This window comes from Meriones unguiculatus, chromosome 2, assembly GCF_030254825.1.
Source record: "Meriones unguiculatus strain TT.TT164.6M chromosome 2, Bangor_MerUng_6.1, whole genome shotgun sequence".
Lineage (NCBI taxonomy): Eukaryota > Metazoa > Chordata > Mammalia > Rodentia > Muridae > Meriones > Meriones unguiculatus.
Window position 1 is genome coordinate 75,524,775 of NC_083350.1, and position 143,022 is coordinate 75,667,796.

The 143,022-nt window shown below is 48.4% G+C and overlaps 3 protein-coding genes across 3 annotated transcripts; 1 reads left to right on the top strand and 2 right to left on the bottom strand.

Moving 5' to 3' along the window:
• Window positions 1-10,941: 10,941 nt before the first annotated feature.
• Window positions 10,942-11,458, bottom strand: LOC132652509 (translocon-associated protein subunit gamma-like). The gene has a single exon (XM_060378611.1). It carries the CDS (start codon window positions 11,455-11,457, stop codon window positions 10,942-10,944), a length of 516 nt encoding a protein of 171 aa, XP_060234594.1. The 5' UTR covers window position 11,458.
• A 24,960-nt stretch (window positions 11,459-36,418) lies between these two features.
• Window positions 36,419-69,151, bottom strand: Gata6 (GATA binding protein 6). Its single transcript, XM_021642220.2, has 7 exons — window positions 68,826-69,151; window positions 66,702-67,838; window positions 62,825-62,991; window positions 58,979-59,104; window positions 57,722-57,809; window positions 57,530-57,633; window positions 36,419-36,732 (listed from the first exon to the last, which is right to left on the bottom strand). Exons 2-7 carry the CDS (start codon window positions 67,786-67,788, stop codon window positions 36,562-36,564), a joined length of 1,743 nt encoding a protein of 580 aa, XP_021497895.1. The 5' UTR covers window positions 67,789-67,838; window positions 68,826-69,151; the 3' UTR covers window positions 36,419-36,561.
• On the top strand, window positions 68,635-94,365 carry LOC132652510 (collagen alpha-1(I) chain-like). The gene is made up of 4 exons (XM_060378612.1): window positions 68,635-69,111; window positions 69,734-69,839; window positions 69,927-70,529; window positions 90,674-94,365. The coding sequence occupies exons 1-4, from the start codon at window positions 68,635-68,637 to the stop codon at window positions 90,814-90,816; spliced, it is 1,329 nt and encodes a 442-aa protein (XP_060234595.1). The 3' UTR covers window positions 90,817-94,365.
• The last annotated feature ends 48,657 nt before the right edge of the window (window positions 94,366-143,022 follow it).

The window sequence follows — 143,022 nt, forward strand, 5'->3', positions numbered from 1 at the left end:
GGACCCATCGACCCTAAACAGCCAGAAGTAAAGGGGCCTGAACCTTCTCTCTCTTACTAGGGTTAAAGGGTTGGTGGAAGGGAGGTGGAGGCTTAAATATCCCAAATATAATAGAGTTTAAAATAAGCACAACAGACACTTCACCTCCATGGAAATCAGAAGCCGCATGCCTGCTCTTGAGCCCCTCAGAAAGACTACAAAGGAACCAAAGAACCTGGCGTTTGGGGTGCTAGGCATGGCAGAATGCACTTTTTTAGCTGCCTTATAACACGTTACAACTCCTGTCGTGAGAATAGGGGGCAGCATCTCAGGATTTCAGGGACGATTTCCAAGCGTGTTGTGACTGACCTACAATTTCCACTCTGAGCCCCACGTCCTGTCTTGAGCTACACACTATTCTGGAAGTCTTGACACCTCCTCTGAAATATGCCCATGCTGGTGTTCCCAGGGGTCCATGGCGCCCATGAAGCAGGTCCTGATTCCTTGGGAAACACAGGGACCTGCAGGCTCCCTGTCTGAAAACAAACTGAAGGGCTCCCCAGCACGGAGCAGCCCACACATGGCATTTGCCACAGTGTAAATATTTTACTCCACAAAGGAATTTGTTAGAGGCTCCAACAGGTTTATCTCTGTATTTGTTGTGCCATTGATCAGACTTCGTGAGGTCATGGATCAAGTCATTTTAGTTGAACAACAGATGGCTCATGCCTGTAATTCCTGCACTCAGGAGGCAGAAGCAGGATTGTCAGGAGCTGAAGGTTATCCCGGGCTACAGGGTGAATTCCAGGACACACTCACACACACACAGCACCACACCACACACACAAAGTGGGGGACATTATTGTCACCTTACCCTAATTTTGGTGTGCTGCTCTAAGGACAGCCTAGGGCTGTGGGTCTGTTCACTGTACTTTGAGCATCTGCTTTCCCTTTCCCATTCCCTATTTCAAAACACATCCCAGCTCTGCCCTCCTACCTTAAATCTCTGCGTCTACTACATCTTCAAATAAACCACTTCGTACCTGTCATGTCTTCCTCTACCCAGCTGACACAGAACCAGGATGGGGTGGTAGTACCGTGTAGGTACCATGACAAGATTTGACCTTTGAACCGAGAATTCTGACACAAGAACACATTTTTGTTTTGTTGGTTTTGGTTTGGGTTTTTTGCCGGGGAGGGGGGTGTTGTTGTTTTTGTTGGTTTGTTTGTTTGTTTGATTGATTTTTACATTTATTCATTTAGCATGCCTACCACAGTGCAGGTGTGGAGGTCAGGGGCTGACTCGGGAGTCAGGCCTCTTCTTCGGTCACGTGTGATCAGGTCAGGTTGTCTGGTTGGCAATGAACACCTTTCCCTTCAGAGCTGTCTCACTGCCCAGGCTGTGGGGGGCACTTGAATGTCAAGGCGATCCTAGAAAAGAGCACAGAGCATCTCTCAGAAGGCAGAACCTTCTAGGGCATCAGAGGCAGGAGCAGCAACCCTGCACCTCCTTTTACTGTCTACAGAACCCCTTCACATGTGTTGCCTGATTTTGACCGTGACACTGGTGTGTACACGTTCAGGAAAACTACAGTAAACACAGGTCTGGGGAGACGGCTTGGCAGGGAAAGGTCATCAGGACTTGAGTTCAGATATGAGTTCAGATGCCCGGCACACACATTAAAAACTACCAGAGTGCACAGCCGTAACCCCATGCTGGGAGGGACGGAGCCAGAGGTTTCCAGGAACACACTGCCCATCCGGCATTCCCAGCTGATGAGCTGCAAGTCCAGGCTAAGAGATAACCTGAAAACCGACAGAGGAAGATAGCCGCCTTCAGACGCTGTCCACACTCACACACATGCCCACGCTCGGACACACACACACACACACACACACACACACACACACCACGTTCACAATGACTTTTAAGTCATTTGTATCTTTAAGGCAATTTCTAACAATGCCGGGAAACTAAGTGTCTGTTCTCAGGTCCTCTAGACAGGTGGAAGGGGACCTGAAGCCGGGGTCTCCCCACCAGCCCCACTCTGTTGCTTCACACCGTGAGGTCCCCACAGTCAGACTTTTCCGTAGGAGGGGAGGGGCAGTTGCTTCTTCCTGCCACCAGCAGCAGGACAAGATGGACAGCTTTTCAGGAAGCCAGGCTCCCTGCAGAGGAGACCTCTGTGACTCTTTGACCCTCAGGGAACTCATAAAAGGACATGTGCTTCCTCACCCCTCCCCCACAGCTTCATTGCTCCACGTGGGGTGGGAGGAAAGAGTTGACTTCAGGAAGGAGTTGGGACCAAGGGAGGGAAGAGTGACTGCTTTCACCGACCAAGAGATGAGGTTCCAGGCAGGACCTGGACAGCGTCACACGCACACACAAACACAAACACACACACACACACACACACACACACACACACGAGCACGCATGCATGCACACGCATGACACCTCAGGGGAGTGCCTGCCAACTCCCCAGGTGGCAGCCAGTTGCTGCCCTCCCCCAAACACAGCGGCTGGGTGCCAGTTGGGAGTGGGAGGCAGAGAGTGGAAAGGCAGGTCAGTCAGATACTTAGCCCTCGCCTGGAATGAAACACACCATCCCAGGTGTGAGGCCAGAAGCCAGGTGGCTCCACATGAAAGGAAGGTGACGGTCTTTGTTTGTCGAGAAAATGCAGGGGTGGGGGGACACTCTCAGAAGACCTGTCCCTTAGTCTTGCGTGTGTGTATACATACGCACGTGTGTATACACATGTCCCTGTGTGGATGCATGTGCATACATGGGGGTGGGGACAGAGATCAACTTTCTCCATCACTCTCTATTTTTTTTTTTTTTTTTTTTGACAAACCTCTCACGGACTCTGGAGCTCGCTGGGCCTTTCCCAGGAGTGCTAGGACTGAACTCAGGTCCCCTGTCTGTTCAGCAAACCCCTTACCCTAACCCTCCTCACTTTCACCTGAAGGATATAGCAGACTCCAGCTACCTATCAAAAGCTCAGCCTTCTCCTAACACCTCAAGAGCTATCAAGGCTAGGAGGGTGAGCTTTGATAAGCAGGGTTCTAACAGAAGATGAAAGAACATGGCGGTTCACATTCGAGCGCTTCTAACTCTTTTTTCTGTGATCAAATTATCTGAAGAGATGTAGCAGACAACTTCCCCTCCTAAAGGTCTCCAGTACCCACTGGGGATGTGGCTCAGTTAGCGGAGCTCTTGCCTGTTACATGCACAGCCCTACATCCAATCCCCACCACTGAACAGGGCCAGTGAGGGACACACGCCTGCATCCCCAGAGCTCAGGAGATGGAGGCAGGGAGAGCACAAGTTCAAAGTTATCTTTGGCTACATGAGACTCTGCCTTTAAAAAGACAAATTCCAAATGCCTCTAATCATGATCAATAGATGGATGGATCAATGGGAGGATGAGTAGATGCATGGATGGGTGGGTGGGTAGGAGAATGTATTGGTGGATGCATGGATGGATGGATGGATGGGTGGACGGGTGGATGGATAGGTGGATGGATGGGTGGGTAGGAGGATGCATGGGTGGATGCATGGATGGATGGATGGATGGATGGATGGATGGGTGGATGGATGGATGGATGGATGGATGGATGGATGGGAGGATGCATGGATGGATGGGTGGATGGATGCATGGATGGATAGTGGATGGGTGGAGTCTCTGACCTCTACTTGGCTGCATGTGGGTGTGTTCACCTGAAATCTCTAGGTTTGTTTTATGAGCTCTCTGTGAGGAAGTGAAGTGGCTTCCTTAAACAGTATATTAATACTCTTTGATATTTAATAGCCAGTCTAAGACCTTTGGGATATATTTAAAAGTTTGTGTCATTTGACACCTGCCAGCTAAACAAAAGAAGATCGTTAATTAAGTTTAGACCCCTGTGCTGGAGAGATAGCTCAGCAGTTAAAGGCTAGGCTCACAGCCAAAATTTAGGGGCTTCATATCTGACCATTTAAATATGCTTAAGATAGTTCATAGAGTACGAATAACTTTAATACGAAGGGAGGTATAAAGTGAATCTAATCTAAAAATAGTCCATTTTGCTATTGTAAACACATAGTTTTCACTTCGTTGTGCTAAGCTGTGGTGTAGATTTCTAGCATATGTCACATCCAAATGGCAATAGCTAACAGTTTGTTTATAACCCAGGATTGTGTTTTTCTTTTGGGGGAAGGGGGTTCCTTGATGGCCTGTACCAGCTATTCTCTTCTGAAGACCGCTGTCCTGCTCTCTCCTGAGCCTCATCTACATCCCATCCTAGGAGTGAGCTTCCTAGCTAGGAGGGAGCTTGGAACGTCTGTAATAACGTGAGTGCCCTCCCACCCGCGCAGCTGTGACGCTTGGCCAATGGGGGGCTGAGTGAGGATTCCTGGAAGAGGCTGTGTCTGTGAAGACTGACTGACTGACTAAACCACAGTGGTGTGGAGATTGGAATGTTGCAGGTCTGGAGGCTGATCGCCTTATCTTGGGCTAGCTTTAGCCGTTGGAGCAGCCACTTGCCCACTCTGAGTCGGAACCAACATCCTGTGACCAACACATGAGAACCTTTTGGTATCTACTAACATGGCAGATGTATGCCTCCAACAGCCAGGGCCTTTGGAAAGCCTTCCCCATTTCGCTGCACCGGTCCCTGGCAGTGCCTCTCTGATGTACCCACTGATATATTTTAAACTTGCCTTGGTTTAAGATTTTTCAGTGTTCTATAAAACCATAAAACTTCATGGAACTGCTTCCACATTGGAGCATGAAGTTTGGGGTAATCTAAATCTGTATTCCTGGGCCATGGTCAGGCTCCAGAATAAACTATCTCTAAGTAAAAAATTAATATAAGTAAATAATAAAATCAAACAACAACAACAACAACAAAAAGACCAGCTAGGTATGGTGACACACCTCTTTACCTCTAGCACTCAGCAGGCAGAGGCAGGTAGATCTCTGTGAGTTCAAGACCAGCTTAGTCCACAGAGTGAGTTCCAGGACAGCCAGGACTACCGAAAAACAAACAAACAAACAAAATCAGTATTAAAGGCTATAGAGGTAGCTCAGTGGTTAAGAGTACCGGCTGTTCATCCAGAGGGCCCAGGTTGGGTTCTCAGCACCCACACGGCAGCTTACAACCATCTGTGACTCCAGATTCCAGGGCTCTGACCCCCTCTTCTGGCCTCAGCAGGCAACAGGTATACACAAGAGGCCTTAATGACAGTGCTGCCGTCAGCAATTTACTGAATTCCTTGAACTGGATAAGGCCAAAGTATCAAAGGCCTTTTTCTGAACATCACAAGGAAGAGGACAAAACACTCATATACATAAATAAGAAAAATGTTAAATGTTAAACTCAGAATTAAGAAAAGGCATTTGTTCGAAAAGTTACATGCTAGAAACCTTCCTCAGAGTCCTGGGATGGCTCTGCAGATAAAGATGGCTCCGGTTCTGATAACCAGAGTTCCATTCTTGGAACCCATGTAAAAGTGGAGAGAGTTAACCAGCTAACTGCACAGAGGTGTCCATACACTCACAAGTTCAAGTGCAATGACATGAGTACATGCCCACGCACACGTAACAAACACACAATGATAATAAATAAATAAAATCAAGTTTTAAAAACTTCTTTGAAAGGATAACATCTTTCAGTGAGCGCTACAGTTCCGGGGATACACTAAGCAAACATTTGCTGAAGGTGTAACTCAATAAATAAATAAATATATTTGGAAACATTTCTCCAAGACTGACTCCGCAGACACCAGGGCCCTACCTTGAGTCAGTCACTTCCTCTTCTTTGGTTCGTCAGCTTCATGACAGTGGTGCCATGAACGACAAGTACCTGAGGACACTCTCAGAGAGCAAGGGGTGGACACGTCTCATTTTGATTAAGCTCCATTTGTTCCCTTTTCCTTATGACTTTCAGAAGACGCCCTTTGACACTTTGGCCTTCTCCGGCTCAGTGAATTAAGTAGACTTGCTGACTTCAGTGCCAATGTCATCTAGACCTCCTAGAAACGTGAGTCACGAGCTCCCGATCACTGTACCTAGAACTTCTGGGTGCTTCAGTCACAGGACTGATTACACGGCGAAAGAGTGACGTCAGCAAGATGGAGAAGGGCCCAGACCTTTCCTTCTCAGGGACAAAGAGCTCATGGAGATAAAAGAGGCCAACGGCATGACTGGAAAACCAGGCGAGAGTGAGTGATCTCTGTTGCAGAGGGAACAGCCAGAGACCAGGTTGGCCTCTGCATGGCTGCCCCTCATTCTAATCCTACCCCAAGCACCGTCCTCACACCTCCCACACCCACCCCTTCCTAAGCTGTCTGCTTCTGGGTTTTTTATATAACATGGTGTGTGTGTGTGTGTGTGTGTGTGTGTGTGTGTGTGTATGTGTGTGTTAGTCAGAGGAAGACTTGGAGTTGGTTTTCTCCTTCCACCTTGTGGTCCCTAGAACTGAACTCAGATCTCCTAGCTTGGTGGTGTGCACATTTACAGGCTGAGCTATCTCACTGGCCCATACTGTATTTCATACAGTAAAGTGAATGTGCCTGGTGGCACTAAATAGTACGTCTACAAGCAATAAACATGGCTAAATGTACGCACTTTTCTATAGAATCTGCCTATATAGACTACACCAGCCTCAACCTGGCTGATACATAGCCAGGAGAGCCTCAACTCAGCCCTCCTGCCTAGTTCTCTAAAGACTTGGGATTGCAGGCACATGCCGCCATGCCCAGCCCTAAAATAGGGCGGTCTACACAATGCATATTTTACCAAAGTAAGAAAATGAAAAAAGCAGCATTGTGATTGACAGGTCAAGAGGAAAAACAACATCCGTGAAACATTCCAAATCAAGCCAGCTTTATAACAGTCCATACATGCGTCCCTCAGTTCTCCCTTAAACACATTTAATATCTGTGGTGAGCTTGGTCTAGATACTAATGATAACCCCATTGACTTGATGAGACACAGGGAGATGAGTCCCCTTGTCACAGAGCTACACATTCCTAAGAGTAAGGCTACCAAGATACCTGAAACAGGGGGGAAACTATTTATATGAGCCATTTGAAAAAATGAAACACCTGCCAGGCATGGCGATGCATGTCTGTAATCTCAACCCTTGAGGGGTGAGCATAAGGGTACGAGGAGTTCAAAGTCATGCTCAGCTACAGAGTGAGTTTGAGGTCAGCCTGGGCTACCTGAGATCTCATCTCAAAAACCCTCCAAATAGATAACCTTGAATAAACACTGAACTGTCAGTCTCCAAAAGGCTGTGTCAATCCCTCCCCAGTCTGTGCACTCATTGGCAGGATTCGAACCCCTTTCCGGTGCTTTCTAGAACCATTACAGTGCTCTCAAAGCACCTGGAAGCCCCGTCTCCCCATCCCACTCACTAGAACCTCCCCACACACTCTGGGGTGGTTCCCAGCTTGTCTGATGAATGCTTTCCACTAGCTGGGCCCCCTTCCTTCTTTCTCCTCTCTTCAAGATGTGTTTCACGAGAATGCCTAAAGCGGCTGTCCCCTGGCCTCATTTATTGGCTATTTCAAAGTCCAGTCATTGCTGTGAGGTTTTAACAGGCCAAAAATGATACCTACAGGCCTGTCCTGGTTAAGGTGTGGCAGGACACCGTGGCTTGAGGAGGAGCGGGCTTTCAGCTTACACTTCCAGACAATGATCATCCCTGAAGAAGTTAAGACGGAAACCTAGAGACAGGAACCGACACAGACACCTTCCGGGAGTGCTTGCTCTCCCTGGCTTGCACATTCTGCTTTCTTATAGCACCCAGGGATCACCAGCCAGGGAGTGGAACCGCCCACAGAGGGCTGGGCCCGCCCACATCAATCATCAATCAAGAAAATGCCCCACAGGCTTGCTCAAGGGCCAATCCGATGAGAGCATTTTCTTAGTTGATATCCCCTCGTCTCACATGACGCTAGCTTGGTCAACTCCGGGTGGTGGAGGGATACCAGGACAGGTTCAGGCAGAAAAACAGAGCAACTGAAGTGAATACATTTTTAAACCCTAAAATAGGGTCATCTTCCACATCGGAGAGACGATAGTTATGGCCTTGGATAAGTATCCTCCACTGAGCTTACAGTCTAACTCAATGACACCTGGCAGATGGCCTCAACCCCTTTGCCTTTGTGTTCTCGTCTGTAATGTGGAATCAGACATACAGCCACATAGGAAGCTGTAAAGAAAAAAAATGGCTGTGAGGGTTTAAGGACTCCTTAAACTATAGAAGAGGAGGTGTGCAGGAACAGAGCCTTTCTGTGAAGCCTGTATAAACATAAGCAGAAGATCAGCAGGCCCCGCCGCATTTGAAACACACGGACTAACTCTAGATGCAAAAGGGAGAGCCTGTGTAAGCCAGGTGCAACGGGCAGGCCCAGCCCTCTGGAGGACGAAGGCTGCAGGCATGAGGCCAACTTCAACTATGCATAGTTGGCTGCGAAGCAGGTTCTAAGCCAGCCTGGACTACATGGCAGTGTGCTACCGCACAGAAATGAAAGAAAGGAAGAAAGGAGGGAGGGAGAAAGAAAGAAGGAGGGAGGGAGGAAGAGAAGGAGGGAGGGAGAATAATCGATTTATCAGAACCTCTTCCTCCTCTAGATTGTTTTAAAGTTGACGTCAAAAGGCCTTACCAGCCAGGATTTTAACTTCCATTCCACTCGTGATTTCTAGCTCCTAACAGAAGAGGAAGTCATTAAGGCAGGTTACACGTGTGTCACCAACACCTTAGGATGCCGGCACAAGGGGCAGATTCCACCCCCTTTCCTGACGCCATGGTCCACGGCTGGGCTTTACCTAACAGGACACTTTTGTGCTTGAAAAAACCATCTCTTACGTTTCTGTCACATCCCCAGGCTACAGCTCTCATTAAGGAGTGGATGTTAAGACGTTCCAGTGCCAACAACTGACATCACTGAAGGACAACCCCCCCCCCAGAAGCACGAGCACATCCCTGCCACGTCCATGGCCCAGGACTAAGGCTCCACGAAGCTTCAGTGCCAATGAGCATCAGTTCATGCCTGTGCCAGAGTGCTTTCCCAGAAGACAGTGACAACTCCCAGCCTCCCCGTCCTGGGCAACGTTCTCCTGCTGCTAGTGTTCCCCAGAAGGCCTCGGCTTCCTCCAACCCCCCGTGCTTCCCCAGAAAGCCTGGCCTGCTCACATCTTTCTGTAACGCACAGCTCACAACAACAACATTACACAGCTGCCAAGTGCCAACAGCAAGTGTGTTGTCCATGGCACATGTAAAGGCATAGCCCATGCCTTGAGGGCTTGTGATGTAAGTTTGACAAGAAATAATATTTAGACAAGTCACTGATCAAGAAGCCGATAACTCAGCTGTGTGCTGTTCGCTGTCACATGTGTGCGCGCACACACACACTCACTCACACACATACTCATACACCTTAAGGACTGATCTGAAAGGAGCCAAGAATGGAAAGAGGTCAGTCAGTGAGACCCATCCAGGCACAGGGAGAGCGAAGTTGAGCAGGAGCCCTAAGGCAAGCTTTCAGGTGAGGAAAGGGAGGGCAGGAGGGAAGGGCTGTCAAGAGGGCTCAGGGCATGAGTGCTCACTGCCAAGTCCAAAGAGCCTACAAGGTGGAGATACACAACCAAAGCTGTCCTGATCACCAGAGGCTATCCAACACACGCGCATACACATGGGGAGAAAGAAAGAAAGGAAGAAAGAAAGAAAGAAAGAAAGAAAGAAAGAAAGAAAGAAAGAAAGAATTTTAAAGGAGAGAGTGGAAGAAGTGAAAAAGAAGTACAAAGGAGGGTGCAAGTCAACAGGACAGAGAGGCACTTTCTTTTTTATAAAAAATAACATTTAGTGGTCATTTTAGTGATCTATAAATTATAAACAATGTTCTAGTAATCAGAAAAGGAGCTGGACACTAAAATAAGAAACGGAGGGGCTGGAGAGATGGCTCAGTGGCTAATACCACTTTCTACTCTTGCAGAGGACGAGGGTTCAGTTCCCATCATCACATGGCAGCTCACAAATTATACACATAAAAAATAAATAAATATTTTAAAAAAAGAAAGAAACGGGCTTCAGTGACCTCACACCATCACACCAGTGAGAGCACACAAGGGAGAGCACCAGCACACCATACTACCACACACCATCACACCACACCATCACACCACACCATCACACCACACCATCACACCACACCACACCATCACCCTGCCACACCACCACTACCATGGCTAACCACAGCAGAACGAGTCTTCCCCAGCTTCCGTTATGCTCACAGACTTAGGCTAGATCAGACATCACTCTCAGTGTCCTGCTCCATGTAGGAAAAACTATATCAACAATATTTCACTGTCTAGGCTATTGGCTGCTGCGTTATTGTTCCAGGTCAGCTACCGGTAAAACCTAAGCTTTCATCACCGGGAAGACATCACTGGCTAAGAGACAGCGATACCCCATACTTCCTCCGAAAAGTGCTCCATAGTGCTATGGTAAGACATGGCATTAGCTCACCATTCCAGACCACGTGGCCAGATCCCTAAATTCAACTGAAGAGTGAACAGAGCTGCACCTGTGGGCATAGGTCCCTGCTGTTCTACACTCAGCGTTTTCTTTGACAGTTGTGAGCTGCCATGTGGGTGCTGGGAATTGAACCCAGGTCCTTTGGAAGAACTGGGCTATCTCTCCAGCCCCGCCATGCCTTTTTTTTCCCCCTTTCAACTCCTTTAATTTCAACCATCTGACATAGAGAGCCCATGAGCAAGCCCTGAATCACATTCCACCTCACTTTTAAACCTTCAGCCTCCAAACTGAGCAAACCTCCTCTGTGGCTTCCAGCCTGGTCACCCCGGTGCTTCTCCGTGTGCCGCAGGCCTCCCCGGGACCCAGAGGCTGGGGCCAGGCCCCTTGGTCCACCGGGAGCCTAGACAGGAGTCGAGGAGTCCAGATGAAGCAACTCACCGACAAAATGCAGCCCGCTGTGGGGCTGAAGCTCGTCGGTGTGAAGAAGGAAGCAGCAGTGGCCAAAGCCAGGGACAGACTGTGTAGAAGATGGAGAATGCTGTGGCTCCGTGATCGGCAGCTTCTGCCCACGATTCTCTCAGCTTTCTATCATCAGCTTCAGAGAGTTTTCGAGCTGATTCTTCGGAAACAGCAGCCTCCCTCTTCTGTGCTACCTTGTGCTTGAGGACAACTTGTACGTTCTCGGAGGCGAAGGCCACCAAGTCAGTGCTCACTGATGCCATCACGCTGCAGAGAAGAGCGGCCTGAGGAAGATCCATATGCCATAGGCTCCAGTTCAGCCAGACAGGGGGTGGCAGACACGATGGACGGGGCCCGGAAGAGCAGCCCTGACAGAACTTGGCCGACAAGCTGGGAGGAGGGGTCTTTGGGGACTGCTGCTTGGAGCCGCCTTTGGGAGCCAGGGCGGAGAGGAAGACCGGCAGCCGGGAGCAGGGACACCGGGAAGGCATGGAAAGCTGAACATGGAAACATACAGAACTCCATTAGCTCCATGACATATGCTGCGATTTTTGGAGATGGTGTCACTGCGTAGACATAGCTCACTTGAAACCCAGAGTAGCTTCAGGTGGAGACCCTTCTGTCTCAGCTGTGGTGCGATCACAAGGGTATCCTACAACATCTGGCTCTAATAAGCTATATTTTAAACGTGTGTTTATTTCAGAGGCATGAGATGTTTTGGAAACACTGTGTGTCCCCTAGAGAAGGCGTAGGCAGGGCAAAGGCGTGATCTCCTTGAGTACCCTTTCCAGTGGTCACTACTGAAAGCTCCTTAAAAACACAGTTTCAAAGCTTCTACATGAAGGGGTGAGGCGATGGCTCAGTCAGTAAAGAGCAGGCTACACAGCATGAGGGCCCGAGTTCAGTCCCCAGCTCCCGTGTCAGCGTGGTAAGCAGAGTCCCAGCATAGAGGAGGCAGACATGCAGACACGCTTCGATTCCTGGGACTCACTGGCCGGCCTGGCCCGCCTCACTGAATGAGCTAGCTCCCGGCTAGTGAGAGAGCCTGTATCAGTAGATGAGAGATAGAGATATAGATAGATAGATAGACAGACAGACAGACAGATGATAGATAGATAGATAGTAGATAGATAGATGATAGATAGATAGATGATAGATAGATAGATAGATAGATAGATAGATAGATAGATAGATAGATAGATAAGATAGATAGGCAAGTGGAGGAGCTGCACTGAATCAGCTAGCTCCCGGCTAATGAGAGAGCCTGTATCAGTAGATGAGAGATAAAGATAGATAAATAGATATCTAGATAGATAGATAGATAGATAGATAGATAGATAGATAGACAAGATAGATAGACAGACAGACAGACAGACAGACAGACAGATAGATAGATAGATGATAGATAGATAGATAGATAGATAGATAGATAGATAGATAGATAGATAGATAGACAGATAGACAGATAAGATAGATGGATAGACAGACAGATAAGATAGACAGATAGACAGACAGATAGATAAGATAGATAGGCAAGTGATAAAGGTGGAGGCGTGAGAGGTAGCTCGGTGGTTTAGAGCTTGGACAGCTTTTTCGCAAAGGGCCGGGCTCGGTACCAACAATAATGTCAGACAGCTCACAGCCACCTGTAATTCCAGCACCAGGAGATCTAGCTCTCATCACTCACACTCACAATTAAAAAAATAACTCTTTAAAAATACTAGAAGGTCGACAGCCCTGAGAAATGACATCCGAAGGTGTTCTCTGACTTCCCACACGTGCACACACACCTACACACACGTTCTGTGTATACAGTACCAGCACCACGTGTGGACCACGTGTGGACCTGCTGCCCCAGGAGGCCAGAAGAGGGCACTGGATCCCCTGGAGCTGGAGTTACAAACAGCTGTGAGCTGCCGTGTGGGTGCTGGGAATCAAACCTGGGTCCTCGGAACAAGCAGCCAGTGCTCATAACCACTGAAACATTTCTCCAGCCCTTAGTTTATGTTAACTCTCTCTCTCTCCCCTCCCCTCCAAGTGTGTGTGTGAGTGTGTGTGTGTGTGTGTGCGCGCACGCGCGTGCGCACGCGCGCACGCACACAAAAGCTTTGGTGTCCACGGGAGCCACAGAGGCACCAGACCCCTGGAGTGTGAGCTATCCAGCGTGAGTCTGGAAACTGAACTCAGACCCTCAGCAAGTGCTCTAACCACTGAGCCACATCTCTTAAATTCCTGCTTTTAATTTTTAAAATTAAAAATTTTAAATTTTATTTATTTATTTTTTCTGGAGAGATGGCTCAGTAGTTATGAGCACTGGCTGCTCTTCCAGTTACCCAGGTTCAGTTCCCAGCACCCACATGGCATCTCACAACTGTAACTTCAGTTCTAGGATCTAGAAAGCCCACTTCTGACTCCCTCAGGCCTGGACACAGCTAATGCACATACACACATTCAGGCAAAACACTCACACACATAAGATCAAATAAATAAATCTAAAATAAAACAGAAAAACAGAGATTAGTGAGTACATCCAATGTGTCAGTATGACACTGAAAATGGACCTTATGAAGACAATATACAAACAGAGAAATGTGAAGAACACAGTATCAGCTAAAAGGGGGTGTTGATACTAATTGGATACATTACAATGGGCTTGTCACATTATGGAATAAATGTGGCATACTTTGTATTTGCGAACAAAGACTGCAAGATACACATTTACTAAAAACGCTGCCATCAGCCAGGTGTGATGGCTTGAGCCTTTAATCCCAGCACTTGAGAGGCAGAGGCAGATAGAGCTCTGTGACTTGAAAGTCAGCCTGGTCTACAAAGTGACTTTCAGGACAGCGAGGGCTACACAGAGAAACCCTGCCTTGAAAAATAAATAACAAAACAAAAACTCTGGCAATCATAGTTTGGAATGCATTCATAATTACACATTTGTAATTCTGGTACTTGGGAGGTAGAGGACAGGAGTCAACCTAGACTGCAAAGTAAGTTCCAAGCCAAGTGACCTACAGACTACCTCATCTCAGGAAAAAATATCAAAAAATTCTAATTGTAGTAGAATGATTTCTCCTTTTTTTTTTTTCAAGATTTTTAGCATCGTTTTTACATCCATCTTTTCCACTGACAAAGTCTTTTGTGTTCTGATGGATTCATTAATAGAGACATCTTTCTCAAATCAATCCACGCATCTCCGAAGAGAAGCTGTTTTCTTTCTGAGTAATTAACCCAGATGCTCTGACACAGTATTCAGATGCTGCTTAGTCACTTCACACCTCCGGGAAACTGATGGAGACTTGTCATCTGGGGCCTTCGGTGAATTACTGGCTTGTGACAGAAGCTGTGAAACCCACGGACACTGAACAGTTCCTGAGACCATTTGCCTCAGAAATCAAAATGCCCAGCTTGTCAGAAAGGCCACAAGTATCAAGGTTATGAACACTGTAGTTTCCTTGGTCCCCTCCTTCAGATGACATCTGAGCTGGTCACTGCTGGGTGAAGAAGGTTAAACATTCTCTTTGTTATTTTCCCCATAAGCTTGTTTCTTAGAGCTTAGCAACCAGGGGTGAAAGTAAGAAAGGCTCAGCGGTGTGGTGGCACAGACCTGAAGTTGTTTGACAGCACTTTGAGAGGCTGAGGCTAGAGAACCTCGAGTTCAAGACTAGCCTGGGATATAAAATGAGAGCCTGTCTCAATAAGGCCAGAAAGAGGAGCAAGAAGCCAAGTGCGGGAGCACACGCCTGCAATCTCAGCACATGAGAGGCAGAGGTCGGAGGACACCTGCACGCTCAAGCCCAGCTTAGTCTGCACTCCAAGTTTCCAGCTAGTGAGGGCTACCTAGGAAGACCCCATTTTGAATCAAATAAAAATGATTCCTTTAAGTAGTTAGCAACAATGGCACAACCCAGTAAGAAAAAAAAAAAAAAAAAAAACATTGTGAACATTTGCTTTGCCATATTGGTTTCTGACATGACCCTAAAATCCCTGTGAAAAGGAAAGTGTTGATCCTCTTATGATTGCAAGTAGAGGCAAGGTTAAGGCTCCTCCTAGTTGGCAAACAAGCAAAGCACTACCTACTTTACAGACCTATTTAGTATCCAGAGGCTGGAAACCCTGGGAACCAGTGAAAAGCGGCCTTGCACACAGCCCTGGTGACCTCAAAGCTGAATGGCTCCCTCACTTCAACTGTTCCTCTTTTATCTCAATGGCGATGGAAACCAACTTTGCCTTTCTAATGCTCTTGCTTACCTGTTTAACAGGCACTGTTTTGAGAACCAAATGAGATGTCAGAAGTTAAATCTAATAAAAGGGAGCACCGGGGGTGGACAGGAGGATTGGGAGTGTGAAGCCAAACTGGCCTTCAGGACTCTGTGCCTGCCTGATAGAAAGATTATAACATACAGTACATGCTATCACATGCTATGACATATGGTAGCTGATGTCGAATAAAGGAAGAAGCAGCCAGAGGGGCTCAAGGGGAGCCAGCTTCCTGAAAACAGAGAGCAAAAACGCAGAACCTCTATAAACCAAGGTCCAGGTCTACCTGCTGCTATCAGACACCTCCACAGGTTATAAACAGGGACAAGGGGACAGCACTTAAGAGGCTGAAGCAGGAGGATCACAAGATGGAAGCTAAATAGGGCTAAACAGAGAATGAGACCATGTATCCAAAAAAGGGGGGCATACACAGAGAGAGAGAGAGAGAGAGAGAGAGAGAGAGAGAGAGAGAGAGAGAGAGAGAAAGGAAGGGAGGAAGAGGAAGGGAGGGAGGGAAGGAGAGAAAGAAACAGAACATCGGGCAGTGGCGGTACCCCAAGACAGGCATGGGAGGCCTCACAGCTTCCAGCTCTGATCCCCAGTCAGGCACAGGCACCAGGAAGGGTGCAGTACTCCTCCAGCCTGCCCACCCATCCCTGCGCAGGCAGTGTCTGTCACTGGATGGCACCTGAGTCACCCACGGATCAACACGATGGGCTTCCCTGGATGCCTCTCCCACAGCTGCTGCCAGATGGTGAGCTCATGCCTCTCCACAAAACACTCTTTCAAAGTCACCTCTGATCCAGATGATTAGAAAGGGGATGCCCGGGGAATTATCCTACTGGTCGTCCAGGACTGTCTGTCTTCGGCAAGGCTGGAGCACCCATGTTCAGGGCGGAACAGACCTGAGTGGTTTAAGAGCTTTTGGAGTTTCTTAGCAAGCCTGAGCTAAAAGTGCAGTGTCCCCCCCACCCCACGGCCCTCACCAGCACAACCCCTGTATGAACACCATCCTCTCAGCCCTCACTAGAGTGTTTATCTCAGTCAGGAGTCTTTGTGGATACACCTTCATTCGAATCCACCTTTGCGGTGATGGTTCTTAAACAAGAAGGCAGCACACGGGACATTCTCTTTTAGGGTCATCCGGACCAGGTCTTTCAACAGCAAGTCACACTACATCCAGACTTGGCATTGAAGGGTCTATCATCTATCATGGCATCCAAGATGCCCCAGCTGACTACCATGCCACAGCCAGGAGGCAGCACTTTGAGAAACTAGGTGCTTCCAAGGGCTAGCCACAAGACAGGGCTCCTGCCAGGTAGGTGGGGTTGGGTACTCAGCCAGTGGCCACATTCATACAAATGAGATGAAAATTTATGCAAATGAGATTCACAGAATAATAAAAGCAAAGTTCAAGTCAGTTGGTACCTTACCATGGTGCACACTTGCAATTTCAGCACTTGGGAGGCCAAGGCAGGAAGAGTTTGAGATCAGCCTGGGCTATATGGCAGACAAAGAAAGAAAGAGAGAAAGAAAGAAAGAAAGAAAGAAAGAAAGAAAGAAAGAAAGAAAGAAAGAAAGAAAGAAAGAAAGAAAGAAAGAAAGAAAGAAAGAGAAAGAAAGAAAGAAACAGAGGAGGGGGACACAGGATGAAGGGGAAAAGAGAAAAAGAGAAATGAGAGTATATTCCCTACTTTTAAACAGAAGCCATACATTTTGAAAGCCAATCACACAACACAAAAGACAGATGGGTTATGAGTTAAAAGAATCACAGAGCTCAGAGTTGTGAACATTACTGAAGTTTCTCTTCCACTCTGGCTTGGAAACAGTTGCAAAAGCTCTGCTCCTCCTCTACCCTTGACCTACTTCGTGGTCTGTCTGTGCCCACGTCTGTTCAGCCTTTCTGCCTCAGCCTCACAGCCTTCACTCTAGTTGCCCTGCGTTAGATTTCCGCAAAACCTTGACAGGTCCCATCCCAAAGTCTTCATTTTAATAAGGAAAATAATTCCAGCGAGTTTATGGGATTTGCTCATAGGGACAGTTATCATTTTCTTAGAGCAGACGTTGAGTTTCCACAACTTCTTTGAAAGGGTTTTGCACATGATAAATTCAGGTGCAAGAGGGAGTCGGGGAAGGAATGCGACAGGAAGCGCTCCATGCCAGGTATAGATGCACAGGCCACCTTCCTGATGTACGCTCTCCAGAGTTTGGGATTTCATAGCCCGGGGTCGGGGAGGGACGTTGTTGGTAGTGTTAGCCAGCTGCTGGCATTGACAAGATGTCTTAACTAGTGATCACTAGCATCATTAGCCCATAAGAAAAAAAAAAAAGATTATTTTAATGTCCCAAAATTAAAACTTTTGAATACATCACCAGAATAAACAGCATAACAGCATGGATATGATTCAGGTCTATTTATAAATCTCAATCAGACCTTTTTTTTTGTTTGTTTGTTCGTTTGTTTGTCCTGTACAAAGCAGCCACCAGTACGTTCAATGGTTCTTGTCTCACCAAGGTTTGAAAGGCCTTTCGCATATCTGAAAGCAGTGGGCGTTTCCCTCAGAAAAGTGCACACACCTGGTTATGAGTGCAGTCCGCCTGTAAGTCCAGGGGCTTGCGGGGCAAGCCTGTTGTTAGCCAGTGATTTCACCTCCATGCTTTTTAGCCGGGGACTGTGCCAGCTGTAGGAGACCCAGAAGCAGGCCCCACCTCCAGCTCCTAAGATGCTCAGGACCCAGCATCTCTGCAGTAACACCCATGCCCACTGAGAGAACTCGCTCTCCCTGGACCCTGACTGTTGATGATGTTGCCAAACACAGTAAGAATTTCCCGCCCAAGGGCCTCAGGGCTGTGAGATGAGCTGGATGCAGGTGGAAAATGTCAGCTCCATGGTGTGACAGTGGGGGAATCCTGAAGACGAAGGCGGGCTCTTTGGCAGTGGATAGAGCAAGAGGCCATCTTGATCTCACGGCCACACTCCAGGCCCCGCTAAAGACCTGTTCTAGTCAGTCAGCTTGGGCTGCCGGCGTGACGCGGTCCATAGTCGTTGGAGGGAATAGCGGCTGGGGAATTGCCCAGATCAGGTTGACCTGTCGCCGTGTCTGTGAGGAACTGTCTTAGCTGATGATTGATGTGGGAGGGCCCTGCCCACTGTGGGTGGTGCCACCCCTGGGCAGGTGGTCTGGGGTTGTGTAAGGAAGCAGGCCGAGTAAGCCAGGGGAGGGGAGCAAGAGAGAAGAGTTCCTCTGTGGTCTTTGCTTCAGTTCCTGCCCTGACTTCCTGCCCTGACTTCCCTCAGTGATGCACTGTGACCAGTGTAAGGTGCAGTAAGCCCCTTTTTGCCCAAACTTGGTTTTGGTCAAGGCTTTGGTCTCACGACAACGAAAAGCGAACTAGAACTAGACACTAGTAGAGCAGCCAACTCAAGGCTCAAGCAGCAAGTACATGGTGATCCCGGCAAGACTGGCAACACCCAAGGAACGAGGGTTGGCAAAGAGCGGCGTCCCATGACGCGGTAGGTTGTTAAAATTGCTGTGATCTGTGTGTGAAACGCGCCTTACAGCTTCCTGTGTTGGAAGGCTTGGTGGGCCTAGCTCAGCCACCCTCCCTGAGTGCAGAGGCAACGTGGTCAGCCAGCCTCCTGCTCCAGGGCAACGCCATGCCTCTGCCTGCCATGGTGGAATGGCCTCCATTGAACTGTAAGTAGAAATTAGCCCTTGCTCCCCTGAACTGCCTCTCTCTGGACATTTTATCACAGCAGCACAAGGAGCTGAGACACCGTCACAGCCCATTTTTGGGTGGCGTTCGAGGGCAAGATGATGTGCCTTACCTTCACTGCTGGCAATGGGCAGGCAGTGTGGGCAGGCACTGTGGGCAGGCAGTGTGGGCAGGCAGTGTGGGCTGGCAGTGTGGGCAGGCAGTGTGGGCTGGCAGTGTGGGCAGGCAGTGGGCAGGCAGTGTGGGCAGGCAGTGTGGGCAGGCAGTGTGGGCTGGCAGTGTGGGCAGGCAGTGTGGGCAGGCAGTGTGGGCTGGCAGTGGGCAGGCAGTGTGGGCTGGCAGTGGGCAGGCAGTGTGGGCAGGCAGTGTGGGCAGGCAGTGTGGGCAGGCAGTGTGGGCAGGCAGTGGGCAGGCAGTGTGGGCAGGCAGTGTGGGCAGGCAGTGGGCAGGCAGTGTGGGCAGGCAGTGTTTGGCTTAACACAGACCGCCCTCTTCTACCTGCGACAGCTTGTGGCACTCAAGGCCGACCCCACAGAACATAAGGACTTACTTCTGGAAAAAGCCAGGTAAGAAACAAGAAAAGTCCTGCTGCAAACTTCAATGTCTGTCTGTCTGTGTTTTGGGGGAAAATCATACATGCAACTGACCTACCCTTTTGCCACCATCCTTCCTTGGTGGCAAGCCTCTGGATCCTAAGGCAACAGGATGCTTTATCCCTGGTCTTCTGTCAGACCTGACCCCACCCGGCTCTGTGGAGCCTTGGTGTTTATTTTATTTCTGTTTTCTCCACAAGGCTCTGTCCCCAGTGGTGAAGCCCTGGATCATAAAAAGAGAAGATGCTTCTCTCCCTGGGCCTTCTAAAGGACCCAACCCATCCTGACAGCATCGAGGCCACCCTTTAAAATCTACGTGGCAAAGGGAGGCCTTTGCTGTTCCCTTAGCTGCTAATGCTTCTGGCTCTAACATCAGCAGAATTTAGAAAAGAATGGGGCAGCTAAACAGACATCAGCAACAGGAAAGGCCTCCCTGCGGAGACTGCCAAGTCTTTTTCCCAGATAAAAGTTGGGGAAAGTCCTTACTGGTGGGTGGTTAGAAGAGAGGCTTTGGGGGAAGCTGAGAATTCTTCAAATGAAAACGTTTCTTATCTAGAAAGGACCAAAGAAGGTGATAATTTGACAGATTTAAATGGAAATGTGCTGTGAATTCAGACATTTGGCAGTGGGTTAAACAGGAAAGCCGCCCCTCAAGCGGCTGTACTGCACCCTCCTTTACGCCCTGTTCTCATTAGTACTATTATTAAAGTGTATGCGCGGCAGAGATCTGCCCTGTTTGGTTTGTATATGTCATTAAAATTAATTCTATTTTCATTTGTAAGTTCTTCATAATAAAGCTTTAATTAGAACGACAAACAAGCAAGGCTCCTTGGCTTCCCAGGCCGTCTCTGCTCGAATACAGAAGGGCAGCCCGCTGGGTGTGAGGGAGGCTGGAAAGCCTGCCCTGCCTCTTCTCTTCCTCCTCGGTCTTCCTTTCCTTTGTTTGGCTTCCTGTTTCCTGAGCCTGCTGGAATGTGAGTGTTAAGTCTCCAAGTACAGAATTTGTGAACCAGCTCTGCCCCACCGCTTAACCTCTGTATGTTGGGAAACCGTGCCAGCCAGGGGACCTCCTCCCCCAAACTACCCGAGGAAGGTACAGAGCTTATGATCAAAATAGCTCAATCACAAGCAGGAGCCTTTTAGAAAACTAAGAGGCAAGCACAGTTTCACGCGGCGTAAGGAGTCCAGAGAGGCGCAAGCTCTGATCCCTTCAAGCCCCAGCACCTGCTGAGGGTGTTGTAGGGGGCAGAAATAGTTGCGTCAGCTTGTTCGTTAGGTTTTCTCTCCTGTTCATCTGTCTGTCTGACCCTCCTTTCTTCGCCATTTTAATGGCAGCTGTCAGTCCTAGAAGAGCTGCTTAAGACTCCAGGTTAGGGAAGCATTCAATGCAGCTGGCTTTCCTGCCTGCCATGATTGGAGAGAATCAGAGAGCCCAGCCCTTTGGACCCAGGGGTAAACCCACTTTGTTGGAGCCACCATGCTCATTCTATGTGAGAATGGAGGTAGGTGGAGGGCCACATTAGCACTTATTGTTTGCAGTAACCAACCAAGAAAACTGTAGACACTGTGGAAAGAGCGGGCAGAGCGGCAAGGGAGCTCAGAGGGTAGAGACCCCTGCCACCCAGCCTGAGGGCCTGAGGTTGATCCCTGGGACCTACTTAGTGGAAGGGAAGACCTGACTCCCACAGGGTTGTCCTCTGTCCTCCACGCTCCTGTGCCGTGGCATACACAGATTAATAAATAAAAATGTAACTTACAGGGGAGAAAAAGCTGCAGCCTATCTTTTGAAGGAAATGTGTTAGTGGTCATCAGCAGCCACCTGGGAAAACTAGTTAGTAGTAGTTAACAGCTATCTGGGATTTGAAAGGAACCTGGCAGGAAGACAGGGCGAGTGCAGTCTGGGGAGACCCTGAGAACTCCACAGAGAGGCTCCGCAGCTCCTGGCGCTCCGTCCTGCCGGGTTAGGCAGCCCCCAGCCCCCAGGAGGGCTCCTGCTCTGCCTTCATTTTTATCATTGTTGTTAAAATAATCAACTGGAAAAGACAGAATCTATGCAAGGTGTGTGCATGAGAGTGCGATCCCTAGAGACGCTGGGATTGGCACAATCAAGTTAGCCGGCATGTCCATCGCTGCCAACCTCCTCCACGCCGTCCTTGGAGAACAGAAGGGCCCGTCTCCAGCACCCCGCCATGTCTGTAGCTCTTAAGGGAGACGTGGTGACGAGGATGGCTTGGTGTGTACAGGCGCCAGCCTGAAGGCCTGGGCTGGACCGCAGAACTCACAGGGACCACGAGAACAACTCTCGAAAGCTGTCCTCTGGCCTCCACACGTGCACAGCATGCTGTGCCCTCACACGTATGCGCTTACACACACACACACCGCACCTGCACACATGCAAACTCATATACACAGTAATCCTATTTTTCAATTATTTATCATTATGTCTATTATTAACGTCCTCTTTTCACTGTTGTGTTGCTTGCGGGTTTTGTTCTTCGAGACAGGATCTTGCTATGCATTAACAGGTCAAGCTAAGCTCAAGCTTGAGCTCTTCCTGCCTGTCTGGTGAGTGCTGTGGCTACAGGTGTGTGTGCCGCTGTACCTGGCTATAGACTGAAGATTTTAATGTAAAGTAGCTGACCGTGAGCGTGTATGTGTGTGTCTGTTACCAGGAATCAAACCCAGAGCCGCCTACATGCTATGGAACAAGATGGCTGCTCTTGTCAAACTTGGCAACCGGAGTCTGATCCCTGGACTCACATAATGGAAGCAGAGAACCAACTCCCCCAAGCTGTCCCCTGACCTCCACATGTGTGCTCTGGCATGCATCTCTCCCAAATAAATAAACAAATGCAATTAAAAGCAAAGTAAACGAACATTTTAATTACTTCAGTGCACCACATTGTCCTTGGAGGCAGGGGAGGAATTAGGCCCAGAACTGACAGTCTCAAAGATGGTGTTGTCCACCCTGGTAAGTCTGTCTCCATTCTGCCAAAGGTTGTTCTTCTACAGTTGTTATTTTATTATTGGTGTGTGTGTGTTTTCTCACTCATGCATATGCAAGCATGCTATGATCTATGTGCCTTGACCCCCAACTGGTTATCAAAGGACTTTTGTGGAGTAGGCCCTCTTCTCCCACCTCTATAGTGGTTCTGGGGATTAAATTTTTGGAGGGCAAGTGCCAGCCTCTGTCATTTCACACACACACTCACACACACACACACATGCTGCAGGTTATATTTGTAATGATCCCTGTAGATGAGGCACCGGGGCAGAGGAGATTTTCCCCACAGAGAGAAGAGCTGCTGATATCTAGAGCACATTCCGTTTTGAAGGGTAAGAGAGGCGCTCCGTGCTCTGGCCCTTTCTTCAGGTGTGACACACTCCAAGGTTGGTGCTTTACTTGTTTGGTTTAGTTTGGTCTGGCCTGGTTTTTGGTGTTGGTTTTGGTTTAAAAGGTGGGGTGGGGGAGAGGGGCAGGGGAGGAGATGAGGAAGGAATGAGGGAGGGGGCTACAGCAGGGATACAAAGTGAATAAACTATAATTAATATAAAAAATAAAAATTTAATTTAAAAAAGGGTGGGGTAGGAAAGGAAGTTCCTTCACATCTGGAAAAATGAACCTCTTGCCTCAGGCCTAGTGCTCCAAATTTCTACAGAAATCCAGAAAAGTCTGGGCAGCTGAGGTATGGGCGCATTTTCCCTTTAGGTCCCTCTCTAGGGCCTTTGGCACGGCAGCTCACAGACTGCGGTCTTTTCTTTCTGTAGCGCTCTTTAAGACAACCCAGGTCCCATTCTGCAAATGAGAAAACTAAGGCTCAAAGCATTAAAAACTGGGAGCAAGTTCACAGAGATAGTGGAAAAGCCGAGATTTAAGTACAGATCTAGTTTACTGCAAAGTTCTGGTTTTTCTGAATGCTATAGTTTTAGCCTTCAGTATCCCCTCCCCCCAAAAAAAAACCTCATGTGCCGAAGGCCCAACCCCACCTTCAGTGCTGTGAGGACACAATAAATACAACACCTGGGGTCCATTCTGGTGAGGTAATGTGTCAGGGAGGAAGTTAAGGTCAGGGGGCTATGCTCTTGAAGGGGATTTCAAGAACCGTAACTGCTCCTGTTTCTCTCCCTGTTTCCTCGTGTTCCCCTAATGATGGACTGTGCTGCCCCAGGTCATGGGAGTAGAGACTGGGTCCCCTGAAAACACAAGTCAAAATGGACTTTTTCCTTCACTTATTTTGCTGCAGTGACCCAGTGCAGACTAACACATAGGTATAATTCCTTGAGCACAGAGACTAAATCTACCCACCATTATCCAGGACCCTCCCTCTGCGCTCTCTCTCTGTCTCTGTTTCTGTGTGTGTGTGTGTGTGTGTGTGTGTGTGTGTGTGTGTATCCCTCTCTCGCTCTCTCCCTGTGTCTCTCTCTCTTCCTCAACAGGGTCTCATGTGGCCTAGGCTGGCCTTAAGATCGCTCTGTTGCAAAGATGACTCTGTGATCGCAGGCCTGCTTTGTAAGTGGGATTAGAAGCAGGTACCACAACCCCTGCTTCCTGCGGTGCTGGGCTCAGACCCAGGGCACAGGGCCAGCACCAGCCAAGCTGCTGCCCCAGCTTCTGCCCGGATCTTCTAAAGGACACGTAAATTTCTACAGTAATCTTTTCATTCCCAAACAACCACACGATTGATGGAGATTACAAAGGTGTTAATCTTTAACAATGCTGGACAGCACAGGGCCCCCTCAAAAAGTGAATGCTGTGGTCTGAATTCCTAACAAGCCTCTTCAAATCTCATACTAAGGAAGAACCAAATGCATGAAAAAGGAGCAAACAGAAGATGCAGGAAGCGTAGGTGCCCTGTTGTAGACCTTTGGCTGAGGCCCAGCAGAACCCAGAGACAACAGGACCAAACCCAGACCTGAGCTGATAGGGACGCGCTCCCAGACTTCAGGAAGCACCCCTCACATCCCTTCACACCCCTCCACCCCTCATACCCCTTCACACCCCTCACACCCCTTCTCATCCCTTCTCCCAAGAAGGAACTCTGTGAGAGACTCCCAGAATAAATAACGCAGAACTCTGATCTTGAGTGTGTTTGTCAACACAATAACATCTCCAGTGAAGTCATTTTCTTTGGACGGACACCCAGAGGCCACACCCAGCTTGTAGAGCGTGGCAGATAACTTTACGTCTGTGTGCAGTTGTTTGGCTTAAGGCCTGTCCAAATGTCACCATAAAGCTATTTTCTAAATGTATGAATGTTAAAATCGGTATGCTTTCTGGGGACTTTGTGGGTGCCTGCACCTTTGTGTGAGAGAGAGAGAGAGAGAGAGAGAGAGAGAGAGAGAGAGAGAGAGAGTTTGTGTGCATGTAAGTGTACATGTGTGAATGCTAAGTCTGAGGAAGAAGTCAGCTGTACTGCCCTTCTGCCTTCTCTGCCGTGTGTGTGTGTGTGTGTGTGTGTGTGTGTGTGTGTGAGTGTGCATGTGTCTCACTGAGCCTGGAGGTAAGTGGTAACAGCAAGTTCCCCTGATCCTCCTGTTTTGCCCCACAGCGCTGAGGTGACAGTTGCATGTGTGGCCTGGCTTGCTAGCTTTGACTAATTTTGGTTTTGTTTTTAATTTTTGACACAAGATCTCATGTAACACAGGCTGACCTCAAAATCTCTGTGTTGCCCAAGTAGACTTGGAACGTCCTCAAGGCTGCAACATGGAAATTCTTCCTGAGCCACCAGACTGCTGCTCTGCAGAACTGGACACAAGACTCCAACACTGACTGTTAGTTAACCTGTGTCACCAGCATTCTCGCCTGCCTTAGGGATTTCAGACATGCAGGCCCCGCAACCTCACAGGTCAAGTCATTGAATAATTCTATCCATATGTATATATGCATGTGTGTGTGTGTGTGTGTGTGTTCTCTTCTAAAGAATCCTAATACACGACGTCATTACAGGTTACACTTGGGAAGCAGATAGCAGTTATATTAGTGAGCATTTCCTTGCACGGAGAGCACACTGTGCATTATGCCCAGAGGTTCAAACATTGTCCAGTGCTCACCAAGCCAATGTGAAGTGGAGCTTCTAGGTGAAAGACAGGGATTCAAGGTGAATGGTACTGCCTCCCTTTGGGAGATGCTGACGCTGCAGCCAGGGATGGGAACGGGAGTGGAGTACTTTCGTGAGTCTCAGAGCTGGTATGAGGAGCCAAGCTACAAACACCCATTTCCATCATGTCTCCTAAGCCACCAGTGTCTCCATTTCCTTCCACCCACGAGCTATCTGTGATGTCCTGAAAGTTCAAGCGAGAGAGGGCTTCAGAAAGGTGGAGTGCTCCTCAGCATCAAACGCTTCGACAACAGCAAAGAAGGAAGGCGGATCCAGTTTGAGAGACAAACACCAACAAAGGCTCCCCAAGTCATGGTCAGAACAAAAGTATCTCTACCCCACTAATGCTAGGACTTCTGGAAGGACCAAGGCAGAAATTCTACCGCTGAATTGAGAGGCATTGAAGAGTCAGGAAATCATGATAGAATCTCAAGTAATCAGCAAAATGTCAATGGAAGAACAGAGAAAACCCGGGTCACAGACGGGAAGATCTTGGCAACGTACAAAGATAAAACAGTAAAGGGATAACAGAAGAAAAGAGGCTTGAGCATTATCGCTTGGTGGTAGAGTCTCTGCCTCGTAAGCATGACACCCGGGTTCACTCCCCGGTCCTACTAGAAGAAAAGGAAAACAGAAGTACGAGAAAGAGTAAATGGAATAGCAAACTATATGACTGTTCCATACAGAACAGTACTACACAGAACCATAGTACTCTAGGATCTATGCCAGTGTGCTCTACAGCTTGTATTTGGCATGGCCTTACAAACAGCAGGTAACGCTCAGGTGCTTCCAACATGGTGTCTGTGAATATGTGCTCTCGACACGCAGGGTCTTCTGGGTTAAGGATGGTGGGTTTACAAAGGTCATTCAAATGGCATCACTCACTGCTGATTGCACTGGCTACCAGTCACCATCCAGCTGATTGGGGCAGAGGTCCTCACTGCCAAATCCAAGAAGAGGACAGTGGGAAGAGTTAAGGCTTTTAATTATAAGCTGTGAAGCCTGAAAGGAAGAAAAAAAAAAGAAACCTTCACCTAATGTGTCTGTCCATTTGGTGTAAACTGACCTCCAGGGACTCGGGCGGGAAGCTGTTCAGTTTGGTAAGTGTAGCTGTGTGTCCCGGGTTCCTGTTCCTCTGGGCTTTCACTTACTCCTGCAAATATAGTCTGATGAGCCACCGGGGACCAGGGATCATTTGTAGTGCTCCCTGGAGAACACTCAGAGGCTGGGAGACGCACACGATCTTTGACAATCCTTCCTGGAAATGTGTAGTTGGTAGAGGGCTGGCCCCACGTGACAAAGCCCTGGCTTCAAACCCCAGGACTGTGTGAACCAGTGTGGAGGTGCAGGCCTCCAACTCCAGTTCTTCAGAGGTAAAGAGAAGCACCAGGCATTGAAGAGTATTTTTGGCTATGTAGGGGATTTGAGACCAGCCTGGGCTACACAAAACCTGCCTCAAAAGAGGGAAGGGGAACCGTGATATGGCTCAGGCAATAAAGGTGCATGCTAACAAGCCTGACTGAATTTAACCCCAGGAAACTCATGGTAGAAGAAGGCAACCAATTCCAGAAAGTTATTCTCTGACCTACACACCTGCATCCCCCCACCCCCACACACACATGAGCCCGTGCCCACTAAAGGTTATTTTTCCCCATGAGTCTTAACGTCATATTAACTGGTAAAGTGGTTAATGAAATGCTGTTTAGCATGGTGAGATGCCAGTGGCATCAGCCGAAATCCAAACCCAAGCTTTTTCTCACAGCCTCTCAGTCAAGCCCATAGCCACAGACATTAAGAATCAAGTCCAGAAACCCAGGATCTACTCAGACCAGCCAGTACTCCCATCTGTGGGACACGGTTTCCTGAGCAGTACCTCTCAGAAGGTCCCTTCCTTCCCTAAAGTGCTAGGAATCCGTGACCTGAAGGATGTAGTACATTAAGAGGCACACATCTTTAGTACATTCAGAGATGTGTATGCTTCCTTTTTAGATAACACCAATGCCACTGCTCCCGTTAACACAAACCGCCAGCCCTATAAATAAAAAAAATCAGCCCCACCGCATATGCCCTTAGAAAATACAAAAAGATCCCATCTTAAAACAAACAACACCCCCCGCAAGAAAAAAAAAGAACAAAGATAAACTAGAAAAAAGACACAATAATTCAGAATGTTTCTGGGAGAAAAAAATCCAATCTCATTAAGAATATCAATGAATTAGAGGTTATGGAGCAGGGTGCGGTGGGGCACGCCTATAATCCCAGCACTCTGGGAGGCAGAAGCAGGCAGATCTCTGTGAGTTCGAAGCCAGCCTGGTCTTCAAAGTGAGTCCAGGACAGCCAAGGCTTCACAGAGAAACCATGTCTTGGAGGAGGAGGAGGAGGAGGAGGAGGAGGAGGAGGAGGAGGAGGAGGAGGAGGAGGAGGAGGAGGAAAAGAGAAAAAGAAAAAGAAAAAGAAAAAGAAAAAGAAAAAGAAAAAGAAAAAAAGAAAAAAGAAAAAAGAAAAAGAAAAAGAAAAAGAAAAAGAAGAAGAAGAAGAAAAGAAAAGTTATGGCAGGATGGTAGCTGGGAACACTGCTACAAGCCTGAAATCCCAGGCTGAACCTGAGGATGTAAGATGAGCTCAAGTGCTGGGCTACAAAGCAAGACTCTGCTTCAAAAAGAGAGAGAGAGAGAGAGGGCTAGAGAGATAGCTCAGCAGTCAGAAACACTGTCTGCTCTTCCACAGGACCCAGGTTCAACTCCCAGCACCTCAAGGTGGCTCACAACCACCTATAACTCCAGTTTCAGGGGATACAGCGCCCTCTTCTGGCCTTTGCAGGCATGGACATGGGACACAGACAAAACATTCATACACGTAAAATAAACAGGTTTTTAAGAGGCAAAAACAAGGAAGAAATTAACGTGAAATTGAGTAGTCTTGTACAACCAGGAAGAAACCTAACTGGAGACATACACAAGACCTATATGAAAAATAAATGATGGATACCCTTAATTTCAGTATTAGTGGGAAGAAAAGAATGCTGGGACAAGGAGGCTGCCATTTGGGAACGCATACGGTTGAATTGATACATATTCTACACGGTATAACAAAAGTTCCACGTAGGAGAAAAACACGAATCACAAAAATGAAACCATAAGGAGCATTGGAGACTGGTCAGCTGGTAGAAGCAGCCGAAGAGAGAGTGCCTTCAGAACAAGGCAAGGGAGAAACAGCCAAAACATCGTCCTGGCCTGCAGAGGCACACGTACAAACTCTCTCCCTCTCCGTCTCTCTCTTTCTCCCTCTCTCTCTCTCTCTCTCTCATGCACACAGGTAACTAAATAATGTTTAAAAGTAAGTAAAGATAAAAATACCAAAACTAAAAACACAAGTTTTAAAACCAATCTTTAAAAATCTTCCTTACGTGTATTTATGCTTGTGTGTGCCGTGGTACACATGTGTTAGAGCTGTCAACAGGAAACTTTACCCAGCGAGCGACCTACAGCCCTTAAAAAATCACCGTAACATAAGGAAGTTCTTCATAAGCACTGTCCTCACCTCCAGAGCAGTGTTCCTCAGCCTTGCCAACGCTGTGGCCCTTTAACACAGTTCCTCGTGCTATGATGACCTCCAGTCATAACATTATTTTGTTGCTTCTTCATAACTGTGATTGTGCTACCGTTATGAATCATAATGTAAATATTTGTTATGCAGGATGTCTAGTATGTAACCCCAAGGGGGTCTCAACCCACTGAGAACCACTGCTCTAAAGCCATACACACCAATCAAATGAACTGTGTTTTAAAAAGAGCAAAGCAAATCTATTCATAGCACTATGACTTGTAACCACAGAACACAAAAAGGTGAGGCAGGAAGAGAGTGAATTTGTGTTACATCACAAGTGGTGGGCTAGCCTGGGCTGTATAAGGCAATAGCCCAGCATTACTTTCTTCCTGCTAATACTGAAATTAAGGGTATCCATAAATTTTTCTATACAAGTCTTCTGTATGCTTATGGTTAAGTTTCTTTCTGGTTGTACAATACTTCTCAATTTCATGTTAATTTCTTCCTTGTCTTTGACTCTTAAGGTAAAGCAAAGCAAGGTAAGATAAGGTGAACTCTTACTTCAAAGAGAGAGAGAAAGAGAGAAGACCTGGGCATGATTTTAGTCCCAGCACTTGGGAGGCAGAGGCAGTCAGATCTCTGTGAGTCTGATACCAGCCTGGTCTACAGGGTAAACTCCAGGCCATCCAAGGCTACACAGAGAAACCTTGTCTTGAAAAACAAGAAAGAAAGAAAGAAAGAAAGAAAGAAAGAAAGAAAGAAAGAAAGAAAGAAAGAAAGAAAGAAAGAAAGAAAGAAAGAAAGAAAGAAAGAAAGAAAGAAAGAAAGAAAGAAGAGAGCTGGAGCTAGGGAGTGAGAGGGGGAAGGAGGGAAGAAAGGGAAGGAGGGGAGGAAAAAGAGGAAAGAAGGAAAAGAAGGATGTGGACTCTGGGTGTGGTTCCACAGTAAGGAACCTGCCCAGCATCCCTGAGACTAGATTTTACCCCCAGCACTGTAGAAAAAAGGAAAGAGTATCTGGATACAGGCACACATCTGTAACCCCTGGGCGCACGTCTGTAACCATGCATTCAGAAGGTAGACAGAGAAAGGCCACTACATGTCTGAGGCCCGCCTGGTCTACAAAGGAAGCTCAAGTTCCAGGCCAGTCAGAGCCACAAATTGAGTCTCCGTCTAAAAAACAATAAAAGTGCTATGAAAGGCCCCTTAATCACTCTTAATCACAGGAAAAGGCACTCAGCCTCATCCACAACAAGATAAATACAAAACAAAACTCAGATATACTAGAGACAAAGATCACGATGTTTGATAACAGGCTCATTTGACTAAGAGAAAATAGACATTCCTGCACACTGCCAGCGGGAGTCTAAACCAGGCTAATCTCTGTAAGAGCAACTTGGCAGAACTGGGAAAAGGAAAGTCTGCCCGGGACATGGCTCTGCTGGCTCCGTGCCTGGCCGATGTGCAGGAGGCTCCGGTTCTGTCCCCAGCAGAGCAGTAAGAAGCTCAGCTCCGCACGCTGATTGTGCCAGCTCTTAGGAGGTGGAGGGGCATCCTCAGCGGTTAGAGGACAGGCCAGCGTGGGATGCACCAGACCCTGCTTCAATAAACAAAGAGTCAAAAGCCTTGCCTCGGCAACCCTACTCCCAGAAGCGCATTTTACCATCCTCTTGCAAATTGAGAAATGACAAAAATGGAATTACCCGCAAGCCAATGAATAGGGAACTGCTTGAATAACGACCACACTAAGTGAGAAAAGAAAAATGCAAAGCGATGTTCGGAGTCTGCTACCACATATGTAAAACTATGAGGTGGATATTTTGACACGCATCATCACTAGCCGATGCGCTTACTGCACGTGCCAAGTAGGATGAGCACGGTGGCTCACGCCTATAATCCTAGCACTTGGGAGGCGGAGGCCACAGGTTTGGCACAAGTCAGAAGCCAATGTAGGCTGCGTAGAGAAACCCTTCAACACATAGACACACGCAGGGGCAGGGGCTGAGGGGTCAGAGAAGAAAGGGGAAGAGCAAAGAGAAGGGAAGAAGGAAAGAAGAAAGGAAGGAGGAAACAAAAAAGTCAAGTGTTTCAGAAATTTTTTTTTTTCACACAACAAAGATCAGAAAGACTTTATACCAGTGAGGTGTTCTTTATGCTCTCTGGTGTTTAGGTTCAGGGGCTGGTTATCTTGGGTTGGCCAGGAGTTGTTTTTACTTAGTGGGGTTTGTGCTTTTTTGCTTTATTTATTTATTTTGTTTATTTTATTATGAAGGGGTCAGATCCCTTGGAACTGGAGTTACAAACAGTTGTGAATTGCCATGTGGGTTCTGGGAATTGAACCCAGGTCCTTTGGAAGGGCAGACAGTGCTCTTAACCACTGAGCCATCTCTCCCGCCCCGTGGATTTGTGCTTTTTGAGGCAGGATCTCACAAAGCCCATATTGTCCTCTAACTTGACATGGTTGGCTTTGAATTGCTTTGTTGTTTTGTTTGGTTTCCTTGTGTAACCGGTTTGGGACTTGCTCTGTAAAACAGACTGGCCTGGAGATCCACCTGCCTCTGCCTCACGAGGGCTGGGATTAAAGGTGTGATCCACCATGCCCGGCTGACTTCAAATTTTTGATCCTCCTGCCTCCACCTCCCAAGTGCCTACTAGTGGAGAGGAAAAGATGCAGGGTTCAGGTTAAATGGAGGCACCCTGGAGCCAGCCTGGAGACCTCTGGGTGCCCCGATTCGCTTACCTATTCCTCAGTAGGCACATTTGTAAAGCAGGACCCCCGTCCCTGGGTTGTTTAGTCTGAGACAGCTTGGCTTATGCACAGCACGCAGAAGGGGAGACAGTTGAGCTGGTGAGGTACCAGCTAGATGAAGACCTGATTGCAGGACCTCAGCATCTGCACAAAGCTCAGATGCTCCGTGTAACCCTAGCATGAGGCCGACAGACGGTTGCTAGAGGCATGCTGTCTGGTAAGTTTTAGGTTAGCTGAGAGATACCGCCTCAAAGCTACCGTGGTTTTATAGGCTTGTTCCCTCACAAGAAAGGAAGGTGCCTAAGGTTGCTCTCCAGCCTCCACAATGGAACAAAGCAGCCATTGTACCCTTCCCACATGCACTACCACAGAGAGAGAGAGAGAGAAAGAGAGATCATCACTACCAAGGTGCCGCATAAATTTACAGTGTTCTCAGGTTGGTCTTGTAATGTTAAAGGAAAAGAATTCACAAAAATGTAGCTAAATAGGCTGGGGTGTCTCTCAGGAGGTAGTGCTTGCCTATTCGCAAGCCAGGTTTGATGGCACAAACCTCTTAATCCCAGCGTAGAGGCACAAAGAAGCACCCAGAGTTCAAGGTAAGCCTCCACTACACAGGCAATTTCGGGCCATGAGACCATCTCGTAACTAATTATATAAAATGCACAAAAGGTGCAGTACTTTGTTTGAAAATGGAACAAAGTTAGCATTGTCTGAGTAAATGCTTCCATTTCTTCAGTTTATTGAAGGAACAATAGGAAGCCTGTAGACAGAGGTGAGGAGACAGAGGAAACTGTAATGGCTAAGGAGAAGACACAGAAGAGAAACAATGAAAAGCTGGCTGTTTCTAAGAGGTTAAAAAGATGCCGAAGTGATGAGCCAAGCCAAGCAAAGCTGTTTTTTCCTCGTCGTGCCGACCCACTGGCTGCCGACTGTTCCGTTTTCCGGTCTGGGTCTATATGGATGTGTCAATTTTCTGTGAAGAGCCCAAGACAAAACAGGTTCAAGGTGAGGGGCAGTGGCAAGTCTTGCCAATCCGTGTTCTTGATCGTGACAGGGAACATTCTCCCTGGACTTACTCTGAGGACCAGTGCCTGGCGTGGGGAGGCATCAAGAAGGGAATGAAATCGGACCAGTAATGGTCCAATTCCACCAGCCTCACTAGTTTGGGGGCCCCTCATACTTGGGGACCCGAAACTAGGCTATCTGTTCATTATTGCCTCAGATATAGTCTACCATTGGAACTGTAGAACCCAAACGCAGATGTAAGGAGCCACTGAGACTGCTGCCATTTTCACTCAGAGGAAGCAACTAGAGCTGAAAGATGCCCAAATAATTCTAAGAGAGGTAGCCATTCATAACTGAAATGGGTGCACTTCTAGTAATCAAATAGTTTGTCTTTAACTGCTATAGTTTAGCCAGTTTTACAACACTTTTAAAAAGTAAAACCCAAGCCAAATAAAAAATGTCTTTAACTAAACTAATGCCATCAGTCCTGTGACAGCCATGGAGAAACAGTACAGGCAGGCAGCTCTTTCCTGCAGATGTGGGGAGCCCTGTGGGAATTTGGGGAGCACCAGAAGAGCCAGCTTCACCTGTGACATTCCATCCTTGGGGAGGGAAACCCCCAACCAGGACGCATTTATCCTGAGGATAGATCCAGACAGAGGCTCGGCTTGTATAAGACCATCTACAGTCAGCCAAGGGTAACAGGACATCAATCCTACAACCTGTGGCGATGGACCTAGGGACCGTTTAAGCCAAGGAGCAACCTCTATTGAATGAATTCCCTATCGAGAACAAGCTGAGCTTGGTTGTCTGTAATCCCAGCCCTTGGAGGTAGACATACAAAGATGAAGAGTTCAGAGGCCAGCCTGAGCTATACAGCAGGTTCAAGGCCAGTCTGAAGATTGTAGACCCTGTCTTAAAACGAAACAAAACAAAGTCAGGCTTTAGGAGAGACTGAGTCTTTGAAGTGAGGGGCTTCTGCTCTGTCGGGTCACAGCGTCATTTTTTTAAAGGTCCAGATTAGCACTATTTAAGTTTACCAAAGCAGGCTCCAAGAAGCACTCACTGTCCCTTTCCTCTGGTCATTTGGTTCACGATACCTAGAATTTTTTCCACCTTCTGAAGGGGAGGGGCTAGCAATTCTACTGCATTTTAGGATTGGAAAAGGTCATGAGACCCCCCCCCCCCGAAGCTTATTAACTTGAACTGCCAATCATCCAGAGGGCACTCAGTATGTAATGAGACTTGTGCCAGGAGCGAGAATAGATCAGTGCTGAGGATAGTCGCTCAGTAGAGCAGCCCTCTCTAGAAAGCAGTTGGCCCAAGGTAGGCTGGACTTCACACTCTTCTCTACCACAACCCTGGGCTAGGGGCGAGGAGTGTGCGTGTACACACACACACACACACACACACACACACACACACACCTTCTCTTTCTTTTGTTTTGTTTTGGGTTTTTTATCGTTTGCTTGCTTAATTTTTGGGTTTTTCAAGACAGTTTGACTGTTCAGCCCTGGCTGTCCTGGAACTCTCTGTAGAGCAGTCTGGCCTTGCAGAGATATGCCCACTTTTGTGTCTCTGGAGTGCTAGGCTCGAAGGCACGTACACCTTGAAGCTCTTGACAGCCTTCTTCCAAGTCCGGTTGATACTCCATGCCATGCGCAGGCCCTGCAGCGGGTGCATGGCATGAGTGTTCTCACAGCAATCCCATGAATTCTACACTGCTCATCTCACAAACTAAGGGAAGTGGCAGCTGGATAATTTATCACAGAACTAGTCTCTGGCTGAGCAGAGACTTGGAGCCTAGTGATCTGTCTTATACCCGGTATAGACTAGTCTCTGGGGCCAGGCCGCTTCTGGGCATTTCCCAGATACAGGGACCAACCTGAGTCCTTAGCAGCACTCCCTAGATACTGTTTTCTGCTGTAAGTCCATCCAGCACCACCAAGGACTACTCTTTCTTAAAGGGTCAACTAACTGCTATAGAATATCTGCCGTAAGTTTAAGAAGTTCAAAATGCCAGAGATTGAAAGAGCCAAAGTTAAATGCCACCATTTCAAGTTGTCTGACAGCCTCCTAACTTCCTAAAGTTCACCCGGAAGATTGTCTGGTGGGTGTCACACACCTGCAGCCTCAAATGTGCTCTGAGACTTTGCGGCCCTCTGAGAAGGGAGGACTAGAGAGCATCCTGATCTTGAGCTCTAGAGTATATTCACGCACAAGGAGCTTCTGAACAGACGCGGATGTTTTCAAGCAGTGATTCCAAACAGAAGGAATGCTCATCAGCTCAGACAAGCCGTTAACCCAAACGGGAAGTGCCAACCCACACCACCTGCCAATTGCAAATAAACCAAGGTGCACCGTAGCTCCCAAAGGACAAGTCTTTCCAATAAAGGTCTCCACGCAGGTCGCAGACACCACGTGAACTTGTTTTGTGTAACAATGTATGGTCATGCACAGAGCAAAATAAGATAAAAAAGGAAAGGAGCTCATTGTACAGAACACAAAACAATACCCTTTTATTTTTTAAAACTCTGGTGAAATAGGTTTCCATACGACACCCCATTAAAAAAAATAATAATGTAAACCAACCTGTGGGTTAGTCACACGGTACAGACCTCAAGAGTGTTTACACATGCCCAGAATATTTACAAATGCTATTCTTTAGGTAGTAAAGGTTTGTTGCAATTTCCAGCACTTTTTCCTCAGTAAAAGAAAGGGGGCTGTGTTGGTGTTCTTGTATAAAAATTCATAAATGGACAAAAGGCAATTTTCCTGAGAGAAGATTTGTTCTTGAAATCTTTTTTTTTTTTTTAAACAATTGGAAATACAGAAATGGGCTTGTGGGTATAAGAAGCATATGTCTAAGTTAACATTTTTTTAAATTATTTTAAGTACCATTAAGTTAAAATGTTTACATTCATTATAAAAATGCTGTTAAATCTTATGCAAATGATTTAACACTGATTGCTGCAACGCAAATTGCACTTAAAAAAATTATTGTGTACATGGAAGAAAAATATCTTGTTTGCTACCCTGTTTACAAATTCCGAGTGACCTCAGATCAGCCACAATGAACGCTGAGAAAAGTCAGTGTCTGTCATAATGCGATCTTGCAGACTAATATATTTTTGTCGAGACCCCAGCAACGCACGCGACCTCCACGATGGTCCAAATGGCTTCCAATGAGCCTCTCCACGGATGCTTGTGAAATGTGCACAAAGATCCACCAGGTTTGAAGAAACTCTGGGATAACCAAGGTTGATCACAAGAAGCCCATGATTTGGGTCAAAATGCATAAAACATTTTTTTTAAATCTCTCAGTCTTCCTTGGCAGACAAGGCCCCAGTCACTGCCAGTTTCTCCCACTGGTGGGCAGATCCTCAAGCAGGCTGGTGGGAAAGGGCCCAGGCTGGCGGGAACAGGCCAACTGCCTGCAAAAAGCCCATCTCTTCTTACTTCAGTAAAGCTTCTTGGGATATATATCTCTTTCAGAACAAAGGCACAGAATCACGCATCGAAGGAATGTCATGTCTGCGTTTTTGCTGCCATCTGGACTGCTGGACAGAATCAGATACAAGTGTGGTCTGAGGCCCGCAGAGCCCCTGGCCTCTTGGCAGCACCAGCTCAGGCCAAGGCCAGGGCACACCAAGATGAATCCTGTCGCACAGAGGATGTGACTTCGGCGGGGGAGGACAGACTGACGCCTATGTAGAGGCCATCTTGACCTGAATACTTGAGGTCACTGTTCTCGGGGTTGGTGCTTTCGCCCACTGCAGACATCACTGAAGGTCCCCCCTGTTAGAAGGGAACAGAAAAGGAGGTGGTTAGCTGATCCGATCCTTCTGCCTCAACATCCGGGAACAAAAGATACGTAGTCGGCAAAGCTAGGGCCATCGTTGTCTGAGAACAAAATCAGGAGGAAGAAATAGAGCCAGCCTCGCTCTTCCTTGCCCAAAGCAAGGGGCATCCCCTGTGTCAGCAGAGCCATCCACCTGTTCCTGGCTGCGCTCTTAGAAGAATCTTCAGAACTCAGGGAGCACCCAGCAAGATGCAAACGCAGACGGAGGAAGGGGGTCCTGAACGACTCCACTGGGTCAAAGTTAAGAGCTGGCAGCAAAAACAAACCATGCTGGAGAGGTAAAGCCCCGTGGGACCAGATTAAATGCTTCCAGAGCGTCTACGCACACACCAAAAAGATCAAATAACCAGAGTCTGCTCAAACTATAGTAGGGGACCAATCACATTTGAAAGATTTCCTCAAAACCCCAGCCATGTACCCTATCGTCACACCTTTTTCTTCACAAATCTAAGTTCTCCCAAGCTCTCAGGGCTCTGTTCCATACCGGCTACTTGTTTGAAGCAGGTTATGATTCCTTAGAACTTCAAGTATTTTTGGGAACACCACCCTTAAGTTCTTCCAGCAGCCACACTGATGTCCTGACCATTTCCAAACAAACTCTGGGCACCGGCTGCAGCTATGTCAGACGGGGGTTGTTGGGATGCTGTGTGGCTAGAACACAGCGGCGGTCCAATGGAGTCCTTTCTCAAGCAGGACCTGCGCTGCTCTCCAGCCTTCCCACACCTGTGTGGAGTGGGAGGCAGTGCTCTCACTGGCCGGGTCATGTGACCAAACCCAACCGTCCACTGGTCCCCCTCTCTCTTTTCCAGCAAAAAATTCAACATGACAAAAGCCCAGGAGCAGCTGGCTGGGGGCACAGTCTGTGCTCTGAGTTACTCAGGAAGCTGAGCAGGGGACCGAGGAGTCAGCATTAGACGTGAATTCTTGCAACCCCAGAACTAAGCAGGAACTTGACTGTATGTCCAAGGCACGGCTGGGCAACAAAGCACTCTATAGGCCAGCCCGGACTACAAAATAAGACCCTGAAGAGAAAGGACAGAGGGAGACACAGAGATGCAGTTAGTGAAAGGCCAATCTTGGCAACTTAGCAACACCCAAATTCAAAACTAAGGATGAGAAAAGAAAAGAAGGAGGGAAATCCCTCTACTCAAAATTTCATTTAACTATGACAAGCATAACAACTAAAGCTGATAGTAATACATGACAGGAAAAAACAGGGGTGGCGAAGGGAGCAAGCTTCACAAAGTCAGTGAGATGCCAAATTGTTTGTTTTGTGGTGTTTGTTTTGCTTCTGTTTTTTTGTTGTTGTTTGAGACAGGATTTCTCTGTGTAGCCCTGGTTGTCCTGGAACTCACTTTGTAGACCAGGCTAGCCTTGAACTCAGAGATCCCCATGCCTCTGCCTCCCCAGTGCTGGGATTAAAGGCGTGCACCAACATGCCTGCTCCAGATGTTTAAAATTTTGCACAGATTCTTGCGAAATCTGTAATAATGGTGTCAAGCAGCTGGAGGCTACAGATAGCATGTCACTTGTAACTCTGAGTAACTTCAGATCTTAATTCCAGAAACTCCATTACAAGCACATTTAAGGCCGAGTGACACAAAAACAACAGCTTCTGTAGAGCAATTTCTGTCACATCTGACTTTTCATCAATCCCACGCTAGCTTCTGGCTGTGTCTTGTTTCTCTGAAGCAAGCGTTCCTTCTGAGAAATTCATAGTGTGCTTGGATTGTCTGGACAGCTAGCTGGGGCGGCAGTGAGCTCGCTGCACCAAGGCTCTCCGCAAGGAAAGTCATTAACAAAGCCCTTGCTAGGGCTGGGGTCTGTAGCTCCCAGGAGCCAGGACACAAGGCTAGCCAGCAAGCAACTCAGCTGCCTGGACAGTTTAAGTGGTAGGAGGAGGGGGCAAAAGAGGAGTCACAGAGGCCAAAGGCTTCCGGGATAGGACCTAGATCAGCCTGCCTGGTGGGGATGGGCTGAATTCCAAAGTTCTGGGTGAGTCCCCTAGGGTGCAGTGGCCTCTGCAGACTGGTCGCCCGGCTTAGACCAGGCTCAGGAGATCATCTCTGTAATCATGGCAGCACGATGCCTTGCTCTGTGAGCATTCTGAAGAGGAAGCTACTCTCTGCACACACAACACTTACTTATGGATGTGTGTGTGTGTGTACATGTGCACACGTATGCAAATGCATGTGGGGGTCAAAGGACAATTTACAGGAGGAGCTTCTCTGAGACCATCCTGGGCCTTTCCTCCTGTTATTAGCGAGGAAAGGATTTTCCAAGAAGAGGCACCAGGGCCAGGTCAGGAGAAGCCCCCTGAGCTGGGAAGATCTGAGAAAGGCGGGGAAGAGCCGTGGCTGGAGGGCAAACTGGGAAGGCTGGCATTGAACCCCTTCTGCCTGCTTTCTCATCTATGAAACAGATATGGTTTAGAGCACTGGCTACTCTTTCAGAGGACCAGGGCTCAAGTCCAGGAACCCACATGGCAGCTCACAACTGTGACCCCAGTTCCAGTGGCTCTAAAACCCTGTGCACACGATACATGCAGGCCACCACCGATGGCACATAAAATAAAAATAAATGAAAAGTATCTCTCTCTCTCAAAAATAAAATGGGGGAGGGTGTGGGCAGTAATGGCACATGCCTTTGGCCCCAGTGCTTGAGAGGCAGAGGCAGAGGCAGAGAGATTTCTGAGTTTGAGGCCAGCCTGCTCTACAGAAAGTTCAAGGACAGCCAGGGCTACAGAGAAAATAAAATAAAATTAATATCTACATGCACCAATGTCAGAACAATATTGTCATTAACTAATATAGCTGTATCAAATCCATAGTAAGTAGCCAAACCTAGAGAGGATTACACACATGGAAAGTGCTGTTATTAAGTCACAGTGTTACCGTGTCACCTGTGTATCCTCTCCTGCTCTATCCCTCAGCCCAGGACAGAAGCGTCCAGGAACAAAAGCAATGTGAGTGACCGCCAGGGGTCACGCATTTGTGTGTTGTGTTTGTCTGTCTGAGACGAGGTCTTACTACACAGCCCTAGTCGGCTTGGAATTTACTATTTAGATCAGGCTGGCCTCAGACTTAATAAACATCTGCCTACCTCTGCCTCCCAAAGGCTAATCATTTTAATTTTAGAGACAGCCCTTCACAGAGGGAAATGCAAGACATTCAACGGCCATTCAAAAGGCCCCTTGGCAGCTGACTTTTTTGAGAATGTTTTTTAAAAGAAAATTTTTTGAGCTGAGCATAACACTCAGGAGGCTGAAGCTGGAGGAGACACCAGCTTGGGCTGCCTAGTGAGGTCCAAGCCAGCCTGTGTTACATGAGGAGATCCTTTCTCAAAGAAGGAAGGAAGGAGAGAAATTAAGGCACACCAGAGTTCTGTCCCAAGAACCCAAGTGTGGTGGTTGGAATAGGAATGGCCCCCATAGACTCACGTGTTTGATGCTTGGCCCATAGGGAGCGGCACTATTGGGAGGCGTGGCCTTCCTGGAGTGAGCATGGCCTTGTTGGAGGAAGAGTGGCACTGTGGGGGTGGGTTTTGGGTGTGAGAGAATGTGTGTTTGAGAGAATGTCTGAAAGATTGTATGAGAAAGAGTGTATGTGAGAGAGAAAAGAGTATGTGTGAGTGAGAGATTGTGTGAGAGTGTGGTTGTGTATAACAGTGTGTTAGACACTGTGTGTATGAGAAAGGGGAGTGTGAGTGTGTGTGTGTGAGAAAGAGTGTGTGTGAGACAGAAAAGAAAATGTGTGAGTGTATATGTGAGAGTGTATGTCTATTGGAGATCGAGAATGTGTGAGAGTGTGTGTAGAGATTGTGTAGCTATCTGTGTGTGTGTGAGGAAGCCAGATATGGGGGTGTGAGACTGGGGGACTGCATGTGCCACAGCATGTGTGTGGGCAGACAGTAACTTCACGGAACCTCTCTCTCTCCCCAACTTTACATGCTTTCTAGGATTGAACTCAGGATGCCAGGCTTGCAGTTCAAGCACTATTACCCACTGAGGCATCTCACTGGTCCTAAGAACATGATATTTAAACACGAAGCACAACACAAGGAGTGTTAGGGCCTGCAGAGGTGCCCAAGGTAGCACTAAGACCCTGGGTCACCACAGAGAGAAAAACAAAATTCAAAGTCTTTACAACACTAAAGGCTAAACATGTCAGTCAGGCAAACATGCCAGTCCCTTTGTCGGTGGCCCAGGAGACTACATTTCGGTTTTGACAAAAGGCAATTAACATTAGTGTCCAAGGCCACTGAGAGGCTTATGCCCTGCTGAACTCTGTCATTTCACTTCTGGCAATGTATTATAAGGAAATAATCCAAAAGCAAGGAAAGGTGCCACAACGGAAGCCATCCATTACTGGGGTACTTTAAATAGTCACAACCATGGGAACAGTCTAGTATGGAGCCGTCTGGAAAAGCTGGGTCATCCGCTCCATGAACTATTATGCAATTATTAAAAATAATAAGATCATGTAGCAAGATGGAAAAAACCCCATCATACAATGGTCAGTGAAAAACAGCAGGACACAAATTCTATGCCCCGTGCGTAAGCAGCGTATCAGGGCAAGAGAGGGGACATCTGAGAGGACCCGGCCTATCTGCCAGCGACTCCTCTCTGAGTATTTTCCTTTGAAGGCTGAACAAAACAAAAAAGCTGCTAGCTTCAGAAGTCACAGGTGCGAGTTAAAAGCTCAGGCAACTGAACAGGACCATAAAGCGGATGAAATGAGGGAACAGTGGTCCCAAGCCATCCCTATAAGCATAAACCAAGCGTGTCACCCCAGCCTGGGAGAAACTGACTCTAGTTACAGAGCACTGTGTCCTGCTTGGAGTCTGACTCTCACAGGCCTGCCAGTGCTCACTGCAGAGTCACTAACTCTCCTGAGGAAACCTAGCTCACCGCTGGTTCTCATCTTAAATCCCTTCCCCTCGTGGGTGTTATTCACGGATCATCGAAGGAGAAAAACTAAATCAGAAAGCATTTATAATCTTGGAACCAGTATGCACACAGCATTCAGCAAGCATGGGACATGCCAGTTACCTCCACACACACTACTCCAGAAGCTGAAGCAGAAACCAGCCTGGGCTTTTTGCTGGGCACAGCATGAACACCTGGACTCCAGCACTCTGGAGGAAGGAGGATAGGGGTTCAAGGCCATTTTCCTCAACGGCATACTGGGTTAGAGTATGGACTGCAGTCTGGACTATGATGAGACACTGTCTCACAAAAAAAGCAACAACAATAATAAAAAATATCTGGTAAGCATTTCAGTGGTGGTACACGCCTCTAAGCTCAACTTTCAAGGGGTAGAGGTAGGTGGTTCTCTGAGTTAGAGACGCCGGCCTGGTCTAGTTCCTTAGTTACAGGCCAGTCAGAGCTACACAGAGAGACCCTAGTCAAGCAAATCAAAGAATTTCTATGAGTTAACGTTTTCTCACGTCTAATTAAGTCATTCAAAGGACTTTATCAAATGGCGGACCTCTCAGTATAGCCCAAGGCTTTTCCGAGGGAAGGCAGAAGAGCACTTGGGATACCCATTCCCTAACCATCCTTCCTCCCCGAGACAGACAGGCAGCTCAAACCAGGCAGAAATCCCCTCTCCTCACTACCAGATCAAAGTGCAGTGAGGGTGGAGTCGAAAATCTGTTCTGTGTTTCCATTCACAGCTTATCTGCCCTCCGCCCTCCCACAGACAGCTGAAAATGGAGGCACTTCCTGTTGAAAGAATGTGTTATCAGCACCAGACTCGGCCTGGGCTTAGCAAAGCATGCACTCCACCGGTAGGTGGGAGAGAGCAGCCCTGCCAGGCCGGACAATGCCCGTTTGCCTGCGAGGCAGGCACAGCTCTTCCCCTATCAGTCAGTAGTTTCCCTTGAGAATAAATGTCTCTGGACATGACTGGAAAAGTTATTAAAGGATTCGGACCTGATATACTCAAGCAGCCAATTGCTCAGAAGAGCAGCTAGCTAGCTCCCAGCTCCTCCTCCTCCTTGCCCTGGCCTTCACATCTTCCCGGGGTGGAAAACTAGGGAGAGCCTCCACAGAATGGAGGCAACACACCAGAGAAAGGAAACTCAAAGACAGTTCAGCAGGTAAAAACACAGCGAGCTAGCCCGACGCTTTCCAAACCCATGCGGAAAAAACAACTTTTGAAAGGGGTCCTCCACAGATTGTGTGGAGGTGTGCTTATAGACTCTCTCTCTCTCTCTCTCTCTCTCACACTCACACACACACACACACACACACACACACACACACGGGGGAGGGGATGCACAAACGCATGCACTCCCATTTAAAAATGGTCCAGAATACTGGATCTAGTGACACCTTCCCTTGAGGAGGCAGAGGCAGAGGCAGAGGCAGAGGAATCTGTGAGTTCCAAGCCAACCTGGGCTAATAGTGAGAACCTATCTGAAAAAGAAAAACAAACAAACAAAACAACAACAACAAAAAAAAAACAACGGATAAACAAAGTTTTCTAGCTTATGAAATTACATGTGCACATATGTACAAACACACACACATTTGAAATGGGGTTTCAAATGTGCTAGGAGCCCAGACTAGCCTTGATGTCATTCACCATCCTCCTGTCTCCCACTTCGCGAGGGCTGGTATCACAGATGCGTGCTACCGTACAAAGCATTTAGTTTTGTAGAGAACGCCAATGCAGATGTTGAAGAGATGGCCCGGTTTGGAAGAGTCCTGTCAGGCTGCAAGGAACCCTGATTCAGTCCCTAGCATCACACACCAGCATGGCGCTGCTGCCCGTCACCGAGCACCTGGAAGAGGCAAGGTCAGAAGGACCAGTGTCATCAGCTCAGCTACGTCCCAAGCAGCAGCCAGCATGAGCACGAATGGGCTACAGGGCGCCCTGAACCCAACAAACAGCACCAAGGAACTCCTGCTAGACTGCCTCTGGTCCATTTCTTCTGACAGTTCCTCACTGGAGAAAGGAACCTCTGTGCCCAGGCAATCTGTAAGGCACGTGGTCATACTCTGGGGTGTGGCTCTAATGGAGGGCACACTCCTACACTTCAAGACCCCATCTGCCTCCTCCAGGCATCTGGGTGAGTCAGAGGTCATGAGGGCAAAAGCTCTGCTTTTGTAACCTCTAGGCTAGACTCTAGCTCCCTTCTGCAAAGGAAGAGACATACATATGAATCCCAGCAGAGGGGAAACACTTGCATGGAAACCTTCACTGCCGCCTGAAAAGCAAGGCTCACTTTGATTCAGATGGAGGCAAAATAGAAAGTGACTCAGTTAAGTGTCCACGTAAAAGGTACAAGAACCCAGATTCCATGAGGACATGAACTGTGCCCCACAGCAGAGCTTCTGAATGCCCCCTAACACCGTGCCAGTCCCCTTAACTGACAGCCTAACCCGGTGCTTCAGACGCCTTCCTGGAATCCTGCTGCCTGCCCCTGGGGTCCTGGCTACATCCATGCTGTGGGCTGCTGCCCCTTCCTAAAGGGAATGATTGTGTAGCCGACATCCATCCTGGAGCAAGTTGCTTTGTCCCTGCCCTAAAGCAGGGCATGAAGCAGGGAAGGCAGCCAGTTCAAGATATGCTGATCGGCAAATACAGACTGCCAGGGTCTGTCTCGAAGTCAATCCGGAAACAGCCTAAAAGAACGCTTGTGAAATCAGGATGGATTGTTCTATTTTAGTAGTCAAACGAAGCCGTACGGGACCCTGAGGCAAATTTTTTAAACCCTGTGAGTCACCGTTTTCACGGGCTTCTCAAGACATGGGGTGAGGATCGTAAACGCTGGGCTGCAGTGTGAAAACACAGCTGAGGTCAGAAGAGCAGCTATCAGCCACCGCGGCGGGAACGAGGGAAAGGCGGACTGCAAAAGTGCTATCGGAGAAATAAAAGCCTGGAAAATACAGCCACCTCGTACAACTCGAGAGCCCCACATCGTTACATTTCTCTCTTAGAAGATAAAGATTTACTTCAGGTCCTTTTTCCTTTTGGAGGTGGGTGGGTCGGACTGCCATGAAAATAAAACATTCTGCTATCAACACGCGAGCGAGCTTCTATTTAAGTGGTGCTTTTCTCCTTGGGTTTCAAAGCAGCCTGTGGGCATCTCTCATTTACGCTACACATTATTCCTGAGGACCAGATGGGGGGAATCATTCTTGCCTCGTGGGAGGACAAGTCTTGCCAGCTCTCTAGAGTCACAGGAAGCTGCAGCTAGCTCTTGGCTGCCTGAATCTGTCCCTTCCCTCCCAGTTGCTAATCCATGAACCCCCGAAGAAACTGCAGATTATATTCAGGCTTCCCTACGAATCAGGCACTAAATTTAATGACAACATTAAACATAAGGTCTTGGTGCTTGATACAGTAAAATGCAGCTTGTAACTTTGGCAAAACTCTAGTGGCTCTGGTGCAAGCTGGCCAGGCCACCAAACCAGACAGGCAGCAGGCTGTGGAGTTGACCCGCCTTGAAACAGCAGATAGCGTCTTGGGTAGTGACGAGGGCAGAGTGGCAGATTCCTGTCACCACTCTTAGGAGGTGGAAACAGGAAAAACCAAGAGCTGCTGACCAGCCTCAGCTACGTAGCAAGTCTGAGGCCAGCCTGGGCTATATAAGATTCTGTCCCAAACAGACTCAGAAACTGAGTGCCGGGCCATCCTAAAGCTGGGTATGACTGCAGCCGAATTATAAGCTGTTAAGCCTGACAACACCTGTCTTTGAAAAGTATTGGCATGTCAGAGAAAACCCACAGGTGACCCTAAACAAGAGCAGGGCTATCGGACTGTATTTAATTTGGACCCATTAAGTCTTCATTTTGCTAGGAACCCTTTTGGCAGACACCCATGAAATACATAACAAATTACTTCAATTCCAGTAAGGGAATTAATTTTCTTCAAAGATTCATTTAGCAATAACATGTCAGATCATCCTAAGCCAGATTTCTTGTATTCAGTCTTGTTTTCCCATAACATTATTTCATGTTTTGTGACAATTTTGTGTATTTTTATAGAGGCAGGATTTAAAAAAACAAAACAAAACAAAACAAAAAAACAACCAAAAGACAGGTAAAGAATCTTTTATTTGGGCCACATGAAAAGCAAGTAACCTCTGTCTGCACTTGCTCTCTGCCTGACTCTAACTCTCGGAGCTGTGAGTAGCAATGAGTCACTTATTAAGTTAGCCTCGGGCCTGTGATAACGAAGGTGGGCACAGACATTGTACTGTTTTCTAATATATATTTCAAAGCCATGGGATACTAAGGAGATAGTGGGTTTTCTTACTACTGCCTGCCATTACACACACACACACACACACACACACACACACACACACACACACACGGGGGGGGGGGAGGCAGGGAGAGGGAGAGAGAGAAAGAGAGGTTTAGAAAATGAAAGTATTTGAATTCCTTGCTGAAACATTCTCTGTGAAGGCCAGTGTGTTCAGATAGGATTATAAGTTACTAGAAAGGCTGTGAACAAAGAGAGAGAGGTGCCTGGTACACAGGGAATGTGAAGATAAAACGCCAACAAAATATTTATGTTCACAGTTTGCGGCGTGTGGCAAGCGGGACATTAATAACTAAGTTGATTGGCCAGCTCCCTGGGAGGGGGAACAGCCCAGACTTAACAGCTAGGAGACGTTGGTTCCAGTCCCCGCTTCAACACCGGCTTCTTCTGTGACCTTAGGGAGTCATTCAGTGTCCTGGTTTATAAATGGAGTAATAATAATGCCCAACCCCAAAGCTCGCTACAACTGTAAGAGATTAACTGCTTCTTAACTCTTTTATTCTTTTCTTTTCTTTTTTCTTACCTTTTTTTTTTTTTTATTCTTTAGACAAGAGTGTTTGGGAGCAGAACTGCTGAAACTAAAAATGGGCATTAGTCCACTGAAGTGTCTGCTTAACGATTTCATAAGACTGAGGGATGGCGAGCTGCTCAGTGGGGAAAGGCACTTGCTACCAAGCCTGGTGACCTGAGTTTAACCCATGGAATCGGCACAGTGGTTGGAAGGCGAGAATGGACTCCCACAAGTTGTCCTTTGACTTCTCTATATAAGCCATGGTCGGATGCACAGGCTCATGCAAGCTTTGTCACAAAAATATGAAACAGTAACTATTATAAAGAGCAATTCACTGTTTGAATAACACTATTCATTTTACTTTTACAAATAACAAAATAATAATTTCTACCTAATGTCTCCCTGCCATACTATATACTCTTAGTACTATAATGCACTGTATTTTCTATGTTGATTTAAATTTAGGTTAAGAGGATTTGTTCATTGGTAAAGCCCTTGCTTGGCGTACACACAGCCTTGGGATCAACCCCTAGTACAAAACTAATAATAATAATAAATGCTATGAATGCATGTCTGCGACTCTAGCGTTTGAGAGGTAGAGTCAGGAAGATTAAGAGCACAAGGCCATGGGCTGGAGAGATGGCTCATTAAGAGTCTTGCTAGCAGGAACTGTCTCTGACATGAACTCATGGCTGGCTCTTTGATCACCTCCCCCTGAGTGGGGAGCAGCCTTACCAGGCCACAGAGGAAGACAAAGAAGGCAGTCCTGATGAGACCTGATAGACTATGGTCAGATGGAAGGGGAGGAGGATCACCCCTATCATTGAACTGCAGGAGGGACATAGGAGGAGATGAGGGCGGAAGGGTGGGATTGGGAGGGGATGGGGGAGATGCTACAGCTGGGGTACAAGGTGAACAAACTAACTAATAAAAAAAAAAGAAAGAAAGAAAGAAAAGAGAGTCTTGCTGGCTGTGGTGTTGCAATCAGGGTTACCATCCCAGAAAACACATTAGATAGCTCCCTAACACCTGTAACTCCACGTCCAGGATATCCACGGATGCCTGTGCTAGCACATACGTACCAGTACATACATACAAGCCGTCACACCTGTACATGTGATAAAACTTTCAACTAGAACCAGAGAGATGGCTCAGCGGGTAAAAGCACATACTGACTGCTCAGAAAGAAGAAGGAGCCAAGTTTGGGTCCCAGCACCTCGAGGGGGCTGCTCACCAATGTTTGACCCTGCTGCAGGGGAGATGGTGCTTTCTCCTGACTTCCAGGGACTCCTGAACTCATGTGCAGACATCCCCCCACACACACCCAGCACAAACATGCACGAACGCCTAAGGCCAAGGGCATACCCCAGGGGAGGGAGAGGCAGACAGAAGTCTGTGAGCTTAAAACCAGCTCACAGTCATCCATAGCTGTGTGCAGGGATTAATCATAGTGTGATTAAGACCAATCACACAAGAAAACATTGCCTTTTTTTTGTCTAAAGATTTTAAAGAAATCAGCATTGTTATCCTGTAGTAATTACACCAAGATTGCCCAAACCAGACCTGGTCTCAGATCAAGGCCACAACCGTTAAACATACCACATGATCTTGGACCTCTTCCTTATCTTTGTGTCCCACTTATATGGCTGATACATTAAAGATACTTGAGGTAAAGATGCTTGATGGAAACTACATTCCTGCCCCTGTACCCACTAACTTAGAAGTGAGAAAGTCAATGATAAAATACAAGGCAGGGGCTGGAAAGATGGAGATCAATTAAGAGCTCCTGGTGCTTTTTCCTGGTTTTATTCCCACACATATGGTGGTTCACAAGCAGTTCTGGGAGTCACATGCCTTCTGTGCTCTGTGGGTACCAGGCACATGTGTGGTAAGCAGACATGCATGTAGGCAAAACAGTCATATACATAAAAAGGAAAAAAAAACAACCAACAGATTACTTCCCAATAGAGATTTCAGGGGCCCAAGCTGAGGAAGGTGGTTCAAGCCTGTAATCCTAACAGTAGGAAGGCTAAAGCAAAATTTCTGTGGTTTTCAGCCTATCACACACACATACATCTATACATACATACATACATACATACAAGCAAAACTCTCATACACATAAAACAATTTTTAAAAAAAATTAACTTCAAGACTAATGTAAGGGTTTAGTTTTCAAGCACTCTCTGAGGCTCTTGTGGAGTGAGAGAGAAGGAAGAGGTAGGGTGCTGTTTTCCATCTAATGGTGTTGTCGGTGAGCTGAGGTACTCAGGAGTTCAAGGCCAGCTTGACCAACACAGGGAAAGCCTGTTCTATCTGGATAGATGTATGGATGGATGGACGGACGGACGGACGGACAGACAGACAGACAGACAGGAGGCGTGTTGGAGAAATGGCTCAGTGGTTATGAATACTTACTACTTTTCCACCATCTAATACGGTTGCCAGCACCCACATCAGTTGGCTCAGAACCACCTGTAACTCTGGAGAATCTGATACCCTATTCTGGCCTCCATTGGAGTGTGTGTGCACACACACACACATGCACACACACAAACAAACACACATGTATTGTGTGTAATAAACTTACAACCATACATACACATAAATAAAATTTAGCACCAGGCGCAGTGGTGCACGCCTGTAATCCCAGCACCGGGGAGGCTGCAAAGCAAGTTCAGGACAGTCAGGGCTACACAGAGAAGCTGCGTCTCGAAAAACCAAAACCCAAAAACCCTAAAACAAAAAGTCTAGCCGGTCCGGGTTGGAGCTCTAGCTGTAAGTGCTTGCCTACCACACTCCATGCTCTGACTGTGTCCCTGACGGCAGGGGAGAGGGTGGGAGAGGCGGGTAGAGGGGTAACCTTCTGCCCCAGGGTCAGCAGAAGCAGCTCAGTCTGCACAGGCTGCGCTCTTCACAGATGTGCCTTCCGGTTCATGGGCAAGGAAGGACAGCAGTCTGTGTCCTGCAAGACACCCCGGTAACCCCAAACTGGTTCTAACCCAGCAGAGGAAAATCTTCCAACAGAAAACTTCACGTCGCTAAGCCCAGCAGTCAGGAAACAGAGGCAGATGAATCTCTGTGAGGTCAAGGCCAGCCTGGTCTACAGAGTGAGTTCCAGGACAGCCAGGGCTACACAGAAAAACCCTATCTCAAAAGACAGAAACTAACAAACTTGGGTGAGCTAAGGATGGGTGGAAGCAATGCTTTCTCATTTCAGGTTGCAAATGTCCTACAGAATCCTAGCGCCAGGGAGCTAAAAATCAGACAGGAGGATCAGAAGTTCAAGGCCAGTGTCAGATATGTAGACGACTTTGAGGCCAACCTGTACTACATGAGACCATGTCACAAAAATGCAAGAAAATGCCAGGGACTAGAGAGATGGTTCAGTGGATAGGAGCACTCGTTGCCCTTGCAAAGGACCTGGGATTCAACTCCCAGTAGCCACATAATAGTTCACAACCATCTGTGACTGTAGTTCACGGCGATCCAATGCCCTCCTGACTTCTGAAGGCACCAGGTACACACACACACACACACACATACGGGCAAAATACTCACACACAAAAATAAAATAACCTTTTAAAAAATGTGTGAGAAGAGCCTCAACTATTAACCTGCCCAAGCATTTACACTCTCTTCTGAAGGCTTCACAAAGCTTATTTTAGTCTGTCTCACAAAGGGTCCTGTCCCTGCTGCTGATGGTGATGACAAACTTCTAAAAATATGCGTAAACTCTTTCAAATCGCCACACGGCGCAGGGGTGCCTGGAGCAGGGAAGGCGGGCCATGACAAACAGAGCACCCTAGAACTACCAGCGAGACAGGGACGGCACCTATTAATATTCTGAAACCGATCCAAGCAGGGTTGAGGCCATCAAGACCCAGACAGCATTGGGTACGGGATTCAGGCTCTTCTCCCTCTCCTCTTGTGTCATCAACAAGAAGCACGGTGAGGAAACCTGCTTCCCCCCACACGCACCACAACTCCTGTTCCTGTTGGGAGAACAGCAGAGCAGGCCCCAAGCCCTTCCCACCCTCCAAGCCTGAGGTTGACAAATTACAGTGTAAGGGTGTGAGTTCAGGGCACACGGTGTGATCCCAGGAGAGAAGGAAAACATGCCTGTGAAGCAGGCAAGCAGGAGCATGCCGGCATTGTTTATTTCAATTATCAAAATACTCCCAATCAAAAATATGATCGTTGTTGGATTCCAACAGGCAGACGGAAAACACACCTGTCATGGAAGCCAGGGTTAGCTAAAGTTCATTATCTACAAATGAACACAGTTTGGGCTCTCCTTACTGCTGACTTGACGGGGAGTTAGAACATTTTTTTAATCTCCTTTTAGCCTCCCTTTGTTTCTGAAGCCTCATCCCTGCCTCCGGTTCCTAAACATCCGACCCAGCATTCTAGCCACATCAGAGGCAAACAATCACCCTTTGCTACCACGGATTGCTACTCCTCCTTCCCGGAGGCTTCTACCGACATTTCTTTATTTGTTACTTTATTAATGGGGGAGGGGTGCTTGCATGTGAACGTGGAAGTCGGAGACAACTTCGGGGAGTTTTTCTCTTACTTGCACCACGTAAGCCCTGAGACTCAGTTCAAGTCCATCAGCGTAGGCTATGAGCACCTTTACCAAATAACCCATCTCACCGGCTCCCTATCCCTACTTTTCCCTTTCACAAATCCCAATTGAGGAAGGGGATATATGAACAAAACACGTTACGCAAAGCTCTCCAATGTCTAAATTTTCTTTTTTTAATGAAAAAAGAATCCCGCCCAACTAGCGAGGCATGGTGGCACATGCCTGTAACCCCAGCATTTAGGGATAGAGGCAGGCGATCGGGAGTTCAAGGTCCTCCTTGGCTACACACATTTAAGACATGAGACCCTGTCTTTAAAAAAAAAAAAACTAGCGGCTAAGGGGCTGGAGAGATGCTCAGTGGTTAAGAGCACTGGCTGTTCTTCCAGAGGATCCTGGTTTAATTCCCAGCCCCCACGTGGAAGCTCCTGTCTGGTCTGTAACTCGGGCTCCAGTGGGTCCCACTCCCTTGCACATACATATGTGTGCCAGGAAAGAAAGAAAGAAAAACAACCTAGGGGCTAAAGAGATGGCTGAGCACTTACTGGTACTGTCTGAGGGTCCAGAGGACTCTCATGGTCAATCACAATACACCCCACTTCCAAGGGACCCCACCCTCTTCTGGGCCCCCTCCCACCAGGCCTCCTTGGGCACCAGGCACACATACAGGCAAAACACCCACCCGTACCCATGAAATAAAATCACTTTAAAACTAACTAAAAACCATCAGTGACTTCAGGGTCACTATAAGGAATTTCCCAACTCTGTAACCAGAGCAGAATGCTCTCCCCTCGGCCCCCTCTACTGCCCTGCTAGGCATGCCACCCTCAAATCCGACTGCAGAGAGAAGCCGTGAGTGTGTGTGCCTGCCGCTCCAGCACCACCTCATCGTGAACTCCAGGGGTGAAACCCTGCTGTCCTCCTCCACAACAGGCACCTTCCATTCAGCGGTGCTTCTCAACAACACGCAGCCAAGCAGAATCGGACTAGATAGGTCTTTGTCAGTGCCACAGTGCCGTGGTGCAAGTTTAATGACGGCTGGTATCATTTCACTATGATCTCAGGTTTCTAAGGAATTGCTGCCATTTTCAGGCAGGCAAAATATGCTCATTGATTCTTTCTGTTTACACATTAATTCTCTCTACATAGCCCAGGCTGGCCTCGTCCTGAAGAGTGAAGATTACAGGTATGGCCTGCCACTCCAGACAGATGAGTGTCACAAGTGTACAAAAACACACACACACCATATACATACATACACACACACACACACAGTCTTTTCTAGCGTTAGCATTTCAAGTCACAGGGGAGACTATGGGATGTATATCTGAACATGAACATGTTAACATTTTACCCCCAAATAACAATGAACAACAAAAAGTCCATAATTTGGTCAACAACTGAAACTAAAAAAAAATAAAGATAAAAAATTGTGGATCTTCTGTTGTTTGTTTTGCTTGTTTGTTTGTTCGGTTAGTTGTTATGATTTTTTTTTTTTTTTTTGAGACAGGGTTTCTTTCTTTGTGTGGCCCTGGCTGTCCTGAAACTCATTCTAGATCAGGCTGGCCTCCAACTCACAGAGCTCCACCTGCCTCTGTCTCCCAAGCGTTGAGATTAAAGGCGTGCGCCACCATTCCCTGCCCACTCTCCCCCGTGCAGCCCCAGCAGACCCGGAACTCTCCATGTAGGGTGAGATCAGCCTGAACGCTGAGGTTAAAGTCCAGTACCACCATGTCCAGCAGATCTTAGTTTTTTTTATATTCCATGGAGAATAAATGCAAAAATCTGGTGTCAATTTAAGTCAATTAAATGGTTTTTTTCAATACTATTACAAATAAGAAAAAAATTAGCCATAAAGACACTATTGTCATGAAAATTAATCATCTTTCAAAAGTTAAATCTAGCATATTTGGTACTATATGTACCAAAGTAACAAAATGCATTTTTAAAATTAATACCAGGCTTCGTGGCAGGAAGTGGGAAAATACTGCCTCCCTTCCCCCTTCAGTCCATGAGCATCAACACCAGCACAGATTCCCACAAGGAGAAACTAAGTCATAGTGACCGAATTATTACTGGATAACTACCAGAGGCTTTCTTATTCTCTAAGACAAAGGGCTCGCTAAACCTCAAATCAGAGCGGGTACATAAGACTTAAAAAAAAAAAAGAATAAAGCTTTGGAGAAGGGCGGGAATGGCTTTCCAGGCACTATGCTTAGATGGAAGAACAATTTGATCTAACCAGGAATGGTGGCTTTCAGGAGGATGATCAGGGATACACAGAGAGTTCAAGGCCCGCCTCACAACTTAGTAAGATGTCAAAACTTAACTACATTTTAAAGACCAGTCATGGTGGCCCACACCCTTAATCCCAGCACTTGGGAGGTAGAAGCAGGTGGATCTTTGTAAGTTCAAAGCCAGCCTGGTCTACACAGGAAGTTCCAGAACAGCCAGTGCTACATAATAAGGCCCTGCCTCAATTTATAAACAAATAAACAATGAAGCTGCATTGCTAGGCACATTCTTAAAGGGCTGGGCTGGGAACATCACTCAGTGTATAACACTTGCCTAGCACCCACAAGGACCTAGACAGACCCTCTCTCTAGTACTTCAAAATAAAAGGAAAACTTAAAGGTGGGGCAGTGCGCTCCCCAGCAGGAAAACCGTTACACAGGCCTGGCTACCTGACATAGCAGGAGCCCACTCTGACCAGCACATGCGCACATACACACATATACAATGTAAAATGCACCATAACAATAAATTAATCCCAGAAAGAGACAGAGGACTCCTTCCCACACTCCATTGCTGCTGGGAAGGGCCCCGGAGCCTGGCTCAGGCTTACGGCGGTATAGACAAGACATTCTCACTGAAGGATCTCAGCTCCCAGGGTCCTTTTGGCCAAGAGAACCCAACAACCCAGTGCCCACGCAAATGGTCCACAGGCAAGAAGCCGGCTAGCGATGCCACCAGGCGGTCTGAGAGAACTCGGGGGCTGTCGTAGCCCTGGGGGACGGCGTTTTTGAGTGCCCTGTAATGCAGAACCACTGAGGAAAGCCAGCCCCGTTGCCCTGCCCACCTCTCAGTAGAGAGACAGACTGCTCCAGCCTTGTCTTCGATGCCTGACACGGCCTTTCATTTTGTGGCCCGGTGGTCTCACTACGCACCCCTGCCCCCACACTGTGAATTTCTTATACACCACTCATCACAGGTAGCGATGGCAAACAGTGGGGATGGTCCGTTCTTTTGAGATTTGTGTCCTGAGCCAGAGAAGACGCTGTATGGAACAGATCCAACCTCACATGGGAATCTCATGCTTTCTTCTACTACAGTAGTTCATAAAATCTATTGTGAGCCGGCGGCGTATCACACACTCTTTTTCTTCACGAGGTGGGGGGGCACACACTTTTGGCACCATGGTCACCTTTCAAAAGTGCTTCTGCCGGGCATGGTGGTGCACACCTGTGATCCCAGCACTCGGGAGGCAGGGGCAGGCGGATCTCTGTGAGTTCGAGGCCAGCCTGGTCTACAAAGGGAGTCCAGGACAGCCAAGGCTACAAAAAGAAACACTTGTCTCAAACACAAAAACAAAAAACAAGCAGCTGCTCCCAGGTGACCCCTCCGGAATGCTCTCCACAGCCACCCTGACCGCAGTACAGAAGCACAGACATTCAGAGCAGCCAGAGAAGGCACTGGAAAGTGATAAGGGAGCAAGAGGCACGCAAGGGCCCTCCTTGGCACCCCAGCCTCCTACAATGACCCTCCAAGTGGTTCCTCACAGCCTCATCACAGCTAATGGGGATATCTATGGTCTTCCCAGGCTCGCCTCAGTGGCAGACTGGTAATGTCTGTGGGGGGGCGTGGCCAGGAGTAAAGTGAAGGATCGACCCCACCCAGGGCAGATGGGAGATGCTGGCACCCAGGTCACACCAGTTGCTGCCACAGGCTCTCCAGGTGCCTGTGGGGCTTCAGAGCAGGAGCTTGTAGGTCTGCAGCCTTGGGAAGGGCCTCTCCGGAGCCCCCACTTCAAGCCCTTATCGTTCTGCCTCCTGTTCTTTTGCAGTTTGCTGGTCTCTCTCTGAAGGGCCCAAGCCACTAACGAGCAAGCCTGGAACCAGCATGCAGTTCCTGGGACCCTCATCCAGTCAGATTAGGGTCCTTTTCCAGTTTTCTCATTCCCTATCCAACACACTGGGTTTATTGAGAGCAGTTCTGAAGTTTTACATCACAAGACCACAAGAGCAAACCCAACTACAGTCACAATGCTACCACTGCCCAGCAAACACATGAAGCCTCTGGCACTAACGTTCCAGCTAAGCATTGGCCACACACACTGGACACTGCCTGAACCACAGTATCTTGGGGCTGACCAGGGACAAGGAGACACAGCAGTCCCACGCCTGGCTGTTCCTTTACACACCAAACAAGCAAACAAAAACAACAACAACAAAAAACAAAACCCGAACCATTGCTTCATTTACCTACATAATCTGAGGACTGGGAGGAGGAGAAATTAAATAATTCTTAATCTTTCTGTCCCTTCAGGCGGCTGGAGTTGCACGCAATGCTCTAATTTAACTAGTGCAGTCGGCAGGAGGACCAGCAGGGAAAGGGGCCTGCTCAGAGCATGGCTGTCTGAGTTCTACCAAAATCCACCTGAAGGTAGAAACAAATAGGCTCCACAAAGCTGTCTTCTGATCTCCACGTGCACACGATGGCACACATAACCCCACGTGTGTGTGCCATACAAACATCCCACATATATATCACACACGTCCACACATTTCACACATGCACACCAACCAGTCACGTTTCTTAAATGCTCTTTAACCTAACATTTGCAACAACCAGAACCAGAAAGGCTAGGGCACCGTGGTACACGCCTTTAATCCAACGTTGGCCGAGGCAGGTGAATGTCTTTGAGGAAGCCTGGTCTAGAGAGCTCTATGCCAGTTGGGCATAGAAAAGACCCTGTCTCAAAAAAAATAATGAAAAAGCCTTTTGCATCTTAGCATTGTTCTTTCACTGTGTCCATTCAACAAGTATTTACAGAAATGTATTATATACCAGCTACAATGTTTTTAATTCTTTGACAATTTAATACATGTATAGAATAATGCTTAACTGTTTCAACCTTTTTCCATCTAAGCAATTTGGTTCACCAAGAAACATTAAATCCTTTCAAATACAGAGTACTGCCTTCAGTATGCTCATTTGGGTATGTGACTGTGGTAAGACCAAGACAGAAAGCCCATATACAGTTCCCAAACAGCTCCAGTTTCACAGGTGGCTACTGGATGGAAACACAAATTCCTAGGCTCCACACCCAGAAATGTTGACTCAAAAAAATCAAGGGTGGAGCTTAGAAACCTACAGTATTTTGAAGTTTCCTAAACAATCATCCAGGGCCAAACTGAATATGTAGCTTCTCGCTACAGAAGGGTTTTATTCCGAGGCTAGTCGTAGCTGAAAGGGAAGAATTTGGCTGTACACACTAGTAGAGTCCTGCTTGAGGGCTGGGCATATCTCAGGTAAATTCAATCCCAATGGCCTAGTGTCCTGCCTGAAAGAATTTCTGTGGAGAAGGCTGAAGGCTGAAGGCGGCCGGGTGAACTGGAGAGACATTAAAGTGAGAAAATACTCTGGGTAAAACGGAGTTCCCATCACAGCGTGAGGGAAACTGGCAGGTGACACTTTTCAAGTTGCTGAAATGACCCTATGGAATGAATGACCACGGGAAGGCAGCAAGGTCTCCCAACAAGAGGGCACCAGTTCCAGGAAGAGGAGTGGGAAAAACAGCCCAAGACCTTTCCTCAGATCTGAGGAAATAAAACTGGAGTTAATAGACACCTTCAGGTACCTAGTAAATTTTCTAATCGACATTAGAAATGCATAGTGAGCCTGGCTTTTAAGAGAGAATGTAGCCAGGAGGTGGTGGTGCAGGCCTCTTTAATCCAGCACTCCGGAGGCAGAGGAAAGTATATCTGAGTTCAAGGCCAGCCTAGTCTACAGGGCTCAGGACAGAGAACTGGAAAAACCCTGTCTTGAAAATCAAAATGAAAAAAAAAGAATGAAAGAAAAGTAAATCCGATCAGTCTGAAGCTTTTCAACACTTCTTTCTTTTCTTTGGGCTAATGAAAACCACTAAAAAAGCTGGATCTTAATTAAGAGGTTTGTAAAAGTACTTAGGTTTTGTCATTTTTGTTGACATCCAAGTATAATTTCCTCTAAAAACTATTCTTGGGTACCAATTCACTAAGCTGTTGGTTCAGATTATTATACCGCTGATAAGATAAAAATTTAAGATAATTTAATGCAGAACAACCCACTCAGGAGTCCCGGGTTGTTTTCACACTCACCCCTGCGGCAGTCGGCTGTGTGGAAGGAGACGTATTTTTGGCGCAGTCATCTGAATTAGAAGAAGAGGAAGTTGGAGTCATAGAAACAGAGCTACTGCTGTTGCCTGCAAGAGATGAGCTGCGAGTGAGTCTGCCTACCTCTACTGTCAAAGCTGGCACTTTACAGATAAAATGGCATTTCGTCATACTTACCGGAGCAAGACTTTGACTTATTTATGTTTTTAGGTTTTCGTTTCCTGGTTTGAATTCCTTCTTTTTTCATAGCAAGTGGTCGAGGCACCTAAAAAAATGTCCACATTGGTCTTAGGTATATTAAATTGAACTCATAGGAAAGAGAGGTTCTTATTACTGAAAGCCCTCATTTGAAACTACCCGGGCAGAATGTGTCCTTGGTTTACAGGACTTCGGGTTCAATTTCCAGTACCACAAGAAATAGGTACTCATTTTTCTCAGTACTAAGGACTCAGGTGTGCTAAGGAAGCACTACTGAGCTACATCTCCAACTTTAAACGAAGTAATTAAAGACTTTGGCAAATTTTTCATCCATATGTATGTTGATATTTATTAAAACACGTAAATAGTATATATGTTATGAAGGGATTCTAAATGCATAGGTTTCCCCTTTTTCCAACAAGTATTCTTTCAGGAACAAAATGTCGTTTATCATGTACAAGTTAATATTTTCAACTCAATGTTTATAATATGAAATAATAATTATAGATAATATTAATTATAATTAGAATAAATATTTCTTGCATGAAGCTTTACTTTTAATATCCTTATTTAAAAGGGATCAGGTACCTTCTCCCTAACGCACAAGTTATTTACTTTGAAAGACCGAGGCATTATCAGCCAGGCTGGTGGCTCATGCCCAAAATCCCAGCACTCAGAAGACTAAGGCAGCACCCTGGGCTAGTGAGGTCAGCCTAGGCTATAGAATAAGACCTTGTCTCAAAAACCAGAGAAAGATTGAGATTTATAATAACTTAGACAATCCTTTAATGAAGTATAAACTTTAACAGAAGCTACCAAATGCCAATTTTTTTAAAACCTAAGATTTACAGTAATCATTATTTTGTCATCAATTCTGAAGTGTACATTTTACATTTTTATATTTTTCTCTTTTCTTTCTTTAAACTATATATACAGGGTTTCTCTGTGTAGCCCTGGCTGCCTTGAACTGCCACACCTGGCTCATTTTCACATTTCTAAAATTGAGATGTGTTACAAATGTCAGTGTCAGTTTGGTTGGTCACGGGTTTTACTTGTCTCCTCCTTCACGGCTGAAATGGCGAGCTCACACTACCGTGAAAAGCAGCGTGGATTCTATACGGTGGATGCACAATATACACTCAGTTTTTCACTTGTATACCTTTTGTACGTTTGCTGACTGTCTTACAGCTAGAATTCTACACTTCGGATACCAGATAAGCAGAAGAAACGGCATACCCCATGGAGCTTCATGTAGAGTCCGCAAGCATTGCACACGGGTTCACCCTCGGCGTTCCTACGCCATAAGGTAGTGGTTGTGGTGTGGCAGTTGGCACAGGACAATCCAAGCCGCCGTGAGGATGGCTAGGAAACAGCACACAAGACAGTAAGGAGAGAAACGTGACCTTATATGTTTTTATGACGCCTAGATGTACATCAAGTTCTTGTCTCAAAAAAAAAAAAAGTTTCCGGTTAATTTTACATGAAATGTTCTGCCAGGAAAAAAAATCTGTCGAGTGTAATCCGGCAGAGCTTCGCAGAGCAGAGACCTTGAGGTCTGCGGGGTGTTTAATCCCTAAGTAAGGCTCTCTCCCGCAGCCTGTCACAGTGTGCTCTGTGGTAACCGGAAGCCACCCTACACTGGCCAAGCAGAGCTCGCCCAGCACCACGCCTGCATCCACCAGCTGCGCCTCCAGGAAGTCAGGGTCCCACATATCGCTGTTGGGGAATTAGATTTTCTCAAAGTTTCCCCAAACACATTTGAAGTCTACAACATCACGAAAATACAGCCAAGCACTCCACCAGGCAGCCTGCTCAGTTGTCACAATCAGAGCTACCAATGTGCTAAATGGCTCTGGGTCATCTGAGAGTGAGAGAGAGCCACATGGAGATAGTCTATTTTAAGGCAACCAGAAACCACAGAAAAATGAATGAGCCGGGGGCCAGTGGTGCCACACGCCTTTAACCCATGCACTGGGAAAGCAGATCCCAGTTCTAGGCTGGCGTAGGCTACACAGAGAAACCCTGTCTAGAAAAAAATGAGAGAGAGAGAAGGGGAGGAGGAGGAGAGGTGAATGAGAAAGGAAAGTCGGGATCTGAGCAAAGAAATGTGCCTATAATTGCCGCCCTGGTGCCTAAATTCTGTTTTATCTGTTTTACAAAAAATTCAAGATCTGATGACATTCTTTTCATGTTGCCATCTGACGACATTCTTTTCATGTTGCCACTGCCTTGCATACGACGGTGTCCACGTACTTTTATTTGTCCCAATTTTTCGTCACATGGTTAACTGGTATCACTAAGTCGAATGCTGCCCTTTATAACCCTAACATTCTTAAAGGAATATATTTCTTCCAAATCCCTACAGGAGAGGTGGGGCGGGGGGGATTTAAGACACTATAATCCTTTCCAAGGAAGACAAAATATGATTTATTTTTAGATTAATAAATATAAATCGTTTAAAATTACCAAAAACAAGTTGTGTCATGAACAGATCATATGTGTACCGTGTGTGTGCGTGTGTGTGATGTACTAAAAACTTGGGAATCAAAGCAAAATTTAAGTAACAAAATTGCAAAAGCTAACACTTTCAATTCATTTTAGAAAGGTAACTATTTTAGAAAGAATTATAAAGGGTGGAGGAAGATATGTTGGGTATATATTGGATAATCAAGGCTCAAAGAATAAGGTTTCCAAGTTCTTTGCAGACAAATATAAATTGATTAAAAAGGATTTTGCATTTACAATTCACACCTGTTCTATTGAGTTAGCATCCTTCTTTACAATCAAGTTGTGAAAACAGAGACACTTCCATGAGCCCTTTAACCCTGCAACATTTCTAAGAACTCAGGCTAATAATTCTCAGAATTTGGTGAAAATGCACATACTTGGCTGATAGAACCACTTGAGAAATTGCTTTGCTAAAACAACAACAAAATATTAGCAAAACCTTACACACCACCGGCTTCTCTCTTCCCCCTCTTTGGGGCTGAGAGAAAATAAATAAGTTTCCAGGTGAGCACTTCTTTCTCTCCATAAATGTGAAATTAGTAAAGGAGGGACAAAATAATCCGTTTTTATAAATGAGCCATTTATGACAGTTTAAAGTGGAATCTGGAGCCAATGTGGGGCAAAATTGTTATCAGAGTTCGCCGTTATAACAAAGAGCTTTATGGCTGTCAAGTGCAGATTGTAAGTGAAGGCAGTCTCCATAAACATGTGAAATAAAGTTCCTCGTAACAGGCACCTCAGTTATATTCCTCACTGACAAGGAATTCGAGTTACACCATAAATCTCTTATTTTGCAACGTATTACAAGTTCAAATCCACGGTAATTGGTTCTGTTCTGCTTGCTAAACAAGCTGGGGTTCAATATTCGGTTTCTGAGAACTAAGCCAGATCCACCAAAACCATAAGCCCACAAAGAGAACTAATTGATAGTGACGCACAATTGCTCTCATTTATAACTCTTTCACAAAGCATATTGGCTGACCTTGGTACACATCATATGTGTACCGTGTGTGTGCGTGTGTGTGATGTACTAAAAACTTGGGAATCAAAGCAAAATTTAAGTAACAAAATTGCAAAAGCTAACACTTTCAATTCATTTTAGAAAGGTAACTATTTTAGAAAGAATTATAAAGGGTGGAGGACGGGACACCTGCCACACAGAAAGAAAGCTAACTGATTTACAAATGTTTAAGTTGGTTTTCTTATGGGCAACAGCTATTTTTTACTGGTCAGTGCATGAAATAAATGGTGCTCTCTATATACGTCTTTAGTCAAGCAAATTTGTAATTCAACAAGAATCTAAAAACTATCACATATACATCAAGCTTTTGCTCGGTTTTGGGAAAAAAAAGTTACCTTTCAGAGCTCAGCTAGGACTCTGCATGAACATACCTTTCCCTCTAGAAAGTAAGGTTTCCTTGTTTATGCTTTGTCTGGTAAACGAAAGCAAGAGCTTCCTTGGAATATTTTCTGGCTACTTTCTTTTTATTTTTAATAAAGTGCCTGAGGACCGCGAAAGCCAGTTGGTCACATCCTGAATTTAAGAATCACCTTTAAAGAAAGCCCTAAACTGGGGAAGGTTGTAACAAGCTTAAAGCACATTCCACTCAAATTAACCTCAGCTACTTTATTTTAAATGCGTTAAAAACAAAACAATCATAAAACTAATTGCCTCTCCTTAAGGTGTCAGACTTAGGCTGTGATGCAATTTCACTCTAATCTATTTAACACAAACAGCATGTATAGCATTTGTTCTGCTAATTGGAGCATAACAATTAAATAAATTATCCGGGTGCTTAAGATGTCTGGCATCTAATTGCAAAGCATCCACTTAAAATGACATTTAAAATACTCTCGGTTGGGGCTAGACAAATGTCAGTCTTAAGGTGCAGTTCATGGCCGCTTTCTTTCTTCTAATTTCAGCTTTGAATTACCATATTAGCTCAATCACGGGAAAAATTAAGAATTTACCATAAGTATGGAAAAGATGGCAAGTGTCTGACTTTGTGAAGAAGGTAACAGTTAGAGAGGACTCCATGTTCTCGTGTTCTGCCCCATTTTCTGCCAACAGCCAGATTTCAAAATAACTACTGTTTCTGCAAATAAATTTTCACCGTGCTCAGGGCAGGTCGAAAGGAAGGGGACTAAATGGGGGAGCTAACCCCGGCTCCCCAGGGAAGGGCAAACGTCCCAGAGGGGTGGGGTAAAGGACAGGAGCCGAGCGGGGCAGGCCGCGCTGACCTGAAGGGTGCTGGCGGGGAGGGGAGTCTGTCCACTCCTCGGGATGGGCAGGTAGAGAGGAGGGACCTGCTCTCTCTAAACGGGCAAAGCTCGGCTCCCTTTTGTCTCTTTTTGCTCTGCGGAGGTCACCTGCAGCCCCCGTTTCTTGGGCATTCATTCTGTACCCCGGCCAAGAACATCCCAAGAAAAAAAAAAAAAAAAGTAACTGCGTGCGTGTGCTTTACAGGCCGCGGCGGCGGCGCGGGGGCCGAGGGCGCGGTCAGGGGCCGAGCGGGGCGCGCGGCGCGGGGACTCGGGCTGGGACGGGTCTGCGGGACCCGGCGGGGCACTCACCACGCGCTTCTGCGGCTTGATGAGGGGCCTGCTGAGGCCGTTCATCTTGCTGTAGAGGCCGCAGGCGTTGCAGAGGTAATGGCCGGTGCCGTCCCGCCTCCACAGCGGCGTCTGGATGGAGCCGCAGTTGACACACTCGCGGCTCTCCGAGAGGTCCTCCAGCAGCTCTGCGGGGACAGCAAGGCCGGGCCGGTGAGCTCGCCGCCCCGCGCACCCCGGTCCCGGGCCGCTGTCCCCCATGGCGGGGTCTCCCGGGACCTGCGGAAACCTCAGGACGCCCGGGGGACGCGATCTGGGGGAGATCAGCTCGGTCCTCTCTCTGCTCCTCCCGCACCGCTAAAGGTTTTGACGACCGAGGTCCATCCTAACCATAAAACGCAGCTTTTACGAACGGAAGGGAGCCGCGTGCTATTCGTAATATCCGCTGACTGCTGCCCTCCCCCGCGACCCGCAAACACCCAGGACCCACTGCCCGGCCACTGTCATCTCAGTAAGAGAAAGTATTTTCTGTCCTCGTCACATTTCCTTCTTGCCCGCCTGTTTTTCAACTAAAAAAGACAAACCATACCAAAAACACTGCTCTTAACACTATCAGTTAGCTATAAATAAGAAAATGAAGGCTTTTTGGGGGGAACGGAAAGGCACATTATGAAGCATGGAGACGACATTCTGTTTTCGTGCCCTGAGGATCTAACACTGAAATATTCTGATTTCTATCTAAAATCTATTTTAAATATCTTAAATATGTGTTCCCATCTTTCAGATTAGGTGGCTAGCTTTTGCAATTTGAAATTAACCTAAAGCTAATTTTAAAAAATATCTAAGATAATCTTAATTAACAAAAATGATAACATTTGCCATTTTTCTGCAAGAAGGTTAAATATAAAAGAACATAGATTCTCTCAACTGAGAGTAAATGCTAGCACACATAGACTTGGTAAAAAGAGGATGCCTTTCTGTTACAGTCTGAATGTTCTAATTGAACATTCTTCAAGAAATATTTGAGTTGCTTATAAGTGAATAAACACTCCCGTTAGCATTTCATTTGAAGATGGCCCTGCCCGCAGACCTCTGCACCCCTAGCCCCTGATGTCCACAGTTTGCGTCTGTCAGTAATCTGGTAAAGATGTTTTAAAATTGGTTTAAAAAAAAAAAAACAAAAACAAAAAAACAAGTGTCCTTCGTTTCTAGAGTTATGTCTTAGATTTAAAGGAAACTAACACCCCACACAAGTGAGTTCAAAGTTATCCTGGGGACACTGGAACTTACAACACATCACAAAGATTTATTCTTCTCTGCCCTAAAAGCCACTATTGACCACAGTAATCAGTGAAATGCTCAGGACTTCAAGGACACTGAAGTTAAACAAGGCTTTTGCCTTTGTTGTTGACTTTAAAATGTTACCTATCAGAGAGTCCCTCCACCAGAGTGGGGCATTCCCTGGAAACCCTGGCCCTGGGTCTGGCCTCCTTCACTCAGCTAGGAACAATAAAAGGCTCCCTGGAGAAGGCTGAGAATGCTCCCAGGGAGAACAGAGCCTTCGAGCCCCAGAGCCAGGAGACAAAATGAGAAGTTCTAGAAAGTGTTTTTGTTTTTTGTTTTTTTTTGTTTTAACTAAATAGAAATTCTCCTGCCTCCCTGCAAGGGCCAAACAGCACTAATTCTAAAACGACAAAAGGAAACAGACTGTAATTATAAACTCTGGTTGTGAAGGATGTGGCGTGGTGGTTTGCACCTCCGTCCTAAATGGATCCTTGGGGTGCTCCTAGGAAGTGATAGACCCCAGTCAGGTGTGAGTCCTGTCCCCACACCCCTCCCCCAACCAAGACACAGGGCTCAGGGGAAGCAAAGGGATCAGGGTCTAAGAGGACTCAGGCTCCTCTCCCTGCGGCGTGAACTTCAAATCTCTCCGGCAGTCAGGGACAGGGCAGGGAGCTGGCTTCTCGCTGTGCAGGGCGACCAAGTCGAGCACTCCAGTGTTGGCCTTTACAGTCCACCCCCAAATGTGGTTTTAAATCATAGTATTAACTTGAGGGGCAGGAAGATGGCTGCAAACTCAAGGCCAGCAAGAGCTACACAGGGAGACCAAGACCAGACCTTGGCAGAGGTGAGGGAGGGGGAGATCAAGGTAAAGATGCGGGAATGCCTGTGTGACCGAGTTGGGTCCATGCTCCTAACCCAAACTGCCTTAGTCACTCCTTTTCTTAACAGACTGCAAAACCTGGATGTTCCAAAATCCCTTCTCTAGAAACCTTAACAAACAAACAAACAGAAAACCTGCTTGATGCCACAGAAGATTTGTCCGACTTTGCAATGCCAGTGCCGGGGATGGGGGGGGGAGGGGGAAATCAAGGAAAGTATAGGCTAAGTTCAAAACCAAAAGAATCTTCTACGGTGCCTGTAACTGCATTTCTCACGGGAACCCATTACTGTCAACACCTAAAGATGGAATTCTGCCCCTGCACAAGCTGTCTCCCAGTCAGATGGTCCAAGCCTAGAGAAAAGAAACTTAATCGGGATGCTAAGGTGTGTCAAGAAACAGGCAAAGCCATGGGGCAGGCCATGGGGCAGGCTCTGGGGTATAAGCTCAGCACCCCGGCCACCACCCCTCCTCACCCTCTGAAGATGTGTATTCTCTCAGTCTCGACCCTTGGGAGCCAAGCACAGTCTTTAAGTGACAGGAAGGGTCACAGCCTCCTCCTCCAGTCCCAAGCTACCAAGACACATCTCAATGGGGTCCTTCCCGTGTTTGACAGTCAAGCTGCCCCGTGTGTGTGTGTGTGTGTGTGTGTGTGTGTGTGTGTGTGTGAGAGAGAGAGAGAGAGAGAGAGAGCCTCCGTGAAAACAGACTTCCTTACCAAGTCTCCTGACATCTCTCCCAATGTTACTAGCTTTCAAATCAGGTTCTTCACTGGGTTTTCCCAACATGAACTGAGCAACATTCCCACTTAGTGTAACTTAACGAGCCTTGGCCGCGAAAGGACTGTCCCTAAACCGAAGGGAGGAGGAGGGGCTCCCAGAACGAGGCCCAAGGATTCATGGGAAGGGCAGTTTGGACTAGTGCGCCTAGCTGCCCTCAAACAAACAAGTTACATTTTTTCCTTATAGGAACAGTTGTCAAACGGGAAGAGAGACCGACGGGTGAGCCCAGGGATGAACACAGAGGGCCGAGGAGGGACAACAAGACGGGCTCAGACCTTCCCCTAACAGCAGAGCAACCAGATTTTCTTTCCCACTGCCCGCTTAACTAGCCCCTGGCACTGGAGAGGAGGACCATAACTCCTCGGTGGACTGAACTCCCGAGGTTTCGCCCAGCAGATACCTGGCCTCAAGGCCTGTCCACTAGCCCTCCCTAGGGATGGAGCCACAGCCCCGCAAGCGAGGTCTCTCCTCCTCTTTCCTTTGTCTTCATTAATTAGCTCTCTTGTCCAAAGAAAGGGATGAAGCTCCTCACCTTGGCTGACTGACTTAGGAGGCTGAGTGTGCCCACGTGTCTATCTGATCGAGCCCCCACGTTCTCTACGCACGCAATTCTGGAGCTGCACTCACCACCCATCCAAAACAGGGGACACGCGGAGCTCCAGGGCCCACGCGTCCCTCCCCTAGAACAGACCTTTGCTCAACTGCCCCTTCCTTTCAACTACTCCCGAGGGCCTCCCGCCCACCGTCCTCATCCTCCTCCCCAAAACCCTGAGGTGACAGAGTGAGTCCTTCCCCGCTCTCTCCGGGACAAGAGTGTCCCCACAGCCACTCTGCTAAACCCCTGATTCTCCTGCCACTGACTTACAACGCTAGCAAACAGCCTATCCACCCGGGCCTGCGCCCCGGCGCCCCCCATCCCCCCGCACAGCCCATCCCGCACCCCCGCGCCCCTCACCTGCGCTGGGTCCCCGCGGCACGGGGAGCGGTCCCCCGGCGCGGCTCTGCAGGCCGTGGAGCACCGGCGTCTCGAAGGGCCCGGCGGGCCAGGCGGGCGTGAGCGGAGCGCCCACGTAGGGCGAGTAGCTGGGGTGGTGGTGGTGGTGGTGGTGGTGGTGGTACGTCCCGTTGAGCGGCCGCGCCGCCGCCAGCGAGCCGTACTGGTGGTGCTCGCGGGCGCCCACGGCGGCCAGACCCGCGCCGCCGCCGCCGCCGCCGCCCACGCCGCCCGCGCCGCCCGCGGTCGCGTAGCCCCCGGGGTCCCGCGCGCCGCCGCCGCCCACCGGCGGGCTGGCCGAGTAGGGGAAGCGCGCGGGGCCGTGCGCCGCCGCCGCCGAGCCCGCCGCCCCGGCCGCCGAGCCGCCCCCGCCGCCCCCGCCGCCGCCGCCGTACGGGGGGCTGTCGGCGGGGGCCTGGGGCCAGCCGGGGTGGTGGGCGGCCGCGCCCCCCGCGTGCCCGCCGGGGCCGCCGGCCGCCCCCTGCAGGTAAGGCAGGCCGGGCAGCACGGAGCCCACGCGCGTCGTGGGCACGTAGACGGGCGGCGAGGGCACGAAGCCACCGGGCGCGCCGTCGTAGGCGGCCGGGGGGCCCGGGCTGGCCAGCGCCGCCAGCGTCGGGTACATGTCCTCGGGCTGCTCGGGCGCGAACGGGCCGAGCTTGGCGCCGCGGCCGGACCACAGCAGCTTGCCCGCCGTGGCGGCCGCCTGGTCCAGGTCGGCGAACAGCAGCAGGTCGTCCCAGGCCGGCAGGGCGGCCCCCGGCCCGGCCACCCCGGGCGCCGGCGGGAACGGGTGCGGGGAGGCGTAGGCGCCCAGCAGGAGCGGGCGGCCCGGGGGCCCCGCCACCGCCTCGGGGGCGGCGTCCGCGGCGCGCTCCCCTCCGCCCCGGGAGCAGGAGGACGACGGCGACGGCGGCGAGCTGGGGGAGGGCGGCGAGGATGGCTCCCGCGCCGCCGACGCGGGGAAGGCCCCGGGGTCTCCGGCGTCCGCGGCGGAGGAGGCCCCGAAACGCTTGGCCGGGCACCAGCCGCCTTCAGTCAGGGCCATCCACCGTCCGGCGCGGCTGCGGCCTGGCTCGCTCGGGTCCGGGTTCGAGGCTGCGGGGCGAGACAGGGAGACACGTCAGGATCAGGCCGGCCAGCCGCGGCGCGCCCCGCTCACCCCCCCCCCCTCCCCGCCCCGGCTGGCACCCCTCGGGGACCCCGCCTCGGCCAGGGCCCCCTGGAAGGACCCCGCCCCCCCTGCCCCTCGGGACGCGTGACCCCGGGCCCTCCCGCCCCACCCCTCCCGAGCATCCTTCCTCCGGGGAGCGGGAGAGGGCGCGGGGCCGGCCGGGGCCCTCCCGTCCCTGCTTGGCCAGGCTGCGCGCCCCGGACACCGGAGGACTTAGGAACGCGTGTCGGGGCCGCCGCCTCCCGCCCCTCGGTGGGGACGACCCCGCGAGGGCGACTCCCGCCCGTGGATAAAACAGAACAAAAACAGAAGCCAGCAACCTGTCCCCGAAAACGAAAGCGCCGCCTCTGCCGGCCCTCCCGGCCCTCTGGGCCAGACCCGCCGCGCGCCGCGGAGGGAAGGCCACCGGGACGGGGCTGGCGGGCGCCGGGACAGCCACCGGGGCCTGGGCCACGCGCCCCGCCGCGGCCGGCCGAGCGCACCTTACACGCCGAGCGGCCAGCCCCGGCCCACCCACGGTCCCCCACCGTCCCCGCCACCGTCCCCCCCCCCCACTATCCTCCCCACAGTCCCCCCAGCGCGTGCGGACAGGCCGGAGCGTCCCGGACCCCGCGGGGTGGAGAGGCGCGCAGAGCCGGGCAGGGGCAGGACGCCCTCGGGGCCAGCGGGGGCTGACAGGGCCCCCCGGCCGGCGCCGGCGCCGGCTTTACGCGGAGAGGGATGCCCACGCGCGGCGGGCGCAGAGGTGTGTGCCCGCGGCCTCCGGCCCTGGGCGCCCAGATCGCCCAAGATAAGGCCGCGGCAGAGACGCCCTGGGGAGGGGGCGGGGGCCGGCCCGGGGTCCCGGAGCGCGGGGTCCCCGGAGGGGGCGGCCGGCGGGAGAGGGAGGCGAACAAAGGCGGAGGGCGAACCTCGGCGGCGGCGATCCGGGCGGAGGAGCGCGGCGCGGGCGGGGATCCGGGCGGAGAGCGAACCTCGGCGGCTCCAGCTGGGCGCGCGGCTCGGGCTGGGAGCGCGGCGCGGGCGGAGGAGCCGGGCGCGGGGAGTCCGGGCGGCGCGGCGCGGCCGGGAATAAGAGCGGAGGAGGCGCCTGGCGGCCGGAAAGCCGCGGCCCGCGCTGCTGATTGGACTCGGGCGCGGCGCACGGCGCCCGCCGGAGTGCCAGGCTGTGGGTCGGGACTGCCGCCGCCGCGGCCGGTGCCGAGGTGAAGGGAAGGGGGAGGGGCCGAGGAGGAGGGGAGAGGCCGGAGGGGCGGGGGGAGGGAGGGGCGGGGGAGGGGAGCGCCCGGGAGGCCCGCGGGCGTGGGCAGCCTGCCCGGTCCCCAGCGCCGGCGAGAGTCGGCCCAGGGGGCGCCCCGCTCCGGGACCCCGGGGTGCGGCCTCGCCAGACCACCGGCACGTAGGTGGGGCACATCCCCCCTCGGGTGCCTGGATACACACACAGGCGCACACCCCACATATACACACACTTCACACACATACACACACACCACACCACACCACACACAAACATATACACACAACACACACACAACACACCAGATCACACACAACACATCACACACATACACACAACACACACATCACACATACACACACCACACACATCACACATACACACACCACACAAATTACACATACACACACCACACACACATATCACATATACACACACCACATCACAGATACCACACATACACCACGCCATACACACATCACACACAACACATACACACACAAGCACACACAGACGCACACTCGGCAGAAGGGGGAGGGAAGCAGGCCGGGAGGAGCTGGCTGCGCCGCTGTGACCCTCCAGGTCAGGGCGCCCCGAAGCCGGCAGGGGACGCGCAGCTCCTCCTCCTCCCGGGGTGCTGGCGACCTGAGCCTTCCCGACCCCGTCGGGGGCGCCGCGGCCCGGGAAGGTGCGGCCCCGGGGCTCACACCGCAGGCCGGGTCCGGGGGGCTTGGCGGAGCTCGGGACGGCGCCCGGCTGCAGGCGACGCTCTGAGCTCCCCCGGCCCAGAAGGAAGCGTCCGTCCCCAGCCCCGGCCTCGCACCCCCGGCCTCACCCCCAGCCCCGGCCCCGCACCCCCGCTCACACCTTCCCCCCGGCCGCTGCCTCCCAGCGGTGACGGCGCCGAGCGCGGCCGGCAGCTCGCGGGGCCGGTTTCGGCGCCCACGCCCCCGAGGTGACCGGGCGAGCCCTCCCCGCGGACCCCCGCGAGGCGCCGCGCTCCCGCGCTTTTACTTTCGTTCGAGGAGAGGGTGCGGTGGGGTGGACGCCGAGCGCACCGGGCGCCGCGGGCCGCGGGTTCGCGCGCGAGATGCCGCTTCTCGGGCGTCCCCTCCCGGGCCCGACCTGCGCGGCCGGCGGGGGAAGGGGCCGCGAGGTTGGCCAGCGCCCGAGGTCACCCCGAGCCGCTCGGGTGCCGCTGCGCCCCTCCCCGGGGTCCCCCTCTGGCTCCCCCCCTCCCCGGGGTCCTCCCCGCCTCCCCCGGTCCCGCTGGCGGCCGCCGCAGCCGGGTCCGAGCCAAAGTTCCTAGCCACCGCGAGAGCCCGCCCGGCCCGGCTCCCACCGCGGCGCCCAGCCCTCGCCTCGGCTCGCCCGTTCGGTAAGTTCCAACGAAATTTCTACTTTTAAGCGGACTGGGACCTCCGAGGGTCATCTGGAAGCCACCCCTTAAGGCCTGGACATCGCCTTTCCTTCCAGCCCGATTGTCCCGAAATAATGGCTCCACTTTGCTCTCAAAAGCAATTTTTTATTTTTATTTTTTGCAGTTCATGTTGGCTAAAACTAATAACCGTCTCGGCTAACTAAATCCCGGCTGTGAACGGCCTTCAGGGCCGAGGGGGACAGAGCCCGCACGCCAGACCTGCTCCTGCCCTGGTTGTTTTGGTTGTTGTTGGCTTTTTTTTTTTAATTGGGGGGTCCGTTATCTTGCCTGAATTCCCCGGGACAGCAGCAGCCCCCACCGCCCTACCTCCCCGCGGCCGCGCAGCCGAGCCTGGGGAGCACGGTGGCCCCGGGGTGACAGGTCCGGCGCCGGGCCGCAGCGGCCCGGGAGGGGACCCGCCGCGTCCCCAGCCATTCAGGAGTCCCCAGCCGGAGGGGGAGGACGGAGCGCCGGCTCCCCTCTCAGGCCGCAGCATCCACCTTTGGGGGGCCGGCTCCCCGAGCGGAGTCGGCCCGAGAACGGTTCCTCCTGTCAGTTAGCGGGAAGCCGAACCGTCCGACCTGTCCCCGGACCCAGGCGGGAGCCCCGGCCGCCCGCAGCCCCGCTCTGTTCCCCGGGGACCCAGGCGAGAGCCCCGCTCTGCTCCCCGGGGACCCAGGCGAGAGCCCCGCTCTGCTCCCCGGGGACCCAGGCGAGAGCCCGGCCGCCCGCAGCCCCGCTCTGCTCCCCCCGACCCGCCCGGCTGCGGCAACGGCGCCTTGCGGGGCCCTCCTTGAATCAGGGGTGCGGGGGACCCCCTAAACCAGGGGGAGCCCCGAGAGCTGGAGACGCCCCCCACCGTGCCCTAGACAGCGCCCGGGAGCCTTTCCCCCCGTGTTTTTCTTTTGTTTCGTTTTCCTTCTTTCCCCCCAGCTCTCGCTGTCTCCCCTCTGCCAACCCTGAACGAAACCGTCTCGCTCTCGACTGCTCAGACGGGAGCGCAGGCCCGAGAGAGGGCCGGCTCCGGAGCGCGGCCTGGCCCCCCGGGCTCCCCTCTTTGGGCCGGGCCACACCGCCGTCCGCCTCTCAAATCGAGCCGGAACACAGCAGCCAATTGGGCAGGGGGCGGGGGCTGCGGCTGAAACGGAAGGGGTGTTCGGGGGCCCGGTGGCGCGGGCTTCCGGGGTCGGCACAGACAGACCTGGGCCTGTCAGTCCCTCCACGCCCCTGGTCTTGCAAAACTCAAGCTCGCTACCTGTCAGTTTCACGCGATTCAGGGAGGGGGGAAGGGCTGACCCACGCGTGCAATTCCTGTCTCAAACGGGGTTTGGACTTTGAGTTCTAAAATATCAAGGCCGAGGCTGTGGCTCGCCGGTAAATTACTGAGTGCCCGAGGGCGAGGGTTCGATTCCCACGCACTCCAAAACGAGTGGGAGCTCCATGTTGATAATGAGATTGTATCTCGTTCCTCACCGACTTAGGAACTCTCTCACTCGTCCACCCACGGGTCACCTTGGCCCTTTTCGTTTTCCCCAGTGTCCCCAGAGTCCCCCGGCTAGTGTGGGCCAGGTGTCCCCCTGTCGCCACGCCAGCCATCCACCGGGGCGCTCTTGACTTGCGCTCGCGGTCCCCTGCCCTCCTCACCTCCCGACGCTTCCTTCTTCTTTTCCTTTCTTTTTGCCCCACCTCTCCCCGTCCCTTCCTCCGTTTTATTTTTATTGTCCCATAAACAAACAAACAAACAAAAGCTGCAGCAGACGCCGATCACGTGAAGACCGAAGGTCGCTCGGTCCCGGGGTCGGCCCTGCCCCGTCTTGGCCTGGATCTGATGGGCCGGGGCGGTGGGAGAGAGAGCCACCCGCGGGGCCCCGACCTCGCCCAGCGGCCCTGCGCGCGCGCAGCCCCGGGTGACCTCGCCGGCCGCTCGGCGCAGAGGTGGGCTCGCGGCCGCCCCCAGGGTCACCGAGGTGGCATCCCTCTCGGCGCGCTGTTTACGGGACTTAATGTACTCCTTACGCGGCGGAGATAAGGGGGCGGCCGGGGAGGGTGGCTGTAAAAGCCCCACGCCCGACGGCGGCGGCCCACTCTCGGCCATTAACCTTTCTACTTTCTTTTCTCTCTCTCTCTCTTAAAGCTTGTTATCTGGGCCACCCAATGGCCGACGAAAGATCTCCCCTCCCCGCGTCTCCCATCGCCGCTTTAAACCAAATAAATTTAGCTATTAAGGGCCAACACGTCTGACCGAGGATCGAAAGGTGGCTCTCTGGGATCGCTTCAAGAAGCGGAGGGGCCGGCGGCTCCCGAATCCCGATAAAGAAATTCCACGCCGGCGCCGGCCTCCCTCCGCAGCCTGCCTGAGATCGCGACCTCAAAAGGTCCATTTCGACCTGGAGCTGCTATTGAGGCATTGTCTTAGGCCCCCTGGCCTGGGGGTGCCAAGCACTGGGCCTAACCCTAACTCAGGAGCTGTGGCACCTAAAACATTCCAGCCAAGCCTGCAGAACCAAAGTCAACGAAGTCCAAAGTACCATTTAAACTCGCCCCTTTATCCCCCTTTAAAACAAAGCCGTCTATCATGGGTGGCAGGCTGGCCTCGAACTCAGGATGCCTCGGGCCTTTGGAGTATTGGAATTACAAGTGTTTGTAGTCTTGTCCTACCGGTGTTTTCTTTTCTTTTCCTTTTTCTTTTTTTCCTCCCTAATACTAATAAAGACAAAACCAAATCATGCCTATCTACGTTCCCCATGGTTCATTTTAGGAGCAGGGAAGCACCCCATATCTCCTGGGGGTCGTGAGCAAAACTTCTGAACCCCTGGCAGATAATAGACCTGTGTCCTGGGATTGAACCCAGGAAGGGTGTGGACTCTCAGAGGTTGGTTTGGTGAAATGCAGTATTTAGAATCATTAATTGCGGCTGGCATGGCTACTTGAAGCCCGGGCTGTACTAGCCAAAGCCAGCGCTTCCCTCTCAAGAGGTAAAGCCAGGCGCGCCCACTTCCCAGACTCTGAAAGTCCTGGTGTGGGGTCCGGGGAGCGCTTGGGGTGGTCAGATAATGATTTGATGTTTTCTGCTGCTTTGAAGCAGGAAGGGCTGAGAGGCTGGGGGACAGGCACAGCCCAGGAGGTCTCCATGGGTAGGACTTTCCTGCTTCCCCAGCCTACTCACTTCCGAAAGCTGGGCTCACTTCCGAAAGGCGGGCAGCTTCTTCTGAGCCCTGATGCTGAGGGGTGAACTTACAGGCACCCCCTTTTCCTATCCCTTCCAAATACTCCCCAAACACCCTCTGTATGTAGCCTGGCCCTATAACCCAGCCTCTGAAGGAGAAAGGGAAGGAGAAGGAAAGAAAGGGGAACTTCTACCCCCAAGAAAGTGAGACCCAAATTTCCAGCCCCGTGGGGTGAGCTAGACTTGAGGTCTCCCTGGATATGGCAGCTTTTGGAGACTGCCGGTGGTGTGAATTCTGGGATCTGGACCCCACTGCGCCAGACCTGTGTCTGCCTGGAGCAGGGATTGATAAAGTGGGGAGTAGGGTGGGGGGAGAAAAGAGAAAGTGGGGCTTCTGAGAGATTTTCTAAGTTCTAAGTGCCATCGTTGAGTCCGCGAGAGGGGAGTGACCAAGAAAAGTTCCTACTCAGAAATATGACCTCTCCATTCAGCTATGTTGCAAATATGCAGAGAATTAGGACCAAAGGGTTTGCCTGCCACTGCGCAGCCCTCCAGCTTCCCGCCACTCGCCAACAGTCCTGAGTAGGCACCGTGGGGAGAAGAAACAGGAGGCAGCTACAGTCTAGAAGGTTGAGCCTGTGGAGCCGCAGGCAGCTTCCTGAAGGGGCTGAGGGAAGCTTTGTCTTTCTCTGAAAGGGCACTTCAAGACTGCAGTTATCCTCCGGGCTGCAAAGTGGGTTAGAGGCTGAGATAGTTTGTAAGAGCTCCTCGGCTAGCCCAGGGCTTGGGGCTGCTGTACCACCTCCTAATCCCACATCTATTTTCCGCGTGAGGAGGGCAAGCCGCCCAGCCCAGCGTCTCTTCTCTATCCCACTTCCCTCTTTTGTAAAACAGAGCTAAAAAACCAAAGCAGGGTGTGCTGATTGTGCCTGGACTCACTGTGCACAGACTGGGGCAGGACTCTGATTCTCAGGCCACAGTGAGACCTTGTCTCCAAAACCAAACTTTCGGGGAAGATGGCTCAAAAGGTAAAGGCATTTCCTGACAGGACAAACCAATGACCTGAGTTTCATTGAGACACTCAACTCCCACAGCTTTTCCCTGACCTCCACTCAGACACTGTGGCAAGTGTGCATTGGGGGCACATACACACGTAAGCATAATAAAAGATTTAAAGAAAGAAAAAACTAGAAGGAAGGAAGGAAGGAAAAAGAAAAAGTAAGAGAGAGGGAAGAGGGAGGTAGAGAGGGTGGGAAGGACTCCCTCATGGGATCTTTGCAAAGACTAAAACCTTTGGTAGAATGCTGGCACACAGCAAGCCCTAAGAATTCTTACTGACAGCCTCACATAGGCTGCACCAGATCTCAACTTTGTACGGGACCTAACGGCCCAGCACTAAATGAGTTCCCAGGAAAGCACGGAGTTGGGGGCTGCTTTGAGCCCTCTGTGTACCAGCACCAGGACTTTATTTATTGCGTTATGGTAGGGGAGGAGGTGAGGGGTGAGACAAACATTGGTCCTTTGCTGGCTTTTGGTGCCTTTGAAGAGGAAAACATTCCTCGTTTTTCCCCCCTTGCAAATGCAAGTAGCAGACTCCATCTTCTGCAGGACCGAGATAGCATTCTTGAGGCTCCTCAAAAAAGAATCCCAGTCCTCCACTGCAGCCCCTCCCTGCCAGCTCCTCTCTGGAGATAGAGGAGGAAATTATCACACAGCCATGGAGAAGAGCAACCAGGGAGATGGGCGCTGGATATTAGAAGAACCACTTTAAACTGATCTGCACCTAACCTTAACACCTCTCAAGCTTTTTGCCTATCAACTCAGCATTGTAGACTTATCCCACTTTCGTTTTTATTATTGTTTTGTGGGTTTCTTCGCTCCCACCTCCCCCAGCTCGTTTTAGTTTTCTTTATTTAGTGCTGCAGTTGGAAGCCTCATGCATGCTAGGCAAGTGCTTTCTGACACGCCACAGGAGCGCGTTATGGGTCCTGGGCCACTCCAAATATCCTGTGTTCTTTCTGCTCCTTCTTTTCCTCCTCCTTCCACTGTGTATTCTAAAACAAGATCCAGACCTCAACAAAGAATACTGCTCTCTAGATAAAGACAGTGAAAGAGATATGTCTTCCACAAGGCAGAGTCCAGGGTGTGTGTGAAAGTCTTTCTCTCCCTCTCTGCAGGCTTTTGGCCCCATTTGGGCCCAGAGACTGTTTTCCTCTGGTCTTTGACAGTCCTGATCTTTTCTCTGTTTGATTTACTGAGTGCTGTCATTTTTCTGCTCTTTACTTTCACAATCACACATCCAAACCTGATAAAGTTCAAGACCCTGAGTGCTCGCAGCTTCCCGAGATTGACAGTCCTCCTGCCCTCCACCCCAGCCAGCCAGCTGAGGCTGATTGAATCCTCATGGATGGAAGCCTCCAGGGATCAGAAGAAGCAGCTAGGGCCAGGGACTGCTCTCGTTCCCAGACACCTCTGCTACCTCAGCAAACCTCGTCCCTTCTTTCCCGAGACAGATTGTCAAAGACCTTTGGGTACAGACGTGAAAGACCTGAGCTTGCCTCATGCAGAACTGGTTAAGATGGGACACAAAATCCCAGGGAGCTGTGGTGAGACCCGGAATCCTAAATCTACTGAAGAGCAATGGGATCAAGGTCGAGACACTTAACCTCTTGGTGCCTCAGTTGCTCTGTCCATAAAATGGTAAAAATATTGCTTCACACAAGCATTCATCACAGACTAATGGCCAGGGTGCTGCCTTTTAGGCTCCGTGGGGATGGCATGCATATGGTTGGCCTGGCTCTTTGGTTCCTATCAGGTCAATACAAATTCAGACGTTAATCTAAATACTACACTAGTGAGCTAAACAAAACGAATGATTCATCTCCAAAGGCCAAACCGTTAGCTTAGACTCGGGTTTTCAGATCGCTGAAATGTCTTCTGATGGAAGCTGCTTTCTAAATACTTCATTTTCGCACTGGAGAGATGGCTCAGCGGTTAGGAGGACCTGAGTTCAACTCCCAGCAGCTGCACGTGGTGGCTCACAATCCACTCAGAGAGGAATCCAATTCCCTCTTTTGTTATGCGCAAAGACAAAGCACTATACATAAAATAAATAAATCTTAAAGATGTCCTTTTCTGCCCATAAACGTGTGACTAAAAGTGGTCACCAAGGATGGTGGACACTGTGAGGGCAGTGTAGTTAGTGAGCATGTTTATCTATCTGTCTATCTGTCTCTCTGTCTATCTATCTATCTATCTATCTATCTATCTATCTATCTATCGGTTTTGTTTATCTTAAATTATCAGAATTTTCTAGGGTGGGGACCAGCCCAGTGGCAGGGCACATGCATAACCAGCTCCAGGCCCTTAGTTTAATACCTAGAATCCCAAAACAAACAAATAAATAAACCTGATTAAGGTAAAGTAATTAAGGTAGTGGTGACTCAAGTAGACTGGCTGCCAATCTGAGTGTTCTCACCTCGGTGACTGTAGGAGGGGAGCAATGGGGATTCCTGACCTGACAGACAGTGCCCCAGAGAGCTCACAGAACCTGAAAGCTGTCCCGGCTCTCTGAAGAGGATGCTGTCCACCAGCATGGCCGCCCTTAAACAGAGAAGAGGAGACGCCAGGAGCAAAGCCCCTGGGGCTCCGAGACTGTCGCTCCACAGTCCTGACATGCAAGCTCTGAAGGCGCACAGAGACGAGGATGAGGCTGCGGACAGGATAGACCTTGGTCAAGAGAATGAAGGAAGGCCAAGAAAGCTCAGGGAAGAGATGGCCAGCTGTCGGCGTCGGCTGTCCTCACTGGGAGGGTCTGCTTCTGAGTCTGAGCCCAGGCGAAAACCAGCCTTCAAGAGGAACAAATAAAATCAAATCTTGGGGGTAAAAATGTTGCCTAGGAATGGTGGCAGGTGCCAGTAATCCCAAGATTCAAAAAGCGGAGGCAAGAGGATCCCTGCAAGTGTGTGGCTAGCCTACTTTACAGAGGGAGGGCTAGGCCAGCTAGGCTTACTCAGTGAGACCCTTTCTCCATAGACAGACGGATGGATAGATAAATATAGATAGGTAGGTAGATAGATAGATAGATAGATAGATAGATAGATAGGTAGGTAGGTAGGTAGATGAGTAGTGTTCCAAGTTTATAAACTTTGGGAGGGGCTGCTTTTTTGTTTGTTTTTCATGACAGGGTTTCTCTGTGTGACTGACTGTCCTGGAACTCACTCTGTAGACCATGCTGGCCTCGAACTCACAGTAATAGATACACCTGCCCTGCCTCTGCCTCCAGAGTGCTGGGATTAAAGGCGTGCACCATGACCGCCCGGCAGGACTGTGCGCCTAAATAAGCATCATCTGTCCCTGTAAAGCATGTCCTAAGGAAGCTAAATCACACTAAGGCACAACTGTGTTATCCCTACTCAAAGTCAGCACTGCGGTCAGCTACGTTGTTCAAAAGACCCTTTTTATTCGGGAGTGATGATGGCAGTCTATAAACCTCAGCACTTAGGAGGTGAAAGCAGGTCCACACAGGCCAGCGATGACTGCTTGAGGCCCTGTCTTAAAACAAAGAAAAAGAAAACCAAGCCAGGCTTGGTGGCGCACGCCTTTGATCCCAGCACTCAAGAGGCAGAGGCAGGAGGACCTCTGTGAGTTCAAGGCCATCATGGTTGGTCTACAAAGCCAGTCCAGGACAGCCAAGGCTGCACAGAGCAACCCTGTCTCAAAAAGAGATGCGGGGGTTGTGGGGGGGTGAAGGTCAGCATACCAAGCAGCTATGGAAATGGCTGGGTGAACAGAAGTGAACCTATGTGAATCAGCATCTGCAGGTGATAAAACTCACAGCAACTAGCAAGAAAGCTGAAAGCCTAGAGTCATGAGTTCAAATCCCCGTTTCTCTCTGCTGTGAGCCCTTGAATACCACTGCTTCTCCATTTCTTCATCTGCATGAAGGAGATAACGAGAAGGGTATCTTTTATACCTGGTAGGCTGTTTGAACTGTTTGGCAGGACGATATTCTGTTTCAGGCTATTTATGGGGGGTTGAAGAGAGGAAAGGATGTCAAGGGCCTGGCGACTAGAGAAAGGCAGGCTGATCAAAGACATGAAGAGAAGACATGAGACAAGGCCTCGGAGAGGACCAGAGGTGAGCTTCGAGGGTCAGTGAAGGCCACAGGCAGCCTGAGTGTGTTGATGCTCACAATTCCAGTACTTGGGAGTCTGAGGCAGGAGAAGTGTTCGGGGGTCAACGAACAAACCCCCAACAAACCCCCAAATCCTTGACCGATGGGCGGTTACGACAGCTCAGCAAGTCAAGGCAGCTGCTACCAATCTGAATGCAATACTCACACTTACCTAAGGAAGCTGATTTGGTAGGATGAAGACAAACATGTAGACGCATATACATACATGTTATTATAATGTCATATTATATGATTTACCAGATGATTTACAGGATACGGTCGGAGCAGTCTAGCAATGGATGTGTCATACAGGAGCGGCCGAGAACCCGGATGTCCACGCTGCTGGGCGTCTCCACATTCCCAGACTGGCGCCACAAGGACGGAGAATTCCCGGAGAACTGCTGGTCCTTAGTGCACAGCGGAAGGCCGAGGAAGGTGGCTCTAACATCAGCGAAAGAAGACTGTTCTGGAATGCGCTATATAGACCGAGCTGGCCTTGAACTCAGGGATCTGCCTACCTCTGCCTCCCTGAGTGCTGGGATTAAAGGCCTGTGCCAGCACGCCTTGTTGATACAGTCTTTCTGCTTCAAATGATCAGATCAATACAGTCTTTCACAAGAGTGCCCAGAGGCTCGTATTTTAGTAAAGTCCAGATCCAGTCAGGTTGACAAATAAGAACTGAGTTCCAGCCCTGGGACCGCCACAGCCGAAGGATGAACAGACTTCTGCAGGCTGTCCTCTGACCTCCGCGTGAGGATCACGGCGCACTTCTGAGAGCGTACGCTTGAGTGCACGTAGCACACACACAGAAATGTGTTAAAAAGAATTTTAAAACCCCTGATCCAGTCCTGAGCAGGTGTGGTGATGGGCTCCGTGGGACTTCAGACCTTGGGAGGATTTGTGAATACATCGTTCTTGGCCACATACTGAGTTTGAGGCCAACCTAATCTACGTGAGGCTAATCAATCAACCAATCGATAAATCAGTCCATAAAAGAAATGCGGTTCTGAGACTCTGATGTATCCACAGATTGTTTCACGATGAAATGTATTACACTGTCCAGGCCTGGTGGCACATGCCTTTAATCCCAGCACTCTGGAATTCCAGGCTAGCCAGGGCAACATAATAAAATGTACTAATAAAGATGGATATAGAGAGGGCTGGGATGTAGTTCAGCTCACCGAGCGCCTTCCTGAAATACGTGAAGCCTTGAGTCAGATCCCTGACACCTTATAAAATGAGGCCTGGTGGCACCCACCTATGATCATACCACGGGGGAGGATTAGGAGTTCAAGACCAGCCTTGAACAAGAGGGAATTTGAGGCCAGTCTGGGCTATCTGAGAACGTGTCTCAAAAACAGACATAAAATTGTGCACTCTAGCTGTTAACTCGGGGATAGCCAAATACAATCATAGAGCCGCAGAGGGAAGGTGTGGAGGACAGCAGTGGTTCTCAGCCTGTGGGTCAGAGGCCTTGTGGGGTCACATATCAGATATTATGATTCGTGACGGTAGTAAACTTACAGTTATACTGTAGCAACAAAAATCGTTTTATGATTGGGGGTCACCGCATCATTAGGAAGATTGAGAACTACCGGACTAGAGATTTTAGATAAGTCTTCTAATAAAAGACAATTCTGGATTGAGGGGAGCTGAAATAGGACAATCATGTTAGAAGGGGCAAGAGGGTGGAGGGGAGAAATATGGGGAAGGACAGTGTGTGAGGGGTCAGATGGACACCTAAAGCTTCCTAAGATGGACACACAGATGAAGGTGATCCAGACGAGATTGGCAAAGAGTGGGAGAGACAGAGTCCTAACTTGCTCTCTCATCACCAAATGAAGCTTCCAGTCCTGGGATTGGGTTACATTGTTGCAGTTGTTGGCCAAAGGGGTTCGATGGGAATCCCTGGCAACCCAGGTTGTTGCCTAGACAATAGGTTGCTCTCTACAAACGGGCAAGGACTCATAGCTGATGACAGCACACGTGACTCCTTGAACACGAGCTGCTGACTAAATAGAGCCTTTACTCCTATGTCCCAGTGTAGTTGATATGGGAAGGTACCCTGTGAGATACCAAAAGAGAAAAGCAAATACCAAGGCAGTTCCAAACCCTTTGACTGACAGTGGCACCCTCCGAGCAAGAGGTGCTGGGGCAATGGGAGTAGCCAGCCAGCGTCTGGTCTGACTTAAGGCCTGCTCTGCAAGGTGAAATCCACACTTGACGCTACTGGGTGAAGAAGCAGAGAAGAGATAGCCCGGGGACTTAGAGTAAAATCAAATACCACTGTAAAAACAACCCCCCCCCCAAAAAAAACCATAGTGGTAAATATGACTCTAAGGGCCTTCTGCTCACTCCCTGCCTCCATCAGCCATCATGAGAAACGGGAACAAGCCGGGGCGTGGTGGTGCACACACGTGATCCCAGCACTCCCGGAGGCAGAGGCAGGAGGATAGCTGTGAGTCCGAGGGCCAGCCTGGTCTACGAAGTTAGTCCAGCATAGCTGCACAGAGAAACCTTGTCTAGAAAAAGGAAGCAAACAAAAAACAAAAAAGAAACGGAAACAAACATAGAGGCCCACAGCCGGACATTGCACAGAGTGTGAGAGCCCTTGAAACCCTCAGCCCTAAATGATGTCTCCATCAGCTCCCTCCTCTCAGAGATCAGGCAACCCCCACAGAGGTGGAAATAACAGGAGAGCCCTGGTGCCCTGCACCCCTCTGGACACTTCTTCCATGCTGGATTTTCTTCAGCCCCAGAGCCTCCACCCACCAAAGTCACTCTCACTCGTCCCCTGGACAGAACAGGACGCCATTTCCCATTGTTGACAATAGCCTTCTCAGTGTTGCCAAGGAGTCTGAAGTATCCACGCAGGGGGACTGTCACCTATCTGACATGCTGGAGCCAAGAAGTCCTTCAGATTTGAAAAAAAAAAAAAAATCACGTGTATAATTAGCTATCCTGGGGTTGAGACTCAACTCTAAACATAAAATTTATTATATGATTTAGATACACAGTGTGAAGATAGTTTTCCACAATTCGTAGTGCACCTCTCCATGCCTGGGGAAACATGACTGTAATCCTAGCTACTCAGGAGACTGAGAAAGGAGGATCAACAGTTCAAGGGTAGCCTGGACAATTAAGAAAGCCCTTGTCTCAAAATAAAACAGAATAAGCCGGGCATGGTGACACACGCCTTTGATCTCAGCACTCTAGAGGCAGAGGCAGGTGGCTCTGTGAGTTTGAGGCCAGCCTGGTCTACGGGCTGAGTTCCAGGACAGCCAGGGCTACACAGAGAAACCCGGGCTTAGAAAACCAAACCAAAATAAAATAAAGCACAGAGTAAGATCTGGGCTGTAGATCAATGATAGAGAATTTGCCTTATAGGCCTAAATTCAATTACTGGCACTGAAAACATCATTTTCAGTGAGCACATTTTCACTGTGACCTGCATGAAGTCAGGTGCAGACTTCTCCACTGCGGTATTGGATCAGCATTCAAAAAGCATCGGGGTCTTTTTATAACTAAGAATTAGTGTTTTTGTAAACAGTCTGTAGCCCAGGACGGCAGATCTCGATATGCAACTGACAATGACCTTGGGCTCCTGATCCTCCTGCCTCTACTTCCCAAGGGTTGAGATTAGACCTACACCATTCTGCCTGGTTTATGAGGTGCTAGAGATGGAACCCAGGGCTTCCCGTGTGCCAGGAAAGCACTCTGCCAACTGAGCTACATCCCCAGCCCCAAGTTTGGGGATTTGGATCCGTTTCAACCTGTCTATCTGTAGACAGATGGAATACACAGCTGTAATCAGCCAGCTACAGAATGAACATTTATAATCTGCCAGCATTAGTTAAATGGCTTTACCCATTTGCTAACCTGTAGGACACATTCGCTGTCTGGTGACTAGTGAGTGAGTGGACTCATGATTGGGGCCAAAGGAAATTCTCAGTTAGGCTGTATTGATGTAAATTGATAAGCACAAGCCTCGTACCAGCTATGGTCCCAAGAGGTTTCGTTTTGTGTTTGCACCACTCTGCAGGTAACATGCTTTTATGAGATCTGCCTCACAGGGGAGGCCCAGGGGAGCTGTGGGAATAGGGCAGGGTCGGGCAGCTAGCAGTGACAGAGATGAACCCAAGCACAAGCTTCTAGCCCTGGGCCTCCACCCTGTCACACTGCCTTTTCCTTGAATTTTTCAGTCTCGCCAAGCTGCCAGACTGGCCTTCAGCTGGCAAGCCTCCTGCCTCAGCCTCTTGAGCAGCTGGCTCAAGCTGACATGTCTCCAGATCATCCAGCAAGCATGCCTACGTTTATTTTCTGTTCAGCTTGAACTTAAGGCCTCGCACGGACAAAGCAAGTGCTGAGACGTGTTCCTCGTTGCGTGGTTTACACCTAAGACTTTGGTCTTGCTATTGTGTTAAGACCAGATCTCACTTGCCTGGCCTGGAGCTTGCTCTATAGACCAGGCTGGCCTCAACTCACAGAGAGCCACCAGCCTCTGTCTCCCAAGTGCTAGAAATAAAGGCGTGTGCAACCACACCCTAAAACTTTCAAAGGCCTGCTGTGGATTCTTTTCTCCCATTAGCAACTAACACCACTACAGAAACCTTAGTCCAACTGGTGGTTAAATCTGGGTTTTTCGGGACCTCGGTGGTACAAGCTTTAATCCCCACCCTCTCAGGCAAAGGCAGAATTCAAGGCCAGTCTGGAGCACGGTGAGCTACGGGCCAGCAAGGTTGACTTGGTGAGGGCTGCAGGGTGTAACGCTGCCTCAGAAGAGTAAAGCCTGAATAGTCTGGGCCCTTACTGCAGACTGGGGAGAGCCTTGGAGATACCCTCCACACCAGGCCTGGAACACCATCCTCACCAGGAATCTGCTCCACGACTCTTTCACTCTCATCAATCTTAAACAGTTGCTCTGTGACTTAAGGGCATCTCTTTCTAACTGGTAGTTTTTTCCCCAAGAGCTTATCACCTTCTCCTTGTAACTGAGAAAGTTGACTCATTTCTATGAGGCCCTACTCACTTTCTGATATATTTGTCAGTGGTTTTCTAATAAAATATATGCATATATTCCAGCACTTGGGAGACTGAGGGAGAAGGATGGCCTCCAGTAAGAGGCCAGCTTGGGCATAAGCAAGATCCTGAGTTGTGGATATAAACATGATTTTGTTTTGGTCCCAGGTGTGGGATGTGGGACTGATTCAGATGGTCCACAGCAGCAGACTATTTGCCTCCTGTGGGCTCTGAGAGGAGCTCTTTGCCAGCTGTGGATAGTTTAAATCTGAGGACTCTGGAGAGAGAATAAATGCCAGAGGCCAGAGAGTGAGAAGCACTGAGAAAGAACAAGGCTGTTGCTGATTCCCCACTTCAGCTCCTGTTGCTGTTGCTGCAGTGAGACAAGAAGTTGGAGATCTCCTGAAAGGAGGATTGGACTGTCTCCAAGGAACCCGATGACCCCAACCAGCAGGAAGCAGCTAAGAGAACTGTGCCTCTCTCCCACTAACCCTTTCTTTCTCCTACCTGGTGTTGGGGTGTTGGAAGGGATTGGGGTGGAGTAGGGAGAAAGAGATAAAAGAAAAGTAAATAAAAGAGCTTTTTTTTTTAATAAGTATGCCAACAACCCTATAAAAGAAAAATAAATAAATCAATAAAACAAAAACTCCAAGCTGGTGAGATGTTACAATAGGTAAAAGTGCCTGCCACCCAGGGTTAATGACCTGAATTCAGACCCCAGGCCCACCAGCTAGGAGAGAGTTGAATGTCAAAAGTTGTTCTATCCTGAGGAAAACCAATTACTACAAAAGGAATGTAGCAATAAAGTGACCCCTAATCAGTGCCATCAGAGAAGCTTCCTCCTGCAGCAGATAGGAAGTACTAAGACCCACAGCCAGACAATATACAGAGAGTGAGAGGCCTTGGAACACTCAGTCTTAAATGGGATGTGTCATCAAATCCCTCCTTTCAGGGCTCAGGGAACCCTAGCCAAGAAGAGGAAGAAAGAGTGTAAGAGCCACAGGGATGGAGGACATCAAGGAAACAGGCCTTCTAAGCACACAGGATGAGCGCACATAAGAACTCAGAGAGAATGGAATTTTATGTAAGAAGTGGGAAATAGCAAGAGCTGGAGAGGACAGGAACTCCACACGGAGAGCAACAGAACAAGAAAATTTGAACACAGGGAACTTCCCAGAGACTCATACTCCAACCAAGGACTATTCATAGAGATAACCTAGAACCCCTGCACAGATGTAGCCCATGGCAGTTCAGTGTCCAAGTGGGTTCCATAGTAATGGGAAGAGGGACTGCCTCTGACATAATCTGATTGGCCTGCTCTTTGATCACCTCCCCCTGGGGGGGAGCAGCCTTACCAGGCCACAGAAGATGACAGTGCAGCCACTTCTGATGAGAACTGATAGTCTAAGATCAGAAAGAAGGAGAGGAAGACCTCCCCTATCAGTGGACTTGTGAGGCAACTCACAACCACCTGGAACCCCAACTCCAGGGGATCTGACACTGTCTTCTAGCCTCTCTGGGCACATATCACCCCTGTAAACAAAAAAATAAAGTAAAAAGAAACTATTACAAATCAATAGCATCTTCAGGCATAGTGGCACATTTGTCACCCCAGCATTCATGAGGTGGAAACAGGAGGACCACCAAAAGTATAAGGCCACTGTGGTCTACAGAGGGTGTTCCAAGGCCAGCCAGGATAATAGCCCATGTACTTGAAGGACAGAAGTACCTCCCATTTCTCTGCCGGACATAGAACACAGCCCTCTTTTGTTTTTAGCTTCTTAATGTTAAGGAATCAGTTTCAATGGCATCTCCCAGCATCCTTAATCCATGTGAACTTCCATAGGATTAAAATCTGAAGTCAGGCTGAGCATGGTGGTGCACTCATATAATTCCAGCACTAAAGGAGGCAGAGGCAGGCAGATCTCTCTGAGTGTGAGGCCAGACTGATCTACAAAGCAAGTTCAGGACAACCAAGGCTACACAGAGAAACCCTGTCTCAAGAAACCAAAGGAAGAGAAAAAGAAAGAAAGAAAGAAAGAAAGAAAGAAAGAAAGAAAGAAAGAAAGAAAGAAAGAAAGAAAAAGAAAGAAGGGAAGAGAGAAAGAAGGGAGGGAGGAAGGAAGGAATATGAAGTCATATTAGGGTTGTTTTCCCTGCAACATTTGTTCACAGAAGAAAACAGCAAATGAATATGTGTTCTCCAAAATGATGACTGCACAGGGCTGGGGATAAGGAATGGCGGAGCTGTTAAGGGGGCATGTGCTCTTCCAGAGGAGCCCCAGCGCCCACACCAGGCAGCTCGTAAACGTTTCTAGCTCTAGCTTCAAGGGGTCTGATGTCTCTTGCCCCCAAGAGCACTCCTGTGCACATACACAATTAAAATAAATCTTAAAAAATGAGGCCAACTTACAAATCAAAGTCAAGATGCTACCTAGTGTGTGTGTGTGGGGGGAGCAATTTCCTTTTGCCATTAGATATGACATAAAGAGACAGAATTGGCCTTCCAAAAACAAACAAGGATGAGGTCACACCACAGAAAAAGAGAACACGAGTAGCAAAGGTCACCCTGAAGAGTTCATTCAAATACAATGTCAACGCGCTCTTTCGTTTTTGCTGAAGTCAGCTTACAGCCGCTATTGCTTATGGCCCCATTGTTTTGTCCAGGGTGTCCAGATTTCTACACCCCCCCCGCCTCCCCACCCCCAATCTGGGAGAAGTGTCCCCTGTGAGAATCAGTGACCTATTTAAGGAAAGCCATTCATCACGTGAAGCAAGGATCTTCCTTTCCTGGAAGTTCCCCAAATACATGGGAAATAGGGCAGGACCTGCAGAGGAAGCTGAGCGCGCACACACACTCTTAAACAGCCAAAAACAAGAGTGACTCACATGACACTTGGGGAACTAGGCTGGGTTCTGTGTGCTGTTTGTTTGTTGGCGGTTTTTTTGTTTTGTTTTGATTTGTTTCTCTTCAAGACAGGGTTTCTCTGTGTGTAGCCCTGACTGTCCTGGAACTCTCTTTGTAGAGCAGGCTAGCCACGAACTCACAGAGATCTGCCTGCCTTCGCCCCACCCCCAGCCTCAGGCCCCCAATGCTGGGATTAAAGTCCTGTGCCACCACTGTAGGCTTCTAATCCAGCACTTTGGAGGTAGGGGCAGGAGAAATCAGAATCAAGAGGTCATCTCTAACCACACAGTGCAATTTGAGGTCAGCCTAGAATTTATGACATTCTGTCTTAGAGAGAGAGAGACAGAGGCAGAAGAGAGAGAGAGGAAAAACAAAAAACAAGCCAGGCGTGGGGGTGGATGCCTGTGATCCCAGCACTCAGGGGAGCAGAGGCCAGTGGATCTGTGTGAGTTTGAGGTCAGCCTGGTCTACAAAGTAAGTCCAGGACAGCCAGGGCTCTGTTACACAGAGAAACCCTGTCTCGAAAAACAAAACAAAAAACAAAAAAGAAAGAGAAGTCCACATATGTGTGCTATATATTTTGATCTTATCTGTTCCCTTAAACCACCCTCCCACCCATCTCTGCAGCCTGCCTCCCTCCCAATTTAATGATGATGATGATGATGATGATGATGATAAGCCTTCAGAGTCTAGTTAGTGCAGACTATGCACAAATGGGTAGATCACTTGTTTTTTATCGTATAATTTAAAATTTGAACCATTATTATGAACCATTGTGTTTCATTGTTCAAAGCACCTAAAATCAGACATGCATCTCTGTTCTTATAAAAAGCCCCTGCTTCATGGCTACACAGAGAGTTGGAGACCGGGTCTAGACGAACTGAGACCCTGTCTCTGAAAAATAAAAAAATCCCTGCTTGGTCTCAGTCATGTTCGGAGGAGAAAGGCATTATTGTTTGTGTTTGCTTAGAAATTAGTGTTTACTTTTGCTATTTGATTCTTTCAGATTTCCATAAAAATGACAAACCAGGGAAAAATGAGGTTTTGTTAACAAGGTAAACCATCTGTAACTAGGTAGTGATATGATGTGATTTCAATACTGGAACCTTAGAAATGGTTAAGAGAGCCAGCCCTGCTGGTGCATGCCTGTAACCCAGCACTCAGGAGGCAGAAGCAGGTGGATCTCTGTGAGTTCAGTCACTGGAGTAACGCAGGAAGTGTAGGTGCCAGCAGTGAGCGAGGTAGAACTGAGGCTCTTCTTGTCTCAGCAGCACTCACAGCCAGGGGAGGAAAGCGGGATTCCAATCCTCACTCATCATGTTACCTCTTCGAAAATCTGTTCCAAGTTCCAGGTAAACGACTTAACTGTGTTTTGGGGGCTGGAGAGATGGCTCAGTAGTTAAGAGCACTGGCTGCTCTTCCAAAGAACCTGGGTTCAATTCCCAGCACCCTCGAAGCAGCTCATAACTGTCTGTAACTCCAGTTCCAAGGGATATGACACTCTTATCCAGAGCACATAAAATAAAACTAAATGAAAATTATTTAGCCTGGTAGGGTGGCACATACCTTTAATCCCAGCCTTTCTGAGTTCAAAGCCAGCCCGGTCTACAGAGTGATTTCCAGAGCTACACAGATAAAACCCTGTCTCAAAAAAACAAAACAAGCAAAAAAAAAAGGGGGAGTTTTGGAGACATTCTGGGCCTCAAATTTTCTATAGGCATATATTATTAGATGCGAGGCATTCTCTGGATTTCACATTTTAAGTTATTATTGTAAAAAGGTTCATATTGTTTTGTGTTTGTGTGTCTATGAGAATGTTTGCATATGTGAAAGGGTGTATGGGCCTGTGTGTGAGGCTAGAAGAGGGCATCCGATCTCAGATCTCTTAGAGATATTCACCTGAATATATATATTACATATATAATACATTATAATATAATATACTAATATTACAAATATAATATATAATATATATACATATTACATATGTGTAGCCCAGACTGGCCTTGAATTTTCTATTTCTGCCTCAGTTTCTGGAGTGCACATTTCTATAATACTTTTTGATATTGTTATTGGTAGTGGTGGTAGTTTTTTGGTTTCTCTGTGCATTTCTGGCCATCCTGGACTGGCTCTGTAGACCAGGCTGGCCTTGAACTCACAGAGATCCACCTGCATCTGTCTCCCAGGTGCTGGAATTAATGGCAAGCACCAGCACATCCAGCTTAAATACTTTTTCTTGAAACTGAAGTTTTTTGTTTATAAATAAGGGAAACACCCTCTTCTTTAGGTCTCTTGTGCTTTCTTTTTTCATCCCTCTCATAAGCGTTTGCTCCTTTTTATTTGTTTTGTTTTGTTTTATTTTTGAGACGGGGTTTTTCTGTGAAGCCTTGGACTCACTTTGTAGACCAGGCTGCCCTTGAACTCACAGAGATCTGCCTGCCTCTGCCTCCTGAAGAGCTGGGATTATAGGTGTGTGCCACCGCACCCAGTGTTTGCTCCTTTTTAAATATATGGTTTTATATTTTGCAAAGAGAAATTATTTGTTGTGGCGGTTTTGTGGGGGATTTATTTGCTGTCTGTGCCTAGGCTGCCCTCGAACCCCTGCTCCTCCTGTCTCAGCCTCTGATGCGCTTAGATTACAGAAGGGTGCCATCACATCTTGCATGTTGGATTGTTGTCATACTAGAGTGTGGGCCGAGGGCCTTTACCAATAAGCTGCTTCCCAGCCACATTCTTCCTCACTTGTTAAGCTTTCTTGGAGAAAAGGTTCCCTATCTTCCCAGGATAACCTTAAACTGCTTACTCTTCTGCCTCAGCCTCCTGAGTACTGGGATTTAGGCACAGCACACCTGGCTATCACAGCTTTAAATGCTTTTCAGTAGATTTATTCTCTCTTTTTTTAATCTTATGTGTATTTTGCCCACATGTATATTTGTTCTTCACACCCACATGCATATTTGTTCTTCACACTCATGCCTGGTGTCCTAAGAGGTCAGAAAAGGATTTTGGATCCATTTAAATTGGAGTTACAGAGGGTTGTGACTCATCATTTGGGTGCTGGGGATTGAACCCAGATCCTCAGCAAGAGCAAGTGTTTTTAACTGCTGAGCCATCTCTCCAGCTCTTTTCTTTTCTTTCTTTCTATGTATCTTTTTTCTCTTTCTTTATTCCCCCCCCCCTCTCTCTTTGGCTTTTCAAGACAGGGTTTCTCTGTTGTAGCCTGGCTCTCCTGAATTCACTTTGTAGAGCAGGCTGGCCTTGAACTCACAAAGATCCACCTGCCTCTGCCTCCCAGCATGCTGGGATTATAGGTGTGCACCACGGAGCCTCTCTCTCTCTAATTCTTTGAAAACAGGTTCTCACTGTGTAGCTCCGGCTGTGCTGGAACTCTCCGTGTAGACAAGGCTGGACACAGAGATCCGCTTGTTTTTGCCTCCCTAGTTCTGGGATTAGAGATGTGCACCCACACCACCTGACTAACTTTTTACGATTTCTGAAAGTGCTTTTCTTTATTCGTTGGTGTGCTCACACATGCATACACTCTTCACCATGCATGAGCTTGAAGACGCACGTTCCTGCCCTGTTTCATAGGCTGGAGTCACGGGTCACCATAGGGAAGTAGTTTCACTTCCCCTTGGGGGGCCTGAGGAACCACGATCAGGTGTTGAGTCTTGGGGACAGGCATATTGACCTGCTGAGCCATCTTGCCAATTTTTATAAACTTTGTAAAAAGAGGCAAATGCCTGCTTTCTAATATTCTTACCTAAATTTAGGTTGTTTTTTGTTTTTGTTTTTGTTTTTGTTTTTCCTTTCTTCATCTTCTCTTTTTTCAGAGTCCCGTGTAGCCCAGGGTGGCTTCAGATTTCCTGTGGAGCTAAGGATGACCTCTAATTCTCGATCCTGCAGCCTCCCTTCGTCAGTGCTGGGGTCCCAGCCTTCCACCTTCATCACACTCATCATTAAAGTATGTTTCTGAAGACCATCTAATGACTTTGGAGGCAGAAGTAGGTGGAGCTCTGTGAGTTTGAGGCCAGACTGGTCTGCACAGCAAGACCCTGTCTCTAGTAAAGACAATCAAATCAGTGGATCAGCAAGGATGCTTCCGAAGCAGGGGAAAGGTTCGTGTTCTGACAGGTTTATTTCTGTGGCTGGGGAAACGTGGAGAACCTCTGGGCAGTTCTGAGGATTGAGTCCAGGGCCTCCTGCACCCTGCACAGTAACACAAGCAAGTGCTTGACGATTTGTTTTGTTAGTTTTTAGCTCTGTGTCTGGGGAGGGAGGACAAGTCTGTGCACTTGAGTGCCGTTCCCACGGAGGCCAGAGGTGCTGGACGCCCTGCAGCTAGAATTACAGGTTGTTGTGAGCTGCCTGGCGTGGGTGCTGGGGACTGAACCCAGGTCTCCTGGAAGAGCAGCATATGCGCTTAAGCACTGAGACATTTTTCTAACCTGTTGTTCGTTTTTTGAGACAGAGCCCCACTATTTAGCCCACACGAACCTCCGTGTCCTGACCCTCCTGCCTCCGCCTCCCAAGCATGTGGCCCACCGTACCTGGCTCTGTTATCTCTAATTGTTTACGTGCTTGGGAGAGGTGATGGAGTCAGGTAATGGAGTGTTAAGGATTGAACTGAGAGCCTCACACCTGCTGGGCCAGCACCCGAGCCACACCTCAGGCCTAGACTCTGCTTTACAAGTTTCTGTTATGAGCACAGTTGACATCTGAGCTGAGAAAAACAATCCCAGGAATCCAGAAAAGCCCGAGCTAGGCCCCTGTCTTGGGTGGAAAATCAATCAGGTTGCCAAGGGGTCAGAGGCTTATTCAGCAAATATTTATCCAGTGCCTCTTCTGTACCAGGTGAGGGATGGAGGGGCAAACGCTGGCACAGGTGACTGTAAAACCTCCGGATGGACTGTTGCGCCGAGGCCGAGGTCCACCTGAGCCTGACTGTGTGCATGAGTGTAAAGCCTAAGCAAGAACGGGAAAGAGAAAGCAGGCAGGAGGATAGGGATCCAAGGCCAGCCTGAGTTACATAGTAAATTTGAAGCCAACCTGTGCTGCCAGAGACAATGGACAGCTCTACCCTTCCCCCGACAAAAAAAAAAGCCCCACCGCAAAAACAAGAGAAAGAAAAAAGACTCACCCTGCGATAGAAATGACTGTTGTAACTGATGTCTGCAGGAAGCTTCTTTTGTGACTGAAACTAGGGCTCGTGATTTTCAAAGTCTACCACTGAGAAAATAAAGAATAAAATATAAATAAGCATCTTTTCATACATCAAATGATCTGTATGCAAACAGAAAGAACGTTCTTTAGAGAGGTTCTGGACAAGAGCTAAAAATCTCTCAGCACTGGCGTTCGCCTAGCTCTTCACCTCTGACCCGGAGCCGTGTCTCCACACCCTGGGTTTGTTTTGCTTTGTTTTGAGACAGGATTGCAGGTAGCTCAGCTGGCTTTGAACTTGTCATTGGCTAAGGATGACACTGAACTCTTGAGTCCTTGCCTCTACCTCTTCCTGGATGGCAGTGTGCACCACCACTCTTGGGTTCTATGTGGTACCGGGGCTGGAACCCAGGGCCTCAGGCAAGCGAGGCAAGCATTGTACCAACCCAGCCGTCTCCAGCCCAGGGTCCACCTGTCTGTAGAGGGGAAGTAACAATACTTCCATATCCCTTCACAGGGATGTTTTAAGGACAAATCATGTATTAAAACAGTACCTAGGACTAGGCACAAGAGTGTAAGCCCAGCACTGGCAGGTCGAGGCAAAAGGGTCACTACTGGATGTCAGCCCGCGTTGCTTAGCGTAACATGTCTCAAAAAAAAAAAAAATTTTTCTGATGGGTTCGATTAATGGCTCAGGGGCTTAAGAGTACTTAGCTGTTCTGTTAGAGGACTGAGGTGTTGATCACGGCACCCATGTTGGGTGGCTCACACACACTCGTAACTCCAGCTCCAAGGGATCTATCTGATGCTCCCTTCTAGCTTTTTTTGAGTCCTCACATCGACATGCTCTCTCCCTCTTTGCTCTTTTACACTTACACACACACACACACACACACACACACACATAAATAAAATAAAATAATGCTTTTGTTTGCTTTTTGTTTTTCGAGTCAGGGTCTCTCTGTGCCACTCTGGCTGTCCAGGAACTTGCTCTGTAGACCAGGCTGGCCTCAAACTGAAAGACCTGCCTGCCTCTGCCTCCTGAGTGCTGGGTTTTCACCCCCTGAAAATAAAAAATTTTAAATTGCACCTGGATTCTTTGGCAGGAAAAAAAAAAATCTAGAATTGCCAAGGAAGGCTTGAACCGTCAGGAGTTAACATGGAGGTGTGGAGGCAGAGGCTTTACCACCCACGTCTGGGCGGCACGCCCTTAGAGGTGTTTTGGCAAAACGGACAACAGAATAAATGTAGCTTAATAGTCTTCTCTTGTACTTGCCCTATGGATCATTGAAGGCTACATAGGTTAGCAGAAACCACAAAGCCTGTCCAAGATAAACTACAACTGATAAACAGAACAATGAAACCGATGTCTGGAAAACAGCCCAGTAATAGCAATTCAGAGAAGACTGTAGTGCGCATCTCTAGTCCCAGCCACGTGGAAGGCAGAAGAAGAACACTTGAGGCCGGAAGCTGGAAACCAGTCTGGGCAACATAGTGATAATTCTATAGCTTAAGCAAAAAAATTCCGTCTCTGTTTCTCAAGTGCTGGAATTCATAGTGTGTGCCACCAGGCTTGGCTTGAAAGAGATCTATGGTCCAGAAATCTATAGATACCATTCGTCAGTGAATTAAAGCGGATAGTACCTGCAGAAAGGTGACTATTGTTTGCCTCTGGGCAGCAAGTGACCTGAGAAGGACCCCATGTCACTCTGACAGCGAGAAGAACCTAGGAGAAAATTGGAGACAACCCCAGCAGAAGCCCACTCCATAAAGCAATTGGCCAGGACTTCTCCAGCGTTAGTGATGGAAACCCCCGAGACTGTTCTAGGTGAAAGAACCAAAGATAGGATGATCTGGATTGTGGTTCCCTGCACTGAATTCTGGACCAGAAAATAGAACAGCTGGAAACAATCAAATTAAGCTTGAGATTTGATATGATTGTGTGTGTGCGTGTGTACATGATTTACTTACGTGTTAGAGATTGGGTTTTACTATGTAGCCCAGGCTCTACTCTACACTAATGGCCTCCTGCTTCACCTCCTGAGTGCTGGCTTTTGTTTACTATGTTCATTTTGGTTTGCTCCTTACTTTCAGACAGGGCATCTCAGTGCAGCCCAGGCTGATACGGGATTTGAGATCTTTGTCTCAGGTTCCTAAGTGCTGGAATTATAGACATATATACCATACTGCATTGCTTAACAGGAGTAATATATCAAGTTTAATTTCCCAGTTTTGGTCACTGCACTCAGATACTGTCCTACTAGCATTGAATAAATTGTACTTATCATATTTGTGTATGTGTGTCTGTCTGTCTGTCTAAGAACCTACCCAAGATAAGTAAATGAACAGAGCTTTTTTAAAATCATCTCTTTTGTGTGTGTGTGATTTTTGTTGTTGTTGCTGTTTTGTTTTTCGAGACAGTTTCTCTGGCTGTCCTGGAACTTGCTCTGTAGACCAGGCTTGCCTCTGTCTCCTGAGTGCTGGGATTAAGGACACGTGCCACCATGCCTGGCTTGATTAAAACAAAAACAAAAACAAAACACAGAGGAAATCACAATCATTTCCAAAGCCCCTGTTAAGAGGGATAAAGGGAGGGAAGATAGATAATCTGAGCTGTGTGTCCATTTTCCTTCACCAAACATGGAATTATAGAATCTATTTTAAAAGGTCCTTTAAAGACAGTTCTGATCAAAAAGAAGCCAACACAGCCTTGTTGGAGACAGGGCCTCACTGTGTAGACTAGAGTAGCCTTGAACTCACGGAGATCCTCCCAAGAGCTGCTATTAAAGATGTGAGTCACCATGCCCAGGTGTTTTCCTTCCTTCTTCCTCCCTCCCTCCCTCCCTCCTTTCTTTTGTGAAGATCAACCCCCTACAAGCCAAGTCACCCATGTGTAGGGGGTCTAAGGTGGCTCCCTGTTTCCTCATGTGGATGCTGAACTCTTGTTAGACTGTTCCTGCTGTCAGAGCTGTCTCTTTGCACTGACCCTCAGCACTGAGAGCATCCTTGCTGATGTCTGCACCTCTTATGTGTATATTTATAATACTGTAAGTTGTTTGGGAAAGGAAACCAGTCATATTGTTCCTGTATTTCCCCCACAGAGTCTAAATTTTTCATTGCAGACACAGGGACTGCGAGGCCTAAACTGGTGCTGAAGGGTCCGTGTTTTGTTGTAAAGTGTGCCCAAGAAGTGCTGAGCACTAAAAATGTTTCAAATTTAACGTATCTATTTATATCTTATTCATCCTTTCATGTATTGTTTGTTTTGGACTTTTGAGACTGATCTCACTGTGTAGCCCAGGTAGGCCTCAAATCTGTAACCCTTAAACCGGACAGTGGTGGCCCACACCTGTAATCCCAGCACTCGGGATGCAGAGGCAGGGGGATCTCGAAGTTCAAGGTCAGCCTGGTCTACAAAGAGAATCCAGGACAGTAAGGGTATTACATAGAGAAACACTGTCTCCTGAAAAAAGGGGGAAATTGTAATCCTCACTCCCCGACTCCCTGGGGCTAGGATTATTGAAGTCCTATGAGCTACCACACCCAAAAAAAATCAACCAAACAAAACCCAATGACTGAATTCTATAATCCACATTCCTGCTTGGAATCCTCTACTGCCGGCTGAAAGTCTTTCTCTGAGAGTCTGCAAGCAATGTCATATTTTCTTCAATTTGTACATAAAAGGGCAGGGTCCGCCTGTCAAGGAACTGCAGCGTCAGAGTCGGGGAAGAAAAAGCAGGGGGAGGAGATATCTGTCTTGACCTGTCAGTGTGTCTCAAAGGTGGACCAAACCTTCTGCCCCTCTGTAGCCAGCAGCTCCTGAAGTCAAGAGATGTTTCTAGAATCCCAGGATTCAAATGCTAAGCCCTTCCCTGTGCTGTAGGCATTCCAGCTAGCCAATAAACTCACTCTGTTCTGAAGCGCCCTAGAGGTCAGTAGGCTGCTGGGCTGGGCTGCCCCAGCTTCCTTTGCACATTTCTGAGGTGGGGCAGGGTGGGGGAGACGCAGGGGTGGGGTAGGAAGAGGCTACCTTACCAAGATCCGTCCAGAAAGAGTCCACCAACACCCTTGCCGGGTCTCTACAGTCCTCCACAGTGAGACTTGCTAGCCTTATCTGAAGGGCAACACTTCCTCAAATGGCTCTGAACTGGCAGAAGGCAGAGAGCGGCCATAGCTGTGATTTGGGAGAGTTGAGGTGCAATCATGGGACTGAGTCCTTCCTTTAACACATTTGCTTCAACTCCTTCATGTAACCAAGACAGACAAAAGGCCTTAGCCTTGTCCTCAGTCATCTAAATTCTATAACCTCTTCATCAGAAGGGCTGGTTCTGCTGCTTGCTTTCTTTAAAAATGCTGCAGGCTTTTTCTATTGGAAAGGAAAATGGATTCTGATTTCTGTTTCTTCCTTTTCCTACCTTCCTTCCTCCCTTTTTTCTTTGGACACAAGGCTTCTCTATGTAGCCCTGGCTGTCGCTGTCATGGAGCTTGCTTTGTAGACCAGGCTGACCTCAGAGATCCACCTGCCTCTGCCTCCAGAGTGCTGGGATTAAAGGTGTGCACCACTAAGCCTGGGTTTCTTTCTTTCTTTCTTTCTTTCTTTCTTTCTTTCTTTCTTTCTTTCTTTCTTTCTTTCTTTCTTTCTTTCTTTCCTTTGTTCTGTTAGTTTTTCCTTTTTTAAAGACTGAGTATAGCCCAGGCTGGCTTTGAACTCCTTGCCATGGCATTCCAAGTGTTGAGATTAGACTGTACCTTTAGGCCCACTTTAATCTACTTCTAAATCCCATGTTTAAAAGACCAAAGCAAGACACCTGCCATGCTGCACACCTGGTGTCCCAAGGTGCTGGAGGCTGAGGCAGGAGGATTACACATCCTGCCACAGAGTGAATCCAAGGCCACCTCAGGCTATTTCGTAAGTTCCCACCTCAAAATAAAAAGACAAAAGGGGACTAGGGATAGAACTTGGTTAAGGAATACTCAGTCTGTTTAAGACCCTGTGTTCAATTTCCAGTTCTTCACACACACAGACATACAGACACACCCACGAATGCTCCCACACACTCAGACGCACTGTTATACACGCATGGAGAGGGAGAGGAAGAGGCAGCAAGGCTTGGGGATGCAGTTCTGTGATAGCGTGCCTATGTCACTGGCTCAAGGAAGTGTGCTACTCCCAGCACCGCAGAAATAAACAAACCAAGCCTCGATTTTCACACTCCAAAGATATGAAGGTGTCTCTGAAATGTTTTTGTTTGTTTTCTCTTCTGAGGTGCAAGAGGCCTGTGCCAGACAACTGTCTGTCCGTAGGCTCATCCCTGGCAGTGTTTATCTCTTCACTGGGTCACTGCCTGACCTGTCACTCACTGCGTAGCCCAGGCTGGCCCAGACATAACCGAGCTGTGCCTGCCTCTGCCTCCTGTGTGAAGTACCTGCACAGCCTCCGGAGTGGCAGTGGCCCAGTCAGCTGTGCAGGCAACATCAGGTTCCAAGACAAGTTCGGCATCTCTGGTCCTTTTCAGCTACCAGGCCGTTTCGAATCCGTCACAGACACTGTTCAAATTCAACAACGAGCATTGCACAAAGTGTGGTGGTGCAGGCTTTCAAGTCTGATCACACATTAAGACAGAGGCAGGCTGAACTCCATGAGTTCAAGGCCAGCCTGAGTTACACAGTGAGCTCCTCACTCACACACACACACACACACACACACACACACACACACACACGTACATGCATGTATACATACTCCATTCCCTGCATCTGCCCTGGCTCTTGTCTCTGCTCTTACCTGTTCTCTCTTTCCCCAAGGATCTGACCTCAAGCACTTTCCCTCACTCCTTTCCTCCTCACCTGGACCTATTCACTATGCACAGCACAGGCTTCAGAGGTTCCAAAGTCACAAGGCCTTCAGGTCTCTGCCAGCCTCGAGATCCTACGGAAGCCCGCTCTCACATCTGGTTTGTTTTGTTTTTTCTTTAGAAACGAAATCAGCGTCTCAGCCATTGTTAGTGGTGTTTTCCTGTAATTTCAGCACTCAGGAGGCTGAGGCAGGGGAACTGCTAAGGATCTAAGGCCAGCCTGGTCTTGATAGCAAGTTCCAGGTCAGCCTAAGATATGTACCCCCCCCCAAAAAAAAAAAAGTGGGGTAAAGAGGAAGGGAAGGAGAAGGGAAAGAACATGAAAATTGAAATGAATGATATCTCTGCAACTGGTTGGAGATCATATCTTGTCAAAAATCCCACTGAGCGCTAGAGGACAAGGCCTATCCTAACCCCCTGGTGGTTTTAACTAAGACCTTCGTAACCGAGCCCGGTTGAAGTGACATGAACGCAGGCAGCAATTACAGCAGCAGCTGCCCTCTCTGGCATCCTCACAGCATTACCACCCGAACATCTGCCAAGCCACGTTTACTCACAGACCCGCAAGAGCGGGTTTCGGTGTGACTAAACCACAGCTGAGGCCACTGCAAAGAGAGCTTCCTATCTATTTATTCTCTCTGGGCTCTGCCCTCCCAGGCGGCCAATGCTCCATTCAAATGAAGGAGCTCAGAAAAGCAGAGTGGTAAGCGAGGGTTTACATTCCCCTGTCTCCTTTTATGGGCCAGTAGTAAAAGAAATGACCTGAAACAGCAAGAGCAACAGAAAGTAACTGCCTGGGACTCTGGCTTTCTCAAGACCTAATTGTCCCTCCCCTTCTCTTTTGTTATGTCTTACCCTGGAGGAAAACAAATGTTCAAGAACATTAAACTCTAAAATCATGCCAAGTGTGGTGGCACACTCCTGTAATCCCAGCACTTGGGAGGCTAAGGCAAGAGGGATCCCATGAGTTTAAGGCCTGGGCTACATAATAAGACTTTATCTCAAAACCAAATAAATTTAGGAAAGGAAGAAAAAAAAAAAAGAGGGGCTGGAGAGTTGGCTCAGTGGCCAAGAACGCTTGTTCTTGGAAAGGACCCAGGCTCGGATCCCAGCACCCACATGGAAGCTCCCCACCTCCTCAGGCAACAGGCAAGCATCTAGCTCACAGACATACATGCAGGCAGAACACTCAGACACACAAAATAATAAAACAAATAAATAAGTTAGCCAAGAAGGCACACATCTTTAATCCCAGCACTCAGGAGGTAAAGGCAGGCAGATCTCCTTGGGTTCTAGGCCAGCCTGGTCTACAGAGTGAGTTCCAGAACAGCCAGGGCTACACAGAGAAAGCCTGTCTCAAAAAAGCAAGCCAGCAAATCAGCCCTAGAGAAGAGCAGGGGCCGGAGGCAGCTCCAGAGAGACGGCTCAGCAGTTAACATTTGCTGCTCGTTCAGAGGATCTGGGATTCAGATCCCACACTCAGGGTGTCTCACGTCTAACTGTAACTTCAGCTCCAGGGGATCTGACACCCTTCCACGGAAGCACGCTCACGTGAATACATGCACATGCACCCACACAAGTATTTAAAAACAAAACAAAACAAAAAACAAAGTAAGTCCTCCAGCTCCCTGCTCACCCACCGTTCTCAGCCAGGGTGCTGGCTCTTCGCCACTGAAGAACGCACAGCCCTCTCCATTGCAGCAGTCAAGGCTTTGCTCTGTTGTTGCTGTCCGCTGCTAAGTGGCAGAGTGGCTCATAGGCTACCACACTTCAGCCATCACACTTCAGCCATCACACTTCCACCAATAAGGACAATTTTGCAAAGAGGCTACTGTTTCCCTGCTCCTCGACTGTTCATATTGAAGTGACTGAAAGCAAGCGTACAACTGAGGGAAAGGGTGGATTTAAAATGCTGTTTCTAGGCCTCCGTAGTTAAGAGTTCCACTGTTGGCCAGAAATGACGACACGGACCTCTAATTCCAGCATGGCTTAGCTACGGGGTCTTTGCTTTTTCAGTCTTTCCTTCCTTCTTCCCTTCTTCCTTTCTTCCTTCCATTCTTTCCTTCTTTTCTTCCTTCCTTCTTTCTTCTTTTCTTCCTTCCTTTCTTTCTCTTTTTTCTTTTTTATTTGTCTTCCTATTTTGTTGTTATTGTTTTGAGACAGGGTTTTTCTGTGTATCCCTGGCTGTTGTGGAACTCACTGTGTAGACCAGGCTGGCCTCAGACTGAGATCCACCTGCTTCTGCCTCCTGAGTGCTGGGATTAAAGCCATGTGCCACCACTGCCTGGCTAATATAATTTAAATTTTGAAACAGGGTCTGATTCTGCAGCCCAGGATGGTTTTGAAGTCTCAGCAATCCTCCTGCCTCAGCCACTTGAGATCTGGCATAACAAGCCTGCACACGGTTCCTAGCAGCATTTGATCTTTATCACACACCAGTGGGAACAACTGAAAGGACACTGAGGCCCAGGCGGCTCCTGAAACACCAGAAGCCACAGGGCCAGGCTTCCAGTTCCGCCAGATACAGGTGTGGCCTCCTCCACCCTCACCAGCTCTGTGCACAGCACATGGCACCCAGGAGCCAGCTGCCTTTCCGCTCACCTCTTTTGCCTGTCCGGGGGACTTCCCTGCACGGCCTCTTATATTTTTGTTTTTCCTCATGTTCTATGAGTAACTTCTGAGGAAAGGTATGTATGTGAGCATGTGTGCACAGACTCATGCATGCGAGAGAGAGAGAGAGAGAGAGAGAGAGAGAGAGAGAGAGAGAAATTAAGTTAACTGAGGAAGAAGAAGTACTCGATAGAGCTATAGCAGCGTGCACTTCTTGCCTCAGGCAGGAGATGATGCCACCCGACCAGGAGGGGCTGACACTTGCCACCTCTACCCCAAGCCTCAGTAGCAGGCCGCCTTCAAGCCTTCCTTCTGTCCTGGATAACTAGCATAAAGTGAGCAAGCATCTCCTCATGGTGCCACAAAGCCAAGGCCTGACACTACAGGACTCTATGAGAGCTGCTCGGCCCCCACAGCAGAAAGGGAGGTTCAGAGGCGGGGGCTCTGATCCCAGAAGTCCTATCCCAGGGGAGCTCCCGCCTGACAAGAGCATGATGGCTTTCCTCACCAGACTGTTGCAAAAGTTCATAAATACCCGAAAACTCAATAGCTGGCTGGGCCTGGGGGCTCACACCTGTCATCCCAACTGGAGCTGAGGCAGGAGGATTGCCACAAGCTTGAGAACTACACAACAAGACTGTCTTAAAACAAAACAAAACAAACAAACAAACAAACAAAAACAATCAAACTGAAGGCTTTTTTTTTTTTTTTGGAGGTGCAGGGAGGAGGTTTTGAAGGCTCATTTCATTCTTTTGTTTTGCTTTGTTTTCTATGACAGGGTTTCTCTGTTAGCCCTGGTTGTCCTGAAAATTATAGGTGTTTGCCACTTTGCCCAGCGGTATGTTACATTCTAAGCCTGGAAGTTCAGAAGGCCCTTTGCCCTTGATAGGAAGTGATTTGACTATGCTGCTGCATTTCTGCCACGTTTATCCAAAGAAGAAATGGGCACCGAAAGCAAAGAAGTTTAACTTTGAAAGTATCCGAGAACGGTGAGAACCTGTCCACATAGTCGTGAGAATCAAGTGTTAGAATCAAGTGTCAGCTGCCCGTGTGGAGCCATAATCACTGCGCTGGGATGTAGCAAGACAGGAGAATCAAGAGTCTCAAGGCTAGCCTCAGCTGCAGAGGAAGTTTGAGGCCAGCCTGAGCTACATAAGACCCTGTCTCAAAAATAACACAAAACAAAGAACAAGGCCAGGGCATACCACTCAGTGAGACAGTGCTTGCCTAGCACACACAAGGTTCTGGGTTCCATCCCTACCACCATTCTTCCCTCTGATGAAAATAGTAATCAAGGCAGGGTATGACACGGTCTTCCACTACGGCCTTAGGTGGCCCGGGGCTCACTGCGTAGACCAGGTTGATGCAAACTCGCAGATTCGCCTGCCTCTGTCTCTGTGGTGCTGGGATTAAAGGCGCGTGGCGCCTTGCCCCACCAATCATTTTCTAACTATGTGAGGTAGGGGAGGAAGGGAAACAGATGGAGAGAGAGAGAGCACAGCCTGGATTAGTCCAACCTTAAATACACTGTTTAGCTTAGGCTGGCCTCACACTTGTGATCCGTCTACCTCAGCGCCTTGAGTCCTTGGATTACAGGCTACAATGCCTGCTTTGTTAATATAATTATGGCTAACATGATAGCATGACCAGAGTCTTCATTGCTTTCTTTTACTTTAAGGCCATTAAAGCACTCGCCTCCAAACCCCACAGTCACTCTGCCCACTGTGGACCTGTCAGTGGCTCCCTGTGCCTACAGACAAAAGACGCCAGGCTCTTTGGCATTGCACACACCCCATCCAAAGGCGCTTTTTTGTTTTCTGTTTCACTCCAACTGTTTTCTCCCTAACCTTGAGCATGTTCTTCTCTAGAACTGCACTTTCTCTTCTTCATGCCCCTGAACTCTCATGCTGCTGGGTTCTGTTTGAGTCTTGACTCTTTCCTGATCATCTGGCCTGCCAGGAGTGAGAACCCCCGGGCTCCCCACTGCAGCCTGGTGGACTGGCCAGCAACCTTTGTGAGCCTCAGAGGCATTGAGGCGTTGAGTGATTCGCCGGCTTGTCTCTGGGCACCATATTGAGATCTTAAGCCCAGGAGCTTGGTGCGAATTGGTGGTCATCTCCCAAGGTGAGTCGGCAGGCCAGGAGCCCTGTCTGTCTCTCTCACTTTTCTGGAAAATAGAAGGCAGGGAGAATGAAATTTTAAAAAGTGGATACATATATATATATATATATATATATATATGTATCCACTGCCTAGAATGTGCACTGACCCATTAAGTATTGTCACACCATGAGTTTATCGTGTAACTGCTGGAGTCTCACACCCTCAGCCGTGTGGAGCACATGGGGTTAACTTGTGCGAAGCCGAGGAGGAAAGGAAGCAGTTTGGAGGCAGTGCTCTGGACTGGGGTGCCTGGGCCCCGTTCCTGGCTCACTCTGCAGTCTGTAGCTCACCTTCTGTAAGTCACCCGAATGCTAATCACTGGCCCGGCCCACAAGGCAGTCAGGCCGGGAGAGCCAGCTGATAACATTCTTGTTGCTCCATCAGGAACTCCGAGGACTCACAGGGAATCGGGAACAATGGTGAACGTGGAAACAGGTCAGGGGCTTTCCTGGCTTTGGAAGATCTCAGCTTGATGTGGGCTGCAGACACGTGTAGAAGATACAATGACGAGAGCTAAGGCATGATGGTTGTTACAGCAGAAAGACAAGCACATCTCTCCAGAGTGCGAGGGAGGGACCCCGGAGGGGCCAGGAGACGAGCGCTCAGGAGTGTTCTGTGCTTGTCCTGGGCCACACGTGTTATACAGATTATCCCTTGTCAGCCTTCTGATAGTGCAAAGTGAGGGCTTTAGCCCAGAGCTGAGGGGAGGCTCAGCTTGCCGCATAAGCATGATGGTCTGAGTCAGAATCCACCGCACTCACCTTATAGATAGATAGATAGATAGATGCCAGAGGTGGCAATGCACACCTGTAACCCAAGCACAAGGGAAGTGGGGACAGGATGATTCTTGGGACTTGCTCACCACCAAGTTTAAGTCATCGGTGAGTTCCAGGTTCCTGTGGGTTTCAACGAGAGATCCTGCCTCAAAAAACACAAGGTCAGCCAGGCACCATGGTGGGCACCTTTAATCTCAGCACTCAGGCAGGGCAAGTGGATCTCTGTGAGTTCGGGGTAGCTGGGGCTACACAGTAAGACCCATCTCAAGAAAAGAAAAAAAAATGTTTAAAGAAAGGGAGGCAAAACTATTGAGAATACCCAACATCAGCCTCTGCCACCCATTCCGACACACCAATGTATGAACACAGTTGTGCATACCCACAAACATGCACGCACACACACATAAACACACACACACTCAGCTGAGCAGTGTAAGGCTGGAAGGGACTAAGTAACTTGGCTGAATCCTACCAACAAACACTACCCTTCCAATGCTGCCCTTCCTGACTCAGTACACCAGCTCAGCCCCAGGGAGATGAGATGCCCTCAGCGAGATAGTAAGAGAAAGTAGAGAGGGTTGAGCACCCCAGAGGGGGGCAGGTAGACAGAAAGACACAGCGAGCAAGCCACAGAGGGGGGGCGGATCTATATGAGTTCCAGTCAGTCTGGTCTACAAAGAGAGTTCCAAGGACAGCCAAGGCTACACAGAGAAACCCTATGGGGGGGGAGGAACCAAGGATTGAGTAGGGCCAGCTCATAGTATAGTGACCACTACCCCCTTAGGACCTATGGGGAATTGGTTTGCTTTCAGGACCTTCAAGGATATCAGAATTCTCGAGTCTTTTATAGAAAATGACATTTTATGTGCTTACTACCTAGGCACAACCTCTAGAATACCGTAAACTACCCTTAGAATATTCACAATGCTTAACACAACAGAGTGACCAGAAAAGTGTGTGCATGTCTAATACATATTTGTTTGTTTATTCATGTGTGTGTGTGTGTGTGTGTGTGTGTGTGTCTGTCTGTCTGTCTGTCTGTCTGTCTGTGTCTATGTGTGTCTGTGTGCTGGGGTGTGCATTGCAGAGGTCAGAGGTTAACTTATGGGAGTCAGCTCTCTCCTACTACATGGGTTCCAGGATTGAACTCAGGTCATTAGATTTGGGTGTGAGTGCCTTCTCTTGCTGAATCATCGAACCAGCCCCAGATAAGTAATTTTTCCAAATAGTTTCAACCCACAGGCAGTTGAATCTTCAAAGGTAAAATCTTTAGACCTTGAGGACTGACTGCCCTTTGTGTTCAGCCCTAAAATAGCCTTGCTCTTTGGATCATAGTAATCACACTAATTTGTGATTACAGTAATGCGTTATTGAATAATTACTACTTCTGAAAGCCAGGCGGTGGTGCATGCCTTTAATCTCAGCACTCAGGAAGCAGAGGCAAGCAGATCTCTGTGAGTTTGTTCATGTTATTCAAGAGCAGCCAGAGCTACACAGAGAAACCCTGTCTCGAAAAACCAAAAATAAGTAAGTAAATAAGTAGATAATGATGTCTTGATATTTTTCAAAATCATCACTATAATCAAAACTAATGAACACGTTCAAACCTCACTTTCTGTTGCTTGAAGAGGGAAATCTATGTTCTGCTCCTCTAGTAAATTTCAGGTGTTGTACATCTGACCTTGAGAACTCATCCATCTTGCCTAATGAAACTTAGCGCCCTTTGACCAGCAGCTCCCCAACCCTTGTCAATCACCAGGCTAGTGTCCCATTGTGCAAGTTCAATGTTCTTTAAATTCCAGGTGTAAGTGAAGTCACGCTGAATTGGTCTTTCTGTGTCTGGCTTATTTCACTTAGCACAGTGTCCTTCAGGTTCAACTACGATGCCTAATAGTTCCTTCCTTTTCTCTTACTTCTTTTTTTAGTTTTTCGAGACAGGGTTTCCCCGTGTAGCCCTGGCTGTCCAGGCTTGGCCTCTAACTCACAGTGATCCGCCTGCCTCTGCTTCTGTGAGTGCTGGCATGACAGGCATGTGCTACCATACCCGGCTACTTTCTTTCTTTCTTTCTTTCTTTCTTTCTTTCTTTCTTTCTTTCTTTCTTTCTTTCTTTCTTTCTTCCTTTCTCTCAGACTTATTTATTTTTATGTATGTGGGTATTTTGCTTATATGTATATCTATGCATCACATCTGTGCCTGGTACCTTCAGAGGCCAGAAAGAGCATTGGATCCCCTGGAACTGGAGTTACAGATGTTTGTGAACCACCATGTGGGTGCTGAGAAGCAAACCTGAATCCTCTGTGGAAGAGCAACCAACAAGGGCTCTTAACTACAGAGCCATCTTCCCAGCCCGATAGTTCCTTTCTTAATCCAACTTAAAATATTTTATACCTATGCTGTCAAATTTCCATTGGCATTCCCCCTATTTTATAAATCAAAAATCTTGGCTAAGAGATTGTTTCAGTAACATGTGTAAAGTCATTGACAAGAGGCCGAGGAGCGCCTTCAACACGTGGTGCCTACAATCTCCGGAGCTCCAGACAAAATGGGAAGGATGTGAGGCCTGAGCCTTGGTTTCCTCATCTCTGTAAGATGGATATGTTATCTCCATAGTTTCAAAAGACTTTTGCAACTTTACTAGATAGCACACCGGTAGGATGTTTTGTGGGCAAGATAAGCAAATGTCTTCGGTAACCCAGGAAATCTGTTTAGGGCCCTTGGGAACACGTTCTACAATTCATCTACAATTCAAAGACCTGGGTTCTGGAGGAAACCATCATCTTTTGCACATCTGAACCACTAACAATGACTTGTTGCTGAATGGGCCACTTTGCTTCTAGGAGCAATGCCTTGTCAAACAGGAAATTGGTTTTTAGTGCTATGAGGTCTCTATGAGTTCAAACTTCTGCTTTCGAAGGTTCTTACAAGATGCACAGTTGGCACCGACTTACAGAAAATGTTTAATTGGAATCAGAAGGTGCTGACTCCCACGGCCTTGTTTCAGATTGCCTACAAATTCCCACAGTAAGTCTGCTGTGTGCTCAGCAGTCACTCATTTATTTATGTTTGTCAGCAATGAGTGAAACCAAAACATACTCCATGCTGCTTCTGGGACCCAAGTGCCGCTTTTGCAGGGTTAGAAGAAGAAAGGGAAAACAGTGGAGAAAGGATTCCTCTTAGGTAAGACGGGGCTGGCCCTGAGCGCAGTGACAGGCCAATGAGCCTAGTGCGGCTTTCCCGTGCTGATAAGCACTGGTCATTAAGGGAAGGAAAAGTCACCTTTGTATATATAAAATACACAAGATTCTCAGTCTAAAAAGACTGAGCAGGAAAATATTGGGTAAATAGAGGATATCCCTTCAATTATTATGTGAAAATTAAGTTGCCTCAAGAACGTAGGTGTTTCCTTCTCTTGAGTCAAATGCTGAGGAAATGAGAGGCTCCTTGAGTTGAAATCAAGATGAACTGACTTTTCAGCCTTTGGGGGTTCAATTCTAGGAAGACAGGACAAAGAAATTCTTCCTCTGAAAAGCCCTTTAGACCCCGTACAGTGGAGTCAACTGCTCTGTGAGGCTAAGTTCTTGTCGCCATTCTGCTTTAGGCCATTGGTTTCCCCAGAGCTTGACAGTCACGCTCACTGAGTGCTAAGAGATTTCGCCAATGTCCTCAAAGAACTTAACTGTAGCTGGGTGGCTGGTATGGCCCTGTGCCAGCACTTGGGAGGCAGAGGCAGGAGAGGGAAGTTAGCCCCTCTTGTAATAATGAATTCCAGGTCCTGGACTACAGAGTGAGGTTGTCTCAAAAACAAACAAACAAAAATAAAGAAAGAAAAAGAAAAAGAAGGATGGGTTGGTGGGGGTAAATCTTTTCAAAGCCAGTATCACAAATTGGTCATGATGGTACACACTTGTAATTGTAGTACTCAGAAGGCTGAGACAGAATTGTGAGCTCAGGGATACAAAATGAGACCTTACCTCATAAAAACCAACAAAGCAAAACAAAGAAAATGGGCTGGAGAGATGACTCAGCAGTTCAGAGTACTTGCTGCTCCTGCACAGGACCTGGATGGAACTCCCAGCATCACATGATGGATCACGCCATCCATGACAACTCTACTGCCATGAGATTCCACACCTTCCGACCTCCATGGGCGCCAGGCACACGAGTCACACTTAACATACATGCAGACAAAACAGTCATCCATTCACATAAAAGCATAAGTAAATCTAAAAGGAAAGACAGTCAGCTCTCAGTCTAGAGCACTTTGGTAGGAGGGTTGTGTATGCTCCCTGGAAAGTCTGTCAAGATTAAGTTTCTGTGTTCTTGAGCTATCTTGGTCCATGAGGATGATGGAAGTTCATCTCCTGCCTTGGCTTCTAGAGTTTTGAATGCTGTGTCCCGTGGCCCCTGGATTTGGTCTCCTGGTGTGGACCAAGGTGCTCCCTTTCCACCAGGCACCACCAAACCATCCCCCACCTCCTAGTCCCACTTCCTCTGGGAAGCAGAGAGAGCCCTGCTTGATAAGCCTATCTCCTCTGGGAGTAAGGCCTGCATATCTCAGGACCCACCCTTGGAATATTCAATTGACTAATCCACCAGCCTACCTGCCTCCACTCCAGCACAATGGTGAGTTTCTGGGCATTGAAATTTTATGGCAAATGTTCTTCCCTTAGGCTGCCTTAGAAAAGATTTTCAGCGGAAGAGAACAGACTGGAAAGGCTTATCTTTGTAGACTTTTCTTTGGCTCCGGATAAACTACGGACAATTGCATCCAGCAAGTTCCCCATCCTCGGGTTCCACAGTTTACAGATTAGAGACTTGCACAGACTTGTCTTCCTTGTCTGGATTTCCTAGACTGATGCGGACAGCCCCTGTTGACAGAGTTGACATGGTCCTTGCTATTGAGACACCTCAGATGATTTCAAGTGCACAGGGGAAGGCAGACATGGCTCTACTTTCCTGTAATCCCAACACTTGGGGGCAGGGGTTGGAAAACCGGGACCAATCAGAGGCTACCCTAGGCTATCTTGTAATTTCTAGTTCATTCAGGGCTATATAGATGAGGTCCTCCCTAAAAAGCAAAACAAAAGCCAAATAAACGACAGCAACAAAATCTTTCCATAAAATATATGGGAAATCGGGCTGCTTAGACGCCTCAGTGGGTAAAGGCATGCCCACTAACTCATGCCCGAGTTCAATCCCTACAAGCCACTCATTGGAAGGAGAGAAATTTATTCAAGTTGCCTTTTGACAGCCACATGCAAATCATATGAACATAAGCAAATGCCACACACACCCCCGACAAATAATTAAAAGTGTAAACTATACGGGAGAATATATGTTACATGTGCCTCCCTTGCTCAGTGCTCTGGCCACATTTACGACTCCTGTCAAGGACAATCCCACTCAGGGCCTTGACATACTTGCTCCATCGCCCTGGGTTTCTTCTCCCAGAAGCCTTCTTCAGTAACCTTTTGAAGGGCAAGAGAGTGGGGGGGGTCCTGTCTGTCTGTCTGTCTGTTGTTATTGGTGGTGCTTTGGTTTCTTAGGGCCATGCTATGTAGCCTAAGCTAGCCTCAAGCTAGTCTCTCCTCTGCACTGCAACACCAGGCCTTTTTCATCTTACTAGTGCGGTCTAACTTTCCTAGTTCACATTAAGACCCAGTTCTCACCTTTTCTGTTTTCAAGACAGGTTTCTCTGTGTAGCCTTGGCTATTCTGGACTCACCTTGTAGACCAGGCTGGCCTGGAGCTCACAGAGATCTGCCTGCCTCTCCATTCTCACATTTTCTGTGTTCATCTTCTGGTGTCTTATCTTCTGTATCATATGCCACCATACAGCTAATACATGAATGATCCTTTATTTTATGCCCTGTCTCATTGTGCTTGACTAGAATGAGGTTCTGTGAGGGCAAAGAGCATGTCTGTTCATCCTTTGGTCTCTCGTGCTCAGAACTATGCCCAGCTGCCCAGCACTCAGCAGGTGCTCAGATCGTAGCCAGGCTCCATAAGGGGACAGGTAAGACAGAGCACCTTTCATTCCATGTGAGGACTGATAGTCACTAGAGCGAGAACGAAAGCCATACCATGCTCCTTTTGAATCGTACCTTCCACTTTTTCCGAACTGTGTGACCCTGAGCAGGACACTGTCATCTCGGAGCCTCAAAGTGTTATCGTTGAAGTGACAATGCCATTGTGTGCTTGCCTGACTGGGTCATTGACACAAATGTCCTCTCCAGTGCTTCAGTGAGTGCTAGATCTGACCCTGGTAGCTTAGACCCATCACCCTAGGACCCTGGGAGGCTGAGGCAGTGAAGCTCAGGGCCCGCCGGGGATACAGAGCAGGTTCCAAAGCAAACCAGCCTGAGTTACTTAGTGCTCTCAGCCTCAAAAAAGAAAGTGAGAAGGGCTGTTGTTAGAGTGCTTGCCTAGCACAGGTGAAGCCCTGGGTTCCATTCCAACACTACCTAAAGCAAGCTCGGCGGCACACACCCGGAGTCCCAACACTCCGGAGACAGGAGCAGAAGGATCAGGCGTTCAGTGTCATACTTGGCTACACAGGGTGTTCTGGAACAGCCTGGGCTACATGCTACAGGAAATAGAGAAGGAGGAAGAGAGAGAGGAGGAGGAAGAGGAGGAGAAAAAGGAGGAAGAAGGAGAGGAGGAGGAGAGGAAGGAAGGAGGGAAGGAAGGAAGGAAATGTGTGAGATCTAAACCCAGAAAGTTGGTTGTATACTCATAAACCTGGAACTCTGAGGCCAACTGGGACAACAAAGAAAAACTCTTGTCTCAAAACCCACCAAAAACAAATGTTAGCTATGTTATTATTGCTGTTGCTTTTATTAATCTAAAGTCTCCTGACACCCAAGGTAGAAACTCTTTAGCCCCAGAGCAGGGAGAAAAAGCCTTTTCATCAACAGCTACCCACTGGAAGAGTGACTGTACCCTGGGCCACACTAGAAGCTGCTCCTTCTTTAGCCAGGCACAGCTGTCACGTTTGTAATCCCAGTGCTTGGGAAACTGAGACAGAAGGAGTTCTTTGAGTTTGAAGCCAGCCTAGGCTACATAGTGAATTCCAGGCCAGCTTGGGCTAATGAATGAGTTCCTGTCTCAAGCAATCTAGCAAACAAACAGAATTCATGGATGTGGCAGTGCATGCCTGTGATCACAATACTTGGAGGTAGAGACCGGAAGACCAGGAGTTATTAATCATCCTGAGTTACTTAGCAAATCTGAGGCCATCTTGGGCTATGTGAAACACTGTTAAAAACTAACGATACCAAAATAAAAAAAAGATGCTTGCCGTTGTCATGATGGTGAAACATGTCATCAGTAAGCTCCTTAGAGGAACAACAAGAAGCAGGACATGCAGACCCTTGTCTATAATTCCAGCACGCAGGAGGCTGAGGCAGGAGGATTACCAGAGACACCCTGTGTCAAAGATACACACACAGAGGGATACTCAAAGCTAAAACAGAAAACTGCTTTCTTTCTTTCTTTCTTTCTTTCTTTCTTTCTTTCTTTCTTTCTTTCTTTCTTCCTTCCTTCCTTTGTCTTTCTTTCTATCTATTTCCATCTTCTTATTTTGTTAATCACATTTGTAAAATAACATAGTGTGTGTGTGTACACACACAGACATTAATTCTCTCCTTTGACAGTGTATACCCTGGGCTTGAACTCAGGTTGTCACGCTTGGCAACAACCGCCTTCACCCACTGAGCCATTTCACCAGCTCCAGTGCTGTTACTGTTTCTTTATTTGTTTTAAATAGAGTATTCTACAACTCAGGCTTGCTTCAAACTCACCATACAGTCAAAGATGACCTTGAACTCCTGATCCTCCTTTAACCTCCCAAAAGCTAGGATTACAAGTATGCACCAACACACCCAAACGTGAAAACTGTTTTCTAACCATGGAACATTACAAAATCACCTCCCTGCTTAAATGAAGTGTTTTCTTCCTCCAGTGGGGTATCTCAAGAACACAATGCAAGAGTAAGTGCCACTGAATCCGTGAAAAGATGTTTGTTTTCATCATGTTTATTTGCTCACAGCCAACCTCCTCCCCAGGCACGGCAGCACCTGTGCAGTGCACAGGCACACATGCAGGCCAAGCACCCATAAAATAAAGTAAAAATTCAAATCTCAAACAAAAAATTGAAATAAAAAAGAAAAATGCATCAACATTTTTATAGTTAAGTATCCACCCACTGGAGCTGGGTGCGGTGGAGCACGCCTGTAATCCCAGCACTCCGGGAAGCAGAGTCAGGCGGATCTCTATGAGTTCGAGGCCACCCGGGTCTACAAAGTGAGTCCAGGACAGCCAAGGCTACACAGAGAAATCCTGTCTCGAAAAAAAATGTGGGTTTCTTTGTTGTTGTTGTTTTGTTTTGTTTGTTTTTTAAGTATCCACCTTGACCAGTCTTGAGGTCTGCTTCACTGGGGTCCAAATATAAAAGCTCACTCAGGACCCCCACCCACACACCCAGCAACCCCTCCACCACCCAGGGAAGCGCGTAAGATTCCAGAGCTACTGATCTCAGCTTGAAATCTCCAATAATGGCCCTGGTTTCTTAATTCTAGAATACTTGAGATGGGTCTTTCTTTTCTAACAGGTTCGTCACTTAATCATGTACTTCAAAACCAAATGAAAACCCTTACAGTGTTCTTCCCCCGAAACTAACACTGAGCACAAGTGTGGATCAGAGACTCCAGAACAAAAGACACCCCCTCCCCGAAAGGAAATACAGAAAGGATTATCCTTTTTCAAAGGTGCAATAATGAAATACTTTTCTTCCCCTGGACAGGCAATTTCATCAGGGTTCATGCAAGGGGAACAAGACGCCATTGTCTTGACTTAATTGGCATAATAGCTCCCCCTCCTCCAAATGATCGCTCAGAGGCTGTGACTGCCTTCTGCGCGCAGACGCAATCCCTTTCAAACACTGAACCTTTCACCTGGCAAACACCCGAGCCCTTCACAAGGCCCCACAAGGAAGAGTTGTTGCTTTGGCCTGGCACAACCTCTTCCGTGGAACTGTGAGTTCTGTCTCACAGGGCTTGGTAGCCATTTCTGGCCAACTGTCTATATCCTTCCTCTCCACTCAGTACACGTACCAAACTGGCTAACTCGGCGAGGTGGCCCTTACTGTCCGGGAGAAAGTGAAGACTGGAGAACACAGGGAGTGTGCGCCCCAGCTCCCCACAGCTACAGTGAGAGGACCTGCAGGCAGGGACCCACTGAAGGAGCGCTCTAACAAACCCCTGACCTTTTTGTCCCTTGGACCAGAAGAAAGGGAAGAGTTGAGCAATTGCTGGAGAAGTCCTGCTGGCCAAAGCATGCATGACCTGCTTGGTCTACCTCTGCGGTCCCTCTTCCTTATTGTTCTTGTCAGGCACTGGCCAGCTGTCCTCCCAGCCAGCATAGTCATCCTGGCTCCACCAGGACTCCACCAGGGTAGGGCTGGGCGGGTGACCAAAGCGCTTATCTCTACCACCTTCTGACTAAGAGAATGTAGAGGGCAGCTCCTGATGGCGGCTTTGGGAGGATGATTTTCAGAAAAGTTGAGAAGAGTGGGAGTTGAGAAAAATTGAGGGAGTGGGGTTGTGGGAGGAGATCCCGTAATAGCAGGGACAATGGGACACCCAGCTGTTTGAGGGACAGACAGCAGGAGACCCTTACACAGGGACACGTCTTGGTCCTCTCCCAAACCGTAGCTGGGGTACGATGATGAGTTTGTACCAAACCCCACCTACCCCCAAGCCCTTTTACGGAGGAAGACTTAGTGCTCATTTAGCCTGCCCGTCTCCTCACCGATTCACCCACTCCTTGCACAAGAGGCTGACATGCCCAGAACCTTCTTCTCCAGATCCACCACCCCCCCCAACCCAGCTTACCTACAGCTGCTTCCACAGGCTTGTGGGCCTTCCCTACGCCTCACTTGTGGGCTGCAAAGAAATGCAGAGGAAGACATGCCTCTGAGTCAGACTGCTGCATCTCCAAGCAAACTGCCCCAAGAATTCAGCAGGCTTAAATGACAAGAAAGGGGAGGCTCACGGTGTGCTCTTGCAGCGTTCGGTTGGAGTGAAATGGAAAACAGGTCTTCATTGCGAGACATGGGCTCAAGCAGAGTTTCACTTCATGGGAACTGTCCAGCCTTCCCTCTGGGTTTGGGGAAAGGATAGTGCCTCCCTCCTAACTCAACCCCACTGAGAAAAGCATTCAAACACACACTAGATGACACAGCAAGGGAAGGACAGAGAGGGAATTATCAAGTCCCCATGACGTGGGCCAGCATCCAGGAGCCACTACGCAAGCTTTGTTTCTTAGGCACTCATGGTCTGGCAGTGAGTTGCCTGACTGAGAGGTCTCATTTTCTCAGGAAGCACAATTGCTGAGTGAAAAGAGCAATGAAGACTTAAAGGCAGGTGTAAGACCGATCTTCACAGAAACATGACGGTGTTTACAGGCCTTTCCAATGTCATTTTTCATTTTGATTTTTGGTTTTGTTTTTTTGTTTTGTTTTGCTTCTGAGACAGGGTTCCTTGGCTGTCCTAGAATTCACTCTGTAGAGCAGGCTGCCCTCAAACTCTGCCTTCAGTCCCCTGGGATCAAAGGCAGGTACCACCAACTGTCCAGCTCCATTTGGATTTTTTTTTTTTTATTTTGCCTTTTGTTTTGTTTTTGTTTTAAACAAGGTGTGACTCTAGGTCCAAGCTGGCCTGCATCTCGCTATGAAGCCCAGGCTGGCCTCATATTGGCAAAGATCTTGCCTTATCCACCTAAATTCTGGAATTACAGGAGCGTGCTCCCACTGTTTCTGGCTCCCCCACCCCTTGAAAGTTCATTTCATAGCCCCGCCTTTAAAAGATGTGCGATGCCTTCCCAAAGCAACCTGAAAAAACAAAGCACAGCTATTGTATCCAAGTGCCAAGTCCAGCTGCAGAAGGAAGAGCAGCTCAGCACACCAAGGTTTCCAGACCAGGGTACTCCTGCCACCAAGCAAACACATTCAACCATTCTAGAAAACTGCTTACTTCCTGCCCGTCAGAGGTGGGGCCACCTAGGATTCAGGTCCCCAGTTCTGAATCACCTATATGTGTAGATTTTGCGTGTTTGCTTTGAGAGAGTATCTTGCTTGGTAGCTCCAGCTGGCCTGAAATTTAAGGCAAACATCTCACGTCAGCTCCCGGAGGGTTGGGAGTACAAGCTGGAGCCACTGCTTTTGGTTTGTATTCATCCTTCTATTGTTACTTTTTATCATCAAGCAAAGAAACAAAAGCTTGAGTTACCGCTAGCAACTGTCAGTTACTAGTGACAGCAACAGTGCATGCTGAATGTCCTACTGTGCTCCACATGGACAGGATCCCACAAGTGGATCATCCCACCCATGTGCCAAAGGGTGTAAAATGCTGATGAACTTACTTTCAGAGAAAGCACAGGTGTGTAGAAAGCACAGGTTTTGACTTTACACTGGGGTTCTTTCCCAAGTCTTTTTTTTTTTTTTTTTTTTTTTTAATCCAAACTCCAGGTCACTTCCGGCCCAGCGCACTCTCGTTAAGCGTTGCTCATCTCGTACCAGGGAGGCTCATTTCACAGGCAGGCATGGCAGCTCACTCCAGAGGTTGTGGCTTTCAGGAAGCTGAGACAGGGGGATCCCTGCAACGGTGAGGCTAGCCTAATTTACACGGTGAACTCAAAGCCAGCTTGTACAGTATTAAAGTGAGACTATTTCTAAAAACAGAAAGTAAGAACAAACAAAATGGAATAAAATTCAGGAAAAAGTGCAAAGGGCTAATTTCCTCCCTTTTTCTTTCCCCATCTCTGCTGGCTTATGTTGCTAGCTCTTCCTTTGCAAGCTCTGGTCTGTCCACTCCCCGAGGGGCATGGCCTCACTTGGTTCTCCTCTGGCTTTTCCTTAGAAGAGGGTGTTGCAATTCCCTTTTGTAAGGGCCTATAGGTACTGCTGTCTGCTTTTGTCATGAGGACAAAATTTTTATTTTGTCAATGACAGAACATTTTTACTCCCTCAGTTCTCTTCCAGGCTTTGATTTCTTTATTCTTGTTTTAAAATCTATTTATTTTAAATTTGGGTATTTTGCCTGCATGTATGTCTTTGCATCAGCTTACTGCAGGCCCTTGGAGGCCAGAGAGGGAGTAGGAGCCCCAGGAACTGGAGTTACAGATGTTAGTGGGTGCTGAAAATTGAACCTAGGTCCCCTGGAAGAGGTGCCAAGTCCTCTTAACTGCTGAGCCACCTCTCCAGCCTCTCCATGTTTTGATTTTTAAAGAATTCTCCCTAAGGGAGACACCAACCCACCCATAAAACCTTTAATCCAAAATTTGTCCTGCCTTCAAGAAGTGTAGGGGTAAGGACGGAGCAGAGATTGAGGGAATGGCAATCCAATGCCTGGCCCAAATTAAGACTACACCATGGGAGAGAGCCAAGCCCTGACACTATTAGTGATACTCTGCAATGCTTGCAGACGAAAGTCTAGCATGACTGTCCTCTGAGAGGCTTTATCCAGAAGCTGATGGAAACAGATGCAGAGACCCACAGCCAAACAATAGGCCGAGCTTGGGGAGTCCTGTAGGATTGGGGGAGGAAGGACTGAGGGAGCCAGAGGGGTCAAGGACAGCACAACAAGACTTACAGAGTCAACTCACCTGGGTCAATGGGGGTTCACAGAGACAGAAGCACCAACCAAGAGTGTGCGTGGACTGGACCTACACACGTGTAGCAGATATGCAGCTTGGTCATCGTATGGGTCCCCTAACGATAGGAGTGGGAGCTGTCTCTGACTCTGTTGCCTTCCTTTGGATCCCTTTCCTCTTGTCTGGCTTCAGTGGGAGAGGATGTGCCTAGTCCTGCTGCGAACTGATGTGATAAGGTGGGTTGCTACCTACTGGGGAGGTCTCCTCTTCTCTGAGGAGAAGGGGGAGGAGAGGATGGGGAAGAGGCATTATGAGGGTGGGGCTGGGGGGAGAGGAGAGAGGGAAGGGATCAGGCTGTAATGTGATTAAATAAATAAATTAATGGAAAAAACTGATCATGGTCAAGTTCTGTGTGGCACTGCAGTGAGACCTCAAGTTGAATAAAATTCCATAATATTCTTTAAAAAAAAGAATTCTCCTTAGATAAAGAAAACTGAGTCATTAATCATGGACAGCTTATTCCTTAGTGTTTATTCCATAGTATTTTCTAAAAAAAAAAAAAAAATAACTAAAATGTAATATAATTTGTTTTGTTTTGGTTTGGATTTTTCTGAGACAGAGTTTCTCTTGGCTTTCCTGGACTCACTTTGTGGACCAGGCTGGCCTCGAACTCACAGAGATCCACCTGTCTCTGCTTTCCCAGCGCTGGGATTAAGGGCGTGCACCACCACTGTCTGCCTTTTTTTTTAAATGTCGAGGGAACAGCAAGCCATGTGAGAGATGTAATGTCTAAGCCAGGACTGAGTGAGTATCTGTTATTGTAGGTGAGGTCTCCATCCCTGAGCTGTCCAGCTGAAGCTGCATTCCCAGTCGAAAAAAAAGAAAAAAGAAAAGAAGAAAAAGAAATGTGTCCAAGAAAGGTTTAGCAGCAAACTGCTGCTAAATGCTTTCATGCATTCTTAGTTGGCCATAATTAGCCAATTGAGTCAGGAGTTTACAGAACACATTTGTTACTTTGATTGTTCTTCAGAAAGAGGCAGTGAGTGGCCAAGCACGGTGGCACAAGTGCCTGCAATCCCAGCACTTGAGAGGTGGAAAAATGAGGGTCAGGCATTGAAGGCCATCCTTGGCTACATAGTGACTCTGAGACCGACCTGAACTACATGAGACCTTGTATCAAAGAAACAAAGACACAGGCTGGAGAGATGGCTCAGCAGTTAGAAGCACTTGCTACCGACTCTTCCAGAGGACCTGAGTTCTATTCTCAGCACCCACATGGAGTTAATAGACTCCTGGACCTCCAATTCCAGGGCATCTGGCATCCTCTGGCCTCCACTGGCACAGCACACACATCCAGACAAAACACCTACACACAGTAAATCAAAATAAATAAATCTTAAAAAAAAAAAAGACAGTAACAGTAACTCATTTTCTTAGGTTTCTGCTTTCTTTTCTTAATTAAAAAAAGAACATGTATTCATCTATATTTGCATAATTGTGTGTGTGTGTGTGTTGTGTGTGTGTCAGAGGACAACTTTCAGGAGTTGGGTCTCTCTACCATGTGGGTTCTAGGGATCAAATCAGATCCCCAGGTTTGCTGACAAGCATGTTACCTCCTGAGCCACCTCACCAGCCTCCTCAGATGGACTCTTCCTGCCTGTCCACAATTCAAGGCCGCAACAAAGCTGCTCGCAAGGAGAAAGTGGGGTTCCTCACCTAACCAGCATTTCACGTGGACCGAGAAGGCACGAAGCCTCTATTCTGACAGGGATCATGTGATGTGTGTGGCCTGGGGTCTTGGCCCATCTAGCTGTGCCATCAAATGGGCCTCAGTCAGGTCAGGCAAATACACAGGGGCATCGAGGGAGGAGAGCAGAGCCAATTTCTCAAGCGCCCCTAGCTGTGATGTCAGCACTCAACATTCTGAGACCTGCTCTCCCTGTGGTCATCCTTACCACTGGCCGGTAATTATCAAAGAAAGAAATCATTCTCTCTTTTGAATTGTGCACTATGGCCTGAATGGTGGCCGTTCCTATGTTCCTGACAGGCACCTTTGTGAACAAACCCAATTCACAGTAGTTGATGGGAAGCCGGCTGCCAGCTCTCTGTGTCATGCAGCCTTCCAGATGGTATGGAGGGTAGAGCTGAGTGCTGCAGGATTTGGTGGCGAGAGAACAGTGCAAAGACAACCCCAAACTGTGAAGAGACGTGGAAGAAAACAGTGTTTCCAGGGCCAGCGAGCTGGCTCAGCAGGCGTTGGTGGTACTGACATGGAAGCTCCAGTCAGCGCACAGTCTTGTTGCTGTGAAATCAGCGTCCTCTCCCTCCCTCCGGCCTCTATGCTTATACACCGTTGTTTGGAAGCAAGTTACTAATCATGACCCACATTCAAGATAGGGATGAGCGTAGTTTCAACCCTGGTGGGAAAAGCATCCACACGAATGACTTGGCATTGCCTACACCATAGCTTAGTGAGTAAAGACTCAATTCGATAAAAAATACCTCTAAGTCCCCTTTTTATTTACATTGATATCTGCAGGGATTCGTCAATCCTGTCTGTATATTTTGGGTTGCACTGTATTGCCACATTATCGATTTCGGAACCCCAACCCTTCTGTCTGTGACCACTGGCATCTCCTGTGGTTGGCCTCTGTGTCCAGGATACAGAGTCTCTCTGTAGCATTCTGTAGTTCATGCCTTTAATCGCAGCACTCTAGAAGCCAAGGCAGCAGGATGGCCATGAGTTCCCTGGTCTGTGGAGTGAGAGCCATCTCCAGACAACCTGTGCAATTGTCAGCGTCCACAGAATGAAGTCTGGTTTCTCTGGCCTTCCATCAAAGCTCTCTCACAATCTGTCCCCAGTCCACTGTGCTCACAGGGACGCTCCCAACACCCACACAGTCTTCCACACCCAGACGCCTCACACACAAAGGCGTAGCCCTTCCCCCCTTACCTTATCCTCACTGTTCTGCACCTGGCCTGGCTGTTTCTCTATATCCTATCTCTTACCATGGACCCTCAATGTTTACAAGCTTGAGATTATCTGCCCTCTGTCTCCTTTCCCTTAGGGTCTTCTCAAAATCACAGCCGTTTAAGCTCTACATGAAGAAGCTCGCACAATTTATAAATGGTTAGGCTCATTTATAAATCTTTAGGCTCATTTCATCTTCATTCACCTCATTCGGCAGATGACAATGTAAAGTCCAAGACTGTAACATGGCTTTTCTAAATTCACAAAGCCACGGGGCAGGGGTGGGGCGGGGTGCATCTGAGTCTTCCGGTGCTCTGAGCACCACCTCGGCCTCTCTCACACCGTGCCCTCCCCAGGGATGAAAACGCTGTCTCACGTGTAGTTCTGATCTTCAAGATCACACTTGCGTTGTTACTAGTAGGTTAATGAGCATTCTTGATTACATCCCTGTTTATTTGCCGTGTGCCTGTGTGTGCACATGCTTGAATATGCACGGGCACGCAGCAGTCGGAGGACAGCCTCTGAGAGCTGTTTCTCTTCCTCCGCTGTGTGGGTTCCAGGAAGTGAACTCAGGGGGCCAGGCTCGGCGGCAATCATCTTGACTTGCCGAGCCACCTCGCTGGCTTACCTCATCTTACTGCCACATATTTTTATATACTCTCCTTAGCTCATAAAATATGTCTGAGCCCCAGAAACTTAACACCTACCTTTAAGTAAACGAACCCACATGTTGAAAGTGAAGATTAACGATCAATGAATTTTTCCACTGGGGCTTATAGGTTACCTCTTCAGCATTACATTTCCTGGTTTTGTGGTATTTTTTTTTTTAACTTTTGCTGCCTTTAGAAATAAAAACAAACAAAGAGATGTCATGTTTGTTTATTTTCAATGCTGAATGTCAAACCCAAATGCTAGCTGAGCACATTTAATGGTTCTGAGACATGTATGGTGGTACATAATTGTAATCTTGCCACTCAGGAGAAGAAGACAAGGTGATCAAGAGTTCAAGACCAGCCTGGGATAGTAACAAGGCCCTGTCTCCTAAAACAGAAATTTTAATAAGAAAAATTTTAAATGAAATTAGGTAATTGTGCTTTCTTGTCTATTTTTACATTAGGATTTTTATATGAAAAGAATTTAAACCCATATACAAAAAATTGTAGATCCTTTGTCTTTTTTTCACAAATACTAATTTTTCCAGGGCTTAACATTACTGTTTTAAAATATTATTAAATTATTTAAATTTATAATTATTAAATTATTGTAATTATCTTACTACATAGCTCTGGCTAACCTGTAACTGGTTATGTAGATCAGGCTGGCCTCAAACTCATCGAGGTCTGCCTGTGTTTTCATTAAAGCAAAACACCATGACTGAAAAGCAAGTCGAAGAGAAAAGGGTTTTTTGGGCTTGCCCTTCCATATTGTAGTTCATCGCCGAAGGAAGTCAAGGCGGGGTCTCAGGCAGGGCAGGAACCTGGAGGCAGGAGCTGGTGCAGAGGCCACGGAGGGGTGCTGCTCACTGGCTGGTGCCACAGAGCTTCCTCAGCCAGCTTTCTTCCAGCCCAGGGGCACCCAGCCCAGGGTCTCCCTCATCCATCACTAATTTAAAAACTTCTCTACAGGTTGGCCACCAGCCCAATCTTTTTTCTCTTCATATCTTTCCTTTCCTTTTTTTTTTCTTTTTTCTTTGTCTTTCTTTTTTCTTCCTTCCTTTCTTTCTTTTTTTGAGACAGGATTTTTCTATATAACAGTCCTGGCTGTCCTGAAAAGTTGCTCTGTAGACCACGCTGGCCTCCGAACTCATAAAGATTTACCTGCCTCTGCCTCCCAAGTGCTGGGATTAAAATCATACGTTACCCCCACTACATAACAAATCTTTTAAAGGTAGAATACCCATATACCTTTTCATCTAGAGTGCATGAAAAAGTGTACACTATATAAAAAATTCTCCCAATTTTTTACAAACAAAGGTAAATTTACACAATTATTTAGGTAAGTCTTATGGCTCCTGTATACAACTCAGGACGCCAAGGCAGAGAGATACAGTTTAGGATACAGTATGAGAACCTGTCTCAAACAAGAAAATAAAAATGTTACAAAACCCTCAGCACTCATGGAAGCAGAGGCATGCAGTTCTCTGTGAGTTCAAGGCCAGCCTGGACTGCAAAGCGAGTTCAGGACTGTCAAGGCTACACAGAGAAACCCTGTCTGAAAAAAAAAAAATATGAAATCATTGGCAATAGCTATTCTGGAGTTAAAGAGGGTTCTCACCACATTCTCATCCTTTTCCTCTTCTTGGATTTTTGAGAGAGGGTATCACTCTGTGCCCTAAGCAAGCCTTAAAGTCAAGTTTAATGTCTAATGAAGTGTCATCGCAGATACCTGTTATCACAGTGCTTGAGAGGCAGAGGCAGGAGGGTCAGAAAATTGAGGTCTGCCTTGACCACACAGAAGGTTTGAAATCAGCCTGGGCTACATAGGACCCTGTCTAAAATAATAGTAATAAATAATAACAAAACCATTAATAACTAAGAACATTTTTTAAAGATTTTTCTCAGATAAGCATGTATTTATGAATAAGAAAAAATATTTTAGCTGGGTGGTGGTGGTGCAGGCCTTTAATCCCAGCAGTCAGGGAGGCAGAGGCAGGCAGATCTCTATGAGTTCAAGGCCAGCCTGGTCTACAGAGTGAATTCTAGGACAGCCAAAGTCACACAGAGAAACCCTGTGTTTAATATTTATATTGTATATTATATTATATTATATTATATTATATTACATATAATGTATTATTGTTAAACACCACAATTTCTATTTGCCAGAGACATTTGGTCCAGCGCCACAAAGTGTCTCTTCCCAAGGTGACCCAGAGATGCTCAGTCTATAGCCTGCGCTTCCAAGGACTTACTTGTGAATCTAGCCCAAGCTATCAAAAAACGTGTACTCTCACCCATCACTGGAGGAAAGAAAAAGAGGCAGGGTGTACAAACCCACACAAAAAGAACCAGGCAACAGCCATGGACTGACAGCAAAATACCATAAAGAGCTAAGTCCCCTCTCATCATCACTGTGATTCAGCATTGAGCCGTCTTGGGCCAAATAGTGTGTGCTTTGTAGTTATCAAAGCATGTTAAATGCCACACCTCTGAGAGACCAGCGGAGGAATTCAGAATCTGCTAATCCCAGCCCAGAACGTTCTTGGAAATACCATTTGCTGAAGCCAACAATTCCGAGAACAGAGCAGGGGGCCACAGTCGCTGGTGAGGGACTCTGAATGTTGGTAGGGATGAGTGTTTCCACGGGAACACCAGCGCCTGGGAGTGCTCCCTTCAGGGAGGATAGCTCCCTCTGTCCTGCCACAGGCTCACCGTTCAAGTCTTCTTATTGGATGCTGTCTTTTCCCGTCCTCTTCCTGCTCACTGGTTTTAAAAAAAATGGGGATGCCCTAAGAAAGCCTCTACACTGTAGGGGCCAGATACCTTTGCTCCTCTCTGCAGTGTCTCTGTCTCCAGGACAGGTAATAGAGCTAACTATCTTGTAGGCTGAGTCCTGGAACCCATGTCAGTGGCATCTGCGTGGTCCAGCAGTGGCCAGCAAAAGGTTCTGCAGGGACTGGAAAGCAGGACTCCTCCCTGTCCCTCCTTCGGGGAGAGGACATAGTTCCTGCAATGCTCTATCTTCAGGAACACGGACCCACAGTGGTCCTGCGTCTACTGGACTGCCCCAGCTCCCAGCGTCAAGTAACACTGCCTTCTCCTCTGGCCTGGAACGGCAGTGGCCTCCATTCTTCACCATCCCATTTAGCTTGGTAGCCATACCTGTATCTACGTTATGCATTCCCAGCCCTGAAGTCCCTCTGTTGGGACTAGGGAAAGGGGATTCCATTTTCTCTGTTAATATACTGACCCAGGCAGGAATAGGGGACATTGCCCCAGGGGTTTTCTGTCCTGGTTTCATTCTACAAGCCCCCCAAAATAGGCGGAAGTCAGTCAGACTGAAGGCAAAAACTTCATGGGCAAGTGGCCTTTCAGAGAAGCCCAGCTTCACCCATAGCCGTCTCGACCCTGGAGAGTGGCACGCTGGCACCAGATGCAGAGCAGAACGGACAGTGAACCACCTCATATATGCCAACTTCTGTAATCTACCTGCCCAAACTGGGCAAGACCAGCGCTGTGTATAAAGCTCAGGTGGTTGAATGCTTGCCTAGCGTCCAAAAAGCCCTGTGTTCAGCCCTGAGCACCACATAAACCAGGCATGGTGGGCGGTGTACACCTTACACATGCCAATTCTCAGAAGACAGAAGGATCAGAAGTTCAAGGTCACCCTCAGCTACAGAATAAGTGTGGGACCAGCCTGGGCTACATGAGACACTGTCTTAAAACAAACAAACAAACAAACAAACAAACAAACAGGAGTATAGCAAGATATAAAGGAAAATGAAGGCACTTGCTGTACAATCCGACCAACCTGAGTTTGATCCTCAGAACCCAGGTAAGTGTGGAAAGAGAAACAACTTCATAAAATTGTCTTCTGACAGTCACATGCATGTCACATGTTATGTGTTCCTCCCCAATCTCTTTCCCCCCCTTACACACACCCACACACACTCACACACAAATAATAAAAATTTTAAGAAGAATTCTAAAAAACTCCGGAAAAGTCAGTTATGCGGCCAGCTGCATGGAGATCTGGATCAGAGTTCCACGCTGTATCTTCACCCCTTCCTCAAAGAAAATGCCCTCCGAGGATGTCCCCTTTGGCTCCTTCCCAAAAAACCATCAGAGGTTGATCAGAAAAGGCTCAGCGTGGCCTCCCAGAGGAAGAAGGAAGGCAGAGGACATCAGGACTATTTGTGATGGGCTCTGGTGCTCGAAGTCCTGAGATCCAGACTGGAGGAGCAAGGCCAGCCCATCACCTGCTGGGCCACGGAGCCTCTTGGCCGCACCACGGAGAAGCAGAGGAGGCCTCTTCTGTAAGTGCCGATCCTCGGCCCTGGGAGCAGCAGCAAGTGCAAGATCAAATGAGTTTCAGGTCAAGTGAAGGGCTCTGCCGACTGAAGAGATTTGAAGACAAGGCCCCCAGGGCACATTTGTCAAGCTCTCAAAAACTAGAGACTAGGATCAAAGCAGAAGTACTTTCCAAATATAAACATTTGTCACCTACATTCGCGTTTGATGTGCCCCGTTTTGAATGCATTTCTTTTTTATAAAAAGGACAGATAATCTCTCCAGGCACACACTCAGGGCCTTCAAACAGAGCCTAAGGACAATTTGGGCGGCACAGGGGGAGGTGGGAAAGGAAGTTCCAGCCAGACAAAATAAAAGAGAGGAGGAGAAAAGAGCTTTCCAGAAGACTGAAACAGGAAGCCAGAAAGGAAGCCAGCACTTGCAAAGCTCCTTAGTTCTGTTAATTCACATTTTCCTGCAGACGAACTGGGAAGAGGCGTCGTTGTTCCTGATTTGAAAAGCGCTGGTCAGTTGCATACCCAAACCAGGGAGAGTTGATTAGACTCCTCTCTCGGTTCTGTCTGGGTCTGAACTAACTATCTGGATCTTCTGAGAAGGTAAGTTCAGCTCAGGAGAACGTGGGCTGGCTGTGTAGAGTGCGCTCACGCCCGCCCCTGTGGGAGGATGCTCCAAGTCCACGCTTGTGGAAAGCACCACGCACCTGCAGCCTGGCTGCGTCCAGATGATCCCTCCACCCTGCATCTACTTGGATTCTGCTGTCCAACCCCAGGAGCCCTGATGCTGCTTCCCACACCACTCAGCTCTGTCACAGGTTCCTACAAAATGGCACAAAGGCCCAGTTCCTGCCAAAGGACGTTTCGCTTAGCTGTCGTGTGGGTCACAACCTCAGCCCCTCTCAGAGGCCGAAGGACCAGCATCTCCATAAAGCCTCTGAAACACACAAGCCCCCACGCTCACCTTTCGCCTTCTGTAGACTTATGCGCTTGGCCATAAGCTACGCCGCAGTGCTCATGTTGTGCCCTGTAGTACGAGCAATTTCAAGACGGTTTAAAATATGCGGGCGGCTGCTTCAGCTGCAGCTCAGTGGCAGGGTGCTCGCTTAGCACAAGGGAACAGATTCCATCCTCAGTCCTGCAAAAATAATAAATCTTAAAAAGCATATCAGAGGCAAACTGTGGCTTCATTTCTGTGTCAGTTTTCGGATTTAGGTCCAGGGGCTCGTGAACACAAGGCAAACTTCTGCTCAGCTACACACCACCAGCCCCGCCCGCGCCACTTTATTCTACTTTAAAGAAACTTAGAACAGCTGGTGTCTATCAGTCGTTTCCTTTTTCCTGTCCCCTTCCTGACTGCTACCAATCCCTTCCTCTTCCAAACGGTTCTCCATCAATTTGTGTGTGTGTGTGTGTGTGTGTGTGTGTGCGCGCGCGCGCGCTCTCTCTCATGTGTTTCTCATTAGAGCTGATTAGGAACATAGGTGAGGGGTTATCTGGATGAGCATGGCCACTTAGCCGTGACGACATGACTGGAGAAAATCTCTCCTTCCGCTGGCCACTGTGAGCTGCCTACACACCCCCAGAGAGGACAGGTGCTGAGTACCTCCCACTCCACAACAGCTCGCCGAGCCGAGAGCAGGGATCTCCGATGCTGCTCGAACCATGCCTGAAAGACAGTGCTCCATGGCACTCTACCTGTCCTTTCTGCCTTCCGTGTTTCCTGTCCCTCTTCTGTGTGCTCTCTGAGCCTTGAAGGGGTAGTATCCACGTCATTTTATATAAGGGACTTGAGTGTGCATAGATTTTGGTATTGACAGGAGTCCTGGAACCCAGGCGCACTGAGGCAAAGGGTCTTTGTGGATTGGAGTCTGTCCTTTCCTGGGCTGTCAGTGGTCTGGCGTGCTCTCAGCAGGGGGAACACACTTCACCAGGGACATCGGCCTTCAGAGCTGGGCAGTGTGGTCAGAAGCCGAGCTGCTGCTGGAGGGCAGAGGATGTGGGTGAGCTCAAGGCACTCACGCTCACAGACTGGCTCTGTCTACCGACCCGGCAGGAGGAGAAGACAGCTGAGCTCTGCCCCCACCTCAGGATCCTGACAGCTTCACTGTAAAAGAAGAGACGAGGAGTCAGTCAGGAGTGCAGGAGGGAGCTTCTCTTGGCCCACTCTGGCTTGGCTTCTGCTTCCACAGACCTAAGAATCAGCATTCACACAAGGCCACCCAGAGAGACTCGCTGCCTCCCTGATTTCTCAGGATGAAAATTTAAGATGCCTCATTACACCAGGGCACAGGGTTAATTTAGGAATTCTGGTCATTGATGAACATGGGTAACCACCACCCAAAATCTCAGAGTCCTCTCAAGGTCCTCTCCCCTGTGTGAGTGTGTCATGGAGCCTGTGGGGAGCTCTTTGGCAGTTTCAAAGCCATCAGGTTGCAGCAGATGAGTCAGAGTTGCTTAAGGCTGCTGGGATAGGGGGACGGTGGCAGCCAGGTGGCACACTGGGTAATCTTTAACAGGGGAAACCTTCTCTTTGTCTCACCCTCCCCCTTCATATTTGAGAGCCTGTGCTCATAGACCTGTTATTTACAGCCATCACCAGCAGAGCTAACAGCCCCAAGCTCCCTCTCCCTCCCTGAGACACAGCAAAACTTGGGCAGATTGTGTCCTCACACAGTAATGGTCAACAAAAGCATTTAAAAAAAGTATTTATAAGTTTTGTTTAACTGAAATAAGGGAGTTCACCACCAGGCGTGGTGGCACACGCCTTTAATCCCAGCACTTGAAGGGGCAAAGACAGGGTTAATCCGGGACAACCAGGGCTACACAGAGAAACCCTGTTTTGAAAAAAAATTGATGGTAATAATAATAATAAATAAAAATAAATGAATCTAACTTTTCCTGTCTCATCCTCCCAAATCCACCCACAATTGCATAAATGATAAGGAAGAACTTGGGAGACAGGTAGGTGTCCTCATAGTCCAAAGAAGCCTTTGGATATCAGCAATGATGAGGCTCAGGCCCAGGAAGGGACAGCTACAGGCTAGACAGGCTGCAGAGCCTGACACTGTTGAAAAAAAAAAAAGAAAGAGAAACAGGAATTGATGTGAGGAAAGAAGGAAGGAAGGAAGGCTAGCGGGTTCCTATAATCTGAGTACTTGGGAAGCAGAGGCAGGAGAATCAGGAGTTCAAGGCTAGCCTTATCTACTACATAGTGAGGCCAGCTTGAGTTATGAGACCCAGTTTTACTTCAACAAAACAAAAGCCCACACCAAAAAAACAAAAATGAAGGAAAGAGAAGAGGGAAGAGAAAAGGAGGGTGGAGGGAAGGAAGGAGGGAGAAGAGAATTTGAAGATGTTCCTAGGACACAAACATGTTCGATGTGAAGTCTTTGTTTTCCTGTCCTGTCGTGGAAAGGGCTTTGAGGTGTACAGTATAAACATACTTATTTTTTTTACCTAATGACAACTTTAACTTACGCTGGGTTGTCTTTCATCATGAGGCCACGGTTAACAGTGATGTGGGTATAGCATTTCTTCCTTTTGTCCTCTTAATTAGCTGGAAGTCTTCTAGAACAGAGGCTGTTTCCACCATTTCTCTGGCTCCCACCCATAGGACAGGATTCTGTCCCTTCATTAGGAAGTGCAGAAATGAGAGACAAGCTTCATTTTGTGAATTTTTTTTTTATACAGCGCTTCATGCAGTGGACATTCTATGAATTGCCCACTTGGGGTTAACCATGAGGCTGCAGAAATTGAAGAGACACAGACACTTCCTTTAAAGGGCTCTCTTGGGAAAGGCATATTAGGAAGCAATTATGAAATAATGGCTTTGTCCTGTCCTGGCCAGGGATAGGAAAGTGGCAGGGCTGCCTCTCCCTAGAGGGAGAACATGGCAGAAGAATCTGCCAGTCCTGCCTCTGGGCCTTCGGTGCTCACCTCTGTCATAAGAGCAAAACTCCAGGAGTGCTAATCTCTGAGGCCCAAGATTTTGCAAGTAAATAGAGCCAGAAGCTTGTCAAAGGCCGGTTTCCAAGCTGGAGCTCTTTAGCCCAGGGCTATTAACACCAGTCAAGCCTGGAACTAAGGTACTGCTGTCAGGATCCACCCTGGTGACCTCTGATGACATTCACCCCCAAAGCTACTCACCACAAGCCTGAAACCTTGCAACGGAGTAAATGATTGTGCCTCCATCTCAGTCCGTACATTGAAATCTTAGTCCCTAAAGTAGCAACATTAAGAAGCAGGCTCTGTGCTTTTCGAACTAAATCCGGTCATGAGGGTGAAGTCTTTATTTTGTTTTAGATACAGTCTCACAATGGCTGACCCTGAACTCAAGGTAGATACTGTTCTTACACTCACAGACACCTGCCTGCTTCTGCAGGATTAAAGGCATGCTTACTAAGTCAGACCAGAATTAATGTTTTAATAAAAAAAAAAAAAATTCCAGGGGTCTGACACCTTATTTGACCACTGCACACGCGTGGTACTAGCAGGTAAAACAGTCACACAAATAATGATCATAAGAAGGGGCGGGGGTCTCAGAGAGAGCACAGCCGAAGCCCTGTGAGGTTGCAATAAGGAACCAGTGTCCACAGCCTCACCAGGACCAGCCATGCTGACACCGTGCTCCACCTCCAGACTCCTGCACTTTACACTTCTGCTGTTTCAAAGGCACCCGGTGTCTGGTGCTCCACTTCAGTAGCCCAAAGCTGAAGCCAGGTGGCCGGAGGAGCTGGGGGAGGGGGCACAGGGAGCAAAGTCTAAACACCCAGAAAATGCCAAGAGAAGAAGATCCAAACACACAAAACTCATTGAGCAGTAAACTAGGTGCCCAAGGCAACAGGGACTTTCCCTGGAAGACTCTCAGCTTCCGCACCAAAGTGAACAAAGGTCACCGTGGGAGTAAATTAAGGACTGCTTTTCCTTTCTACGTGGTCCAGACTGGCCTCAAATCTGAGGTTCTGAGGTTCTCCTGCCTCCTCCTCCCAAACGACTTTACAAGCTGGAGCCACCAGGCCGAGGAGTTCTCCTTGCCAAGCATGGTGACTCACACCTGTTATCCCGGCACTCAGGAGGCTGAGGCAGGAAGGCCGTTGTGAGTTTGAGAGCATCCTAGCCCTGTCTCAAAACAAAACCCAAAATGGCGAGAGAGCTGCGGTGTGTGTGGTTCAGTTGATAGAGTACTTGCCTACTTTGCAAAGTCCTGGGTTCAATTCCCAGCACTGCATAAAACCAGGCATTTGGTAGCCAACTGTGATCCTAGCATGTTTTATTTTAGCTAAATAGGGAGTTTGAAGCCAGCATGAATCTGTCTCAAAACAAACAAACAATACTCGCAAGGATTTCTTTCCACCGTAGGCTGTTTGTTTGTTTCATTAAGCTATTAACTTTGTAGAACATTTTGTTTATTCCTATGTATCTCATAGGTCATTGTCTGGGTCGGAAATTACACAAGACGAAGCTATGTGTCTCTCCAAACTGCAGCTCTGCCTGGCCCTTAGGTATGGATCCTTAGGTGTGAAATGGAGGACTGACCCCAAGGATTTCTGAGGTCTCCCATTTTATCACTGGCTTCTCTGCCCAAACGAAGGTTCTACCAGCAAAGCTTGGTCGATGTTTGTCCTCGTCGCCAAGGGACCTCTCTCAAAGAAAGGAAACGAATCAGAAAAGAAAAAATACAGGAAAAAAAAAAAAGACAAAGAAAGGCCAGTCACCTCTCCCAGATATTTATCTGTGCGGGTGCTTTGTGTAAATCGATTTTCCTGTTGTATTTAGATTACAATCACCCTGTTACAGAAATGCTATCAGTCTTTTCCTGCTCAGGGACCTTTGTCCCCTGTATTAGAAAAAGCTATAAATACTACACTAGAATGTTTACATTTTATAAATCTGTTTTCCTTGATCATGTGAAGACAGAAAAAAAAAAAAAAGCCCCAAACTAATACACTTATTCATCCAAATTTTGCAAAAACTGTTTGCTCACAGAAATTACATTTGCACAAAGTCACCTTCCGTTCAGTTTCGTTCAGAGAGTGTTCAAGGTGAACGTGAGCAACATAGTGAGAAAAATGTCGTAAGATAAAACATCCAGCTTAGTGGCAGAGTTCTGGAAGAACAATGGACCCCCAGGGCCCCATGCACTCAAGGAGGACCACCTGTGGCTTGTTTCTCTCCCTTGGGAGGAGAGACTGTAGAAAGAGACTGCGCTTGATTTTAGCAGAAGGAGAAGTGGTGTGGACTTCCAGGAGCACTGGCAAAACGGATGTCCGGAGCACCTCTTTCCTGCTCTGTCCAACTCCAGCCAGCACTGGGCAGAGTGTGTTCTTTTGAGGGACTGTCCTCTGCCTGCCCTCAAGGTCATGGAAAGCCAGACACCCAAACTCTCACGTGCAGAGGCCTGGGTCAAGGGCGGCACAGGGTCGTGCTGAGCCACACAGGCCAGGTGTGGTTTTCCTTCCAGGCAAGGCAGAGGAGAGAGTAGGGGCAGGGCAGGTAAGATTCACGTGAAGATGGGGGTAATGAGCAAGTGGTCCTGTAGCCAAGAAGGGCAGAGCCTGGGGTTCAAGGATGAGAAGAGGCTGAGGAATAGCTCACTGCTTGCCTAACACGTAGGAGGCCTTGAATTTAGTGGGAGAGAGAAAGAGGAGGAGCAAAAGAGAGAGTGAGAGAGAGGAAGGGATGAGAAGAAAGAAAAGGAAGCAGGGAGGGAATGGAAGGGAAGAGAGGAGATAGAGCGTACCACGAGAAACAGGCAAAGAACTGCCATTTACACTGAAAGTGGAAGTTGATTTGGCAGTGTGGGGGCAGGGGTGGCGACAGGACATGAGCTGTTGTGGAGAGGGAAAGTACACGTGGGAGGGCCCAGGAGGCAAGGGGAGCGCCAGGGGTTGTGGGGAGGGAGGCAGGCAGGTGTCAAATGGACAGCAGCCAGTTGCCCTGATGAGTATGGACTGTGGCTTCATCTAAGGGCTAAGGGCGGGTTGAATGGATGAAACCACTCCAGGTATCCTGGGGGTTACAGACTATGAAGGAAACAGGAGCAGCTGAGTAAGATCTGGGGTAGGCAGACACCACAGAATCACCTGAGGCTCCAAGGAGGAAGAGACAAGAGGGGAAGAGGCAGCCAAATGGACCTAGCAAGCAAGGGAAGGATGGACGGATGCTGAAACAGGTGACCTCGGGCTGCAGGGTCCACTAGGGGATTCTACCCAGAGCCAGAGCAGATCCAACGGAGTGCTGGGCCTAAACCAGATTCCAGAGGTTTGCGGTCTAAATGGGACTGAGGAAGCCGAACGCTGAATGTAAACAGTTTTTAGCCTGAAGCTGGCAATTAAAGCGAGCTGAGAGATAGCCGGCGGGCTTGATGTGAGGGTCAAATGAGATAATGGGTATGGAAGGGCTGGTAACCACGGTGTCGACTAAGACCTGCTTATTAGAGCGTGAAGCTGCGCGCAGGCACACACCTCCCCACCTGCCAAGCGGGGCTCGGTGCCCTGCATTCACCGCCTCCTCTGTTCTTCACCGCAGCTCTGCCAGACTGAGTCCTGTCCATTGGTCACAAGTGAAGGCTCAGAGGCTGCATGCCCCTGGCTGTTACCAAAGTCTGAGGCAGCAAGTGAAAGCAGGTGTGCAGGCCTCTGACGCCTGAATTTCCCTTAAGCTAGTCTGCCCAGCTGTGATATGGACACAGTGTATCTTAGAAAAGGTCTTCCCTAAGGTCTCAGGAAATGGAGGCGGCTACATTTGTTAGGCTCTATTCATTCCTGCTACAACCGGACACACCCTGATATTACTGAAAGACTGGCTGGGTACTGGAGGATACAATGTAGGTTTAATTGGACCTGGGTTCAAATCCTGAAGTAATGGATAAGAAATCCACGAGTTTTAATTTTTTATTTTTTTACTTTATTTAAGTTCATTTACTTGGAGTCTTCATTTCTTTTCAGTAGAAAAATAAAACTTCCAGACTACTGAAGGCTGCATAGCAAGATCTTGTCTCAACATCTTGAGACAAGGGGGACAAGGGAAAGAGAAGGGGAGGGGAGAGGATGAGAGGGAAGGGGAGGGAGAGAGAGGGAAATAAGAGGGAGAGGGAGGGGAGGGAATAGGTAAAAGGAAAGGGAAGAGAAAGAAAAGCCAACTATTTCGGTGTTACTCGCCTGTAATTTCAGCACTAGAGAGGATTGTGAGTTCAAGGTCAACATTACACAGTAAGATCACAGTAAGAAAGGAAGGAAGAAAGCGCGAGCAAGTAGGGCTGTAGCCCGGCCGGTAGTGTGTGTGTAGACTACATGATGCCCTGGGCTTGATTCCCAGACTCGTCCTAGCATTTGAGACATGAAGGTCAGACACATAAGGTCATTTCAATTACGTAAAGAATAGGGCTACACTGGACATTGAAGGCCAGTCGAGAGACTTTGTCTCGTGAATAAATAAGCAAGAAAAAGTAGAAAGAAACCACCAGATATGATGTTGTGTATCTATAATCCCAGCTCTTGAGAACTAGAGGCGCCAGGATCAGGAGTTCAAGGTTATTCTCACCCACATAGTGAGTCCAAGGCCTCTGTGAGCTAAATGAAATCTAAAGACAATGCAGCCAAAATTGAAGCTCGCGGCTCCGAGGAGGAGTGTTCATTAAGATTCCCCTCAGTGCAGATACTCTGACCACTCAGCACATGGCAGTTACAGACTCTCGCTGCTCTGTGCCTTCTCTCCTCCCCAACCTGAGCCCACGCTTTCTCTCCACAACCCCATAACTAAGCAGAACAAAGCACTGCTTTAGGGTCCATCACACCCCAACAACGGCCATCCGAAAATGGGCTCATCCAGCCAGCCCCCCAAACAGTGCCCAGGAAGCCCATGACCAAAAGGTCCCCATCATCCTGCTTTTGGAAAACTTTTTTTTCATCTCTCAGAATATTTAAAACTTCAGGGTTGGGTGTGGGAACTGGAGAGGTGGCTCGGCGCTTGTTTTTTCTAGAAGACTAGAGTTCAAGCCATAGCACTGAGGTCAGAGGGCTTGTAACCACCCATGTCTCCAGCTCCCAAGGATCTACTGCCCTCTTCTGGCCTCTTTGGGTACTGAATACACATGCATACACTACTGCAAACACCACACACACACACACACACACACCCACCACAAGCAGACATGCACAAACAATAAAAATTATAAGTAATAAAATACAGTAAAAATAACAAAACAAATACTTTTTAAATGCAAGAAGGACCCAGGGCACATGCCTTTAATCGCAACACTCAGGAGTGGGAGGCAGGCAGATCTCTCTACAGAATCCAGGACAGCCAAGGCTACACAGAGAAACTTTGTCTCAAAAAAACCAAAGGAGGGGAGGGCAGGGAAGTAGATCAGTTGGATATTCGCCAACATGCACAAAGCCATGCACTCTGTCCCCAGCACCCCACGTGCCCAGCACGGTGGCACACTTTCAATGCCAGCGCTTGAGAGAACTGTACCTAACCAGTTTGAGGCCAGCCTAGTGAAAACCCTCATCTTAAAAAATAAAATTAAAAACAAAAAGGAACAGCAGGAAGTGGTGACACACACCTGTAACCAGCACTCAGGAGGCAGAGGCAGGAGGATCTCTGTGAGTCTGAGACCAGCCTGGTCTACAAAGTGAGTCCAGGACAGCCAAGGTCATGTAGAGAAACCTTGTCAGAAAGAAAGAAAAGAAAGAAAGAAAGGAGAAGAGAAAAGAGAAAAGAACAGAAAGAACAGCAAGCAGGTGCCGGGACAGTTGTAAAAGACAAGAGAATTACAAATTCAAGGCTCGTCAAGGCCAGCCTGGGCTTATTAGCCAGATTTTGTCTAAAAAGGAGAAGGAGGAGGAAGAAGGAGGAGGAAGAAAGAGAGCGAGGAATAAAGGAGACAAGGCTGTCAAATGCAAATAACCTAAGGAAAGAAAAACAAACAGCTCACACACCTACACAAAATTTGCATAAAGGCACCTGGACGCTGCTGCTCCAATCTCCCCTGCTTCCCTTGAGAATATAGAGAGCATCAAGTATCTTCTCCGTCAGACCCACAAAGTCACTTGTTTGTTTTTTTTTTTTTTTTCAGGATTGTGTCTTTTCTGCAGTAGCAATAGCCCAGTTTTTCAAACTGACAACTACAATATTTTGACCTCAAACCCTGCATTTCGGTGAGATGGAATCTTAGAGAAGGAACCATTTGGTTCAGGTTGTTCTTAAAAGCTGGTAGTTAACACTAAATTGCCCTTGGGTTGGGTGTGGTAGACACGTGCCTACAATCCCAGCACCCATGAGGCTGAGACAACAGGATCTCTTGGGCAAGTCTGGGCAAGAAAGATCTAGTCTCAAAACAAGAACAAAACAAAACAAAGCAGTCCTTGAGCAAGGCTTCTCATCTCTCCCAGGTCTATAATCCCCGGTCTTCACGTTGATCACCAAATGGTTTAGGTTTTGTGGAGATGGATTCTGAAAAGCACTTAGTGCATAGTAGTGAGATCTTTACTTAAAATGACTCAGCGAATAATTACCAAGAGCCAGTGATCTGCCTCCTTTACAAGCTATTAGGGACAGAAAAGTAAACAAAACGCCATTCCTGTGTTGTTATCCACAGTCTGGAAGAAAGGGCAGATACTGGAGAGGGGGTCACACCGGGCCAGGGGAGACCCTGATCAGCTTGGAGAAATTGGTTGCTGGGAAGAGAGGGCTCTAGGAGTCCAAACCACATGACGGGATGGGATGAAGATATGAGTGTATCCATCTATCTACCCAGGTATTTTGTGTGCATTGGTGTTTTGACGGCATGCATGTCTGTGTGAGGGTGTCAGATTCCCTGAAAGTGGAGTTACAGGCAGTTGAGAGCTGCCAGGTGGGTGCTGGGAATTGAACCTGGGTCCTCTGGAGGAGCAGTCAGTGCTCTTGACTGCTGAGCCATGTCTCTAGGACCCAGGCTTGGATTTTTAGGAAACTCATAGAGTGTGAGGTGTGGCTCCGTGGTGGAACACTGCTTGCCAGGTAGAGTGGGTTGGAAATAGGTCATTAGCTAATTGGAAGGGAGAGAGGGTGTCTCAGTTCTGCAGGATGGGACCCAGAAAGCTTTTCAGGCAAAAGGACGGAACATTCTTTGTGCCTTATTCCCCTGGGAGGTGGGGTTAAGCGGGTAGAATTGTAAAGGTTAACAGGTTTCCGAAGGTCACTGGGAAGTCTTTAGATTTCACGGCTCTTTTTTATATGCTGAAGGCCAAGCAGACAGCAGTTGTAGATGCCTCAGAGAAAAGGAGTCTCTTGGCAGTGACATTCTAGGCCTTGGGCTGAGGAGATCTCTAAAAGAATAGAGGAGGAGCCCACGAGGCCCTGGCCTTGGGCTCTGGAGAACTTTCCTGACCGGAGGCTCTATCTCTCAGTCTCACAAAGGGTCTATTCTGTGTTTGTAATCCCCTTAGCAGCCTTTGGAGAAAACAAATTCTGTAGCAGAATGTTAACTAAAGCAGGGCAAGTTAGTGCATGTCTGCAAGTTCATTACCAGGAGGCCAAATATAAGGCCAGCCTGGGCTATAGAACAAACACCTCCCCACCCCTTCAAAATAATTAAAGAAAACAAAGCCCAGCTGCTGTGGTATGCACCTGCAGTTCTGATACTCTGGCAGCTACGGAAGACCTTCGGGAATCCAAGGTCAGTCCCTGCTCTCTAAGTACTGGAGGCTAGCCTGAGCTATAAGGTACTAAATTTCAAACACTAAACAAATAAACAGTTATAAAGTTCTTCAGCCGGATCCAGGCCTGGTGGTGCAAAGCCGCAATCCCAGCACTTGACAGCTGGGGGCAGGAGGATGTGAAGTTCAAGGTTGCCTTTGACTACACAGTGAGTTAGAGCCTAGGCTAGACTGCCTAAGACCCGTCTAAACAAAACAGAGAACGTTCTTTGACAAACCCTAACTGTGACTTATTTTAAACGATTTTGGGGGGACCTCCAAATACGTCCTTTTCACGTGTATTTTGAATGACGTCCTGATCCTTAAGTTTTCCAAGGACCTACTCTCAGCTCACCCCCGAAAGAAAACAGGCTTCTTAAAGGACCCAAGCCTTAAGTCTTTCCTCTGCCCCCAACCTAGTCAGAAACTTGTTTTCTGAGGGCTGGAAATGAGCTCACCCTCCAGGGGTGTAATCCTGTATCACCCCAACCAAGATGCACCTCAGGACATCGTCCAGCGTTGGCGAGGTGCTCCCAACACACTCCACAGGCTAACAGAGGCCAGCATTGTAGTCCCCCAAACCAACCAACACCGGCCAGTCGGTGTAAACAGAGCCTCCTCTGCTCCGCCGAAGCCACGCAGGAACATCTAAAGGAGAGTTAACAACGCCACTTTGTGAGGCTGCTGGCACGGCGCCATCTTGCTCCTCGCTCCCAGGAGGGCAATGGGCTGCTCAGGCTGCCTGCCGGGCGCGAGGCTCACCGCGCACTTGGGAGACAACCACGAGCCATTTGAACGGATCTCGGGGTGACAGGTTTACCCCAGGCAGAGAAGAAGGCCCCGGAGAGCGGCACAAGTGTTTTCCCCTCTACTCTGGTCTGGCTCGAATGAATGAAGTGAAGCAAAATGGCATGCGGCAGGGGGTACCTGAGGCGGCATCCTGTGTCCCTTTCCACCCCACACACCTCGAGCCTCACACAAAGACCCTCCTTCAGGCGGCCAGGCGGAGCCAAGTCCATTCTGTTTTCACACCTCTACCCAGAGATAAGAGGTAACGCTGAGGGATCACATAACCCTGTTGCGAAATGAACCTGATCAGCTAAAATTGACCATTTTGAGTGCCAAACGGGGAGCTAGCTCGGTAGGCGCTCAATGGGTCCCCTGTTTTCCTTCCTCCTCACCCAGAGCAGCACATTTCTGTCTGCCACTCACTGGCTGGCCCGCTGGCGAAGGTCGAGGGCAGCCAGGGCTGTGTGCTCAGTCAAGTGCACCAGCTTTGACTCGGTGCCTTTTGGAAGGCGTTGGTTAGCTGACACCAGGAAGCTGCCTCTGACCCTCCCAGCAGCGCAGGTAAGGTAAGTGCTGGGCTTGGCAGGCAGCACCTGCCACCAGCCCCAATTCCCAGGAGCTTGAGGGGATGAAGTCTCAGCGTGGGTAGGCTCTGGACTCTCAGTCTCCTGAGAACAATACCTGGGACACTAACCGCCCAGCAAAGCAAGGTAAGAATGCCATGTGCTCTCAGCGCCAGCTTGATCTACTTCCTGAAATAGGGTGGGGCTTCACCTATGCCCAGCTGGAGGGGCAGAGCTATAGGGGCACATGCTTCTGGGAGAGACAAGTGTCTTGAGCTGAGCTTGTCCATGTTACTTGCTTGCTTATCTTTATTTCTTTATTTACTTATTTGTTCATTCATCATTCATTCATTCATTCATTCATTTTTGAGACAAGGTGTCATACATATAGTTCAGACTGGTCTCACACTCTGACTGTAGCTAAGCATGACCTTGAACTTCATACCCTCCAAAGGCACATACTACCATACCTAGTTAGGAGGGAGTAGAAATGAAATCCAGAGTTTTGTGCATACTAAACAAACACTCTACCAAACGAGCTGCATTCTCAGCCTAATTTATTATTTTTAAGACAGTCTCACCTTGTATTCCAGGCTAGGTTTGAACTTAGACTCCTCCTGCCTCCATTTCCCCAGTGCTGGGATTGCAAGCATGTACCACAAGGCCTGTTCCATACTGTTTCTATAGTTCAGTTCTGGTTACAGCCTTTGCCTAGGACCTCCATGAGCATCACAGCTATGCGCTCACTCTGCCTGGCTGCTCTCCTAGCCCATGGGTTTAGAAAGCTTCCAACCAATGGGTCCCAAGGTGCCAGTTCACCACTGAAATCACTATAGAGTCAGAATCACCATCCTGTCAACGTCACGCAGTTTAGTATTGGATCAATGAGGTACTGAGTTTAGTACCTAAATTTGTAGGCATCTTCAGGCCATGCAGAGCCAAAGCAATCCTGAACAGAAAGAACACTGCCAGAGACATCACAATACCTGATTTCAAATTACACCACAGAGCCATAGTGACACATATTACTAACACAAAAACAGTGGACCAGTGGAGCAGCCCGGCCTTGAACTGACAATCCTCCAGTCTCCTCTGCCACAACTTTGTTGGGTCTTGCTTGACATGAGCCGTTTCTCCTCCCAGTCAACAAACATTTTGGAAAAGTGGAATAAGGGACTCCTATCTTTTCTCATCTACTCCAAGTTGCGTGTTCTTTCATGGACTTCATGTACTGAAATATTCTGTCACCAATCAAGCTGCCCTCATTAAGAAATAATAAGTTAATTTGTATGCATGCCATCTGGGGGGTTTATTGATCAAACTGAATGTTTTACTAGTGATAAAGTTTAATTTGGGAGGTGGACAGAGTGGTGGGTATGCATGCATGTGTGCAAATGCGTGGGCCGTGTTCGTGCATGCAGAGGCTAGAGAATGTGTGTGTGGTGTGTGTGTGTGTGTGTGTGTGTGTGTGTGTTGCTCCTATGTTTTTTGTTTTGTTTTGTGACAGAGTTGCATTTTATAGTCTGGCCTAGTCTGCCTGACCTGGAACTCACAGAGGTTTGCCTGCCTTTGCCTTCTGAGTTAATGGCCTGTGCCACCAATTCTAGCCACCCTATGGTCGGGTTTTTGTTGTTTTCTTTTCAAGACAGGGTTTCAGATTTTCAGAATATCATCACAAAACACTAAGTTATAATGACTCGTGGCAACACGGGTGGCAGGTTCATGAGTGCCAGAATGTGAAATCAGAAGAAAATAATTTCTCAATGTGTAGTTGAGAACTATGCTCTCTGTGTGTGTGTGTGTGCGTGTGTGCGTGCGCGCATGTGTGGCCCATGTCTTTGTATGTGTCTTGCATGTGTACCTGGTACCTCCAGAGGCCAGGAGAGGGGGCTGGATTCCTTTGAACTGGAGTTACAGACAGTTGGGAACTGCCATGTGAACGTAGGGAATCAAACCAGGATCCTCTCCAAGATCAGCCTGTGCTCATAACCACAGACCACCCCTCCACCCCACTCCCATCAAGACTCTAGGTTTTGAACACAGGTTGGCGGTATGTAACACTGGCTGGTTTTAAATCTAGGATCCTCCTGCCTCTGCCCCCTGAGTGCTGGGACAGATGCTGCCATCTTGTCATGAGACTAAGATTCTGAGTTCACAATATCCAAATAGGTTCATGGGTTCATTCTTACCACAGGCCAAGGTGTCAGAGCAGGGCGGGCAGCCCTCTTGCCCAACCTCATGTCTCTAGCTTCAATTTATCTGAGACTCAGAGGACTAGAGTTAGGACCCCAGTGTCCACAGGGGCCTCACAACCCCCTGTAACTCTAGCTCTAGGCCCTCTGCTGCCCTCTGCTGGCTACCACTGGGCATTGCACACACACACTGGCACACACACACACACACACACACACACGTAAACAATCACACTTTTAAAACAAAAACAAACAAATCTCTTTTTAAACCATTTCAGTTATATTTCATTTACACTCAGTCTGAGGAGATACAGTCCATGGATACAGAGCAGCAGTTCTCAACCTGTGGGTCATGACCCCTTTGGGGGTCAAATGACCCTTTCACAGGGTCAGACTCCCTGTGTGTCAGATGTCTGCATCACAATTCATAACAGTAGAAAAGAGAGTTCTGAAGTTGCAACAAAATAAATAATTTCATGGTTGTGGGTCGCCATAACATGAGGAACTGTGTTCAAGGGTCACAGCATTGGGAAGGGTGAGAGCCACTGATACAGAATCAAGCGTCTATAACTTCCGATACTGAAGGAATCTTCTTAAAAATCTGAAAGTCAATAAAGAGAAACAGAAGGTGCATCACGCCACACCAAAGTCATTGTCTTTGTAATCTCTAATGATGAGGAATTTAAAAGCCCATTAGACTTCTAAACCAAACACTGAAGTGTAAACAACCAATCCCCAAAGAAATGTATCTCTTTCCTCTGCCTGGCACTGAGCATTTTCACAGAGAGAAGTCTCCTCCTCTGTCCGCTGCTGGCCCATGTTTCCACCACTGCCCTGGCTGGTTTTGGACTTTTCTCCTGGGTCCAGTGCTGGAGCCTTCTAGCCTGTGGGCTGGAGGGCTAACTGTGGAGACAGTTGCCTCCTCATCCTCACGTGCTATTCCTTTGGGATTCACAGCCTTGCTCTGCTTCACCTCAAGTTCTCAGCCTTCCTCTGCTCCGGAGTTAGGCACTGCTGAGGCTCAAGTATGGCGTCTTTGTCCTAGAGCCGAGTCGGAACGTTCTCTTAGCTTAACGTGGAAGTGATGCTCCCCTTCCACGCCTGCTGAGTTTCGTTGCACTGAAGCTCCTGCAGCTCTCCTCCTGTTCACCTAGAGAATTAACCGGGGACGTTCCTCAATCCTGGCAGAGCACGCTTGAAATGGAAGGCTAGGTGGACCTTTGGGCGTCTTCAGAAAACTTTTTCCCTGATCATTCTATCATGATCCCTTCTCCCTCTTTTCTTTCTTTCCTTCTTTCTCTTCTTTATAAGACAGAGTAGATAAGGTTTAGCATAGCCCAGGTTGGCTTCAAGCTCATTCTGCAGTTAAGCATGAGCCTGCGCTTCCCAGAGCCGGCATTCTGGGTGTGGGCATCACCATGCCCCACGTACATGGTGTGGGGGAGCAAACCCAGGGGTTCTGTGCATGCTGCCGAATGAACAGCACCCCAGACCACAGCTCTTACCCTTCTCTTTCTCTCTCTTTCAACTATTCTCTTCTCTCTCCTCCCCATCTCCCTTTTCCTTCGTCCCCTCCCCCTCTTCTCCTTTTTTCCTTTTCTCCTCCTCCTCTCTCTTCTCTTCCCTTCTCCCCAGCACGCGCTCATTGTTTGAGTCTCACTCTGTTGCCCAAACTGACAGCGGAGTGCAGCTGCCCTCCAGCCTCGGCCTCCCAGGGCTAGGATCAGGTAGGAGCTCTATTCTCATTTGGTTCTTCCCACCTCTACGGTTTTGCTTATACCACAGATTCCATGGCAAGACCTTTGAGTGGGAACAGAGGAGGGAGACTTATCACAAAGCTCTCAGTCCCCAGAGAGATGAGTTCTCACACTCTGCTGTTTCTCTGATTTATTCATGGAGACTTGAATAATGTCTTATGCATAGTAGATACTCAAATGTTTGTTGATAAGATTCCAAAGCTTAGATGGAAATGAAAGCACAAGATTTGCCTAAGGGGAAAAAAGTAATTTAATATTCATAACCTCTTAATTCTTATCTAGAATATTGAACAATGCAATTTATGCTAAAATATTCAGATGCAAAAATCCAGTATTCCAAAAATATTTTGTATATTTTAGACTTTATCTACCAAAGTATATGCTATTGCTTATTTGTTCATTGGCATATATTGGTCAAGTGTGCACACTCATGCAGACACTAATCTGGACATTGGTAAAACCTCAAGCTCGCACCCTCGTCAGCAAGCACACAGATGAACGATTAAAAGGTAGCTATTTAATAGACGTGTCAGGACACTTGTCATCAAGGGTGGAGCTGATGACCTGAGGTCCAGGACGGACCCTGGTGGAACTGGCTTGGGGTAGAGGTGGCCCCAGACTTCTAGCACTGTGGGCTGGCCCTGAGGAGCAGAACACCCAGAGAAGCCACTGAGAATTTAAGTATCAATTCATTCATTTAGAAAGTGGTGCTAAGCCAGGCATCTTGATATATGCTTGTCATTTCCATGCAGTTCAAGATCATTTCTGGTTACAGTAGGTTAAAGGCTAGCCCAAGCTATGCCATGACACGCCTCAAAATTTAATTAATTTTAAAAAAATAGAGAGTGGGGCTGGAGAGACAGCTCAGCAGCTTAGAGTGTGTGATGCTCTGTAGAAGACCAGAGTGTACTTCCCAGCGTCAACAGCCAATGCTGGCTGGGCATGGTGGCTCACATTTTTTAATCCCAGCATTCTGGGAGGCAGAGCTTGGCAGAGCACTGTGAGCTCAAGGCCAGCCTAGCCTGGTCTACAAAGGGAGTCCAGGACAGCGAAGGCTACACAGAGAAACGAACAAACCTCAGATGACTCACCTGCTGACAGCCTCCACTGGCGTCTCCAGGCATGTGGACACAGTGCATGTACCCACACAGACACGCAACTTTCATGTAAATAAAATTAAATAGTAAAGAGTTTAAAGGACCTGGGTGTAGTGGTGCATGCTTTTAATCCAAACAACTAGAAAAAAAATATTTTTAAAGAAGTGATAACAGGGGCCTGGAGCACTGGCTGCTCTTCCAATGTTCCTGAGTTCAATTCCCAGCAACCACATGATGGCTTACAACCATCTATAATGAGATATGATGCCCTCCTCTGGTGTGCAGACAGAACACTGTATACATAATAAATACATAAAATATTTTTTAAAATAATAATAATAAAAAAGAAATGACAAGAGAACGAGGTAGGACATGCCTGTCTTCCCAGCAGCAGGAAGGCGGGGTGTCAGGAAGTGATGTGTTTGGGGCCAGTCTGGGCTAAGCATCCAAGACCTGTCTTAAAAGCAACAACAACAACAACAACAAAAGGGTAACTTAGCAATAAGTAAAACATGATGCTGGGCTGAGCTCAGTAACCTTGAACTCTTGGTCCCTCACACCCTGGGGGTAGCTGTTCAGGAGTCAGTAGGAGGAGACCCGGGGGCTCATTCAGTCTCGTTTTGAAAAGAGGGGTCCTGTGTCATCTTGTCTCATGGCAGGCTTGATGCCTCATTCCTGTTTCACTTGTGTAGCTAACTACAAGCTCCAGATGACTAAGCTGTGTGCTAGGAAACCCCAGTTCTCCGGACGGGCTCATATGACCGCCCTTCTCTGAGATTAAGATTTCATACAGTATATTGTGCTGCTGTCAGTCAATCAAATGTCACGCTAAGCTCCCTGGTACGGAGCTCAACCTGAGCCAGATTCCTCTGCGCAAAGCACTTCCAAAAAGCCAATGTCCATACTCTCATTTGCATTTTTCTTTTAACCATATAAAGGTGAGAAGAGTATGCC

What these genes read in the sequence shown, in the direction of transcription:
- LOC132652509 (XM_060378611.1), bottom strand. Translation starts at nt 11,457, where the DNA reads ATGCCTTCCCGGTGTCCCTGCTCCCGGCTGCCGGTCTTCCTCTCCGCC.
- Gata6 (XM_021642220.2), bottom strand. Translation starts at nt 67,788, where the DNA reads ATGGCCCTGACTGAAGGCGGCTGGTGCCCGGCCAAGCGTTTCGGGGCC. An exon ending in TCTACATGAAGCTCCATGGG is followed by an intron (nt 57,810 to 58,978) that starts GTATGCCGTTTC and finishes ACATTTTTTTAG; the next exon opens with GTGCCTCGACCACTTGCTAT. An exon ending in CACAGCCGACTGCCGCAGGG is followed by an intron (nt 36,733 to 57,529) that starts GTGAGTGTGAAA and finishes CCCTTCTAACAG; the next exon opens with GGGGGACCTTCAGTGATGTC.
- LOC132652510 (XM_060378612.1), top strand. Translation starts at nt 68,635, where the DNA reads ATGCCCACGCGCGGCGGGCGCAGAGGTGTGTGCCCGCGGCCTCCGGCC. An exon ending in GACTGCCGCCGCCGCGGCCG is followed by an intron (nt 69,112 to 69,733) that starts GTGCCGAGGTGA and finishes GTGACCCTCCAG; the next exon opens with GTCAGGGCGCCCCGAAGCCG. An exon ending in CGCCTCGGCTCGCCCGTTCG is followed by an intron (nt 70,530 to 90,673) that starts GTAAGTTCCAAC and finishes CTCTTTTTTCAG; the next exon opens with AGTCCCGTGTAGCCCAGGGT.